This window comes from Pelecanus crispus, chromosome 5 (assembly GCF_030463565.1).
Source record: "Pelecanus crispus isolate bPelCri1 chromosome 5, bPelCri1.pri, whole genome shotgun sequence".
NCBI lineage: Eukaryota > Metazoa > Chordata > Aves > Pelecaniformes > Pelecanidae > Pelecanus > Pelecanus crispus.
Window position 1 is genome coordinate 65664936 of NC_134647.1, and position 144179 is coordinate 65809114.

The 144179-nt window shown below is 45.4% G+C and overlaps 1 protein-coding gene across 1 annotated transcript; it reads left to right on the forward strand.

Annotated features, from left to right (window-relative positions):
- The first annotated feature begins 21592 nt into the window (after positions 1-21592).
- Positions 21593-66573, forward strand: PLPP3 (phospholipid phosphatase 3). Its single transcript, XM_075710532.1, has 6 exons — positions 21593-21731; positions 46152-46309; positions 51095-51378; positions 52134-52191; positions 60159-60335; positions 65421-66573. Exons 1-6 carry the CDS (start codon positions 21593-21595, stop codon positions 65544-65546), a joined length of 942 nt encoding a protein of 313 aa, XP_075566647.1. The 3' UTR covers positions 65547-66573.
- Positions 66574-144179: the final 77606 nt, after the last annotated feature.

Genomic DNA, 144179 nt, shown 5'->3' on the forward strand with positions numbered 1-144179 from the left:
AGAGGCTTGAGTGGCTTCTTTCAAATATTACGAAATTGAAAAAAAATCTGAAAGATGTATGATTTTAAATATCTCCCACACTATAAGGATCATCAGGAACTTGATGTGATTATGTCCCTAGATTTGATACTTCCCTAGCTGTTATGGCTGTGAAATCCTATCTCTGATATTTTATATAGGCTTGCCCTTCCTTCAGAAGCTATTGGGGTGTGTTCTTGAGAAACTGGCACAGTTGGGATTAGGTATTTTTAATAAATCAGCTACTGGGGAAATGAAAAGATCAGGACTGCAATCCATGCATAGGAATCTCTTACAGGTTTTAAGAAAAGCATTTTGGGTTACATCACGGGAATGAGCTTTGGTAAGAGACCTGGGAAACCATGGTAACGTTAGGAAGATGGTTGAACTGTGAGTTTGCAGTTTGCATAGTGGAGTGTGTGTGTGCGGGGAGAGAGACGTCTTGGGGATTTGTCAGGAAGGCAGCTGAGGGGCAGGGAGATGTGCTTACTCGGCTGTGCATTCAGGGGATCACGGAGGAAAGGGAGCGTTTTTTTCCAGAGGGGGATAAGTTTGGATAGTTTGCAGTTGTTAGTGATTTTCTGTAGGTATCAGCCCTGTGTTACCTGTACATTTGCGCAGGGATTTTTGGATACTTCCCTGCTAAGCAGGACTCATGCTTTGTTCAGAGTCACTCGGGAGGGTTATCCTGAGCAGGGAGCACAGGGTGGCACCACCTGAGCAGTAGCTGCAGTAGGGATGGGGCATCTGTTCCCTGCCGTATTTATAATCCAGCTGTTCCTCTTCCTATAAGAAACCTCACCTATCTTTCTGAACCAAAGTTGGGTAAATTAGGAGTTTGGAAGCAAAGCAAGCAGGCTGCTTGGCTGGTCTCAGATACCTAGATGTAGTGTATGTAAAAAAACAAAACCAAAAACAAACCCAAAAAACCCCCAAATGAAAAAAAAACCCAAGAACAAAAAAACCCCTCAACACCCCCCGCTGCTGAAACCCTCCCAAACAAAAAACACCCCAAAACTCCAAACCCCACCATTTCTGACAGAACATAAATCATGCTTCTTCCCCGCCCCCTCCCCCTCCCCCAAAATTGCAAACATCCTTTTGAGAGAGCAGCCAGAGTAATTCTGGATATCCACAGTCAGCAGTGACAGAGGGATTGCTTTCCTGGAGGAAGGGGCTCACATAGTACCTGTGTGGCCATGGGCACATCAGGACCCTCCCAGCCATTTTGTGCATCTGTATTCAAGTGGTGTGGCAGCCAGCAGTGAGAGGGAAAAATCTGGACAAATGTAAAATCTCACCCACTCAGATTTTTAAGGTGAATCAAGAAAATGTGTCAGGGGGTGGGGATGGATCTAGTTATATGTAGGTTGTGGTGCCATTAAGATGGAGTGGATGTAAGTTCCAGACATTCATTGAATGATCTCTCATATCTTCCTAGACCTATGCACAGCAAAGAGGTGAAACTGAGAGAAAATCTCACCTTATAAATTTGTATGACATGGCAACAGGATAGCTCAATTTATTTGCAAGAGCAGTAGAGATTTTTCACTTCTGTTGCATTCCTGAATCCCAACCAGATCAGAGATAAATAACGGAGCCTCCTAGAGATGGAAAACTAGCCAAAGGGCCGTCAATGCCTTTGCATCTGGATCTACACTCAGAAATCGAGATTTTTGCTGGCTGGTAAGAAAAAGTGAGTAGTCCCCCCATTGTGTACATCAGTCCTTGGGGGGATCGTCTTTGAGGACAAAAAGTTCAGTGTCTGTAATGGTCCTGCCAAGGCTGCCACAAAACGGATGCTCAGGGGTAATTACACGACTGGCATTTTTGTGTGCCTGTGAGATGGAGGCTTGTCCGGGGCTGCAGCAGCGTCATTCATATAGGTCACCAAACTTAACAAGGCAGCAATGGGAAACATGCATGAACTGTTGCACTCATTTGGAGAGAGGACTTAATTATCTAGAGGCTTTGATGAGAAATAATTGCTAAAGGCTTTAATACAAGTTGCCATTGTCAAAGAAGTTGTCCCTTGGCTGCTCCGCAGGAGCTTCATGTGCCCAGGATTACCCTGGTGTTGATGGAGCAAGCTGCCTGGAGTTACCTTGCTTCCATACAAGGGTAAGATATCTCACATGGGCAGTAACTGTCCATCAACCAAAGTGGGGTAACACTTCACAGTGCAGCAACCTGATTGTGTGTCAAAACCCTTAAAACATGCCTGCAAACTCTGACTTGCAGCACTCATAAGTCGTATTCCTCTCTAACCTGCATGTCTTACTGCCGTGTAAAAAAATCTTAATGAATTAGGGCCTCACCAAAGGGACGTTACTCATATTTTACTGATCATAAGATAAACCACAAATCACACATAATAAAGGGTGTTTTCCCTGATTCCCAGGCTTCTGAGTTAACCTCTATACAATGCTTTCTTTAATAACTCAGCAGTGTATTGTGAAAATAAACCTAAATTTGACCATCTGTGTTAAAAACAAACAAGCCAAAACCTCTTTCATGAGAAATAACAATCTTTTGGCTATATTTTGTGTACCTAAGTAACAGCCTCATAACACACTAATCATGCCCACTAGATGTATGCAGCAGTACTACTAGATAGCTAGGGATATAATTTTTTGCTTAGGATGTACTGTGTGTTAGTGCATCAATTTAATTTTACAGTCTGCTTGATATGACTGCTTTTATAAGCAGGGATATCATTTTACTTGTGTCCTGTTGCAAGTTTGTGCATTAGTATAATTTTCCAGTTTCTTCCAGTGCATGCTGAAAGCAGTTGGCTTTTTCCCATGGACTTAGGTGTATGTTGTATCAGGAGTTTACTGATTAATTTGAGAAATGGTATATTGTAACAATCCTGCAAATGTTTTCTGACCAACTCATCTGATACAGGACATCACCCTACAGTAGCATTTTTGGCCCATTCTTGTGTGTTGTGTAAATGAAAGGGACTTTCACAGCTGGCCTTCCCATCAGTTCTTCCTGCTGCCTAGAGATTAGATGTCCTGATCTGGTTTTATCATTTCTGTGAATCAGCCATACTGGTTTAAACCACTCTGCTCTGCTAAGGCCGTGGAGTGCTTCCAGTCTGAGGATGCCCTCTCAGATGTGAGCCTTGGGGCTAGCCTGACCGTGGGAGCCATGCTCGCATCCTCTGCAGAAATCTTTGGAGACCTGCTCTCAGATGAGAACGTTAGTTTTTCACAACCCACTTAAGTAGAAATCAAACTGGTTTTGCCAAGTTTGCTGGGCTGGGAGGAAAAATCTGGAATACGCAGATGTAGGTGGAATCTCATGAGCTTCCCTGGAGAGACCTACACCAGCATGTATCGCTGTGCAACCCAGCAATTGCAGTGGCAAAGCTTAATCAGCAACAAAATGAATTCTCATTAAGTCCATTATTGTCGTAGCTGGACTGGGCTGGGGGGGGGTCCTAACAAGTAGGAAATGACAAATGACTTTGGGTCTTGTAAGTTGGCGTGTGGAAATGGAGCCCCGCTACGTTTCATGACCATCTGAGTCGCACATGTTCAGCGAAGGCGCTTGTGATTTGGCCGTTATCTCTGTATGGGGGAAGAGTAGAAGATAAATCTGAAGGTTTTTCCAGATGAAGAAAACTTATCAAGTAATACTGAAAACAGATGGCATAGAGCCAAGCTTGGATTTGGCCCTTATTTTGAGCTAAGTAGAAAGAAGCTGTGGCCAAGGATCAGCTGGAAAACCATTTAACCTTCTTTGAGATTGAACAGCAGCTTTTGCTGAGAAAGTCTCATTTGAAATACAAGCATGAGAAAAATCAAGAGAGCAATGATTTATACAGTGATTGACAGCATGTCATGTAGGACAACCTACAAACTCACCTTCTGAAGGTTATACCATGTATGATCATGTACTCTGATGAGGTGGAGCTGTAAAATATGAAAGGTTATATAGAGGTAAAAAATGCTGCTTCTGATCCTTTTCACCTCTCCTGATGTGCCTTTCCTTTACCCTGCCTGTGTCTCAAATTCTCTTTCAGACCCAAACTCTGTTAGGGCAAGTGGAAGTAGAAGGATTAGCTCAACAAATTCACTCATCCTAATATTGAGGGCTTTTTTACTTGTTGAATTCCTCACTGTTTGTTGCATCTTGGTTCTCTGACCTCCAGCTCATGCTTTCTGTTCCTTCACTTGACCATACTTCCTGTGAGTCTTTATTCTCAATATTTTTTTCTTTTTTTTAGAGAGAGCCCAGTCTGTCTCTTTTTTTTTTTTGTTTGGTTTTTTTGTTTGGTGGTTTTTGTTTTTTTTTTTAACATGGCTCTCTTCTTCTCTGATCCCATTGCCCCTTTGCCCCTCTCACCACCAGTTCCCTTCTTAGGTCTTTTCTTCCCTGTTGCTCCCTTGCTTTCCCTTTCCTCTTCCCCTTCTGCCTGTTTCTCTGAAGGACAGCCCCAGACTTTCCTTGTCCCTCTAACTTTGCTTCCTTTTCCTCCCAATGTACTTCCCTCCTTTGCTCTCTCAAATCCAGGAAAAAATTAATTATAACTGTTTGTTCTTACAAGTAGTCTTGACCTTTAGCTCCTGTTCCTGCTTTTTTGAGATCGTCAAGCCTTAGGTGGATTTCTTCCACTTTCAAGGAGACTTACTGCTGAGTGGCCTCCTACTCTGGTCCACATACTCAGTTCCTATGTGGAAGAGCTGGGACAGTCCTCTCTGCTGCTGAGCATCTTTTGGGGAGGATGAATGTGAGAAGTGTGGCTGTAAGTCCCTCTCAAAGGCATGTTGGGGACAGGATGGAAAGGAACAAGGAGAAAGTAATTTGAAGTTTGGAGAAACCTGGGCAGATGAGTGCTGCTTTTCCTCCTTTGTAAAGGGATCGGAGCTATGCAGATGAAAAATGGTAGATGGGATTATTGGCTAATGGCTATTTTAGCAATCTAAGGCACGCTGGGGCTATTGTACAGAGATTCCCCTCCAGTGGTTTAAGTGGGCTGATTTTGCTATACTGTGGCTAGAAGGAAGAAATAGAAATCGGATCCATCTCATGCTTAGCTGTGCAGTGAAATGACTCTGGATGGCCAGATCTTTATGCTGAACTGCATATCAATTTACCCATTTCTCTTGTCTTGCAGAGTAGCTGTGATGTCCAGGTTGGCTTTGACTTCCACCTCTCTTTAGTCGGTAGTAACCAGCCCTTTACATAGGGTCATGATGCAGGATGTGCTTGGATCTCCATGTGAAGTAGAGGGAATTTTTACTCTTAAGGCAGGCCTCGTGCTTCTTGAGCCCTAGTGAAGAAAGCATGTGGGGTTTTTGTGGTACTCATAGCTGGAAGTCCTGAGTCCTTGCTGCTTATTCTTCATTTGGAATCCAATACTAGCTTTCCTATTTTTATTTTTGATGAGGCTGGTGACTAACTTTGCTACAGGGTTGTTACGGGACTCCTGAGAAAAATCCTACAAGAGCTAGCCTCAAATCCCATTCTACTCCAGCTGCAAAGCAGAGGTCTTTGGTCTGCCTTCTTTATCATAAACACCAAGAGTGTCTATTAGGAGACCTTTCCAAAATAAAAACCCTACCAAAACAGAAGGCATTGCATACGCTATTTCTAGTGGCAAAAGTGAGACTCATCACTTAATGCATGATTGGAAGGCATTTCAGTATTCAAGATACGCAAACCTGTGGGACATGTACTTATGATTGCTTGATATTTCCCAGTTATTTTTAACTGATGCACGTCTCTATAAAATGCAGAGTAGCTCAAAGAATAGAGCTCCTAAATTCTTGGTTCAGGCAGCATTTTATCAACCTTTGAAATTCAGTAGGAACTAAGAAGAACATAAGGATCTGTCTCAAAGAAATCGGAGATGTAAACATCTGCTAGGCTGCCTTTTGCATCCTGTAGGGAGTTTGTACACTTTTTATAGCAGCTGTCTTTGCATAGCACCTAACGCAGAGGGGTTTTGAGCCATATTGACCACCCACTATTGCATAGCAGTTAGTTAATAAGGAGTCATTGTTCCCTGTAATGTAATGCTATTATTATTTCAAATATTTTGTTAAAGTTCTTTAATCTCTCTTTGTGATCATCCCCTTCTGCATTTTTAATTATCAATGTTTTAAATGAAGAAATGCTGAAGTAGGAAAGATTAGATAAGGAAACGTTCAACATCAAGAAGCCCTTTGCTCAGAGTGGCTTTGAACGGGACTGTTGTATTGATTTGCTAAACCAGAGCCTGTGTTTTATCAGCAACACATACATCAAATGGCATTGTGCGCAACAAATATACTTACAGTTTCTAATAGGAAAAGAGACCCCGTTCAGTGAGGCACTTCTGCTTGCTGGCTGACATGAGAAAATGAAAAGAGTGAGTCTTTTTTTGTAAATGGGGAATGATGGAGTAGGTCTATGAGAAAAAGATTCAGCTCATTTCAAATTCAAGGGAAGCCAGTTTGCTCCTGATTCACAGTGATTCATGAGCTGTCATGCATCAGAGACAGATCCAGCCTGGCTCTGACAAAACACATGACTTGAGCGGTCTTCTAAAACAGCAGTGCCACTGGGCAGGGTGGCACAGAAAGGACCAGGAGGGGAAGCTGGACTGCAGCTCCAGGAGGGGACAGCCCATTGCATTCCTGTGTAGCAGCAGCGGCAAAGCATTTGTCTTGGGGAAAAATCAAATGAACAAATAACTGAGGCTGTTGGCATGGGGGTAATTCAATGCTTGCTCCAGCATGGCCCTAGCCAGCACCTGAGGGAGAAAGGGCATCACTTAGGGGTCTGCAGGCTGTCTTGGGACCATGTTCAAAGGGGGAGCTAAGTCTGCAGAGTAGGGCCAGCTAGAACAACCTTAAGCTCTTCTTCTGTGCCCTCGGGCTGGGGATTTCATCCATGCCCTATAGAGACCATGTTTACATTCAGATATAACTGGTGAGACTGGCTCTGTCCTTGCCCTGTTATTTTCCTGCCCAGCATGGCTGTACAGACCCACTGCTCGGAGTACAAAGGACAGAAAGCTGTGATGTTTCTTTCTGACAGATTTTGCTTCATTTTATCATAAAACAACACCTAATCAATTTAAGCCAAGCTTTACTATGACAGGTCTAAGCCAAAATGCAGTCCCGCTACCCTTCTGCACAGGTTCACCTTATGTTAAACTTTGGCAGTTGTCCCAAGCGCAGACTCTCCTGTTCCTGATGCATTGAGTGATGCTGGGCAAGATCTACCAGCATGTCCAGCTGGGCAGGAGCTCTGTTCTCCCTTAGGTTGGGGCTTATAAGTAAGATGGGGAAAGACTTTTTAGTAGGGCCTGTAGCAATAGGACAAGGGGTAATGGTTTTAAACTAAAAGAAAGTAGGTTCAGACTAGATATAAGGAAGAAATTTTTAATGATGAGGGTGCTGAAACACTGGAACAGGTTGCCCAGAGAGGTGGTAGATGCCCCATCCCTGGAAACATTCAAGGTCAGGTTGGACGGGGCTCTGAGCAACCTGATCTAGTTGAAGATGTCTCTGCTCATTGCAGGAGGGTTGGATGAGATCATCTTAAGGTCCCTTCCAACCCAAACTTGATGATTCTATGATATGATTCTATGATAGCCATGCATTTTGGGTCCCACTTAACTTCTTTCTGTCCTGCAAAATAGCAGTGTTGAAACAGGGGAGGAAAGGCTACACATGGGACTGTTTGTAGTATGTTGAAGAAACCAGGTAGAGTGTAAATAACATCTTTGATCAAATTTTGAGCTGAGTGTTGTTCAGGAAGCCCAACACAAACATCCCTCCTCCAGGTGGAAGGATGTGGGAGCCCCCTGCTTTTTGTCCTGCTGGCTGTTTGTCCATGCAGCACACTCTCCAGCTACTCTTTCTTGCCTCAGGCCAGGGGTAATTGCAGTTATTTCACAGGCAGCACTACCCAATCAGTTTTCTTAAATACACAGCAGGGATGGGCCTGATCTGACTAAGATCAGTTGAGTAGGTATGTTCTTCCCACATTAAAGCCAATTAACTTTGGATGGGTATAAGCGAGAGCAAAATTTAGCCCAGTTTGTCTTCTCTGTGAATTGGTTCATGTTGGCTGAGATTGAGTCTCACATCTTTCCTCGAGGCAGAGGCTCCTGTACGTGTGAAGGCCAGGCTTACATGGAGTCATTAGAGAAGGGGAAGGGCTTTGATCTCAAAATTGCACCATTTGAAATTGCAGATGAAAAAAAGGAATTAATAAAACAGCAAGCAAGCCTGCAAGTGAATTTTAGCTTCTCCCACAGCAGGCTCAGTCTCAGTGCATCTGAAATGGGAGCACAACTCCAGCAGGAGCCGTGCATTACACCAAGGGTACTGAGATGCAATGCTCCTGATGGCCTTGTTGCAGCAAGAGCAAAGACATGCCACCTTTGGGAGGGGGAGATGCCCACGGAGGCAGAGGAAAACAGGATTAGCTGTGGATGGGAGTGCAGCATTGCACTAGGAGAGCAGTGGCGATGGGGAGCTGGGAGCCAGAGCAGGAGGCTTTGGAGGAGCAGGTCTGCACAGCCTCCACCGCTTTTGCCCCAAGCTGGATGTGTGCTATAGAGCCACTTCAGCATGGCAGAGTGCCCAGGCAAATTCGTCTCACTTTGCCCCATAACGCCACTCTGCAGCTTCCAAACCAGACCTGACTCGCACCTTGCCAGCTCCGAGCAGGAGCCTGGTGAGTAGACATGCCCTGAGGATATGTCTACATTGCAGTGCAGAGGTGAGACCTGGGCTTGGTGAGACAGACCTGAGCTAGCTTTTGGAAGCCGTGGGGCTGCAATGCACTGGGGGCTACATGGGGTGTGTGTCCCTGGGCTCTGGGAAGAGGGTGTGGAGGAGGGAGGTTTCTAGCCTCAGTAAGTCTTGTGACACTTTTGGGGAATGAGGCTGGGTGGCGGAAGGACCTTATGGGCTGACATGTGCTGTGCTCGCCAGTGGGATGGCCGTTATGTAGAGATCATGCAGGAAAATCATGACCAGCAGCACATGGGGAGTGGACAAAGTGATAATGCTGGAGTTTCGGTAAAATACACTGTCACCTTCCTTAGGATGCATGAATCTCAGAGTTTGAGTACGGATCCTCAGCCCCGTATCCTGGCACTGGGACAAGCCCCAACCCTTCAATCGGGTGGTTCATCTCCTGGAGACCAAAACCATCTCTGCAGGGTGTGAGAGGAGACAAGGGGTGTGGCATTTGCTGGGTGCCCAGCTGTGGGCCAGGGAGGCATGGGCATGTGTGATGGGCCAATTCAAGCACCTGTGGCTGCAGGTTGTGCTAATGCTCTAAGCTCCATATGCATGAGGACATATAGCAAAAGAAGAATAAAAATAGTAGAAATGGGTAAAACTAGCTTCTGGTGAGAAAAATACAAAGAGATTGGCTGAAAGAAGTGGAAATGCAATGAAATTGTAGGGTTATTTTCCTTTCTGCATTCCTTATGTTCACATTGCAAGTCATACTTCTGTATTTCTTAAGTGCCAGGCTAGTTTCTACCTGCTTTCCCTCTACCCCCCTCTGCACGTCTTATAATCCATGAGGAAAGATCTTCTGTTTCAATTCACCATGTTGGCTCATGACAAGCTACCCAAACTTCCCCTCAAAAGCAGGGGAACCATGCTGCCCCCTGAAGAGGTGACTGTATCCATGTAAACCATTTTGGTTCACTTCACAGTCAAATGAAAAGAAATAGGCACTTCCTACCCTATGGCAGCCTTCACTTACAAATCTGATACACTGGCACTTCAAGGAAACATTTTCCTTCCACTGATTGGAAACAGATTTTAGATGTCTCCAGCAGATGTTATGCTCTGAAAGAGTCCCACCTCCTGAGTCTGTGCTGCCATGTGGTTACTTATTCCTGAGATTATACAATATTACAGCGACAAAAAAAAAAGAGGTAGAGAAAGAAATGGTCGGAAGAAGATTTATCAACCCAAATCACAGGTGATTTTCAGTGAGATCTTGGGAAATAAAGTCTGGTGTGAGCCAGCAGTTTAAAGCTGGAAGGGTGGCTACAGCCCCTGGAAGAGGAGCAGAGGAGATCTCCATCCCCAGCAGCTCCCAGCACCTACAAGGCTCCTCTGCTCTCAGCACTGAGCACTAGATGGCACCCAAGGGGGGAATTTGGGCTCCTGAATGCAGTCCTGGGCTCTGAAATTATAATTGCAGCTGCATGCAAAAATGAGGATCCCATCCGGATGGGGAAAAAAACAAAGGGCCAAGGAAGTGGACTTTTTCCAGCTTCTGCTGCCATCCTGTTGGGGTACAGCTCACTCTGAGGTCTGCTCCACCGTCTCAGCTGAGTGCTGGGCCATGGGGGCAGGAAAATAATGCAAGGGGATGAAAGGCAAAGGCATCATGCACAAGTCAAGGTGCATTAAAGCCTCTGTGGCTGCATTCACCCATATCCTCTTTTTCCCCTGAGTGCTGCCAGCCTTGTGGGGGCTCGGATGTGCACCACGCTGCATACGTTGCTGTCTGTTCACATGCCATCCCTTGGTGTCCCCTAAGGTGTGCAGTCTGGGGACAGCTGCAGGTGACTGGAAATGCAGCTGCTCTGAGCTGGATAATGAGGGAATTACCTCTGCTTCATCCACCTTGTTTTCTAAATAAGCCAAGTTGCCCCTAGGCCATTAATGGGCTTTGGAAGAAAGGAGAAGCACCACAAGAGATGGCTCTTGCTTGGGTGATTTTTCCTCCTCTTTACCTTGAAGGTGTCTTTCTGCTGGCAGGGGATGAGGAGGGGGAGTGTTCAGCATCTCTCCCTGCCCCATGTCTGTGCCCTGCTGGGATGGAGTGTTCAACTTCAGCTCCAGGCAGGATTAGACCCCCAGCTTGGGTATCAAATTGTTTGCTTTTAGCATCTCTCAAATAGGCAGCGGCTGTGAACAAGCTCCTTGGGAGAAGCAGCCGTGCTTGGCTTCCTGGCTGGTTTGGTATGTGGGGCCAGGAGCCAGCATCCCAAGCTGGGGCTCGAAGGCGCTGATGTGTATGGCACGGAGGTGCACGCAAAGGTGTGAGGAGCCCGATGGGATGCCAAAATGAGTAAGTGGCTGTGGGTGGCTGCCTGGAGGTGCAGGAGCCATGGGAGGTACGATACTCCCTTCCTGCCTTGTTTGCATGCTGCAGGTGACCTTGAGTTTAACAACTTAATGAGCGCTGTGCAATTACCAGCATCATTTGCATGTGCACTGTCCCGGGTTAAGGAGGATGCCAAGTTACAGGTCCCAGTGTATGCTGGAGGTGACTTTATGCCTGTCTCTCCTGAGCCTTTTCGCACTCTCTCTAGAAGAGCAAAGGGGTCTCAGGGCTGCAGCATCCCACCCGGCACTGCCTGGGCTGCCCGCGGAGCCCCGCTGCCCTGCCTGTGCAGGCAGCAGCCAGGCAGGAGCTGCCCTGACCTTATCAGAGAGCAAGCATCTGCTGTCTGCAGCACCCCGCCTCGCCGCCCCCACAGCCCTGCGAGGGAGAAAGGATGGGGGCAGGCGCTTGATTTCCCGGCTTGCTTAATCACAGGCATTCACTCCTGGGCGTAAATTTGTCTTGCAATTCGCGTGACAGGCGGCAAAGTAGCTGTCGGAGTTCGATGGTTGCTTCACTGCCTGGAGGTCCGGCACCAAAAGGGGCTGGGTCTCATCACCACCAAGAAAACATTTTCCCTCTGAAACAGCTTTGTGCTCACGCTTTTCTTTTTTTCTTTTTCTTTTTTTTTCTTTTTCTTCTTTTTCCTTTTTTCTTTTTTCTTTTTTCTTTTTCCTTTTTTTTCCTTTTTTCTTTTTTTTTGCTTTTTCTTTTTTTTGCTTTTTCTTTTTTTTTGCTTTTTCTTTTTTTTGCTTTTCTTTTTTTTGCTTTTTCTTTTTTTTAACTTGTGTTTTTCTGGTGTGAATACAGCTCCAGGCAGAGATGCAGAAGAGCTTTATCGAGGTTTGGTTGGAGTTTGAAATAGTTTTCTTCCTATATATATATATAGTTTTCTTCCTTATATATATATAAACTATATATAGTTTTCTTCCTAATATATGTACCTACAAGAAATAGCTTCAACCCAAGCCCTGGGTAGCCCAGAGTTACTACAGACTGCTGTTTGTATGCCCGTTTCTTTTACCTGCAATTATGGGGAAATTACCATCATGTAAGCAGCGGGCTGTATGAATAGCTTTATTATTTGTTATTATTAGACCTAGATGTGTGTTTTTCTTGAGATCATATCTGCACAAGAAGGCACAGTAATAATAGCCTTTTGGACTGGCCAGGTTTAATTTCTATGGACTGTGAAACTCTTGAATCAAGGTGCTGTTTATTGCTTTCTTTTAAAATCAATAGTATTAAGCAGACAGTCGCAGCAGAGAGACCTCTGCGTTGTCCAGGCTGAGTTCTTGTAAGGGCAGGCAGTCATGTAGTGCTCGCTCTCCTTGGCTGGCATCAGCAAAAGGGTCTCTTGTTACAGCCTGGTGCCAAGCTAGTTTAGGAAGCAAGATTTTCCTTTTACAGAATTATTTTTCATTTAAGTCCTGCACTCATTTGCATTTCTCTTTTTCTGTCTTGGTCTGTTCTGTCTCTCACATTCAGGTAGGGTGTGTAATACAGAGAGCAACAGCTTCTCAACTTGTGACAGCAACGTGCTATCTGAGTATGGAAAACATGACCAAGAATGGGTCAAGAGATAGGAGAAGATCATGTTTTCTCTTTGAGGACCACTATCAGGAGCTTTTCATTGAAGTCCAGTAGGAAACAGTAAAATCAGGGCTGGGTTCCTTAATGCACATCGTGACCTACCAGTATTTTTTGGGCTGCTTATCGGGTGCTCGTGCCCATGCGGACACAAGCACACGTGGTTGCAGAGCCACCCAGGCTGGCAAGCCTCTGAAAAGAAGATGAAAACAAAACCAAATTGAAACAGTGCCTTTTCAGACTTGGGTGATTTGTGCTTTTGGCATTGGGTTTGTTACCCCAAAAGTCACCTTGCGGTTGGTATTTTGCTCTACTTTCTGAGCAACTGGTGATACGAGGCTTCACTAAAAGCAAGAGGGCTGTAAACATGGCTGCGTGGCTGGAGAAAGGCAGGCAGATGAGGACAGATAAAATGAGAACTCAAAATGCATCACTTTGGGGGGGGCTTTTTCTTTAATTTTTGAATCTCGGTATTTCAAAACAGTCTCAGAGTTTGGAAACAGAAGGATTTTGACATTTACTGTTTGGTGTTGGCAGTACTGGATAAAGGAGATAAAGGGGCCCATGACAGAGCACACGAGCTATTTGTGATCTATTGTGCAACAACTGTCAGTGAACCTGTGTGTTTGTGTGTTTAAAGTGTACTTCCTGACATTTACTGGCAATTTTAAAGGGATTTACTCTTTGCTATTTCATAATCCCTGGTTGAGAGCAAATTTGCAGATTTTGAAGATCAGAAGAAACCATTAATGCCATCGTCTGAGTCTCTGGGTAGCTCAAGCCACCTAACTTCATCCTCTCCTGTATTGAGCCCAATACTTTGTGTTCAGTCACAGCATGTCTCATATAAAGGCACGATATGAAGGTGGAAAGATCAACTACTAACCCAATGGTTTGTTCCAAGATCTGATCATTTTTGCTATTTAAAATCAAATGGGTAATTTACTTCTCATTTTTCTTTGTCTGCCTTTGGCTAGAAGAAGAATTTATACCCAAACTTTCATATAAAAGCAAATATTTCTTCAGCCCTTTCAAAATCAAAAGATAGGCTAGATATATATTGCAGTGAATCTGTGTACAGAGAAGACAGAACAGCATCCTTCCAGTGGTTTGATGCTGTGGTCTGCAGGTAGCTTGCATGCATTTGTAAAGTCATTTAACTGTATTAAGGTCAGTATCATAACCTGAACATCATTTCTTTTAGTGGATTTTCTTCTTTATAGACATTTCGTCAGCCTTTTGAAATCTAGTGTCCCAAGCAAAATTAAACTGGTACAGAAAAGTGAAGTGGGGAGGGAGGATTGTACACTTCATGGGGGGCGGGGGGAAGGGCATTTAACTGGAAAAGTGTGTGACAAATGGGAGTGGGCCTGGCTTGACCCCTTCTGGCTATTAAAAGGCTATATTGCAAGATAATTTGGGAAAATATTGTAGCTAGAGAGAGGGTGTGAACCAAATGGTTCATACTGAGTCAGTAATTTGAGTGCTGTAGTTCTGTAATGTGCTAGTAACCCAAACCGTGGATCCCACCACTTCTGCATTTTTGGGCCTGGCTTTTATCACAGTATCAAGCAGCCTATGTGAAAGTATTCAGAAGACAAATGGGGGAGAAAATCCTTTTCAGAGCTATAAAACCCCATCTTCTGTTGTAAGGAGCTTGATTGTTTTTGGCAAGGCTTTCAAAGAAAACAGTGTCGAGATCCTCTCGATGAATAGGAACATTAATATATTAGGTATGTATTATGTAAATCCATACTTCAGTGGAGTGCTAGATAAGATAAATGGGAGCAAAGAGCACGCTTTGAAGTCTGTTGGTGAGATTTCTGTGTGTGTGTGTGTGTGTGCTGTGCCCCTTGAAGTCTTGGTACAGCACTCACAGCCCATGGGGATGTTGAGGTCCTGCAGCCCCCTCCTGCTCCTGGGCTGCTCGAGGGGCTGCTGCAGCATCACCAACTAAATTTTGTCAACCTGTGGTACAACCTTGCTCAGGCCACAGCACTGCAGTGTTATCCCTGAAAAACCCCTTGTCTCCCCGTTTTGTTGCAAGGGGTTCCTTCGCAGTTTCAGTGCAGATGGAGGAAAGCTCCTCCATGGCAGAACCAGGCTGTGCAGCCCCTTTTTACGCCTCCCTGGACATTGTGTAGCATGGAGAGATCAAGGCACGGATGGCCAAGGTTGCAGCAAACCCAATTAGTGTGCTGAAGCAAATATTTGGGGAGGATCCAGCTTGGCCCCTGCAAACACATTTAAGTATTTGAGGATCGCTGACAATGAATTATTCAGATAGAGACTTGAGACCAGATAACCCCAGGGACTTGTGCATTGTATACAAATACACGGCCTGACCCTCGCATCTCATGTGAGGCATCAGCAAGAGGTATGTTGGAGCTCTTCCCTGGTGCATCTCCATTTTCATGTCATATAGTTGTGCAAGACAGGATTGATACGGGGACCCCCACACGTGGGGCCACGTGCTTCACTTTTTCTTGCACTGCTTCATCTCTTGACAAGCCCCACTGTTGCTCCACATATATTTTGCTTAAGTTGCCTTTCAAAAGCCTCTCCCTGCTTCCCCACTTACGTGCCCAGACCCCTCCAGTATCAATCCATCAGAGCAGCATCTTGGCTCATGTTCAGAAGATGCAAGCCCATGCACGTCACCTTCAAGGCTGCTCCTCAGCTCAGCATCGCCTTTCCTGCTGCCCCACGGTGCTGGTGGCCAGCCACACACCTGCCCCATCAGTGCCCATGTTCATCGTCAGGGGCTTCACACTTTGAAGGCGATGCCAAAAGCTATCGGGTGGCCCATAAAATGGCTCGGTCTAGACATGGAAAAAGATTTTTTTTTTCTTTCACTTTTCATTTAGATGCTGAGCACTTTCAACCAGGTTATTGAGATAGTTTGTGACCAGAAATCAGTCCAGGCTGAAAAAATGTAGGTGTACCTGTTTACATTATAAACCACAAATGTTTGTATCCTGCAACAAACATCTGGGAAGTGTCCAGACCAGACATTACAAAGGTGTTAACTACCCTGAGTTAACCAGTAATCAATTCGGGGCTAAAAACTCGAGTGTGGACCTTTCCTCTGAGACTGCTGTTTATAACGGGGCTTTCATTTAGATCCTGACCTAGAAGCATAATTAAACTGTGGCACATTCTTGACTTTCAAACAAACTTCTGGGAGCTCGCCAGCACAGAGCACAGACCCAGATTTTACCAGGGTTGAAACGGGGCGGCGATGTACCACCTCTTTCATTAACTGTTGTTGACAGTGAAAATCCTGCCCGGTAGAAATTGTGAATTATACAGACAGCCCTTTAAGGCTCTGCTAATAAACACATGAAAGGATTTGAGGGAACTGTATGAAAATACTGGTCTATTGAAATACTTTTTAATGCCACCAGTTGGGGAGAAGGTATATTATTCAGGGCTGGAATTTCTAATAATTAACATGCATCTTTCATAATTAAGATGCTGCTTTTGATTTTTGCAGTCCAAGTTTGCTCCAATTTCTCCATCAATACTGGGCTGTACCACCAGGCAGTAGGAAACCATAGCCACGACCTGCTGGAGCTGCTCTGATGGAGCTGAGGGGTTTCGGTTTTCCAAGCAAATGCTAAGGAAGGGCAGTAGATGGTGCTGTTATTCTCTTTTTTGAGGGCAGAGATGGCAGACTGAAGACAGAGGCACAACTACGGCTGTACACAAGGTGTTACCAGTCCCCAGTGCACCCAAATCATAAATCAGGCTCCTTCAAATCGTGGGATTTGGCCTTCAGAAAATCTGCAGATTAAGTCAAAAAGCGTCCTTTTCTACAGCTTGTGCATTTTGATCTTTCAGATGAGATTTGGAGGTCACATTTTCAAGCTTTTTGTCGTAATCATGTAATTTGAAATTTATCTTTTTTTTTTTTTCTTCGTAATGATGTGAAGTGGAATCCTCTGATCATTTCAGGAGCCAGCAAGATTTAGGGGAACTAAATTAAATTAAGGAGAAACACCAGGATTGTGAAACTTGGCAGTAGTACAGAAGCTGTTTTCAAAACTGACTGGACTTGAAGGTTGTTGGCAAATCAAATGCATCTGACCCCAAGTGATCTGGGGTGCCAGGAACAGGTCCCTGACCGCAGAGCTTCCTACCCTGTGGGTCACCAAGGAACATGCTTGAGGGATGACCCTCCTGGCCTGCATCAATCTGGATACCCAGTTTCCTGAACAGCAGCAAATGCTGTATCAGGATAACTGATCAGTATCATTTTTTTAAATGACCTGAGGCTTTCATGAGGCTTGATTCTTCCCAATGACATTGGAGAGGACAGAATTTGTCCCCCTTTGAATTTCACTTTTATTTGCCTCTCTCTGCAATGACAGGTCTAAGTCCAGCCTTAGTAAACATTTCTTAACAGGGCAACAATGATTGCACACGTTGGACTGGTGCCAGTGAAGGTGGCCGGTGTGTGAAAACAGGCTGGGGAGGTAGCAGCTCTCCTGCCCTTAACCTCCTCCTGCCTTGGGGTGGGCTTGGCAATGCCACCAGCTCCCTCCCCACAACTCGCAGCCCCTCTCATGGTGTTTTCTCCAGCAGCAGCTGATGGTGCTAAAAATAGTCTTGAACAGGGTAGTGGTGGTTCAGCTTTGGACTTTCCAGAAATTTACTGGTATTCTGGCCTTGTGACTCCAGTTTAGGCCACCTGATGATGAACAGCATGTAACTTTGCTCTGATTTCCCCATTCGGTGGGGAACAATCTCAGATAACATACGGATAACAAGCAGCAAATTCAGCACAGCTCGCTTTCTTATTTTAGGATTGCTATAGACATGGTCATTAATGGCTCTAAGAAATACAACAGGCAGGGCCTGATTCTTCCCTGCTGCATGTCCCATCTCCAGAAGAGCTGCTACCAAATCCTCCCCATGATGGAAAAGCAAAGTTGTTCCTATATAAAACCCTGCTGTAGGTCTGAGAGGGCAGCGGTGGTTTGATGCTGGGCTGTGTGCATCAAAATGAGTGTGCAACCGTGCACACTTTAGACATCAAACTGCTCTGCAACATCGTTCTTGTTAGCAGCACATCAGGAAGAGCAGGAGAGATCCTCTACACTTGCAAGCAGGGCAGCCCAGAGTGCCGGGGTCACATCCTGCACAGCCGAGGGGCAGCCCTGGGAGCGTGGGGTCCTTGCTTGCTGGGCTGTCGCTGTGCCCCAGCAGTCATGCTGGACTAATGAAACATGTCGTAGGCACTAATTAAAGTTGTGCCCAGCCAAGGGGAGTGGGATGGGGTAAGTGGGGCTGTAAGGGCAGGCTACAGACCCACTCCCCGCTCCAACAGATAGTTATTTTACATTAAATAATGTGTGGGATAAACTAATTCCATGAGCCTCAGAGCAGAAACTGGAGATGCTTTCCTTCCCTTCTCTCTCCCCAAACCTACCTTGTGTACCAGGTAGAAACACGAGCTCTTGAAAGACTCCTCTTTCCCCAAACCAGACCTTACTGTTCTCCTCAGACACGCTTTTCTATGGACAACAGAGAAAAAGTAAAAACAGGAACTATTTTACTTTTCTTTCTTTTTCTTTCTTTCTTTTTTTTTTTTTTTGACAGAAATGATACCCTTTGGCTTGGATCATGATGACTGGTCATGCTGAATGAGGAAGAGCTTCTCTCAATTTTGAATTATTGCCATGCAATGAGCAGGTTTCCATGTAGTCCTGTCCCACAGATACAAAGGTGCAAGGGGCAGCATCCAGTTCCTGCCCCTTTTCCTGTTACAGGAGTAGTCTTAAAGAGCTTATTCTCTTAAAATAGCAAGATGGAATGTATAAAATGCAATTCCTGTTTTAATATTGTTGGGTTCTGAAATATCCCAGTTAACATTTAAATCTAGGCAAGAACAAGTGTCACTGCAAATTTTTTATCTTCCCATAGATTATATCAGTGCTGCATTCCTTGTTCACCAGGGGTCTGGTCCAGCTTAGATGGGAAAGTAGTGAAAATGTTGTGAGATCAGTTGGTCTCCAAAAACGTGGAGTAAAATTCACTGATAACATAAATCCAGTTAGTTCAGTTAATTTATATCAAGAAAAAAAATTCAGTCCATTCAGTGGGAATTTAGAACCTGACTGAAAGGAAAAGCTGAGCCCTAAATGGATATCTGTTGCATGGTGTATTCAATAATTGCATTTACGAATAAACAATTAATTATTACCAATGAATCTCTTGCAAATTAGTGACAAAGGCACAGAAGCTGGTTTTTGGCGCTGCTGACTTACCCATTGTCAAGTGTGAACTGAGCAATTGTTGTGGCTGCTCCCTTAAGAAATTGTCTGAGATTCAGACTTATTCGTGCCCCCATGGCTTGCATCAATTAACAGTACAATCTTTTTGTTATGAAAATGCAAACATTAGTAGCCTGAGGGGTCTTGTAAATGCAAATATAAAACTATAATTTCAACTTCCCTTTAAGTACAAGAAAGGCTTTTTTTTGTTTGTTTGCTGTTACAATGACAGGTCTCTCTCTCTTTTTTTTCTTTCCTCAGTTTAAACTCAAAATATAATTTAACCCAGGGAATTTGAATGAGGACGATTTTCAATAAGCAGATTTGGGGATGCGGGGAGGCTGAAGTCAGCTGCCGAAAGCCGTGGGCTTCTCTCACAAGGGCCAGGCTCTGAAGGGTGCGGGGAAGGGTGGATGCTTGGCCCCACAGCGGAGGCAGTGAGCTGTGCTGGGCAGCGTGCCCGCAGCTGGTGTGGGGCTGGCCCCCTCGGCTGGGGGAGAATTCCCACGTGAGGATTCTTTCCGCTCACTTCAGGCATCCGAGGAGCCTAAATTAGGCGCCCGCATCTCTGCCACGGTCAGGGGAAAGAGAGAGAGACCTTGAGATGTGCCCTCCAGAGGCAGCTTGGCCCCCGGGTGAGTGATTGTCACCACGGGGCACCATTTTGGGCCAAAACCGATGGTCTTGTGCTCAGTGCCATGGGATGATACTGGGCAAAAGAGAACCATCTCCTTCAAAAGTAAGGTGGGAGATGGCACCTGAGTGCATGTCACTGAGACATAATGAAAGAGTTGGACGAAAGACCAAGGTCTGTTTTCCCCTTTCTTTTTATACCGCACATATAAAAGTAAAATATGAAAACAGCCACTTTGCTTTCTTCCTCCCAGGCTGGTCCAAATATGGCCAGGTATGTGTCTAAACAGATTCCTGGAAAACCTGCCCTTGCCAAGGCGCAATCTGTAGTTGCTCGGGTTGTAGTCTGCAGCTCTGCAAAAAGCAGCAGGAAAGTGTGTCCTTGCTGGGGGGTCCTCCCTGCCCTCCCTGCCTGCCTCCCCTGCCTCCCTGCCTCCGCAGGCAGCAAAACACCAGGGACCTGGCAGGATATGCACCACGGCACAGGATTTGTCCTGGTGGTGGTTTGCCAGCACACAGATGGAAGGCTGAGGTCAGATACAAGACCAAAAAAAAGAAGTGGTTAGATGCTGTCCTGAGCAGTTTCCTTTGGCACCACGCGCTCATTCCCACTGCCTGTGCCCCCAGCTGCCCTGCTCGGAGCGGCTAGCATCGCCATCCTGCCAGCCAGGGTTCCTGGGAAACCTTTCGTTTAATTCATCGGTGATTTTTCATTAGACCAAAGGGGCGATTAACCAATATAATAATCCCTCACCCAACTCTGAACACTCTCGTTACACTCATTTTACAAAGGTGGTGTTGCTGGCGCAGGAGGGCAAAGCTGCTACGGTTTGGTGGGGATACCTGGTGTGCGGGTGGCATGGCCGAGGCCCTCCTTCAGCCCTGAGTGGGCAGGGCAGGATCCGGCCCTGCCAGGGTGGCCGTGTTGGGGTCTGCCAAGCAACAGGGTCTGTGGGTACAACACACACAGCATCCCCTCGAAGAGGGGGAGAAAGTCTCAGCCCATGGAGCAGAGCTGGAGGGCAGGAAGAAAAAAACAGGAGAAAAATGTTTAAAGTTATTTGTCACCAGCGTTCTCCCCTTCCCACCGTTACCACCTCTCGGGAGTCCTCCAGCCTTGGTTGTTTTCCTCCCCCGCCCCTCGCGCTCCTCTCTGTAGTTTGTGAACGCTAGAGGCTCCCTCCTTCTGGTCTGCGAAAAACTTTAGTTCCTGACTCTTTTTTTTTTTTTTTTTTTTAACTTCCCTCAGGAAAAAATGTGGAGTTAATTATCTATGTAAAATGTCAGATGCAGGAAAGGGGCTGTGCTTACTTGGATATCCCATCCGAGGCGAAGTGACTGATTTCCCCCCCCCTTCTTTTTTTTTTTTTTTTTTAATTTTTTTTATTTTTTTCCTCCTAAGGGGTGGAAAGGACCTCGCGAAATAAAAGTGCAGAAACAAGCCGGTGGCTCCCAGAGCGGCCGGGGCGGGCGCGGCGGGAGCCCCCAGCGCAGCGCGGAGCGGAGCAGAGCGCGGAGCGCCGCCGAGCCCACCTGCCCCCGGGAGTCACCATCGCCCGGCTCCTCGCTCCGCACCTTTTCCCCCCGCGTACTGAGCTCTTGATACATACATATATTTTTTTTTTTTCTTTTTTCCCCCCCGATCCCTCCCGCCGGCTTTTCCTCCAGGACTTTTCCACCGCCTTGGGACACCCGCGAACTTCTCCCTCGCTCCCCCTTCCCTCCCGCCCCTCCTTTGCTGGTGGTTTTGTGCTTGTTTTGTTTTGCCTTTTTTTTTTTTTTTTTTTTTTGGAAGACCCGCCTGCGTTTCGCCTCCCGTGCCCCACCGGAGAGGCCGGGAGCGGCTCCGGCGGCGCGGGCAGCACCTCCCCGGCGCACCGCGTGCGAGCCCGGCGGCCCGGCTCGGCTCGGCGCGGCCCGGCCCGGCGCGGCGCGGCCCGGCTCGGCTCGGCACGGCACGGCTCGGGCGCTCGCCCCCGATAATGCAGAGCTACAAGTACGATAAGGCGATCCCGCCGGAGAGCAAGAATGGGGGCAGCCCGGCGCTGAACAACAACCCGGCCAAGAGCAGCAGCAAGAAAGCCTTGCTCATCTGCCTCGACTTCCTCTGCCTCGTCATGGGTGAGCAGCCGCGGGGGCTCCGCGCCCCTTCCCTCCGCTCCTCTCCCCTCCGGGCACCCCCCGCCCCCCCGGCCCCCCACTTTGGGAAAGTTTCGCGGAGGGAGGGCGGGCAGAGCTCGCACGGCCGCGCCGCTTCCCAAACAAAAGCGGAGCGGAGCGTGGAGCGGGGCCGCCGGCCGAGGCGAGGCGAGGCGAGCCGGGGAGCGGGCAGCGGCGGCGCCGCGGGCCGGGCGGCGGGGGGCGCGTCCCGCCGGGCTCACAGCGGGGCTGGCGGGGGGCGAGCGGGGCAGCCGCTGTCCGCGCGGAGAGGGGGGCACAGCCCCCCCCGCCCCGATTTACTGATTATTATTATCTTATTTACGTGTCGCTTCCCCCCACTGCCATGTCCTGAGCCAGCGCTGCGGGGGAAGGAGGGCGGGGGGAGCAGCCCGGCAGCCGGCGGTACGCAGGGGGCACTGTGGGCTCGGGGATGCGCCCCGGCCCGGTGCCCCCCGGGCTGTGCCCCGCACCCCGCCGCCTGCCCGGACCTCGATAGGCGCCAGGGCCAGCTCCAGGTGGAGGTAGTGCTCTACGGCTGCAACAAACCGCGCAGCTTGGGTTTACTTAATTTTTTTTTTTGGTTAATAATGAGAGAAAAAAAAAAAAAAACAACCAACAAAAATCCCCAGAGAAACTCTTGCCACTCTAGTTACTTTGTGTTGCTCGGATGTCGGGTTTACTAGTGGTCGTGTCTTTCTTCCCTCTCCCCTTCTTGCACCCAGCGCAGGCATCTCGCTAAACTCATTTCTTCAAAAGATTGCTTTGAAGTGCTCTCGGGCATCTCGTACTCGCTGGCAGAGATCTGAATTTGCTGGCCTGCTTGGCTTTTGGAAATGATATGGCATGTAAGGAAACTGTCAACAGTCTGTCTCAAAAAGATTTTGCATGCCAAAACATCAACCGTTCAATTGTGGCTGCAATGCTGAATATTTAATTGACAGACACAGGCAGGGGAAATCAACTGGCTTCCAACAAAGAGATTAATAACACAACAGCATGTGAGTTTAATACTCCAGACACCACAGTCCTTAAAACAATTGTTTCTGCTTAGAGCCCATTTTTTTAAAGACTGTCAGTGTGATTTAATTTTTATGTAGTTTATTGATCATCTGGTGTATATTACAAGGCACTAATACATTAAGAAGAGAGGCATGGTTTTCTCTTTATATTCCCACAAGAATAGAGGCCGGTGCAGAAAGCTTCATCTTCTTGTATCTGGAAAAAATAAAAATACTTGATATCCCATATATGAAACTAATATAAGCAGAAACAGGACTAGCTTGACTTACCTCACTTACTTAACAGAAGGTTGGATGCCTAGTAAAACAGCTCCGAGGAGTCAGGACTTTTAAACTTTTATTTACACAAGTTTTCTTAACTTCAGGCATTCCTGGCGTAAGTGCTCTTTGAATGGGTAAAGGGTTTTTCTTCTCCATCTCTAGACTAAGGGCCCTAACTGCAAAAGCAGTTAGTTGACATGTGTTATTCTACTTGTGATAGTTTGGGTAAACAGAACTTATCAAGCATCAGTGGAAGGTATTGTTAGTGGGGAATAATGTGATACAGCAAAAACGGTGATTGTTGCTTTGTTTCACATTACTACAGGTGGAAATAAGAAAGTAAACACCAGAGCTGTGTTTTTGGTTGTTTTCCCCCCACCCCATGTGAGGTGCATTTAAAAGTAAGATCATGAATTCAACAGCTGAAGGAAATTTTAGATCTGGCTGATCACCAGCAGGTGAAGAGCATGGGTTGGATGTGGTAAGGGAGGTGATTACACGATGGATAGCCCATGGTCTGTGTTTGGGGATGGGCTTTTCAAATACACCCAGACCGGTAGTATTGGACCTGCTGGTGGATGACTGGGCATGAGGTGCTGTGAAAGCCAGCTGCCCCACTTGCAGGAGGCTTGGCTTGCTCTTTTCTCTGCCATTTGCTAGGGAAGACTAAGAGCTTATAGTTTCCAAGCACTTGACTCCCAGTTTTCTTCCTTCCTGAGCTTGTCAAAAAAAACCACTTTGAAGGTGGGGAAAAAAAAAACCCAAAAGAGATGCTCTAGCTGAAGCCTGTAAAAGAAAGTTGGACGGATACAAGTTGATTGGTATTTACACATCCAGTAAAAGAATGGCATCTATGTAAGATAATGAGAGGTAGAATTGGGTGAAATGACTTGTTTTAAGGTGGAGGTACTCAGCAGAGGTCTTCTGCTGGTGCATGGCCAATGGCCTCCAGTGCAGTTAAACTGAGTTATGCCTCTTGAGCGGCTGCCCAAAGACATTCAGAATAGCAGGGAAACAGCAGGCTTTTTCTCATTTGAGGACCACTTTAGGAAATATTAAAACTGGTCATTTGATTTGCAGAGGTCTGTGATGCTGTATTTGCTTCTGCTGCAGGTACTGCTGTAATTCTGACCTGCATTGTTTTTTTGGGGGCGGGGGGATGAAACGAATAAACTATGGCTGAAATGTCTTTCAGAAATGACAGATGTCAGCTCTCTGAGGTGGTAGATGTGTAAAAACCCTTCTTTGTTTACATACAAATGTAAACAAATTACCCAGAAGACAATTATCATAAACATCTAAGAAAGTCAGAATAAGTAAAGCAGAGCTATCGGGAGCTTCCTTCAGCTTTAATTTGGCGTGAGTTGTTAGAAAGATCCACTTTGTCTTTCATCGTTAAGTACAATGGTTATCTTGATAGTAAATGCATAAGCAGAAGATTTGTATCTTCGTTCCTTGGGGATCACGGGGAGCGAAGTTGTTGAGCCCTTGGCAGAAGTGCGTTGCTGGTGGATTATGTGGATGGAGATCTGCGGAACCAGACCCCCCATTTCTTCTGCATTTCCAACTTGTGTTAAGTTGGCAGGGAGCTGAATATTTCCAAATACCCCACTCCTCTAATGAGTGTACTTTGCACTGACAAATCCCTGGTTTCTTGCATGAACAAGAGGTTTCATCACCGACACTGTGAACTTCCCAGAAATTTCATGTCGGTAAAAGAGGTAGAAAAGAACTGAGTGTGCATTTATTAAAGCAGGTCATCCGAGGGGGGAAAAATAACTTTCTCCATCTGCTTCCTCCCCTCGGGAGGGCTCTGTTTAGAGAATTAGAAGATGCTTCCTGAAATTGTTAGGGCTGCAGGCGAGTCCAGTGGTGTGGAAGAGTCCCCACTGCCCCGTCCCTGTCTCGCTGGTCGCTGTGGCACATCTGAAAATGTGATTGAGGAGCTCAGCTTGAGGGGGCCTGAAGTTGCCCCTGCTAAGCCAGTCAGTGGCTTCATGTTGGAGAGCTGTGGGGGACTCTCTGAGCAGCAAAATAAGAGGTGTGATGGGAGGACCTCACTCCACCTTTGTCTGATCATCTTTGGCCCAATTGCAGCCCCATCCGTTTGCCAGGAGTTTCTTGCACCTCCTGCCCGGAGCATAGGCCTGTTACTGGGGGGGGCCTGGTGTGACCCTGGCTGGGGCAGGTCCCATGGGGCAGCTTTCCTCAGTGCCATGGGGTTTTGATGCCCAGATGCAGCACTGCATGGAGCTGCTGCAACCAGCCACCATCTTTCTGCAGGAGACACGGGCCAGGTGGGGAAAAGCCTCCTGTCCTGACCCTTGAGGTGGGATATTTTGGACGCTGGGCCCACAGATGTAGCATCTAGTGTTGAATTTACTCCTCTTAGACCTGCTGGTTTTATCCCTTGGCAGGGACTCCCTGAGTTCAGCAAACTCTGAGCAGCCACCTGCACTCTGCTGACGGGCGCTAAGTTGAGCATTTAATCTCAGAAGAAGGGAATGCTGTGTCAGCAAGGCAGATAGGGTAGATGAGGGTCTTCAGTAGCTTGTATTTGTGCAGCTTGCACAGGTAGAACAGCTTCCAAAGAGTCCTGCTTATGCTATAAAATAGAGGGATTTCATCTGGCATACCTGCTTCCTAGGCGCGTGGAAATTGGGTTTATGGGAGCATATGTTTCAGGCTGGTGAGATAGAAGCTGGACATAATTTACTGCCCTTCTCATTTTCTGTCTCTAATTTAATTTTCTCTCTCCTGTCAATCCCAGTTAATCTGTACAACACAAGTTTTACTGCCTTTGGGAGGTTTTGAAGCAACAGATGGATAGGCCTCTTATGACCTTAATATCTCTTCAGCTTTCTCACAAATTTGACATCTCCTCTTCTGTAGCAAGCTTGATGCTAAAATGAACTTTGAAAGTAAATATTTACACTAGCAGGACCTTGACATGTTTATGTAAATGGGGATATAATCTTATAATTTGGGCTAACAGTTTAGATTACTCTTAACTTTCCTGTTCTGTGTAGAAAATTGTCTTGTCATCCAGCTTGCAGAAGCAAAAAGGGTTTGAACTCTGCCAGAGACCCTGTCGCTCTGTCACGAAATTGGCGCAAACAGGCCTGGGACTGTCATTTAAGTCTAAGGAGTGGGAGGAATTAAAGATGAGGTTAGAGTTATTTGGATGCTGTAAAGTTGAATTTGATGAGCTAAGCAACTTTGCTTTGTTTGGGTTGGGATTTTTTTTTTATTATTTTTAAGACTACCCTGCTGTGCAGGGCTCACTTGTCGTGTAGGTAACATCTTTCTATACAGTCCTGAAGAAACTGCTGACCCAACCATTTCTTATTTTCAGCAAGGGACAACGAGATCCAGCTGTACTAAACTAGCCAGGCAGTCCCAATGCCTTGGCGTTGTCTTCTCTGTGCCATGTCTTCTCTGTGTTGGGGCGGACTGAGTCCATACCACACGCGAGAAGCTGCGTGGGTGGAGAGTCGTCATCGTGTTTTGAGCATCCCTAGATGAGGTTTGGTCGTTAATGTTTATGTATCGCTTATTTTAATACCTGTAGGATCTCTTGGCGGCAGCAAGCTCCCTGTGAGGCAGCAGGATCTGTCTCGGGGATGGCTGGTCTGGAAGTGCTTTGGCAAAGGCAGGTTTGCAGGGGTGGCATCTTGGTACGGGGGTGTGCGGTTGTATCCCATCACTTGGGAGTAAAGGAGATTTTTTGAGCCTTGAAAAGCTGCTTATTAAACCAACAGTCAGCATCTAAGCATGACACCCATCCTTAGTTTTGACCTCCTCTTGAAAGACCAAAGGAAGACTGGAAGAAAGGACAAGAGAGAAATATTTTGGAGGTGTTTAAAATACACTTTTTTGTGTGTTTGCTTTATAAAAAAACCAAAAAAACCTATCAAGAGCAGGTTATTAGTGACAATTATACTTGAGGTGTTAATTGCAGAGCAAGGAAATGCTGTACCTATGGCAGACCGAGTCCTCAGGGGTATAAATCTGCTGGCTTTCCAGAGTCGGTGGAATTTGGCCAGCCTGAAGATGTGTCTGCAGGAAAGCAGAATTACGTGCAACTGCTTCATGGCCAGAAGTGCTTTGAATCCTGTGTACCTGCTGCTGAGACTGGCAGGAGATGGGATCACAAGTACAGTAGATGACATTTTTTTTTAATTGTCTGTTTGTAGTGAGCACAGAAAATAATATAAACATCACTCCCAGATCAAACAGATTATTTTTATACTCTTTAAATCTCAATTTAATATGCATGCCTTTCTTAGGCTGTTTTGGTCTGACTTTGTTTGTCTAGGTACAGGCTGATGGTATATTCTCCAGATGCATGTACCTCCGTATACCGCCCAAAGATGGTTTGCATACCACAGTTTGGGAACCCGCGCTGCACGGGCACAGTCTTGCAAAGCAGGGCTCCTCTTTAGTGCCTGCATCTGACATAGCAAGGGTGTTTGCATGCCTCCATTTCTGCCTGAAATGACTTAAAAGAGGGGAAAAAAGCCCCAGCTCTGCTCTCTGTAGCTTGCTCTGGCGGAGCAGACTCCGTCCTCTCCGTTTCGTTCATACAATGCTCCTGCTTCATCCATGGTAATCCAGAAGGGACCGTTGTGGTCGCCCAGTCTGCCTGTTCCTCAAACAAGGGCATGCCTGTTGAAGGCAGCGTGGGGAAAGGCAGCAGCCTTCAAACCCCCCTATTCCAGTGTCAACACAGCCGGCGCTGAGAACAGCAGCTTCCCCCGGCCTGTGCATCCCCAAGGGGTTGTGTCCTGGTGGGGGAGCAGCAGGGAAACCCCCTCCCCGGATGCAGCTTTCTCTCCTGCGCAGCGGGATGCCAGCTGGGGTTTTAGTATGAGTGCTGTCATGGTAGTTTTGGTTTTTTGCTTCCCCCCCCCCCCACACACTTTCTTTTTGTTCTGTCTTAGGGCCTTGGCTTCTGCAGTTGTGTTGGGTTTTTTGATAGGTCAGGTTTCATATTTAAAAAAAAAAAAAGCTTAAAAATGAGAATCAAGTGAATGATAAAGCCTCAAAAAAAGATGTAAATTAAAATAATCCAGCATTTATTCTGTAATGATGAAGTTTGAAGTCAGTTTTCTGAATACACTTAATGATTATTCTTTTTTTTTTCACTGGCTGGTATGGCAGAGCTGTGGGACCCCTGGTACAGCAGAAGCTAAAGCAGTCTTCTGTGCTTTCCCCCCTTGCTAACATGGTGCCACAGGCTGCACTGCTGCGTGTGTCAGGGTCCTGCCTATGCCCAGCCTTTGGTCTGGCTTTGCAGATACCTCAACTGGGGAGTCTCATTAAAAGCTGGGAAGAGGCTACACTAGCTATCACATCTCCTTATGGATCAGCATGGCATGGCCCCTTTCTCAGAAGGGCATTCGTATCCCTTTCAAAGCCACCCCATCTGTCCCTGTTTTGCTCTCTCCCATGACATCTACCTTGGAGAAGCACTACCTGCTCCACAATTTTAGCAGATGGAAAGCTCCTTGGGGCAGATTGGGTGTCTATATACGGGGTTGTGTTGGGGCAGCTGCTGGGAAGTTATGCTCGAGAATCCCTTCTTGCCTATTAGCTGCACGTGATGGCTTAGTTGTAATGGTGGGATTGTGATCTGCAGAAGCTGCTCCTCAAGTTAGACCTGAGGAGGCAGAACGTGACCAAAAAAGAGGAATTTGAAGTGTCTTCATACAGCTTTTGACGCAAACCATTGGAAAACCTGCCTTAAGCATAAGTTTGTTAACAAGACAATGCGTTTAAAAAAGGTTGAAAATTAGGTTTGTCCTGGTGGGTTTCTAAGTATGAGAAATCCCTATAAATTCCATCCTTTCAAGTTGGTCACGTAAGTGGGCTTGTTTTTCACATGCGTTGGATATTTTGAAGACAGAGTGTTGAAAACTGACTCTCCGCATCAAGTAAACGTTATAAGCAGAACATGTAATATAACTCCGGAGCTTCTGATGCTCTGAAGATGCCTGTGCTCTTTATGCCATGTGTTCTTGTTCCAGCGTTGCCTGTAGCTCGCACCTATATATGAGCTTGTCCTATCTGCGCATATGGTGCTCTCAGTCAGGAGCTACAGGGGTAGGCTGGGGCTGCCAGCCAGAGCCCAAATGAAGCTGCAGTTGGTCTGGCAATGCTGGTGACAATGAATCAGTGGAGAGTGTTCATAATCCTCTAGTACTTTCCCATAATTTTTCATCCCTTGCCCAAAAAGACATGAAAAGTATGTTGACCATAGCACAGTGAAGCTTGGGAGGTGCCTCTAGCCTCCCTGATAAAACATACCAGCAGGCTTAGCCTATGGTGCCTGAGACACACCGCAAATTGAGGCTGAATTCGCACTGCTGGGCTAACCCAGACCTTGCCCTAAACAGTGAAGGTAGCTGTGGCGTGAAGGTGTCCTTCGCTGCTTTGGGAGTTTGCAGACCAGCAGGCTGTACCTCTGGGAGCTGCTTCAGCTTTGCCGGTTGGAGGAGCCGAGAACGGTGTGGTTCTTCCTTCCATAGGGTTAAACAGAAAAAGTGAAAGTTACTGGTTAGTGGTTTTGGGCAGCCATCCCTCTTGAAACAAATTATGCTCCCTCTGAGAGCTCGCTTTGCCCAGCAGCGTCAGGGTTGTAGCCTGCTGCTGCGCAAAGGAAGTGACAAGCTGCACGGCATCCTGTAATTAGCTTTCACCTGGGTTTACTGTAAATTAGTGAAAATGACAGCCATTTTTGAAAGCTTTTGCAGCAGTGCCCCTGTTGTCTGATCATGCGTGTACTGGAGACAGGCACTGCATGCAGATATTAATTGCATTGCTCTTAATTCAGCATGTGCTTATGCAAACCTGAGACATCATCACGTGCCTCAATGTCCAGCCACGGAATTTGAAAGCCAGCGTGCCAAGCAGCGTCCGGGCTGCCTGTCTTCTTGACGCTTAGCAAGTTATTTATGACCTCCGTTTTGGGGTGGTGTGATAGGCCTTCCTTTAAGCCAGGCTGCAAGGCTCTGCTTGAGGCTGGCTGGAGCGAGCAGCCAGTCCAGCCCTGGTTATCGTGCCAGTCCAGCCCTGGTTATCGTGCCAGTCCAGCCCTGGTTATCGTGCCAGTCCAGCCCTGGTTATCGTTCCCACCAATGTTGACAGCGAGGTCTTTGCCCTGGTCTTTGTAGCAGCACAGCAGCTGTGGCAACCGGTCCCACACCCCAAGCATTTTGAGGGCTTCCAAGGCTTTTCGGCAAAGCCCACCACTCTTTAAAGTGTTAGTTTCCAAAGGGAGAGTTGAAAATAGCATGACAAACCACTGGTAAGCAGGTCGGGTTAGTGAACGCTGGGTGCATTTATGTTCTGAGTGATGTTCACAGGGTAATTTTGGATGGACGGTAAGCTGATGGCAGGCCGCAAAACTCCTTTGAAGTCGATAGCTGTGAATCAGTTTGATGTTAGCAGGTTTCTGAAGCAGCTCTTTGATCACCGATCAGATGGCCCTTGTTATTTGGGGAGCTGCTTCTCCTTTGGTTCCTGGGTTGCAGCCCAGCGAAGGACCCAGAGGAGTCCTGCGCCAGGATTTGAGCCTGCTGCCCTCGGTCCTGCCCAGGCACATCACAGGGTTGTGCCTCTGGGAATTTCTAATCTAAGACAGGGCGCATGAAGGACCATCACCTCCACGCGTGGGCAGGGAGCTGGAGCCCACTGAGGGTGAGGGCACACTTTAAAGGCTGTATTTCCATTACAGATGTGCCCAGGTGCCCAGTGGGGCTTTCGGAGCTACCAAGGTACCTCTAATTCCTAATAATTTCAGTGAAGGTGCAGACTTCAATGCTTCTGCCAGGCTGTCACCTGCCTCCCGAGGTATCTTTTGAAATCAGACCCTCAGAGACGTGCAACCATGGAGGAAGTCTGCGACTCCCAGAGCTCGGGCCAAAGCGTGTCCCTGGGACATGTGTGCACCTGTCCTGGAGCTTCCTGCCTCAATTCCTGCAAAAGCGTCCCCACATGGCCCCATTCCTACGCTCCCATATTCTGCAGAAAAGGGAAATGACCTCGCATCACCCATTGCAGCGGGAACTGGCTCATCGGTTCCCAAAATAAGAGCTGAAGCTTTTCTGGTTAAGGATATGCGGGGAAAGGTGCACTGAGACATCTGCCAGTTGATAATACATAACACAAATGGCTAAATCTCAAAGGGAGGTCCTTGGAGGGCCCTTTGGCCTACTCATACTTGCCAAGCTAAGAAAAAATTCCCTTTGCTGCCTGACCACAAAAGGCTATGTTTTCAGTAGAGGCCTTGTTTTCTTTGTTGTCTTGCTTTTTTCTTTCTTATCAAAGTTTGCAGCGTCAGTGACTATCTCATCAAATAATTCCATATTTTTTCCCATAGTCTGGGGTGCATATTTTTTCATCTAACACTCCTTATTTCTTGACCATCCCTGCAGTTTTAGTATGCAGCTGTCATTCTGCTGTAGCTCCCACAAAGCAGCTGAAAACCAAGGTAACAGCAACATTTTGAGTGAAGGGGATGAAATGTGGAATAGGTTCAGCGTATTTCTTTGTCATTGTTGGAGTCCTATTCAGTCTGGAGCTGAATAGGAGGCTGATTAGCATATGGAAGCATTTCTAAAGCATGGGCTGTGAGGGTTGGGTGCATGTGGGGTTTTTTGGTTTGGGTTTGGTTTTTTTTTTTTTCCTTAAAGGAGAAGTTTTGTGGCATTTATTTTTCTGACTGAGCTGGCATGAGTCTTTGTCAAATGCAAAACCCATGGAAAAGTCAAATAGCATTTTAGAGAAAGCCTGTTTTGATAGATCACTGCATGCATGGGCACAAAGAAGTTTTCTAGTGCCTAAAGCTCTAAGAGTTACTTCAGTGTCTAGGGATGTAGCGTGTTTAAAACAGCCAGACAAGTGGGATAGAGCTTGGGACGCATCTGGATTGTGGATGTAACATAAGGGACTTTGCTTTCACTCTCGCTGAAGCTGTCTGCAAAACTAGGTATTGCTTTATGAACGCAGGATTGGGTCCACAGTGTGAAAATCCACCTGCTTAAACACTCAGCATTTTGCTTTCACAGAGAAAGATATAACGCTGAGGTTGATTTTTTTTAAAAAGCTAACTGCAAGTGAAAAACAACTTTTCCCCAATGAAACTGCTTTAAGTCCTGGGCCTGAGGCTGGTTTTGCAGAAGAGGGTTGATTTTCCGTTTGGTGTTGGCGCAAGGTGCGGGGCTGATATTCCCATTACAGTCCCTTGCTGCAAGATCTGCCGTGTTTCGCTCTGAGTGGTGACCAAAATTATAGCCTTGGTGCTTTTTGTGGGTCTCAGGTGGGTCTGTGCTAGACCAGAGGTCCTGCCATGGGAGTACTGTATCTCCTACCCTATGTGGGATTGTGGGATTTTGGGGGCGCTTGCAAACCCCAAGGGAGACGGGGGACCCCATTGCAGGCCAGGGGCTGTATGGATGCAGCACACTTGTGCCCCTGAGCTTGCAGACAGTGGGCAGCACAGAAAAATGCATTTAATTTCTGGGTGCAGACTTGAGGTTGCATGAAAAGCTGATGGCAGCAGTTGGAGTCAAACCCTCTTGGTGATGCATGTATGGACCAGACCCCGTGCCTGGGTTTCTCCATTGCCTTGTCTAGTTTTCTTTCAATTATGCCAGTTTGAGAGAGAAAAAAAAGTGCCTCTCCTGCTCACTGGTGTGCCTTAATGTAGGCTATTGAAGGGTGATTAAAGCTATTGTTTAATTAAGAACAACTTAGCTCCTCTGTTCACATTTCACGATTAAAGGATCGTTTGAAGTAATTCTGCAATACTTCCCCCCTCCTTTAACGTTAAGAAAGTTCCTAGCACTGTACGTGCCCCAGCACCAAGGTTTTGAAAGCTGTTACAGGACCACAAACCTGCTGGCGAATCTGGCTGCTGCCAAAGGCATCTGAACATTAAAAAGCCCTGCAAGAGGGGTGGGAGGGAGTTCAATCTCAGGATACGCTGATTTGGAAAGGGAATCCAAACAAAGAGGCTTTTCAGCAGAGGCTGAGGCTTGGCTTCTCTCAAGGGCAGTTTGGGCTTGGGGAAGCATCCGGGAGGCGGCGAATGGAGCAGGAGTACAGGAGCTGGATGCTGCGCGGTGTAAGGTTTCCCAGCACAGCACGGTTTTGTGTTACAGGCTGGGGAGCTAGTTGTAAGCGCTCCTCTCTCTTTCTTTTTTCTTTTTTTTCCCTCCCTCCTTTTATTTCTGTTGGAGACAAAGGAGAGGTTTAGGATTTTTTTTACTCCTCCCCGCCCCCCCCCCCCTCCCCGAATAAAGGAAAAATAAAGGTTCCCATCCCCTGTCCCACCTCCCCTGCAGGTTCGGCGATGCCTCTCACTGTCGATGCTGGAAGGGGAACCTGTCCGTGTCTCTAACCTGGAGAAACCCTTTTCTGGATCCCACGCCAGCCTTGTAGGGGCATTTTATTTTGCTCAGAAAGCACAGCCTGTTCACAGGCTCACGGAGGGCACTATGGCAGGAGCCCAGAGTGCTGGGCGTACAGGCACCTCCTAAAGAAGGGTCTGGCTCAGATAAGTGAAATGAGGTGGATGCTGGAGCACCTTCTTCACAGCAGGAGGGATGTAAAGTGGGGTGTGCATCTCCTGTTCCTGCAGCAGCCCTGTCCCTTGCAGTGGCACCTCTGAGTGCCATCATGCTCTTGAGAAGTGCCAGGAAGAGCTGAGCAGGGAGGAGGTGCTACCAACCATCCCAACCAACCAGTTGGGTTTTTTTTTTTATAGGCACCAGATGGTTTTAATAGAGGAAAGCTGAACTTCTTATGACCCTTCCCCACAGACGTTGTTTGTTGTTTTGTAATTGTGGCCAGGACAAAACCATGTCCCAGAACCTGCAGTGAGTGTAAGAGCTTGGTGCCTGGTTCCTTCTTCTCCCACTCCACCATGAGGTCCCCCCCGCTACCCCTATGCTCCTCTGCCTGCCCTGCCTCCAAAGTATCTGGGGGAAGCTGCTGGGTATGAAAGACTTGAGGCTTTCTACTGATCCCTGGTTAAAGAGATTAGCAAGAGTACAAATTGGGAAAAACTGAAACATCTAAAAGCAAAGCACAAGGAAGCAATAAAATGTCAGGCCATGTTTTCCCTTTTAGTTGATTAAAAATTCTCCTGATAAGCCAGAAAGCTTTCATGGCTGGACAAGACCTGTATTGTGTCAAATGCAGTGAAAGGTTTATTAGAAGGATAAACTGGTGCGAGTGTTGGGTTGTGCTCTCAGCCTTTCTGATGTTGAGTTATCCCCCAGGGCTGAAGGCATTTTGCAATGGTATGGAAGCAAGAACTGTAATGGAGAAGCTGCTTCTCCTATGGAGAGAGGAAAATGTATGGAAATGGGGGTGTCCAGAGGGATGAGTGGGAGACATGGGTGTCTCGTGCTGAACAACTGTCAGAAAAATTAACATAGAAACTGGCTGTTGGGGAAAGCTGTATGACAAAAGTAAAGGAAGAAGAGCCAAAGCTATCAAATTGCTGCTAATGAGGGTCTCTGGGTGTTATACATATATCCATAATGCATCCAAACCTGTGATTCAGTGCATAGTTGTCCTGTGGCTGGTACCTTTGGGAGCAGTGTCACATCAAAGCTGACCATTTCTGTAAATTCCCTCTTGCTGCCCTCTTTACAGTCTTGTTTCTGCCCAGGCGCATCAAACTTTCAGTAAATCTGAAATCGTGCCCATGTCATGTGCCATTCATTTTGTGGTGGCTCTGGGGACAGGAGGCCACCGAGATGCTGCAGACTGGGGAGGAGGAGAAGTTGAGAGGAGAAGCCTTGGTTTTGGGAAAGTAGAAAGTCAAGCAGAAGAAGGAAATGAGGACTGGGTCTCCTGTTTTCCATGGGAAAGCCAACAATGGTGGCAAACCAGCCTGTTTGGAGACCTGCTCCGAGTCAGTGCCAAGATGCTCCACTGGGCCCATAGTTTCCCCTTAGCTTGAGAAATTGGTGCCTGCATTTCTATTTGGGGATCAAACACAAGACAAGAATGAAAAAGCAGAAAAACAAAAGGTTCGTTTCCGTGCTGTTGTGTTTGACTTCCCAAGGTTTTAATTGCCAAGGGCTGCATTGGGAGCCAGCTGGCTGCAAAGGGAAGGAGAAAGGCTCTTTTTTTTTTCTTTACTTTTTCTTTTTCTTTTTTTTTTTTTTTTTTGGTCTGAGGATCCAATAACTGCTATATTTTGCTGTAGGAGATGCAGTTTTGTATACATTCCCCCCCGCCCCCGCAAGGTGTATTACTGTTTTTAGGTACCTGGTTCCTGAGCTTCTCCAGCTACTATTAAAGCTCCTGCTGTTATTGTTTTACTACCTATAGGAGTAAAAAGGTACAAGAAGCAGGAGTGGCAAGTATGGAGTGCAAATTGTACCTCAATTTTGGAGTTTTTCTCCTTGAAGCAGAAAAGTGTGCTTTATACAAAGGGAAAATACAGTAGGTGGCTCAACTTGCAAGCCCTTGGCCTGTGCATTAAGGGATGCACATGTCCTCGCAGATGTTGGTGCACAAAGACAGCAGGATCAGGGGCACCAGTGTGTGGCCTGGGAACAGGCTGGACAATCCCAATTTTGCTGCCAAAACCTTACTTGTACAGTAACTTGGAAAGAGGAAAAAAAGGCCAGGTTAAAAAATAATAATAAAGCATGTGATAGTTGGCATGCCTGTTGTATAAGTCTTGATATTAGCTACCTGTGAATCATCCAGCAGCATGTTAATTGGTACCCCTTGGTAGATGAGGATTTGGCATCAGGTCTGCATGTAATTACAAGCCACACACAGAAGGACACAGGCAGCTAATGAACTCCTGCCAAACTCCAGCTCCGCTTCTGCGGCTTTTGAAGTTTGCTGGTCTTTCAGCGTTTTGTATAGTAAGCACTGAAAGGCATCAAATCACTCCTTTGACAGCGTTTAGAAAGGGTTGGTTTGTTGAATAACTGAGTCCTTCCAAATTCCCATCTGAGAACTAGAGCATCTATAGGCGCCTTTCTCAATGGAGCAGTAAATAGGCTGGAAATAGAGGACACCCCCTACGAGCTGCTGAGCTCCTGCCTTGCTGACAGGAGCCAGGAGGCTCCGGTTGCCATGATGGGCTGCAAGAAAAAAAGAAACTATTCCCATTTAAAAATCCTTCAAAACACCCCCACCAATGGTACAGGCTTTTTCCCAAGCATCAAAGGGCTTAAAACGGAGGCTGTGCAAAGTGGGTTGCAGCGCGTCGCATGCGTCTGCGGTTGCATCGGTGTTACGAGGGAGGTGGTAAAAGGGTTTTTGGAGGGTTTCTGTGCGGTTGGAAGGGCAGGTTTTTGTGATGCTGGACTTGGAGGGTCATGGTGCTTTTCCGTGGATGTTTTGTTGCTGGGATCGGATTTGAGCCCGAGCCCTTCTCCTCATCTTTTCATGTCTGAGGTGACAAAGGGAGTTGTTGTTGAGATAAAAACAATTTCCATGAAAACCTGTGGTTTTCAGGCAAACATACCAGGCGGGTTTCATGGCAATGCCATGGTGAAGAGGAATAATGCAACTTGGCACGAAGCCCTTCCAAGTAAAAAAAAAAAAAAAAAAGCGGGGGGGGTGGACGGAACAGAAGAGCCTTTGTCAAAATTAACTGCAATAAAGAAAAAGGCACTGCTATTCCCTTGGGCTTCTTTAACCTTTTTCCCCAATTTATTCACACGTTCCTTGACAGCAGGGCACAGCATTGTTACAGGGGGGGCTGGAAAGGGAAATTGGGAGTCATCCATTTTTGGTTTTAAAGAGCACAGTACATGTTGTGTCCCTTGAGTCAGTGTGAATGGAGACTTGGCTGTTGCTTGTACCGACCCGATTTATACCATCCCCTAAGGAAACAGGGCTGTGAAATGTCACCTGGCTGCAAAACGCAGCCGTTGCGGCAAGGTTTGGGCTGTGCCTGGGAAAGGGGCTGTTGTGACACTGGGTGTGACAAGGTGGACGTGCCCATGGTGGCTGGGCCCTGTGCCAGTGGTGGCCCTGTGCTTGCGGAAGAGGGTGGTGAGATTTTAGGGGTTGCTATGACACTGCTGCATCACCTGGATTTGCAGACTATGCAGTTTCTTAGGTGGATAAAAAGCACCCAGAAGTCTAAGATGGTGTGCAGGATGGAACCGCGGTGTCCCCAAAAAAATCTCCGTTTAGCTTTCAGGGACCCAAATAATTCATAGGGTCTTGTCCAAGGGCAGAAGGGTCAGGGTAGGTAATTCATCCCATCCTTGCAAGCAGCGTGGGGTGGGCACCTCTGTCACTTGGGTGGCAGCTTGCCACCGAAGTATTCCATTCCCAGCTGCTTTTCACCAAAGTAACTTAAACTTCTGCGGGCAGCGCAGTGGCAGCACAGCCAAGGCAGCAGCCGTCACACCTCTGCCTTCCCCTGCAAAGTCTGCCCTCCCCATAATATGAAGTTATTTTAATTAGGAGCATGATTTTTTTTTTTTTTAAATATTTTACCTGGGTACCAGTGCAATCTCAGTTACATCATGTATTGTTATAAATTAGGATGCCACTCTATGCAGTAACTGCAGTCAAAATGGAGATGAGGGCAAAAAGAGATAATCTTACCCCTTTTTAACCCACTGTTGAATAGGCAAAGCCTTACTGAGCTCTGTTCTAGGGACCACTGAGATCAAACTCCCCTTGCTTGAAGGGCCTTTGGATCATTTCCACCCAGGCTCACATTTTTTTGCCTTTCTTTCAGCACTCTGTACCATGCATTATATCCTGGAAACTCTACCAAATCTCGACTACTGAGGGGGAAAAGTTTCATTTCCAGTTAATCAAGGGAGTTGTGTAATACCATTTTCTCCTGGGGAACTTCCAGAAAAAAGAAAGGAGGAGAGGGAGGGGGAAAAAGAAGGGGGGTATATAAAGCAAGTATATTAAGAGGAAATAAATTATGAATTAAAAGTGATTAGTGAACTTTTAAGGAAGAGGTCAGAAGTACCTTTTGGACTACAAACTTTTTAAGCTTTCAGTGCTTGTATTCGGTTACAGAGTTATAACCCGGCCTTATTTGTGCAGGTGGCTGCTGCTTCAAATCCGAAGAAGGATTTTGCATTTACAATAGGTACATTGACAGAACTGGGTCAGAAAGCTACTCATGGCAGGCTTCAGTGCTGTGGACACAGGCTTTGCCTCATCCTGCACAGGGGCAGTTGCTCCCAAAAACGTGCTTAATTACAGCTGCAGTGCCTGGCTGGGATGCTCTGGGAAGGGGGAAAGGAAGTTTGGGAAGTTCAGCAGATAAATTTTCTTTTTTTTTTTTTTTTTTTTAAGGCACCTGATGCTGACCAGGTGAACTGGCTTTATTTTTGCTTCAATAGCTTTGTGCCTTTATTGATTTTAAAAAAAAAAATTGAGATAATTTTATTGACTGCATCACGTTGGCTGCAGTTTTATATTTCCACTCACTTTTGTTGGGGTTCAGCATGGCTGTGCAAAAAGAAGGGGTCAGGGCTTATACATAGTGGTGTTTGGGGCCAGTAAGCCGAGATGAGAAGTTTCTGCTTGGTATTTTCTATATTAAAACAACACCTACAGCCCACAAAACTTTCCTCTTGAATAGAGGTTGATGGAGTGGAGCAGATTTGTTATTATATGGAGAAATACTAGGGTTCATGAAGCCAGTGTGTGCCAGCAGGATGATGTGGATGAAGGGGAGCAGCAGCTCTGCTTACCCTTACATCAGTTTGGGAGAAAGCTCTTAGATTTCCCCTGAAGAAATGGGGTGTCATGCCCCTTTCCTGCAGCGTGAGCGTTGCCGGGGCTGGGCAGTGGTCCGAGCCCTTCCTCGAAGGCAGAGCCTGGAGGAGTCGTGGCGAGGCAGGGCTCGTTCCAAACCCCGCTGACCGGCAGAGTAAACCATGTTCGCTTCATTTGTAATTGAAAACATAATAGTTGCCGCAGTGTATTTTTCACACGAGCCATTTGCCCTGAGTATTACAGAGTTCACAGACACATTTTTAATTTTTTTTTCCCTCCCTCTATTGAAGCTGGGTTATCCTTGGTCAGATTTGTCATATCTGTGAGACCTTCCAAAGGTCTTGGATGTTTACAGGTGCCTCAGAAGATGCTGATGTGTTGGGGTTTTCACGGTGTATCACTTTTTATTCCTTGCTCTAGACAATGTGAAATGATGGCATTGTTTCCATCGTGTTTGACTGGAGCTGGCTCTGTGTTGCCATTGATAATGTCTTTTATACTTGCCCTCTCCAACTTTTGCTGGTTGGCTGGTCTGGCTTAGATCTGGTTTACCCAACAAATACAGAATTTTATATGCATCTGGGTATTGTGACTTGGATAAGATCTTTTGTTCTTATTAATGCATTTTTTAAGTATTTGAAAATATATATGCACTTTAATATAAAGCTCTTTTAATACAGTAGTTTATGCCAAACTCCCAGGAGGAACAACTTAACACACTTCTTAGAATTCCCTTCTCCTCTTTCTTCCTTGGTACATGGTATTTACCTCTGGAAATAGGTAACAGGTACTCTCTAAAAGAGCAGTATTTCTCCCAGTAAAACCAATGGCAGCACTCCTGTTCATCTGGAGCTCTTGGAGTGTGGGGCTGGCATGTCGTGCTCTAGCTGCATGAGGAAGCGTTTCTACCAAGGTTTTGAATCCAGAGGAATTTGCAGTGCATGAGAATAACTTGACATTTGTTTAAAGTATCTGTGACCAAGAGCTTTTCTGTAATGTTCTCCCAGCATGGTTAGGTCAATAAGCATGTGCCAGGTTTCACAGGGTTGCATTTACTGCAAAGGATGGGTATGTCTCTGGATGACGGGTTTGGGCAGCAGGTGGAGATGCCTGTCATTCCTGCCACCACCGCTGGCTCCTTCTAGAGGCACTTCTCAAATACCTCTGCAGCTTGAGGTCATCAGTGTTACAGGGTTGTCCATACAGAAAATAAATACTCTTGTCTGTCGTCTTGTTTGCTGTTGCACTAGCAGGCAGAGAAGGCATTTTGCCCGGCGTTCCTGAATAACCAGTTCTTATTAAAAAAAACAAACAGAAAAATCCCAAAAGAAAGAACCCAGAAAATATCATCATCTAGGTCGAAATGAACCTGTGTCTGCTCACTAGGAAGTCTCCTGGACTCTGTAGCAGCTGGTGGACCTAAAAATAGTGAGGTTTATGTTGAAGGTCCTATGATTGGGCTGAAATATAGCTAATAATAATAAAGTGGACTGAAATGTCACCCTCTTGATAGGCAGGACACCGGACAGATTGATATAGGTAGGTGCAAAGGTTAGTGGGAGTTAGGAGAATCTACAGCAAGTAGAAAATGAACTAATATCTTGGGTTTTTTGTAGAAATCAACCTGTTGTGTCCTAGGACTCTTCCAAACGGGTCAAATCAGAGAAATGCAATATATGCTTATCCTTGTTTATAGGTTCTTTAGGACTCTAAAGCAGGTACCTGTTCTACAGTAAAGTCTAGGGTTTGTTTGTGTGTTTAGAGAATTGTCTATCCTTATGCATCTGTTGAACAGGAATCTGTTTTGCAAACACAGATACTAGATGTGTTTCCAAAATACAGGCAGATGCACCGAGCAGTCTTCTGGACTGCTGGAACCAAGGTGAAGAACAATTAAGACTGAGCAGGTAATAAAATACAGAGTTGAAGGTACTGTGTATTTCTGATGTTATTTCTGACACTTTCAAGACCTTTGAAAATTCCAACATAATGGCCCAATCCAGCCTGCAGTGGGATCCTTCCTTTGGCTACCTCTAGGCTGTGGATTCAGGTCCCCTGAGATTATTTTTTGGTTGACCAAGCTCCTACCCCTACTTCCCCCATGCATTTTGTTGGTGCTGGTGCAGAATCAGGCCCTATTGTGATTGTCAGCATATGCCTGATATGATGGAAATGTGGAAATACTTCTGTTCTTTGTGTTATTAAATTTTATCTGTGTGTGTGTGTGTGGCATTATATATATGTATACTGTCAACTGGCTTCAAGAGTTGTTCTCTCTTGCAGCAGCTGCCAAGGGTAATCTGCAGTGCTGCAATTCTTCTCTAAAAGTTGAGAAGCCCACTTTTAAAGCCCCAATAAAAGCCTACTGTAGGCTAATCTAGTTTTTATGCATTTTAAAACATGTACAAATGTTGTAAACCAAATAAGGTTTATATGCATCCAAGATCAGCCACTACTTCAAATAGAAAGCCCATCACTTGTAGGTACCCAAATATTTACAGAGTGTGTCTTGAATGAGGAATTAGATGCCTGGCTTAGTCCTGCCAAATTATTTAATGATCTTTTTCACTTATTAAGATAGATGTCTAATCTACTGAAACCTTAAAAGCATGCCCAGGGCCTGGACACTGGCAGCCAAACACATCACAGAGTGCTTGTTAGAAATTACCATTGCTTTGTTGAGATAGCCAGCAACATCCCACTGACCTGCAGGGTTAAAAGAAGAAAGATTTAGTGGAGAAAACCCAACCTCTGTCAAAACCAAACATGGGGAAAAAAAAAAAAAAGACTGAAATGGTGTTTAATTTAGTGCAAAGGTGAAAGTTGGGCTGGGAAGATGAGAGCTGCATGGGTGGGTCACTGCAGAAACGCTTTTTCCCCTCCTGCTCCCTCCGCAGCTTTTCCAATGGGTGGCTAACAAAAGCTTATCCCGTTTTTAAAAATTTTTCCCCCCATTAAATCTGCACAAAGTGTTAACTTTCAAAGACTCTGAGATTCAAAGTGTTGTACCCAACACAGCCCTTATTTCTTCTGCCTTTGCTTTTATGCACATTTCAAGCTGGTCAGAGAGTACATGGGGGTTTTGGAAGGGTTTTTGTTTAGGCTTGGTGGTGGAGTTTTAGCTTTCATGCTGCCAGCCTTCCCAAGATTGCCTATTTGCCCCTTAATAAGGGTGCTAACCAAAGAAAGAAATATTTTTACCTTGGTGCTAGATTTCCAAACTTGATTGGCTTTATTAAATGGAAAGACAAATAAATTTAAATCCTGCACTGAGATATCTTAGCATAGGACACCAGTGGTTAGAGGTCACCAAGTCACTTGGACTTCCTCCCAGCAAAAGCAACATAATTTTTCAATGTCCAGCCCTGTGGTGTCCTGCGGTGCCTCACACAATTCGTTAGTGTCCACACCTGCTCTGTGCTGCTCAGAGTAGGGCAAAGCCACTTTCTACACCATGGACCCCGCGGCAAAACTCCTGTGGGCTTAGATGGGGCAGGATCAGCCCCTGAGAGATTTCTGTTATGCTCATGGTTTGGAGCCCTGTTTGATCTCCTACAGCATAGTTAGATAAAGGCATGTGGTTAGGATTTCCTTGTTCTGTTATTAAAGAAAAAAATCCCCTTTTTTATAAGGAAAAAGCCTTTCCTTCACCTTATGAAGAATGCTACAATTCAGAAGGTAATCTTGGCTCCATTTACCTTTTTTTCATTGGAATAAGCAAATCCCTTTGTTCTGTGCTTTAGTTTCTTCTGTCTGTGAGATGGGGATAACAGTACTTCTGTGGTTGCACAGTCCTATATGGATGCGCCAGCGTTGCCTCCATGCCTTAGGATATGGTCCACAGGTTGCTGTGTAATTTCTCAGCATGGAGATACCAGTGTTAAGGAGGATGTGAGACTCTTCTATAGTGTTACTAAAGATTTTGCAGTAGGTCTCCACACATGGGTGAGTTGTAGCTGCAGCCAGAATGGCCAAATAGGACCCCATTTTTGGAGAAACGTCACTATCCCCGAAATAAGTGTAAGTTTTTTGCCATATACGTCTATCACTTCAATGCAGGTCACCATTTGCTACCGTTTTCTGAAACGTACCTCTTGTATTCTGAGTACTTTTGTACCATGGGTAGGAATGGAAAGAGGTGGAGGTTGGAAGCTTATCACCTTTATGGGGTTCAGCTGTTGAATTTGTAGATGCAAATCGCTGCAGCCATTGATGCATAATCTGAATTTCCTATTAAAACAGTGAATTGGAGAGGTAGACTGGGGCAGAAGAGATGATGAGGCCGTATGTACCATCTTCATGGTACAACCTTACGCTGCTTTCCTTCCATTTCCAAGGGCGTGTGGTCTGTAGCTCCACTTCTGGTTACCTTTGCCTCTGGCGGATCTTAGTGTGAATAATGTCTCTGTGGTGTTTTGCTGAGGGATCCCAAAGGCATTTCTCTCTGCATTTAATTTTCTGTCTTCTTCCAGACTTGCCTCCGTAGTGTTTTTCTGCAAAACCCATTCCCTGGCTGCCTTTTGGCACTGCTACAGGCTTCTCTGTGCTGGAACCCCCTTGCCAAAAAAAATGTGGGTGGTGACCTAGTCACTTAGACAACCTATCTTCCAAGAAATAACCTTGTGGAAGAAGAGCCATCTTGAGCACAATTTACTGTTTGCTGTGGGCTGGGGTCTTCTCTTCCTTGGGTAATTACAGCTGAAAGAGCAGCCTCTCACCCAGCCCTTGAAATCAAAGGCATGTTATGTCTTCTAAGTAATATCCATTCAGCTATGGAGAGTATGTTTATGTTTCTCATGTTTAAAAAAAAAAAAAGGAGAAGGGGGGAAAAAAGGGAATCTGAGGTTACTGTTTTGCTGGAAAAATGTCAAGACTTGATTGGCAATATCCCGCTAAACCACAAGTTTGTAGGAGAAAAAACAAAACCATTGGATTTTCTAAACTATGCCTATGCACACTTTAAGAAAATGTGTACCATATAGGTCAGTTGTGCTCTTATTATAGCTGCGGCAAGCGTACATATAATTGAAACGCGGAAATACTACCCCATGCTGTTCAATGAATGAAGGGAAAACAAATCTTTATTATTCCTGGGTTCACATAATATATAGGAACACTATTGTCTTTTTTTTTTTTAAAGCCAGTTTTAGCTTTCAGATGTATTTTACTGTCTGTGGGAACATGTGTTTTACAGACCTGTCATGTGAAAGCTATTAACAAGAGGAACTGGAGAAATAACAATAAGCCACGTAACTGTGGCATGTCTACTCCCCAAGTTCAACTGTTACGCCGCTGCTTCAAGTGCATGTGAAATTGGATCGTGCCAAGCGACATTAGCTCTTCTCCTGCAATTTTTCGTTGGGAAACTAAGGATTTTTTAAGTGGCCTATTAATATCAGATTGCTGGCATCAGAGGCATGTTTTGGGGCCAAGCTGGCTAGGCATCAAAACGGTTAAATAGTGGAATGGAGATCAGCTGGATTCACACGAGATGTCCGATTTTATTTACCAAATCTGAGCTGGGCAGGCAGTTCTGGAACCTTTCCTTGCTGGTTCACACATGCAGTGGAAACCACGCTGCCCTGCCAGGCGCCTTGGGGCCCAGTGCTTGCAATTAACCCATTTCCAGAGTTTTTAGAGAGGATCTGAAAGGGGTCCTGAGTAGTGGCCCCAGCTGCTCTTGGGTACCTGACAGGTTTCAGGTCTGTATGTGGTTGTCCCTGCTCACACAGAGCAGATGATGGGGACTTTCCCTTTTCTTAAGACTAACAAAACCCCCTAATAATCCCAGATTAGGCAAACCTATTAACATGTAGGAAAAGGAGCCAAAATGGATTGTGCAAAGTAAAATACAGAAAGTGGTTCACGTGGAGATGGAGAACATTATTTTGATGATGCTTTTTCACTCCCTGGATGGCACTTTTGCTAATCACATCTAGCAGAACACGATTGCTGAAAATGTACCATGGACAAATTTTGCTGAAAACCCAACAATGTGCTTGCTTTTTTTTTTTTTTTTTTAATTTTGGAAGGAAAAACCCTCTGGTGTCTTAGACTTCTTGCTGTGTAAACAAACCTACAGATACTTAAGCAAGTTAGTGGTCAACAAATATTCCCTAGTGCTTTCCATAGGATCTGGGCATGAGACCTGTTGTCTTGGCCCAAGGACAGTTTGAACTGCTCTGCATTTGTTTTTCCCCTTACCTGGGTTTTGCTTGGCAAGTGGGAGGAGGGTTTCCTGTATCTTGTGGTTTGTGGTTTACTCTGAACATGGATTTCAGGGAATTTGGGGCTTGTTTTGGTGGGGATGTACTGCTCCTCTCCATGATGGGCTTGATAGCAAAGATGGATGGGGAGACTGAGGCAAAGGGAAGGAGGGTGTCCTGCCCAAGGTAACATCGTGGTTGGAAAATACCCCAGGGCTCTTCTTCCAGGTTTGAGACAACGCTGTATTTCTCTGAAAGGCTTAGAAGAATACAGAGTTACAGGTGTGCAGCAATTTCAAGGTGTCCCCTCCATAGTGTGTGTCCTAACCCATCACCCTGTGGTTTTGAGCACATCTGCTCCATGCCTGGTGCAGAGGTCCAGCTGAGCTGTGCAGACGCAGGTCTCCTGCACAGCGGGTTCACAAACAGCGTTTAAAAACAGATTTCACATGCCTTTAATGTGATTGAAGGTGAACAGGCTCTGATGGGAGTTCAGCAGCTCTTGTGGCTGGGTGCGTGCTCAGGTTCCCCTTGCATGGATGGGCCAAGGACAGGTGTCCCACAGCTGCTCAAAGCACGTAGTCTTATGGCATTAGTAGGTACAAATGTATACCCTGTAAATACAGAGAGGAGGGAGCTGAGGAAGGCTTCAGAGGCATAAAAATAATGGGGATGGAGTGTAGCTGGGCTGACCAGGTAGGAGAAGCTGTGCTGATACTCAATCCTCCAGTGTTTGTTTGCACAGCTCTGGGCTGCCCTGCTGCAGGGCACTCGGCAGAGCATCGGGCCCTCCCTGGAGAAAAAGTGCCAGATACATTTTCATGGCTTTTTGCAGAGCAATTGCTTAGGGGTCTGGTCCTGTAAGTTAATACTTGCAATGCACAAGGCTTAACTGAAACCAGGCAGTGCAGACATCTGATAACCATAACAGAAGAGATGCTTTTTCCCCACAAAAGCAACTTGGAAAAACAAATCCCAATGCTATTCGCTTTGGAAAGATAGCAATATGAAAAGAAAAGCATCAGGAATGGTGCTGCATGGTTTGCAAGGGGTTTTCTAGTTGGGTCTTTTTTTTTTTTTTTTTTTTTGTGAGCTGCTTGTGTTTGCCTGTATTGTTGATGGGTTTGGTTATTTTCTCCCCTTCTTTCTAGCGGGGTTGCCCTTCCTCATCATTGAAACAAGCACAATCCAGCCCTACCAGCGGGGCTTCTACTGTGATGACGACAGCATCAGGTACCCGCTGAAGACGATGGAGACAATCAATGATGCAGTGCTGTGTGCTGCGGGCATCCTCATTGCCATCCTTGCTGTAAGTACCACCTCCAAAACCTCCTCTCCTGTCCCTTGGGCATCCTTGATGGCTTTTTGTCACCTCTTTAGCTGATGGCACCAATGCCCCATTGGTGTTGGGGGTTTAACACCATCCTGCTGGTGTGTCCATACTATCTACTGAGGTGCACATGTCCTCTGCAATTATTTGACTTCCACATGAGGGTAGAGCAGTAAACATTTGCAAATGAAAGCTTGTAATGGGAGGAACAAGATTACTCTTGAAGCCCGTAAACAGGCCCAAAGCTGTTTGGGCAAGTCTGTGAGCTCCACAAGAGCTTTTTCACCCTCTGGTATGAGTTCAGAGTAGAAGTAAAAAGACTTGAGTGTCAGTAAGGACTTGGCATGGTTTGTCCCTATTCAAATAACTCTTGGTATTTGCCTATTTTATAAGGTTTTAAAAAAAAAAAAAAAAAAAAAAAAAAAAAAAAAGAAAGGATACATCGTTTCAGCTAACCAGTGCCTCCTCGAAAAGTTTCACAGGTTAGTATTAGATTTTTAAGAGATTGTATATTACAGCCATATTAAAAAGACAATTAAAACCTTCCACGGGGAGCATATTCCCAGATTCCTGACTGTAAAAAGTAGTTAATGCACCACCTTCCCAATGTCTCCTCGTTTCTCTTTTCCTGCCAGGTTTCCTGGAGCTGTGCTAGGAAACGATTGCACAGTGAGAGATTTATTTATCAGCCAAAAAGCTGAATTCAGCCCATGGACCTGAGCCTGCTTATGCCAGCACGTGTCTGGTGCTGGGGCAGAAGGCAAGAGCTGTCTCCTGGTTGTTGGTTAAACACTTCCAGCTGAAGATGAAATTCCCCTATGAAAAGCACCTACGTTTTCCTTCTCACCTGCTGCCAGCAGAGCTCAGGTGCTTTCCCAGAGGTGCTGCCTTCTTCTTGGTCCTTCAGCTGGGGAGGGATGAAGATGGAGACATCAGGAGCACTTGTTCCCCTCCTAGCTTTCATCTTTCCTTGTAGGAGCAATGTCACAGGCAATAAGTATTTTAGCATGGCATGGTGCCTGCTTTGGTAATACCCCATCCTCAGCCTTGCTGCTTCATGCCGTGAATATCTCCATCATTTCCTGATCTCTCCATTGTTTTCTGACTACATATACTCACTTAGCAAAGTAGGTCCCCAAAACTGGTTTGTCACGATGCGCCCTCCCTCCTCAAAACAAGCCCAAAAGGTGCCAGACCCCCAATTCTATAAACACGGCAGAATTTTACCCTGCAGGTGAATTACCCCCGAGTGTGGAAAAGCCATAAAAACAAAATGAAAAAGCCTCTCATTTTCACATTACTGCCTGAGCTATCGGCACGCTGGCTCCATGCGGAGTGTGCTTCTGATCAGTAATGAGGCGGTGGCAAGTACAGGAGTTGGAACAGAAACTGGAAACATAATCAGCTGCCTATGTGATCCATCAACTTTCTACCACGAAATAGCAGGTCAATTAAAAGAGAAAGAAAGTCCCCAAAGAGTTAGATGTTTCTGCCCTGGTTTCGCTGTGCCCACAACAAATGTAACTTAACCGAACTTTTGAATTTACCTTATTATTTGCTGTTGAGTGATACAAATGGCTAACGAGGAATTGAAGCAACAGATTTCTTTGCTATGGCAGCGTGCATGGAAAATTCAAGTCAGCCTGACCTCTTTTTTCAGATGTAACCCAGATACCAGAATTACTGTAGCATAATAGGAATTCCTTCCAAATCCACAAAGCACTGACTCCGCTCCTTTTGCTCACAACATTTGTCTTCACAAGGCAGGACAGCGGTTATGAGGACTTCCAGGGAGCTAGCGTTTTGGATGGCACAGCCAAAATTTCACGCCTTTGCTTTATGTGGCGTCATGGGCAGTCTAGCCCAGGGTAAAAGGTCCAGGTCATGTTTTAAATGGCTTGTGGACACCCGGAGTGCACATTAAGTAAAGAGCAGAGGCGAAGACCTTTGCTTCGATCAGGGTGTGAGGGGATATGCATTTGGTTTTAATACCTATATATTTACTGACTTTTGGCAAATTTCTGTGCAGATGACCCTGGAGAGGCTCGTGGCCCTGGGCTGTGCACTCTCACATCTCCCCTGACTGCTCTTCCTGCTGGAAGATAGTTACTTAGATCATCTGGGGCGCAGAAGCCTGTTGATGGTCCCCAGGATGGCCAGGGGAAGGTGACATTTTCCTCTTCCTGAGCCTCGTATGGGTACTGCTGCTGAGCCACCCCATGTGCCTGCACCTGACAGGTCTTGAAAGCCTGTGAAAAACACCTAAGAAAATTAATTTCCTAGATGATCTAAGTTACACAGCCAGACTAGCTGATTGTTTTACAGTTGAAGGTGATACACTTCATTGGGATTAGACACAGAGAATGACACACCAGAGACATAAGTGATTAGAAAAGCTCGAGAAGTAATTACAGGCTAATTGGATTGCTGGTGATACCTTATGATAATGATAAAATGGGCATGAGAACCAAATGTCTGCAAAAGGCATTCACAGATGGAAAAGTTTGATATTAGCTTCTCTCTAGTGACCATCTTTCCTAAATGTGTGTGACAGTCCCCTGGGAGCTGTGCCCATCACATAGGCATGGCATATGTCCCATGCGGCTGGCTCGCTAGAAGTGCAAGGCATTAAGAGCTTAATATCTTTAAGACTTTTTTTTTTTTCCAGGATGTCCTTTCAGTTCACGCACGTGTGCTGCATTAGTCTTTCACCATCCTGCTTTATCTGGGACGGCATTGCCAAAAAAAAAAGTTTACCCAATTTTTAGCTTCTCATTAAGGTTGAGCCATGGCTTTAACTAAGCAGGGAGGGTTCATGGCTGCCCAGCAGCGTGTTAGTGAGGGAATGAAGTCTCCAATTTACAATCTGCTACATGTGTGCAATTACCCAGACCACCAACAGTGAGAGAAAAATATTAATCCCCAGACTTTTGTTGGTCACATGCCTTTCCTAGGCCAGGAGCCTTGGGTTTACGTGAATCTGTTTGTGAGTTCGGAATAAGGGTACATCCACCAGTATCAGATGTCGTCCTTAATTCAGCTCATCTCCCCTCTACAAAAGCCATAATTTTTGAGCCTTGTGGCTCCCCTTCTTGCGAATTTAGGCTTTCAGGAGGCTGCAGGCGGTGGCTGTGCCCTCATGCAGGAGCATCCGTGTCCATCCAGGACACCCTGGAGTTGCCTCTTGCCAGAGGAGCAGGAGATGCTCCAACCTTCCTCTGTGGTTCTCATGCCAGTAGATTTCCTGGCTGCCAGTTTGTGCTGGAAGGTGGTCCAAAATGGAGATAAACCATGACCTTTGGAGTCCGAGAGGATTAAAACAATGCTGGAGCCAGTTAGCTGCAGCTCCCTACACAACTCTTGGTCATGACCAGATTTCCAAGGGTAAATCTCAGCGGTGACATGTAAACCCCAAATGATGGTGCAGCCACCCGAAGTATTTCTGTGCATGGTAGCAGAGCGCTCTAGCTTGGCCTTTATTTTTAATTATTATAGTTGCATCTCTCTTTGATAAAGCCTGCTCAGCTGCAATTTCAGCTGCCTTAGGTCAACCTTAGTTTTTTTCAGGCCACAGTATGAGTGAGTTCAAACAATGATACAGCTTCATCTCTTCTTAGTCTAATTGCCAATACTTTTCCAGTTTATTAGTTTCCAAAGGTTGTGCCAAGCTTTTAAAAAAGGTAGGCAGGGGAGCCTTGTCTCCTGCATGCCGCTGGCAGCCTGCCATGCCGGGAGGAATATTGCTGGCTGCTCCAGAAAGGGATTAACATGAAGGCATTTTTCCTGACAGTTAATTTTACATATCACAGTCCTTGTGACTAGAGAGGGGCAGGGACGAGGGGGCGGCCGAAAAAAAACCTGCCTCAATTTATTACTCAGGTATAAAAACACTTAAAGTAATGAATAAAATCCTAAAGCTGTAAATCTGGAGCACAAAAACTAGGTGCGTAACATGACGGCGAACAATTTAAGCCTTTGCCTCTTTGGGAGAGGTGAGACATTTGGACTTAATTTCACAGCCTGATTTTCATTAACCCGTCTTTTAAGAGTCGGGATTATAAGAATTCAGGTCCTCTGCTCCCTGACTGTGATTTATGGTGATACTGTCCAACACCAGCACCCCTGTCGCAAGAAATACATAATTTGCTGCCACACAATGGCAAGACCCCTTGAAATGCCCAGAAATAGCTGGTGTTTATGGAGGCTTTGAGCACCTGGAATTTGGTCTGGTGGCGGCAAATTTTGGGCCAGAATCTGAAAAGTTTTGGGCTTTCTGAATCTTCCCCTGTCATGTTCATGGTTTTCAGAGAGGAAGATAAGCAGGTTGTTCATTTGTTTTCCTCCAAAATCAGTTTGATAAGAGGGTAGTGGATCTGGTCCCTCCTTCCCAAACACATACTAAGTCTTTATCTCATTTATGTTAAATTTTTTTTTTTTCCCCACTATGCTGGTATAGATCTGGGGTACTATTTCACTTCTGTAAAGATATGTCAATGTGCTAACCCAAAATCTAGCATTTTTCCTTTCCTCTTGTTTATTGAGTTCTTCCATAAACAACATTTTGAGCAGTGCAGTCTCTTCTTGATAGGGAAGAGGAGGAGGATGGCGAGACACTGGGCTCTTCTTCCTTGCTGTGGAAGCAGATTTGTGGTTTGAGAAGCTCGGGGCACAAAGAGCTGTCTTGGCCCTGCACTTGCCACCTGTGGCCAGTTTTACACAGCATCTTTCCTGCTCTCTAATCTCTCTGTTGCGTTTTCCCCACAGATTATAACGGGAGAGCTCTACCGCATCCACTACCTGAAGGAGAAGTCGCGCTCCTTTATCCAGAACCCCTATGTGGCAGCACTCTACAAGCAGGTGGGCTGCTTCGTTTTTGGCTGCGCCATCAGCCAGTCCTTCACAGACATTGCCAAAGTGTCCGTCGGGCGCTTGCGGCCACATTTCCTGGAAGTTTGCGACTTGGATTTCTCCACCATCAACTGCGCTAAGGGAGTTTACATCCAAAACTACACCTGCAGGGGAAGCGACAGCAAGGTCCAGGAAGCCAGGTGAGAGCCCGTGGCATCAAAGTGATGGCTTGCTGCCACCCAAACGGTGTTTCACACTAAATATGTCTTAGGGTTTCTCTGCCAGCAATAGATAATTCAAACGCTGCTTTTTCTGCAAAGGCTGTAACTCTGTCTGCCAGCGATGGGCAGTTTCCCTTGGGAGTCGCAGGACTCGGCTGAGTAATATTTCTTTTCCTTTGCCTTTACTCCTACGCTATTGTTTCCCCGAACAGTTGCTCAATGTGGGAATTCACCGTAAGAGCTGAGCTCATGGTGAGCAGCTCGAGCTGCCCCATGTGGCAGAGCAGAGGGCTTCTCCTCCAAGGAGGCTCCACGCAGGCAGGGCTGCCAGAGCTCTCTGTCAAATCCATCAGATGCTCAGTTTTGGTGTTTCCAGGGGCGTGTTTCACATGCTGCAATTAAGTGACCAGAGAAGTTGCTCGCTTATTTCTTTATGGTTTCCTGGTTATTTGAGGCGAGACGATGAGTTATCGGGCTATCCTGGAAATAACTGCTGTCCCACGAGTAGACCAGGAAGGGACAAACAATGCGAGCATCCTGTCCATCCGTTCACTTTCTGCCTCATGAGCAAGCGGGACGGATAATGGGGGTTTTATAACTCGAAAGACTGGGGGTTGTGGGTCCCTCTGTTTTGGCACTCTCTTGGTAGCAGCAGGCAAGTCACTATATCACATGTAAAATTATAATACCAAAGACTATAGTAGCTGGTTCTTAGCACTGGCTTTGTTTTGCAGGAAATCCTTCTTCTCTGGGCATGCATCCTTCTCCCTCTACACCATGCTGTATTTGGTGGTAAGTAAACTCAGCCCTGCTTGAGATAGAGCTGATTTATCCCCTGTCCCCCTTTCCCAAGGCACTTGCCCATGTTCGGTGGCACTAACGGCACAATGAGCGTCGGATATAGAGGGTCAGTTGAAAAAAAGGGCCCGAACAAGTTGTTGGTGGAAAGATCCACTCTCTGCCCCTGTCGTGTTATTTGGGATGGAGACTCCTGGGGTGATAGCTGAGCTGTGCAGCTTTGGGATGTAGCCAGGGCTTGAATTAAATCTGAATCCTACTAAATCTGTAGATGACCTGTGCAATTTTGTTCACCCCATGTTGTGGTTTCCACTGGGGAGAGTTTGGGGCGAGCTAAAAAGTTGCATCAATGGAGAGAAAAGATATGCTGTTGCAGCTCTGTCAGGGGGTGAAGGCTGGTTCCCAAATGTGCCAGCGGAGCAGGTGGAGCAGCCTTTACCCGCCTGGATCCGGAGCGGAGGGCTGGGACTTGTTTTTCTTTGTCAGTGAGAAATGGCTCTACCCTTCCTGCACCGGGGCTGGGGCCGGGGCGGCTGCCAAGGTGCTTCCTGCTGGGGCTGCAGGAGGCACGCTGCCCTCACCCCCCAAGGGGCTGGACCCGCATGCAGTACTTTGGGAGGATCTGGATAGTGATTTGTGTTTGGTGTTGGTTGTGGGGTTTTTTTAATTACTTGTTTTTAAAAAAAAATCAGGAAAAATGTTTTGGATTCCTTTCAAGATTTGTGTCCATCCCCCCTGCCCCCAGTTGCTCAGACTAGCAAGCAAAGAAATAGCATGGCACTGATAAAAACATTAAACATGAGCTTTTATCTATGAGCAGTGCTTCCCCCCATCCCTTTACTTTACTTTCTGAAAAGATAAGTGACTACTGGCTCCCTCCTGCCTTTTCAGCCCTGGATCCCCTCTCCCTGTGAGCAATTTCTGTATTTTAATTACTCAGCTTCCATGCTGTTGGGGCAGCGTATTAAATTGTTTCCTCGTTTTCCCCCTTTTTTTTTTTCTTGGAAAACTTTTGAATTTCTTCAGTAAACATTTTGGCCGTTTCCTCCCAGCCACGTTACAATGCAGAGCCACCCCAGCGATGCTTTGCAGGAGGTTCAGCCCTCGGTTGCTGCCATTGCAAAGCTTTCTGAGATGAGTTTGGAAACCATCACTTGAGCCAGCATTTATTTATTTCCAAGGAGATCTGCAGGCAGTCAGATAAGTCAGCCCCGAGATGCTTTCAAGCCTGGCATCTGGAAACAGAGAGGACTGACACTTCCTATTAAGTTGTTGGTGGTTTCTCTCCAAATACTCAGCAAGATTTGGGTTGTCCTTCCAGGTGTTTTTTCAGGAGATGCTGCTCCCAGGCCTTTTTGGAAGCCAAGTCCGATGCTTTACCTCTTGCACAGGATCGTGCCCTGCAGCATCCTTCAGGGTAGGGGACAAACCTGGGGGGCTGTGCCCAGCTGGGCAAGCGCTCACCCCCTCCCCACGTTTCCACCCTGCTCACTTCAGCAGCGGCTGCTCAAAGTCACCAGGGCTTGACCCTGTTTCCGCAGGGTGCCATGCAGACCATGTTGCTTTGCCAGGTTTTTTCCATGTTTTCTGAAAAGTCAGCGGTTACAGAGCAAGCGAGAAATGAAATGGCCTGTGGCAGCACAGCAGAAACGCCGGTGTCTGAGGGGGCCAGTGGCAGGAGGTGCACTGGAGACCCCAAAACTGCTTTGCACCAATGCCTGCTGCCTGATTTTCTTTTTAACTTTGCAGCAGGCTTCAAAAGTGGTGTTTAGCTCCTGCATAACGCTTTAGAGCAGAAAGCTGTCTCTGATCTCTCTTTGCTGCCCTTCCCTGTCCCCATATGGGAGCACTTGGGCTACCAGCAGCCCCTGCCCTTCTCTCTGCCTGATCTGGGACAACAGGCTGCTCGACTTAACCCTCTCCATGGAGGGGTTTTGATGCCCAATCTCCAAAACTGGGATAAGGTTGGTAGCAGGCTCCACCTGACCAGCTGTTCAGTTGCCTTACGCCTTAAAAAGTCAGGGGAAAAATTACACCAAGTGTTCAGTCATGAAGTGGAGGGAGAAAAAGGCAACTTGAGACAAGACAGTGTGACACGGTGCATATCAGAGGTGAGGAAATTATGATCTTAAGGGTCTTTCCAACCTAAATGATTCTGCCATTCTAACTTGTCTCGCAGCACTCTGCTCTCCATCACTCTGGTTCCCTGGTCACTGCCAGAGCCTGAACAAGAAATCTCATAGGAAAAGGGAGAAAGAAAATCTGTCATGTTGAAGAGGCTGGTAATACCCCAGAATAATTAAAATAAAAAATAAAAAAAGAGGGTATAATAACGCAGAGGGATTTTATTTAATGCAAAATAAACCCCACTGTCTTGCCCAGCTCAGTGATTGAGTGGGTTTTTGGAAGCCTAGTTAGAAACGTGGCATCTACCATGCTAGTGCCTGCAGGAGGTAGGTTTGATGGATTTAGTCAGGGAGTCATCTCAATCGAAACAAAACTGTTGTTCTCCGGCTCCTGGGAAGCGAGGGCTGTGCCACAGCAGGTTGCTGCCAGTGCTTTGGGTACCAAGAATTTGCTGTGAAGCTTTACAGAGTGTGAGTATTTGTGTGACAGAGCGAGTGCTGTAGAGGTTTGGCTGATCAGCCACGTCCTGAGTGCATTCCCTATTGAACAATACTTCATATTTCAAGGATAAGTCACTTCCCGTCTTTCCTGTCATTCCCTGGCTTCACTCTTAGAGCCCATTCTGAATTATAATGTTTTCAAGTTTGCCTCGCCTGATGGAGATGGGTGCCAGAAATGTTTAGTCAGTCTATTAAAAGATACCCAGATTCCCATGTGTCCCATGGGGCTTTGCCTGCACTGTGGGGCTGGATTTGCACAGGTGTTTGGTGGCTGGTGGATTGGTGACCACCGCTTTCCTGTCAACCGGCACAGCAACAGCGCCCTGCAGTATCCATCAGGGAGAAGCAGTCTGGCCCTGCGCTCCCTGTAGGAAAACGTGGATAGATTTCAAGCCCTGGAGGACTCTGGGGGAAAAGTCCCAGGGAAAGGTGCTTGCAACATAGTAAAATCTCCTGGGATTTAGTTCTAAACGCTGAGACTTCAGGGTTAAGCTTTTTGCAGCCTTCTTGTCACCAAGAATACCCAATTAACATCAGGCCTTTGTATAAAAAATTTAAAAGGGGAAATTACACTTAGATAATCCTCTTTGTCTTAATTTTCCTTGCTTTGTTACTCCTTGGGTGAGCGAGCCTGTAACACATATTCACAGCAGGCTGAGGAAAGAGGGGGTATGTAACAGCTTATTCCACACAGCCCTCTGGACCTGACCCACACCTCTCGGTTTTGTTTCACTGGATATGGGGAGTCTTTGCAGAGACCGATGAGGCTTTCCACTCTCCTGAAGCACGTGAGACCATAATGCTGATTATTTTTATTTTACGGCACAAAGTTGCCTGAAACCACATAGAGGATGCAGAAAAACTAAATTAATACCAGAAAAGCTAAATTAATACCCCTCAGCAATGTTGGCTGATTCTGGTTAAAAGGGGAGTGAAACCAGGGCAGCTTGCATATTTAGTGTGTGTTGGTGGATGAGGTTGAAGACTTCAGATCAAAATGGGTTTTAGTGTGTTCTACTCATATGAAAAACTAGAGGTGTTGCTGGTTTTGTGTATCCGGGTGAGTGTGAAGCTTTGCACTGGGGTTTCTTGCTGAAGGGTGGAGAAGGTCCTGGTGCCCTTATGCTGCTGAGCAATGACGTGCCTGTGCGAAGGAAACTCCGTGGTGGTTGTGGACTTGGAGTCAAGTTTAGCAGTGACTTAAGTGAATAAACTGAAATTACATCAGAGGCTGTGAACTGCATTGCTGAACTGATGGGGATATTCCCAGCGACAGAGGAGGATGCTGTACACCAAGAAAAGGCAGGGAAGAGGCAAACAATGCATCCCTTTGGTGCTGGGAGGTCTTTGCCCTTCTCCTGTCTTTGTCCCCTGGCCATCTTGGTGCTAAAAGCCAGGTTCTGCAGTTCCCCTTCCTCCAGCTGGCTTTGCCCAGCCAGGGCAGTGTGTTAGGCTGGGGTGAGTTTGGGTTCGAGGGGTTTTGGCCCAATAACCACTCTGTTTGTGGATGGGGCTGGAAATGGAGGTAACTTCAGGTCAGACAGTCAGAAACAAGACCAGCCATTTCCCAGAAGGAAACCTTAGCCGTGACTAAGGGACATGGTTGATGGAGTTCAGCCTTGCAGTGAGGAGAGTGTGAACAGGACAGGATTTCTGGGTGGCAGAAAGCCAAGCCCCGGCAGGCTGGAGGTGATGCTTTTAGCCCGTGTCCCCTGCCAGCTCCTTCTTGATGGGTTTGCTCAGGGGTTGCATGGGCTGTCCCCCCCATGGCCGTGGGCTGTCCCCACCAGCAGTGTGGAAGTCCCCTGGCAGAAGAGTGATGTGATGTCCTTCAAACCATCTGCTTTGTGGTAACTTGGCCTCTGCCAGGAGACAGTGGATGGGAGCTCCAAATAACTACCGCTCTGTGTGATCCCATTTCATTTCATCCACACTTGGTCCTTTTGGTGCTCCTCCTGACTTGCGCTGCCCTGTGATGGCCTGTGGCAGAAATAACCCTGGTTGTGGTCTTACTCCTCCATCCAAATGTGGTGGTTCTTAGCAGGCAGCACTTCAGATTTGCTCCCAGGTTTCAAAAAAACCTTTAAAAGCAGGTTTTCAGATGAATTGCCAGGGACTTCCCATTTATTAGTAATAGCACTAGGAAATAGGATAGGAAATAGCAACAGGAAAATTCTGATCCTTTCAGCCCACAACCCCCCTTTTGCTTTTTGACCTTCTCTTATTAAGTAGGTTTTTCTTTCATACTGAGGGCAGAGGCAAAACTTGGAGCACCCCGAGGCTCACCTCTAAAGTACTAAGGGGATCCTCAGCACCCTGGTGTTTGAGCACAGTTTTCTGTGTACTGCATGCTCATCATATGCCTGTGGAATGTGAAAAGTGCTATTATTCTCTTTTTTCCTTTTTTTTCTTTATGAATGGGGAACTAAAGAGCAATTTTTCCAAGACTTTTATTGCGGCAGTAAAAGGAGCTCAGCTGAGATCCTCACACTGATATTGCGGTGTCTGAGATGCATCTATTCGGGTGGGTTTTACTCCTCCAGGATATGCAGATATGGGTGTGAGTTGGGTGCTGGGGACTTGGGTGGCACCCAGCACACCCCGTATGGTGCCACGCTGCCTTTGCACACCTTTTCCAGGACTGAAGTGTGTAGATTAGGCACACAGTTCAGAGCTGTGCTTTGGAAGGAGCGAGTCAGTATACAAACATTTATTTTTTAATCGCTTCGGCCTCAAAAGTATCTGCTTTATTGTATGTTCAAACTCAGGGTTAGCTTTTTATTCCTAATTTTTAATTGATACTTTACTTCCTCACCTATAGATGACCTATTTAGTCCAAGCTTGTGGGATGGAATGGTTTGAGGGGATGTCAAGGCTGTACAAAAGGGACAAATGTCAGATTATCCAGCAGCAAATTTCTTTCTTAAGGGGTTTGACATGACAGAGCCTCAAGACTAAAGTAAGATGTTAGGTTTCAAGTCTTGTAGAACTAAGAGTGATAGTTTATAAGATATAATAGTTGGAGCTAATTTTGCTCTGCAATAACGTACTGGAACCTGAGTTTTGCACTGTCACCTGGGCTGAGCTGAGACTCTTGAACATGAAAATAATCCTGAGCCTAAACCATCGCAACAGAAGTATATTTTTATCTCTTTTGTGTGCTTTAAAAATGCTACTCTGCGCAAATGCTGTTTTTTCAAGGGACATTGTCTCTGCACTGAGAAGTTGTATTTAAAGATATCAGGACCCCCAGCTCTCTCTATCACCACCTTCCCTGAATACTTCCCAGGCATATCCTGCCTGCACAGTTTATTCTCAGTGGCAGATCACTGGGTGCACAAATACCATGGCAATGAAAATTCAGCCAGCCTAAGCATTGCAAACTAAAAATGCAGTTCCCTGCTAATGAACCACATAGATACTTGCTTGCAGGATGAAGTGCCTGCTGTTAAATCACTGCAAATGACTGTGCAGGATGGGGTTGTGCTGTTTTACAGCTCCAGCTTTCCAGCTCAGTGGTGGCTGCATTTTAGCTGGAGGGAAAGCACCTCCTCATTGGTGGTGGGGTTTTCTGTTAATTTTTAGATCTTTCTGGGCAGAACATGCCTCCTAATTTTCATGCATTGATTGTTGACTCATCTTTCTCCCGAGCACAGAAATTATCATCACAAACTAGAGAACCAGCCCAGTGGTCCATTCGCTGGGCTACATCAGTGTGGGTTTGCTGTGGGGATCTAGAGAGCTGTAACTTGTCCCGTAGCATTGTGTGCACAAGTTTGCATGGTGTGGGGTGTGTGCCGTGGTCACGTGGCTCCATTCCCAGACTTGGGCTGGTTTGCAGATACATTCCCCAGAATCGTAATGTGTATTAGCCAGCGCTGAGCTGTTTTGGTACTGCTCTCTTCCATGTTAATTAGCTAACAATTTGGATAATTTGGAGCATCTGCTCCATTCAAATGACATGATGTTTCATTTCCACAGACACCCAGTATGTGTTCTTTCCAAAAAGGGGTAGATATAATGTTTATACAACAGCCAGACATACTAAACTGGCCAAAATAATGCTTCTCCCTTATCAGCTTTCCAATTAATTCTGCTTTTATAGATAAATGGTGTCATTAAGTTATTTGTGGTTTCAGGGAACCAAGCAAGCGCTTCATTCCCTTTTATATCAAGGCAGTGTAAACTGCTCTGGGTGTGTAAAAGGGATCGTAAATGGCTATTAAACCCCTTTCCAGCCCTCTGATGTTGCAGAGTCCCACGAAGCATGCTGGGTCTGATTTCCAGCGCTTCCTTTTGGTAAAGGCCGAAAGTACCTGCTGTGGCTGAGCCCATGCGCAGTGGGTCCGAGCTGCAGGAGACAAGCAGCATTTTCCAGGCACTTTTACACTCTTCAAGCCATCAAATGCCTCTCTCCTCCCCAAGCCCGAAGGTTGCTGTGGCGTCCCTCCCTTCCCGCAGCCTTCCTCCCCGCGCTGCGCCCAGCCCTGCTCATCTGTGGGCAGTGGGTTGCCGTTTTCCTGTCCGCTCTTCCTGCCCAGCTTCCCGGTTCCCACAGGAACCGGCCGTGCCCGCCGGCTGAAACGGAAACGGGCCTAAGATAGCCACAGCGGGGGACAGCGTCTGTTTGACGTCATGTCAGCTTCATCTTTTCAGGTTGAGCCAGGACCTTGCTTTTCCCTCGCTGGGTAAGAGCGACTTCCCATGCCATGCAACAGGGTGGCTGCTCGCTTACGCCCATGCAAACACCAGGGTTTGGGCTGGGAAACATGATGGCACCGTTAGAGGATTGCATTTTGTGTCCACATTACCAGCGGTTGTGGCTGTGTCTGGAAATCCTTGAGGCTGGCTATGGGGGTGTGGCAAGCTGAGTTGATTCCTGTTTTTCCTCTGAGAGATGCTGTGGGTCCTGTGTGCCCCAAATTTGGGGCCTTGCTTCTGTTACGCACTAAATAGTGGTGGGGAGCAATTTCCAGGATGTTTTGTGTGACCTTGATGGACTTGGAGGCTGAAGCAGGGCTGGGGGATGAGCCGGGATGTGGGCTCCTGACCCTGGCTCACCAAGGGAGGGTTGTACTCATCTGCCTCTGCCTGCATTCCCTCTATGGGTTAAAATCCCTCCAGCTCCGCTCCCCTCTGCATGACGGAGGCCACACATTTGTAAAGAGCATCCTTCTTCTTTGACAACTCCCCCCCTCCTTGAGCCATGGGAGTGCAAGTGCCCCACAGCCAGCCCCACAGAGCGGCTGCTACCACACACGCACATTTTGGGCACAGCTTCCTTTGTTGCCCTCAAATTAACACACCCATTTTGTTTTCCTCTCTTCCCCACAGTTTTATCTGCAGGCCAGATTCACATGGAGGGGAGCCCGCCTGCTCCGTCCCCTCCTCCAGTTCACCCTCATCATGATGGCGTTTTACACCGGCCTGTCCCGTGTGTCAGACCACAAGCATCACCCCACCGATGTGCTGGCGGGCTTTGCACAGGGAGCCCTGGTGGCTTACTGCGTGGTGAGTACGGCAAATCGTGCAAGGAACGGCAGGGGGATGCTGGTGGGGGTCCTGGGGGAATAGCGGGCACTTCCCCAGCCCAGGCTGCTGCAAGCTCATGTAACTCCCCATTACAGCTGGGGATGTGGCATGAGGCAGTGTGCTCTTGGGGCTCGGTCCAGTGTCATCCCCATGTGACAGTGCCCATAAACCTCATTTGCAAGTGGAGCACGGCTCAAGAGTGGAGCACCTTGCCAACCCAATGATGGGTGCTCTGACGGGCACCTGGTAAAGGAGGGTGCACTCACTAGCACTTTGCCCTCTGTGTGAGCAAACACCACTTCTGTGCTGGAGGGGTGAAGCAATTCCTCTTGTCCCCCACCAAACAAACTGCATATTCAGGAAAAAATGCAACATTTAGGGTTTTTCCCTATCAGCCTTGAGCTCCTGGGGGCTCCTGGGCAAAGGGCCCCGTCGCCCAGGCAGCTTGGGGCACTGAAAAGGCATTCAGACAAGGGCGAGTATTTCCCTCTTGGCCAGCAGCATTCGCTTCTCCAGCTGCTCTTGGTAACGAGCACCGGCTCGTTTGCAAGGCTTTCTGCCAAGACCCAAGCAGGGAGTCTGGGGTGGTTGGGATTATGGCTCTTCCATGCACAGTCCAGCCAAAAGCCATCCTCTGGGAGTGGGAGCTGATGTCTGCCCAGCAAGGGGAGGTAGGGTATCTTGTTTGGTAGTGGGTTTTTAATGTAGTAAAAGGGCTCGTGAGAAAACAGCAAACAAAAGCCATGCCCGCTTGTCTTTGGCTGCCGGGCTTGTTCTCATGCAATTTGCTTTCGAAAGAATGACCTGATTGCGCAGCCCTCTAACTCGAAGTGACATATGTAGAGGTTTAAAGTAGGCAGGGTGGGGGGCACCAGGTTGGGTGGCTGCCTCACATAGACACAAAGGGGCTGGGGGTTATGGTTGTTCCTGTCTCTGTATGAACTCCTGAAAGCAAGATTTTAACAGCTTACCACTTTCTTGTGGTTTTGTTTTGTTTTGTTTTTTTTAACTGATCTAAAAGTAAAGCAGCCCTGGAGGCAAGGAATTAAGTTTGCTCATGTTATATTTTGCAAGGAGAGAAAATAGGTTATTTATGTACTTTCCACTCATTGATTATATTCCAAAGCCAAGACAAAAATGTCATTGTTGGGAAGTTTTGATGAAGTACTATTAACTCTCTGAGCAGTAGCTGTTGGGTTTTGCTGTTGCCTAATGCCAATGTCCCATGTGGGGCTGGCAAATTCAGAGGGGGAAACGGGAGAAGTGTGCGTGTGCACAGACGCGTGCTGCTGCTGTAACGCCTGCTCACAGCAACAGTGTTACGGGTCCCGTGTCTTTCATTACAGTATTGTCAGGGTGTTTCTCCAAATCCTGGTAATCTTTTCCTATCCCAGCAGTCAGCTGTAACACTGCGATGGCAGTGCTGGCACCCCTGAGGAGAAAAGGCCCTGGGCTACATGGGGAGCAATGAAGCAGTTTGTCTCAGTCCAAGTGCCCGAATTTGTGTTGCGTGGGTTTGTTGAAATACCAAGTGCATGTTGCCAGGTGGTTTTACAAGGGGGTATTTACCTCTCTTTGTGCCTTTCTGCTTGAGAGGTGGGATAACAGCAATATATAGGGGGGAGTAGGGACCAGGTGATCTGTTCCTGGATCCCAGCAGCAGTTTCAGAAAGGCAATAGCTCTCCGGATGCTCGGGATGGGTGTCCGGATGCTTCCTGGCTGGGATGAGCAGCAGGGCTGGCCATCCCCTCCCGGCCCTCCGGCAGCTGGAAGCTGTGCTGGGAAGGGGAGGCTGCAGCAGCGCTGGGCTCGTTTTCCTGTGTCGAGGTAAACCGACATAGGAAGCAGCTGCCTGGAGTTTCACAGGCAGGCTCGGGTTTGCCTGCGAGCCCGGGGCAACCTGCGCTGCTCTTCTCAGCTGGCTCGTGGAGGGGGCAGTTGTCTCCACACCCTTTGCAGGCATGGGTTGGTGGCTGGGGACATCTCAGGCAGCAGCTTAGGACTTGGGCAGCATTTAAACCCAACCCTTGTCCTGTTTCATCAGCTTGCGAAGAACCAGCAATATGTTCTTGTTCTCCCAAACCTGCCTTTGCTGGCATTAGCCATTGCCCAGGAGGGGTCAGCAGACTTTCCTCCCTTTTGGGAGGTGGCAGCAAGGGACAAGGGGAAGAGTCTCCCTGAGACCTCCTGGAGTTTGCGTTAAATGTAGAGTTTAGCAGCTTTTTGCTAAAATTACTGGTATATCCTGGGGGTCCTTGCCCGTCTCTGGGATCCAGCTCTCATGCATGGGATGCTTTGAAGCAGAGGGAAGAACCTGGAGGCTCATTGCCTCCAACCCACCCTGGGTGCTCCCAGACACTCCTTCCCCCAGCAAAGCCTTCAAGTGTCTGCTCTGATGATAGTCAAGGGCTATTAAAATACCATAGTTATCAGGCTGTAATTTTCAGTAGAAACCAATTGTGGGTTTCATCTCTTGAGGTCTGCCAGAGCTTAAATCCAGGTTATGCTGCAGCAGACACGTTTGTCCTTTAGTGCCTGAAATAACAAGCAGAAGACATTAATGTCAAGCACTTCCAGCTGATGAAACATTCGGACTCAGATCCAGGATGAAATATGATGACGATTTCTTAAATGGAAGTAGTTTTTATGTGTGTTGTAGGCAGCCTGCTATGTGTTGTGTAGTTTATGTCTCATCTGACAGAGCGCAAAAAGGGGAGGTGTCAGAAGGACATGCTCCTCCTGCTGTTGTTCTGGTTAGCTCAGATGAGTTGTTTTAATCTCTCTGTATGTGATTAAGGATTTCTTCAATATAATGAAAAGGAATAGGAATTGTTTAGTGGCAAGATAAGATATTGGCTTACTTTGTATAATACGCGCTCAGTCTTCTGCCATCAAGTTTTCTTTATGGGTGGAGAGCACCTTCTACAGGAAATGGAGCTAATCCAAGTGAAAAACTTTGCACGTTTATTAGTCCTTTTTTGTGTTAAACAGTTCAAGCATTAGGAGGATTTAACACACTGTTTTAACCCCCAAAGATCATGTTTCATGATTCCTATAAGTGTTTATATAATCTCCAGCCATGTTAAAGTGAAATACAGTTTAAAGAGAAATGAAACCTCTTACCCGCTCTCTGAATTAAACCCTGAAAAGCAGTGAGTAGCACAGTAAAAGTTAAAATACCCAGGATGACACTCCACCATACCTCATTCCTGTCCAAAATAAGGACCAGGCTTGGTGTAATCCCCATATGCTTCTTGCACTCAGCAATCTCCTCCCATAAACTGATTTGTCATGGCTGTCTTGGTGCAGAAATTGGACATCTTTTTGACTGAATCCAGCTCTCTGAGGTGGGCAAGTGAGCAAGATGGCATCAGAAATGCACCAGCCAGCCGAATGGGGGTTTTACAGTTATTAATAACCCAAAAGAAAACCATTGCCAGAGCAGTTCAACCTGCTTTTACACTGTGATGCTGCAGCAAGAGGCCAGACTCTAGCTTGTGATCATTGGCAGGTTCAGCTGGATCCTGTTATTTAACCAAAGGCACAAATGCTGCCACTTGGATGCCCTGTCAGCAACTTCATGAGCTCTGTTACACATAGGCAGCCAGACACCAACACATACACTGAAAAAAGAGCTGGTTGATATGTCAGCTCCTTCCCTGCTTTTCCACGAAGCAATAAAAGCCAAGCAACAACAGCTCAGCTTCCTGCATCCCCAGTTATAATTGTAGGAGTAAATTGCCACTTACAGCAGGTTCACTGTCTGTTCAGCTCAGTTCCTTATCTGTCCGTGCTGACAGGGACTTGCAAAAGTTGTTTCCAAGGATGACTTAGACCTGCTGTGTAGGGCTCTGGGTAGCTAGAAAATGTGGAGATGCAGAGGGGAAAACCTTTGCTCCCTCCCTGTGTTACTCAGCCTGGACATCCTAATCTAATATTATTCCTTTGAGCACCTTGGACTTACTTTTTTCCCCTGATTTATCTTGTTGCTTAAATGTTGCATCCAAGCACTGTGGGAGAAAACTCGGATGTGCTGCTAATTCCTACAACTGCGTGCTGCTCCTCCTGGGGCTTCGGCTCAGCAAACCCACAGCTCAGTCTGAATTACCAGTGCTTAAGGATGTCTGAGATGAGCCAGCAAATTTGGGCTGGCACAGGCAGTCGGCAGCAGGACCGAAGTTTGGGGCTTTGGTGCCAGCTAACAAAATGATGAGTCCTCGCCACTTTTTGCACAGTCCAGAGGATCCACGCTGTCTGACTCTTTTCCCTTCTGGCGCGGGGCTGAGTTTTGGCAAGGGAGAAAGTGGCCTGATCCTGGAGGACCGATAAGCTTTGTGCAGCGGCTGCCAAGGGAGGATGTGGAAGTTTCCTCCCAGCACTTTGTTTCTTATTGTGTTGCTACCTTCCGAAATTGCTAAGTGCTGGCTTTTTCACATCCGGGAGAGGGGTTACATCACAAGATATTTAGGAAGAAGTAGTCAGGAATAGTTCCTCCTCTCCTTAGGCTTTGGTTTCAGGACCAGACCCTGGCTCTGTACCGGTACCTTGGTGGGGCATGAGGACAGCATCACTCACTGTTGACTCATTGCTGATAACTTTTAATATGGCTTTGATTTGAAAACTTTTAATTGCCTACCTGATGTCTGGCTGAATGAATTGTTTCATGCCAACTCCATCCCTAAAACCACTCACCATGAGTCAGGCCAGCCCTTTGGAGACCGTCGTTATTTTATTGGAGTGTGGGCCACGTATCTGTTTCCTGGCTTTTCAACCCGTTCAGCAGAGGTTTGAATATTGCCTTTGGTGGTCACGCAGTGAGAAATGAAATTGTTCTGTAATGTTTTTACACTGTGTTTTGTGAGGTCTGAGCCTTTTTCTGTATTGTACAGAAAGGTGGTAGCAGGCGCTTGGGATTTCACAGCTATTGGTGTTATGGGCAGGCATTCAATAGCACAAAAAGTGCTATTTTTGCAACTTAGATATGTATATATTCTGTAAACCGAATTTTTGAACAAAGCATCACCCAGTGTGGCTAAGTTTGCCTTTTCCACTTATTCCTACAGGTGTTTTACGTCTCGGATCTCTTCAAGCCCAAGACAAAGACTTGCCTGCCTCCACCACCCATCCGGAAGGAGATCCTTTCACCTGTGGACATCATTGAGCGGAATAACCATCACAACATGGTGTAGACCTTTGAGAAATCGGATGGGTGTTGTATTTTATTTTAATTTTTTTTTTTTTTTTTTTTGCAAAAAATGACTGCTGACAGCAACTACCTGCTGCTCTCAAATCTCATCAGACAGTAGAATGTAGGGAGAGACTTTTCTTGCCCGACCAGTAAAGTCTTACTCTGTGGTCTTTACAACTTGCGACATTTGGAGGAAAGGGGTGGTGGTCAACTAAGTCAAAAGCGACCATGAGAAAGAAAAAAACAAAATACAAAAGCCGAACAAACAAAGAGAGGTGCCGGAGTTCTGGATGTGCAATTGGTTTGAGTGTTCATGTTGTAGTGAACGCCAAATTGTTCATAGCCTAATGAACACTAAGGGATTTTTGGAAAGCTGGCCATCTTAGGTTTTTTTTACTATGAAGATTTCCAGTGCCTGCGAGGGGAAAAAAAAAAAACAAAACAAAACAACTCATTACTAAATTGTATAGCACTATATACGAGAAACAGCACTGAGTCAAGATCTGGGATTGGTTTGTAAGAGTTGCTTTTTTCTCTTTTTGATACTAGTTTATTTTTGCCTCCTCTATTCCATACTGTGACGTAGGTTAGAAGAAGCTTGCCCAGTCAAAGATCTCTGAAGGGTCTCTGTTCACACTACACACCTTTAACAAGCAGTCCCGAGATGCGCAGTGAGGCTGAATAACTCCATCCTCCGCGCAGAGAAGCCACATTTCTTCCTCCCCGCTCGCTCCCTGGCGAGGGTTTGTCCTGCCTGAGTCCCCAGGCATATGCAGCACCCACAAATGGCCCTTCATGAAAAGAGCATCCTCTGCTTCCCAGCCATCCCCCCCAGAAAATCACAGCAGATTTTCTGTGTGCCTGCAGGAGCTGGCGGTTTGCAAGTGGGTAGCGGCGGCTCTGCCGAAGATGCGTTCGCACTACGACCTCGGGGCTGAGTCCCGGGGAAACTTTTATTCTGCAGTTTTGGGACGGGCTGCTGGGCGGCGCGTCCCAGCCTGGGTGTCAGTTGGTTTGTGCATTCCCCCCCCGCCTCCTTCTCCCTTGGGCACCCCGGTGCACACTACGGCAGGTACCAGGTCCTGTGCTCCGCTCGGTGACACCGGTGGTAAATAAGTCGTGCCCATACGGAGTGTGATTCCCGCCCCGCCCCCCCTTTCCCGGAAACCACAGGTTCTTGGTTTGCAGCCCTTTCACTGAACGCGTTTGCAAAGGGATTCCCGCAAAACATGCAGAACGGCCATTTGCACGTCCTTCTTACAGAATCCGTCCTATCATTTCAACTATAGCAAGCTATGATTTTTTTATATATAAATATTATATAAATAATGTATAAAACCTTAAAAATTAACTATGTAAAATATTTCTGAAACAATTTTAGATATATCCACTATAACTATAAACTGTGTCCTGACCTGTGTTATTTACATTTTGCTGCTTAAAAAAGCATTGAATTAATTTTTTTATAGTCGACTAAAATATTGTAGTTCTGTGGTAGTAATATTTTAATGAAAATAACTGCAATTAGAGACATTTGTATAAAAAAAATCATATTAAATGGTCTGTATTTTTGTAATGTTCCATTTTGTAAAGAGAAGAATATTCAAAGACTTTTGTAGAATACAAAATTGAAGTTTGTATCTGCGAAATTATTGCTGTATAAATGTGCTTTTTAAATAAAAGCTCATAACACAACTAAACATCCCGGTGTGAGTTGCGTTCTGCCTTTGGGTTGACCTTCCCCTGCCAGAGAAATAGGGCCCTTGCCCAGTGGGACGATTGGGGGTGACCCTTTGGGATTTGCTGATATGCAAGGGCTTCTTGGGAAGAAGGACGCAATGCCACTTTCGATGGGTGTGTGAGAAGGTCCCACCAGCTCCTGGCTGAGGAGGGTGTGATGGAGACACTCATGGGTTTGCATTGAACTGCTCTTGGCTATGCCCAGTCTTAGAGCAAATCCTTTTTTATTGAAAGCATCCTTTTTTCTTTAGCAATATTATAAGCTTTAAAGAAATATTACTGAAATAAAATAGTCTGAAAAGCCACAGCCTGACTGCCAGGTGTCCTGGACAGCCCCTGCCTAGGACGGCTCACAGCTACGCTCTGCACCAACACCTTTTCAATGAAAAACAGACACTTTGCAGCTGAACAAAAAACTTGCAGCTCGCTGGGTTGCAAAGATGTGGGTGGAAGGGGAAAAGAAGAAAAAAATAGCCCACAAAAACATGTGCTCACATACACACATGTGCACAGCATACAGTTACAAGGCAGCCTTGATTTTTTTTTTTTTTTTTCCTCCTCCTACAGGAGAAAAGGAACTTCTCGGCGGTGACACATGGTCAGAGCTGCGTTTCGGCCACTCCTTGGGTGAACCGCATCAGCAAGATAATGCGGCACAGAAATAATTTGCAAGAATTCATGACAGGAAGCAAATACCACATCAAACTGCAAATAAATAGCAGGTGGAAATTAAGCAAGCAGAACTCAGCTAGCACTTGCTATTATTATCCTAATTAGTAGTAATATTTTATTACACGTGGAAAAACTTTGTAAACCCCACACCTGTCCTAAATGCAAAGGGAGTTGTCATGGTGCCGCATGTGATTTGAAAGCATTTGGGGGTTGAATGTGTTGTAGAGGCGAGACTAGCTTCAGGGCAATGGCTGTGAAGACAGACCCAGTTTATCTCCAAAATACGCTGCTTGGGTCGAAGTAACCTGGCTGGGAGGAGGAAACCCTGCTGCATCTGCCTGTGCCTGGCAGGAGCTCTGCCCTGTGGACCCCTTCATGTGCAGGGCTGGCTTGGGCGCAGGAAGCCCTGGGCTGAGAAAGTGTTCGCTTGCATCTTAACCCCCAGACACTTGGAAGAAAACAGGAATACAGATGTCTGGGTGAAAGAGGAGGGCTTGGAGAAGTGTCAGAGGGGAAACGGCACAGGAGGCGATAAGGGCCAGGGCAGAGCCGGTGGCTGTGGGGCTGGACCTTGCTCAGGATGTGTGGGTCAGGTGGGGGAGAGGGAGAAAAGGCCATGGATAAAGATGTGGAAGGCAACAGGCTTGAACATTATAGCACAGGGCTGAGCATAAGCAGCGCCAAGTCCTATTTCTGGCTGAGCGATGGTTTTAGTGCTGTTGTTTCCTCCTCCGCTTCCCGTCCGCCTCCCCTGTGCTGTGTGGTCCCATCCGTGCCCTTGGGATGGGAGAATAAGGGCAGCTTTGCACTGCAGCCTGTGCCCATGGGGATGCAGCTTTGCTGGGGCTCACTCCTGCCAACTGCTTGGAAAATAATTAAAGGGGAGTGATAATTGCTGAAGGCATGGATGGGAGAAGGCGATGCATAGAGTAAATGTTTAGGTGCTACATGAGGAATGAGCACTGGTATTAAACGAGCATTTCAATGAAACCCTGTAAAGAAGTGAAAGCATTTGGTGGGCCAGCTGAAGGAGCAGAGGTGTAGGTACTGCAAGCTGTGAGTGTGGTGATGGGGCATATCTCTTACCATCGCTTCCTGTGGGGCAGGAAGGAAGTGAAAGAGAAATGGGTGAAATGGAAACAAAACAAACCCAAACCCATATGAGCCCTAGGATTCCCAAGGCAACCGCTTCTGCGGGTGGTCCCTGAGCAGTGTCTGCCTGTGCAGCTGGAGCTGGCACTTCACACCGCTGCGATGTTTGGTCCTTCATGCAAACGCACAGCAGCAGGGATGCTGGACAGCCAGGAGACTTCGGGGCTGGCAGTCTGCATGCTGCTCCGCACGCTGCAGCTCTCTGTAGCTACCCTGGCGAGGGAGACAGATGAACAAACTCAGATGCATTCATGCAAACAAGATGCATTGGAGCTGGAGGCTGAATGCTGGTTGTGGCCTTTAGTGCTGCAAAATCTGGGCTCTGCTCATGCCAATGCTAATCAGAGGCTGTGGAGCACCCTGCTCAGCCGTCTGCCTTTGATGCTTGGGCCTGGCTGGCAGATCCTTTCTGCACAAAGGGCCATTCTGGTCAAACCTGTCTTTTTTTGCACAGAGACTGGTTCAGCATGTTTTCACAGGCAGCGATTCGTGTGTGCACCTGACTGCCATGGGAGCAGGTCTTTTGTTCCAGGGTAAGAAAGGTTTACGCAAGCCCCAGGTTCGGCCGTGTTTCCGTGTACCTAAACAGCTTCACTCAGCAAGAATGCTTGGCAGCCTTCAGAGGCTGAAGCTGTTGTACTTCTGCTCAATGATTTTTGGATATGAAGTTCTCAATCAAGGGAGGGGGAGGGAGGAGACTCATCTCACAAGCAGAGACCTGTTTTTCTCACGCTCCAAGCCTGCCTTGTTTTGGGTGTCCGAAGTTTTCATCCAGCTGTTTGTAAAGATAAAACTAGCATTCAGCTGTGGAGCCAGAGGACATCTTGGGCTGAGGTCCTTCAGCACCAGAGGGCTGATGTCAAGTCCATGTCCATGGCTGGGGTGCAGCTTGCCCTGGAGCCAGCACCCCACATCGGCTGCATTTGTCCCCACATCTCCCCTGTCTCTTGACACACCCTCTGCCTTCATCCACCATTCTCCTCCCAAACGGCAAGCAATTCCTACCTTGTGTTTATCTTTACCGCTGAAGACCAGATCAGAGGTTCAGATTTTATGAATGAAGTGAATCACTTGCCTCCTGGCTTCTGTAAACATGGTCCATATACCTGCCCACAGACATGAGCTGCTGTCTGTCTCCTCCAGACTTTCCTACCCCTGTTCCCTGGGTGCTAGGTGATGGTCCTGGCACAACCCTGATGGCCAACTGCTTGCCTTACCAACATCAAGGTTGAACAGAAGCTGTCGCCTTCACTGAAGGAAGCAGGAGGTAGAAAACAACCTCCTGTTGACTCAGCGGGGGGAACAAACCACACAAACAAACCCCAAAACCCAACAACTTTCAATTATCACCTTTGCACACCACCCCCACTGGCACCAGCCAGTGCAGGAGTGCCTGCGTTAGCTTGTCTTGAGTTATAATTTCCTCAGGGCACAGACTACACCTATGTATGTGTTTGGGTAGTAGTGATCAGACTGGTTGTGATGCATCCCCGCCCTGTCCTATCTGTAGCTAGAAGGGTGCGAAGTCACCAGGAAAGTCTCCCGGTTTCCTTAGAAAGTCTCGTTCTGCGAGTTCCTGCCCTGCTTGAGAGCCGCCAACTGCCACCGCGGCGGTAGCTCGCAGGCAACGCTGCTTTTAATATATAGTGGTGCAGCCTCGCGTAGCATTTAATTTTTGTCTTTAACCCAGAAAATAACCGTCTTGGTTTTTTTTAATCCCTCATCAGGTGACTCTCAGTGCTGTGTTTCAGGACACGTGAAGCGTGAGGCTGCCAGCTAATTCACTGCTGGTGGCAAAGGCATCAGCATCTGCAGGGTTTAAAGGCATGAACTCTACAGGGTTTGATCTCACTTTATGCTAAGGGTTCATAACCAGCAGGAACAATGGGTTATTATTTAAGAAAAACACCTTTTAGTGTTTCCACGTGTCAGCAGAAAGTTGAGAAAAAGAACCACCAAAACACCAAAATATATGTACACACACATCTACGGATGGGAGAAATGGGAATTGAGGGGCATTCAGCCTGCTCCTGATGTCTTTGAAGTGATTAAAATTACACCAAAACTTGAAACAACGTGACTTCTCTTTCCCACCTGAAAAATGAATGAAATGAAACAAAGCCATCACTTAGTTTGTACAGCAACTGGTGTGAAAAGCCTGGCTTTCCAGCTGCACTTTGACATCTCCATTTCCAGGTGTGTGGTGTGAGTATATGCTAGCTGAGGTCAGCCTGAGATATAAATTAAATAAAGGAGCATTTAATTTGTGCTGGGCTGATCTTTCCCCTGAAGAAACATCATGAACGGAACAGGAAGAACTGTGCTGTTTTAATAAGGAACTCAGAAATAAGATAAAATCTAAAAAATAAGATAAAATAAAATAAATAAAATCTAAAAAAGAAAAGAAACCCTCTTTTTATCTGAAGGAGGGAGGGAGACAGACCTCCCTTGAGCACCATCATTTCAAAGGGACCTGACTTCTGCACAAGTGCATAATTTGCTTATTTTCAAAGAAATTTTAGTGATGTTGAAGGCAAATGAATAACATTGCTCCAGCCTCCCAGGGCTTGTCTGAACAGGAAAAGTTGTTAATGTTTAACATGAGGTAAAATTTTAATCCATTTTATTAAACTGTGTAGATATTCTTAGCTCAGTTTTAAGCAGGATTAGTCCTGTTTACCTCAAGTCAAGTAAGCACAAGTATAACTTCAACTGATACAAGCCTTGCTTAAATTAAAAGAAGAATAGCTACCAAGGCTTGGGGGGGGTGGGGGGGGAAGCCCATTGAACCTTTTTTTAAAAACAAAAATTGGGGTCTGCTTTGATTTTTTCCTTTACAAAGTATTTCTTTCCATGGGAAAATAATAAAAACTAGAAAAAAATTATGAAAGTTTTGCTTGCAAACGATGAGACAATTGCAGGTGAAAAAACACTGCTTCATTCAAGCGAGGTAATTCTTTTCAGCAGATCCAGCCTAAGCATCCCCTTGAATGGATGCAGTGCAAGCCTGGGCCAGTTAGACGTGGCACCTTCAACTCTCCCATTTCTAAGAGTCACCAACACTGACCGTAAACAAATAAATCAATGCTGAGGCCAGCAGGACGCTCCATCCCTCACTAAGAAATCATCCAGCAGCTCTTGCATTTAACCTTGTAGGCCATGACTAAGGTACTCCATGTTCTTTAGAAAGACATCCAGGCTTGATGTAAAGGTGCCAAATTATATCAGATTTACCACATCCCTTGGCCAGCTGTCCCACTGGCTCATTGGCCTCACTGTTAAAATTGTGTTGTTAATACTTCCCTTGTTTTTAATTTCTAACTGATTCTGTGTTCCCATGCTCCATATCCCTTTGCTTTTATTATCAAAAAAAGCTTGCTCTTATTAAATCATGCCATTTTCCCATAGATGAATCCCCTGGTTAACTTTTCATGGGATTTGCTCATAAAATTTAAAGCTTGCTTACTTTTTGCTCAGGTTTTTTCTTCCGCTACAAGAATGTAAGGCTGCAAGTTAACACAGAATCAGCAGGGAAGGGACTAGCTGGGGACCAATTTTTCTTTGTACAAGCAATTAGATAGGAGCACCTTCTGCTTGTAGGTCAGATTTAATCTGACACTCTGCAAGAGGAGAGGTTCTTTATCAGGTCTTAACCCCTCTGCCTTCCAGGCCCCGGGAGAACAGGGGCTTGATAGCGTTTGCCCTTCTTCATGCCTTCTTCAGTCAAGCACCTTATCTAGACCTCAGGGTACTTCTGAAAAACAGATAACCCTCACTCATGGGGTTGTCCAAAGCTGCAGAAGAGGCCTCTTTTCAAGAGGAACGTTAATGACTTCCATGCCAACGTGTCAGATGTGTTTCTTCAAGCAACGCTGATAGGTAGGCAGCATTTCTGAGCTTGGAGAGTAAGTCACTTCTTACTCACTTTGTATTTGGTATAAATCAGGTATGACTGCTGTTAGGCATGTGAACTGGGCCACCATGAGCTAATGTACATATGGCAAAAGTCTTAGAGGTTTGGAGATCACTCCTTGGGGTGATGTGAAACTGGAGGGTTAAGAAGTCTTGGAAAGATGATTTTGTCATGGACTGTACCTTAAAATTCACACAGCACAACTATCAGTAATCATTTCAGCTTTCCAAAGGAGCTACAAAGGAACTAGAAGTTACCCCTATGCTAAGTTTTTGCACTGCAGCTGACGTACCAGTAGAGCCAGAGCAAAGCCGAATGCAGATTTGACCTTGCTGAAAGCAAACAGCAGCACACTGGGTTGATAACGGATAACTGCACAGACACCAGTGAATGTGCACTGAACAACAGGCTGCAGCAGACTTTCCACCCACCATATGCTAATAGGCTGGAGGGGGAAGGGGAAGGATGCTAGGCAGAGGGTTACAGCTTCAGTCTTATTTATTAAGGACAAATAACTGTGTGCCTGCTCCTTGTCTGAACTGGCACTGAAAATAGGAAGGCAATTGCCTTTCTAAGCTCTTCCAGGAAGATTTGAATAAAGAAGGCAAGCTTACTGGAGGCATTAAGCCATGCGTGTCTTATCTTGCAATGAAGGGAGCAGTTCCCTGCGGAAGTGGGCCAGGCTAGGCACCGAGCAGGTGGATTAACTGTTCAGAGGACAGAGCATGGAAAGTAGCTTTCTTGCAGAGCAGGTCTCCATACAAATAAGTACGAGGCAACACGGATTAGTGCTTAAGCTAATGAACCATCCATCAGACCTCTCTGGGAGAAGATATTAGCATATAGAGGTACAGCCTTTGACAAGCTGGTATTCTGCAAGGAGCCAGAGGGTTTGGTAAAGAACAGGCTGCCTGTAGCCAATCTCCAAAAATACACTTTGTGTTTTATTGGAAATGTAACACAAACATTTCCAGCACAGGACCTGTAATGAGCTTCCACTTTGCCTCAGGACATTTTCCCCCAGCTTGGTTATATTTATGAGCACCTATTTTTGCTTAAGTACAGAAGGGAAAAAGTTGCATAGATTGAGCTCCCCTTGCCCCTACACCCACCACTGCAATGGGGAATGGGAGACCTTTTGGAGTAGTTCACATCCAGACATCGACTGCTGCGCTTTATCTTTCATTACGGGGGAAAATATATACATTTTTGCAGATAAAAGCCAGGCAATCAAGAGGTTTATTAAACAGAAAATGAGCTTAAGAACACAGGAGAAACAAAACCAGTTGTTTGGTGCCAAGGTGGACAGGGGCATGGGGATGGGTTTGGCTCTAAAGCAATTACCCTTCTCTGCCCATGGAAAACCTGTCATGGTTGGGTTTAGGTACCCCAGGAAACTGGGGCGGGTGTCAGGAGTCAGAAGGGAAGTGTATTGTCAAGGGACATCCATATGGTATTTCCCACTATCTACACTATCATCAAGGTAGGTAACCTTATGCAGAGGAAGCCGATCTGCTGGTATTTCTGGTTACCAAAAATGTTTGGGGTTTCTCTTAGCCGTTCCTTGCTTTATTAAGGCAGCTTTGAGTTTGGGGTTTCCCTTGAGAAATTCCAATATTTTACTGTGTATTTTTCTTCTGAATTGAGAGAGAAAATCAAAATATTAACTTTTTTTTTTCACAGAATGGGAAATTCCAAACAATCCCCATTAGGGAATGTTAAACATTTTTGTGCAAATCTGTTTGCCCATTTACAGTGCAGCCCCACATAAGTTGCAGGCACTAAGCACAAAAGAAGCATCCTTGACTCAAACATCGCTTACGATCTCAAAGCATTCAAGGAGTATGTTTTTCTTTTCTTTAAGTACTTCAAGACACGGTACAAGCAGCAAAAGAAGATTCATTATTTTTAAGTAAGTGTGGTGGCAAGGCTTGCTCTTGGCCAGGCCACCGGCTGGGGCAGAAGTGTGGTGAGCTAAGCTTGTGCTCACCGAGGCAGCATCTGTGCAAGTGCATTTGCTTACCAACCTATGAGATATTGCCTGGAGCCTCACTCCTGAGCTCAGTAAAACTTGGTCCTCCTGGCATAGCTGCTGGGTTCCTTAGGAGTTTACCTGTCTCCTTCCCCCCGCCCCGGGCTGTGCAGGCACACTGAGGTAATCGCTGCTAAGGGCTTGGCACTTTCTAGAAATGATGCAGCCATCCCTGTGCTAAAACCTCCTCCGGGGAAGGTGATATTTGTTGTAATGACCCATTTCCTCTCCCTAGAGCAATGCAGGGAGATAAAGTGGGAGTTAATACACCAGTGATAATGAAGTGATGGGGATTAAAATGACTACAGCAATACAAGTTGCCCAGCTCTGGTTTCCCATGCAGTTTGATGTGCAGCACCTGCCAGGCACCTAACGGTCTCTGTGACTCTCAGTGTTGCTCTGCAAGGTTATTGGGGTGCTCTGCTCCTGCAGATTTTAACAGGAGCTGGTGATAACTGGAGGCAAGGGGTCTAAACAACCTTTTGTGTAAGGGCCCCAAGTCCTGAGCATGAGCCCTACATGCTGCACCCATGCTCTGCTACTGACACACCATGCCTGACATAAATAGCATAAGCCATATAATGCTTCATCTGCATAAACCCATCATAATTAGATAAAAGTCAAGTGAAACATCCTTCGCCTTCTGTAAATAACTCAGGCCAGAGTCAAAATAAGTGCCAGCAGAGAAAGCGAGTTCTTACAGCAATGGCATTTCCAGGAATGTTGTTTTCTTTACTGAAAAATCTCTGTTGTCCAAATGTGCTCAGCATTTGAGCAAACAGGGGCTAAGCTGAAGTGAGAACTAACTGCCGGGGCTTGGCAGCACGTGTTTCACATTAAGAAGCTGTTTGAGGGGCCTATGTGGCTTAGTGGATAAATCATCAGGTTTGCCCCCTTGCAGCTCACAAGTCCAGAATAGCCTGTGGTCCTAAAGGAGAAAAAACTCAGCCTAAGCTCAATAGTTTCCATCACAGAGTTTGTGCTCTGGTGTGAAATGGCCTGTGCACAGGCCAGGTCTGTGGGCTGGACCTGTGGGAAACCCCAACCCCACCTTATGTGGGGCACTGGGAGCTGTTGTAGGGTGCGACAGTCCCAGCCCTGCCACACACAGCCCGTCCACAGGTCTCCTCCTCTATCCACAACCTTGGGAGCAAGCACTGTCTGCTGCTGAAACATGGGAAAAGCAATGAAAACAGTGACGGGACACAAGCCCGAGGATCTAGCACACAAATAGCAAAGGAAGGAGAGATATATACTACGATAGTCTTTAAATATCCATGGAGGAAACCAGCCAGGAGCCAGTTTGGCTACAGGCGGATGGGCTGGAAGCTAATGACAGATGATCCCGATATTACTGAGAAGCTAAGTGGATTTCTAACCACCATTTTCACAAGAAGAAGCTGAATGTCACATTCTAGAGATGGGGTTCATTTTCTTGGGAGGAAAAGGACTGCTAAAAGCCCTTAATAGCTCCTGTTCAGGCAATTGTCATTATAAGGAGCTGGGAGGAAGCCGGGCCTGATGTATGAGATGCCAGAGACTTGAACCTGGTAAACAAGGGTAGGGGAATATTTGTTTTGACAGCACGCTCAGTACACAGGAAACATCAAGCAATAAGAGGGACGACTCTGCACAGGAGTTCCCAGTCCTATATTTAAGAGCAAATCAAACTAAGGGAGGACCCTGCAAATTATAGACATCTGCAAATAACACCAGACCTTTTGTCTCAGCTGTGGGAAGATCCTGAGGACACCGATAACAGAGGCTGTGTTACACAACGCTGGGAAATGGGGGGCCTGGTGGTGTGTCCGCTCTGCCCAGGTTCTTGGCTCTAACTCTGGCTACAAGCTGCAGGGGAAGGTGGAGAGAGCTCGGGAGAGGATAATTATGGAATAACCTGTTGATGGAGGAAGTGGCTTCCCAACCTCTCTTTACTTAGGGCTTGAGTTCTGCTCAAAAGCAGGCAGATTTATAGCCCTCCCCATGGTTGTGTTGTTTTCTCCTTCTAGCCAGATTAGTTTAATAAATGAGAGGTATGAAGAAACTGCTGAAAAGCAAAGCCCCTACAGCGATGCTGTGTCACATCATTAAATAAGAGGACGTTTTACTTAAGAGGAGTTGTTTGATCCATAATTACAGCTAAACACCCATTCGGAAAATGGCTTTCAGTCTATAGGGTCTTTTCCTGTAATTTTAACAGGATGCAGCATTCGAATCTTCACCCTCTATTTTTGAAGGCGGCGTAAAGTGATTATGTAATATTAAATAACAGTTGTTTTCAGGCTGGAAGGGGCTCTTCATTGCTCTGTGATTCTGCTATACACAAAGGCTTTTTCTGAAATTAAATACTTTCTGTAAGTGTATTCGGTTTTCATTCCTGAGACCTGCACACAACTTGTTGTAGCAAAACAAGCTGAAAACTAACCTGACTTGTATGACAGAATGAGTATTGACTGGGAATTTCCAAATCCCAGCATCACTGGGGCAGCTTGAACTCAGAAGATTATCAAAGATGAAGATATTGCAGTGTCCTGAAACACGGGTTTACCACGCTTGCAATATTTACTGTCCCCCAGGAGTGGATTTGGTATACTGAGAATGCTATGGCAGGTTTAAACATGTTGCCTCATCACCATTTCAATCTAAACCAATTATGAATTTATAAACCAGCTCCAAGGTCACCAGGCAGCTTCTTTGGTGATAATAATAATTACATTCCTTGCATTTACACTGCATTTTTCATTTGTGGATCACAGGAGACTTCATCAAAGCAGGCAGCAATCATCACTTCCCATTATTACCAGCAGAAAAAATGAGGTATGGGGAAAGTAAACGCCTTGTTTGTCCCAAACTAGGGGTCAGGTGAGGGGAGTGGCAGGAATTACGAGCCCCATGGGACCTTACTCCAAGGACAAGCCATAGCTACTGACATACTCTCCCAAATGGATTTGCATGAGATTGCCCAAAACCTAATGGCAAGGATATGTCTGGGAAGTTTTGGATGAACCACTTCTGCTTTGTTCTTTATTTTTTCTTTGTTTTCTTCAAAAAGAAACATTTCACAGGAACCAGTTCTTTCTAACAAAGCTCTCCTGAAGAAAAGTTTCTTGACATCATAAGGTACTTTGTGGTCAGAAAATGTGTGTATTTAGCCACAAAGGCCCTTGACAGAGATGTGGGAACCCCAAACCTGTGTCAGACCTTCATGGCCAAATCTCCCCACCCCTGATGAGCTTCTGGTCATGGTCTCATTGGCATGGTGCAGCTGGTCCAGGTTACTCACAAACACATGGTTCATCCAACCAAAATACATAGCAGCTAGCCATCTTGCCTGCCAGCAGACTCCTGCTTTAACTATTTCTCCAAAAATTATTTAAAATGCTTATAGCGCCCAATGTCTAGATTGCAACCAGTTGTGGGACAAGATGCAAGCTGTCTTCCTATCTGAAAGCTTTGAAAGGTGTTGGTCTCACATCCATTTCCATGGAAGCAGGGCTAGGTTTTGACATCTCAGCAAAATTTTCTGCCCGTCCTCATGTGGGAAATTTCCTGCCCATATTCAAGCCTTGCACAGGCTCTTTCTGCTGTCACTCCCTCTGACAAGAGAGTTGCAAAAGAGAGTAAAAACAAAAAAGATGACCCTGTAAAAATGTCCTATGCCACATCCCCTTAAGAAAGACACTAATACTGCATTATCCAATTGTACATTTTCATTTCACATCACTTTTAATCAGAGTCCAGTTTCATTCCAGAATTGAAGTCTGGGAAAAATAGCAATTTTTTTAAAAAAGAAATGTTGCCGTCTTGAAAAAAAAAAACCAAACCAAAAAACCCCCTCCTCTTGATTCTTTCAGAGCAGTTCTTCAAGGCTTGAGCTGGAGTGTTTTATAATGAATAAAGTAATTTGCATTTTGCATTCAGCAATGCTTTGGGCTTTTGCCTGTAGTTGTGCAAAGTTTCAGCAAAAATAACCCACTGAGAGTTATTTCAGTTTTTGATTCACATTTTAGTGTCAGAAAGGAACTGATAACTCAAAGATGGAATTTTGCAAGTCTACACTTCATTTAATAGTTGTCTGAATCAATTCCATGAAAGCTTTTATTGCTGTTATTGTCCTGGACTCCTTCACTAGAACAGGCACATTCCCTAAAAAATAAGGAGTTTGCAAATTAGGGACAAAAGAAAACTGGAATCCCAGGTTCTTTTAAATATGAAGGTGCACTTAGCAACTTTAATTTTTTTATGTTGGTTTCTATTAATTCAATTTTGCATTTGAGGAAAGGCAGGTTCAGAACAAAAGCCAAATTATCAGCTCTGTTGAGCTCTGTGCTTTGTACTGGTTTGATTTTCTTTTTTCCCCCCAAAACAGCTGGCCTACTGCAAGGCAAACAGTTGCAGACTCACAAACTCAAACCAAAATCCTGAACTAGAGGCTAAAACCCCTCGTGTCCTGCAGGAGCAACAGAGCGTTTTATTGCGAGGCATAACAGCAATTATTTGGGGGGCCAGGGCTGTGCTTGCTGGCAGCTCCCAGGACAGATTTCTGTCTCCACTGAGTTTTGTGCAAGACTCGCCAAGTTTCGTGTCCCCAGCAAACCTGAAATGTGTGTTGTTTTCTATTTTACACAGCTCCCAAGGGCAGAGAGAGGAATTAAATCCCATCCTGAGTGAGGCTGCTCACCCTCAGTGAAGGAGGATCCAGCATGGAGGTGCTAATGTGCCTAATAAAACCATCACGGCGGGAAAGTGTCAGGAGTCTTTTTTCCAATGGAGCCCATTTAAATATCAGTCCTCTATGACAGCACATGTTTAGGCTATAAAAAACTAGCAAAGAAAAGGATCTTTGCATTTACTTCACTTTCCAAATTAATCTCCTCCATGGCCAGCCTCGGGGGTGGCTCAGGAGCTGAGGCGGGAGCATCGTTAGCTGCCCAGGGAGCCAGGGCAGGAGCCTGAGGAGAGCACACTGTCATGCAAAGCAACTACCAAGTACTTTAGGATCTGATATGGAGACAGAAAATGGGAGAGGAGCCAGATTTCCTTGGGAGATAGGGCCGGCAGGTCTGGGAGGTGAAGGCTCTCTGACCTGGCAGGTGATTGCCATCCCCAGAGGGTGCTGCAAAGCGAAGCCCCTGATAGCCGCCTGCTGTCAAGCAGCACCAGAAACCCTCCTCCACTTCCAAGGAGATAAAACCAGTCTGTGGACGTTGTACGTTTAAGCTGATTTAGATACAGCTGGCATGCTGGGAGCTGAAGGTAATTTATTTCTCTTGGCTGATGACCTGCTCCCTTCGAGGGCTGTGTTTTCCAAGCTCTCTCTGCTTGGCCGCAACATTTGTACCTCTGAAAATTATTGTTATTTTAATATTAGGCTAAGAGCTAATGTATTAGGCTAATATATTAAGCTGGTAGCCTGTAGACTCTTTAGCAAGTCTGTTTTGGTGACACATGAAGGAGATTTTATAGATAGGCTGTTCAAACCCAGTTCAACCCTAGCCTGGCATTTAACTGCGGCTTGCAGAATATAATGGCTGAATGCATTTAGCCCATGCCCACAATAACTCTCTTTGACTGCAAAAGAAGTTCCAATAAACATGTCATTCAAATGCGAATGTATTCCAGTAAAAATTAGTGAGCTGATGCTATGAATAACCTGCAGAGCTATAGTGTAGTTTCAATTGCCCTCCCATCAGACAGGACCGAGATGATTAACACCAGATCAGCCATGATATTTATATTGCTCGGATCATGGTGTGTCATAAGCAAATGCAAAATTGCACACTGTATTGTAACAGCAGGGATGGGAAGAGCCACGTAATGAGCTGGTTTTATAGTGAGAAACAAATGGGATTGTAACACAACCCTGGAAACAAGGGTGTGCTTCCAAGCAGGACGAGGGAACAGGACAGTGGTGTGTGAGAGCAACGCTGAGAATGACTGTTGGGTTAAATCAAGTAATTTATATAAACAGAGGTGCTGGGTGGGTTTTTTTTCTTTTTTTCTTGCAGCAGCTTCGTACGATATAACATGGATTTGAACAAATGCTGTGAACAACATATCCCCAGACCTGGACAGCTTGGGAGAGCATTTTATAACATTAATTATTTTTGTTTGTTTGTGCTAAAATTAACCACTGCTAGTTTCACTATTATCCTCTCTCCGTCTCCCCCATTTTATTAATAACAGGGTTCCCTCCTGTGAATCTGCCCTTCTAACCAGCGGGTCCCTCCCCCACCTGTGGCCCCTTTCCACGGAGTGCTATTTTGTAAGATCTCTTGTCACCAGGGCTCTGCGAAGACTTAGGCATGTAATGGGAAACATGTGTCTTTCCCTGGCGCTTGCAATCTTACCCCGAGGAGCTCCAGCAAGGGCTGGAATGGGAGTGCTCTGTGCGGAGTCAGGGAGCTGATGGGGAAAAGCTCGGAGCCAGAGACAGCAACTTGGGTGTTTTTTGTTTGCTCTCAGAAGTGCAGGATCTCACACAATAACGATAGCAGCAAATGGCAGTTTCTGCTGTGGAGGCGGGGGGGATATTGGGCAATAGTGCTCGTGACAAGCAGCCTAGACAAAAGGGAGCAATGGGGAAATAAATGGCTTTTTAGAAGATGGCAAAAGCAAAATGATGGGAAAACAACTCCCAGATTGGAGCCTTGGCCTGCCACAGTATTGCACATTTTCCTCAGCAAGAGAAAAAAGAGGAAGAAGCTGGAGGAGGTGCAGGGAAGTTGGGGAATCGTTGGGTTTTAAAAATTATTTTTCATGGATCATCATAATCAAAAAGAAAAGTGGTCATCGTAATACTGCATGCATGATGTACGATATATAATATACATAAAAGATATGGGATAACAGGCCTCATTACTCATTGTTATTCCTTCTGGATGTTTTAATCTGTAGTCTTCTGGACAAAGGACATCCTGTAAAGAAATCGGTGTGCTGCACTAGAATGCCAGGCCCAGAGCATGTATGAGGTTTACTCCAGTGATAAAACCTGCTCATCACCTTGGCCACCTCCTTATATTTTCTGGGGTACTGGGTAGTCAGAGCTTCTCAAGCTGCTGACCAGCCAGAAATACAGGCCAGAGCAATGAGGACCCAGGTCCAATTGCCATATCTACAATCTGAGTGTTATTTGGCCTCCTCTGGGACTAAACACTGGAGTAACAAAGCACGCAGGATCTGGCCGATGTCTGACAGCCAATGCTTCTGGGCTTCCAACACCCAGCTTCATTCTGAGGAAGAAAAAAAAAAGAAAATTCAGGCTAAGGCTGAGGCACGTTGTTGTTTCCTTGTGAGTTGACTTGCAAAGGTCACTGCTCCTCTCCCCCCACCCCAGTGTCTCTCTCTCTCTGCAACTCTTCTGTTTATGCAAGACTTCAGGAATTAAAACCTCATTTCAAGGGTTATGAGTAGACCACAGCAGCCATACATTGCACTGATTATCAGCAGCAGGTGAGCTTTTCCCCGTCAGCTCTTTAGCCGGAGCAGTGTGCAAGATCTATATGGCTTACACTGATTTTTCATGCCTTTTTTTCTTTTTTCTAGCTAAGGTACTTCACTGCATTAGTGGAACAGACTTATAATTTATAAACTATAAATTATATAAATTACATAGGATTATATTGTTACAGGGGATTGCCATCACCTCAGCAGTAATAGAAAGAAAAGAAAAAAAAGATAAATAGATAAATAACTGCAAGATAGCTGGGAGTGCAGTGAGAAGAGAAATGGCCCTGGCAGGGAAGCAGATAGATGTCTTCCTCAGGTGAAAAGATTCATTTACAGAGACAGCACTCTGGGGAATCTTTGTATGAAAGAGCCAAGCTATAGGAAAGTAATTGTCTTTTTGGAAAAGGTGGGGGTTTAGGGGTTCCTAGGGGGTTAAGGTTTCTAGATCTGGAGTTAATTTGTTGGTGCAATGATGGGAACACAATTTGCAGAAGCAAACAGCAATTTTCAGTGGTCTAACTTCTGGGTAGATAGATGGAGAAACCTTGGAAGATGCCAGATTTCCCAGAAGCAGCTGGTACCTCCCCTGGGAAAGTCAGGCTTCTTGCAGTAGGACCCTTGAAAACTGAGGGAGCCCCAGATCACTCAGTGCTTTTGCAAACAGGCACATCATTGATTAAAGGCCTGGCAGGAATGCTATCTTTCCTGGCCTCTTGCATAACAGAAGTTAGATAATTAAATTTTATAATCTTTGCATCAAGCATGTAATTCCCTGATTGTGTTAGAGTATGTCTTTGAGGAAAAGCCCCAACCTAAATGCCCATAGAAGTGCCTCACCTCCCTGAGCAGTCTTTACAGTCGCCCATTAGAAAGGGTCATGACTAGAAATGGTTTAACATTTCCACCTCCCATTCAGCCTGATCTTATCTGGGTTGAGCTTCCAGCCCTGGCATCGTTTCTGCTGGCTCAGTGAAAGACTGATTTGCCATCAGCAACCCTTTCCCTGCTGTGGGGACTGGCCAGCTGTGACAAAGCCACCTCTTGCCCTCCTCCTCGGGGAGCTCAATGGATGAAATTTCTGAGATGCTCATTGAGCAGTCAGGTTTTCAAGCATCATTTTTCAGGCATGCTTTCCTAAACCGTTGATAGTTCACTGGCATCCTCTCCAAAGTCCATCCTCCACACCACGCCTGAGCCAGGCACGTTCCCAGCAGTGCTACACACAGTAGCAGCGGCACTTGCTCGCCTGTAGCACCAGCTTCTGCCTCTCTTTTATTCCTCTATATCATTATGTTGATGTAACAAATATGCAGAGGACCTCCAGGCACTGGCCGTTTCCTTTGTTTGAAACACTCTACCATGTTCTCCCAACTGGATATTATGGTATGATTATATACATGCCAGAGAAATAACTCCCGATGTCAGTGCTGCTTTTATACTGCAACTCTGCCTCCCCGTCCTCCCCTTTGCATTTCCCATCCCACATTCACACGCTCCCATTACATGGCTAGCCTATATTTTACTCCCTCTGTTCTTGCTGCAGCTTCTCTTGGTAAGGGAAGTCTTGATTATACGTTATGGCCAAATGACTTAAATCATAGAAAAAAATGAACACAGAGAAGCATTGTCTTGAGGTCAAAATGAAGTCAGAGCCCTCTGGTCAGGAGGCAGGTCCTTGCCGAGAGCCAGCAGGCACGTCCTCTCGCTCTGTGAGCATCTACATGACTGTAAGGACCTAACCTCCATCCAGGGAAACTCCAACCCCTCCAAGCCAGCCCATGGTGAACTGGGTGTAGGACAAAATCTTACATACAGGCTGCAAACTTCAGGCACTGGGAAGATTCCTGCCTGTTTCCAGCAGCGGGAAAATGTATGAGTGGGGAAGTCATATTTACATAAGTCAAGGAAAACACTGTTTCCTTCTTCAGCAGGAAACAGAAGTCATTCTCAGAGCTTCAGCAATAGAACAAGAAATTAAATAAAATGCTGGCAGCCTAAACTTGTTTTATTCCTGTGCTTTTACAATCTCTGAGTCAAAATAAACACGTTTTCAATCTCAGGAGAATTATTAGAGTAATAATGGAGTGGGGGGGGAGTTATTTACAGGCTCCAGTGGAATCATTCAATGAATCATGCGAACTGAAACAACAGATTCAGGGCAAGAAAATTCACATTTATGCAACTGTCTGGTTTGATTCTTCTGTTACCAGGTGCTCTGATGCAGCAATACAATATTGGGCAAACCTTTGGGTGCTCCCAGCAGGAGTTTTGCATGAGATAAGGACAACGATCAGTATTACAACACCCAATTTCTTTCAGTTAAGAGTTTTAATGGATTTTAATGGTGTTGTCCCTCCTTAAGCCTGGGGTTGACTCTCATGGGTGGGTGCCAAAGCAGAACTCCTGGGTGAGGGCTCCCATCCCAGGCATAGTATGGTGTTAATTTACATTGCCCTGTGATATCCAAAGATTAAATGCAAATGAGAAATTTGAATCTTCATACCTTGATGTGCTTACCGTCTCAGCTATTGAAAAATAACCCAATTTGGCATTGTTTTTATTAAGGACAAGAGGCCAACAGCCCACACCTAATTATGGTCCTTCACCTTCTCTTCTGACTGGGGCAGTTGTGTTTGCCCACAACATCTCAAGGACATCCCTATGGGCAGCACCTTACGTTAGCTCCCTGCCCACCTCTTCCAATTTATGCCTTTCCTGTGAAATTCAACAGCATTGCAAAGGCAGCTCTTTTCTTGTTGAATTTCTGTCTGCCACTGTGCATGTCTACATGCCTAAACCATGCAGTGTAAATGAGTAGAAAGGTTAGGAGTTTATCTAATATATATGTATGTACATATGTGTATATATATATTAGATCCTATCCCCAGCTTAAGGAGGAGCACCACCTTTAAAATCCATATATATACACATATGTATCTAATATATATATATTAGATAAGTACTTAACCCTTCCACTGATTTACACTGCATGGTTTAGGCATTTAGACATACACATATTTATTGTAGGTATCACATAATTCTTGGGAGCTGTGTCTACAGCCAACAAGAGCTGCAGGTACAAGGGTAACCAAACGTAGTTACAAGAAATAACTACAAGAGGTAGTTACAAGGGTAAGTACTACAGGCAGCTACAAGGTTCTTGGCACTGGGAGTGTGAAGGGCACAGGAAGAGGAGCCAGAATGTGGATGCCAGCATGGGAATGATGCAATCATAGCAAGTCCTGAAGCTCTTTGCAAAGCTAACTGGGAGACAAAGGGAGACAAAAGCAGATAGCAGATAGGTGAGAAAATCTTGAATTGCTTACTCCTTTTAAACCCAAATAAGGCCGGAGGAACACTTTGCCCTGCACAAAGCAATTCTTAGGCTGCTGTTTAAAGGGTAGAGGTTAAACTCGGGAGCAAGCCTGTAATTTTTATAAACAAGGCTCATATTTCCCTTCTGGAAATATATATATGGAAACCCACGTATGCATGAAGTCTAAGACATGCACGAGAAGACCACTGAAGCCTCGTTATCTTTGCTTTTGTTCTGCTTTCCTGGTGCTTTTTTAATCCCCGTACCAGTACTGCCTTGGGATTGACTCCCTTTTCCAGGACAAGCTTTTCACAGGGCTGAAGGGCTCTTTGTTCTCACCCCGCCGCCCCTCAGCGTTGTTTGTTGTGCCGTCCCTGGGGTGTGCTTCTGCTCTTCCAGGGGGCCAGCGGCAGAGAGGAAGAGGCAGAGGATGTGAACTCCCATGTTTGAACACAAAGAGAGAGAGAGGAGGACCTGTTTACTCTTCTGGTAAATGCTCCCCAGCAGACAGAGAGATTTCCATGTGTTCATGAGTAAAACATTAAAAAAAGGGGCAGGGGAGAGGGGGGTGTAAGCTGATGGGGTGCTGTGGCACTGGGTTTCTCCCCGCCCAGCAGCACAGTGGCAGTGTTTGCAGACCTTGCTGCCACTACCATCATCTTGGTGCTTAGGTGAATTCTTCAGTTTTGCATGGGAGTCGCTTATGGGACTTCCAGGTATAAAACCTGTTGGCTCCACTGAAGCTGCTTCGCATACCATGGCAAGGAACGTAAATACATTAGTACAGATGGCGCTTGGGAGAGAGCCACGGCCATTCCCAGGCACGTAGGGTGGGAAGGGACCACCTACGTCACGGGGCTCCGTCACCAGCTCCTCACAAACACCTTCCACAAGCTGGTCAAGCACTGGCTACTCAGTTATTTCCTGGTTAGTCTTGCAGCTGCCACCCCTTACTTACTAAAAGCTTGGCATAAATATTGGAGTAATTCAGTTTTTCTCAACATTTTTTTCAACTGAAGGTTCACAGAGCCTTTTTGAGGAGGACCCAGAGTCCACCTTATGCATGTGCCATCACGTTTCCTTTTTTTTTATAGGACTAGTAAAAAATGTAGCTAAGATGTATATTCGCTTGTTGCACTGTTTTCCCAAAATGCTGTTTGGTTTTTGGTTTTGCTTGCACTCTTGAGAACACATATGCAGAGAGGATTTTGTGTTTGGTTGTCCAGCATGGGGAGGAAAGTTGGCAATCATTTCACAGCCCTTCTCTCCATGTCTTACAGCCCTGGTGGTCCACAGCTGAAGCCCAAGGACCACTGGGTTGGTGGTCAGTGAGACCAGCCAAGGGCTCTTGCCTGCTGTGCTCACCCCAGCAGGTTATCATGAATGATTGAATCATTAAAGTGAGTCATATGTTGTAATACGAGATCAGCTTAAACACCTTCTGCATCTTCACAATTCTGTTGCCTGCACCATCCCCCTTGCCCAAATTATACAGCCAAGGTGTGAGCCAGATCCTGGAGATGGTCTGTGCTATAAACAATGTTTTCAGGGGGAGAAAGAGAGAATTAATTTCAATGAGGATAATTTCTATGCAGCCCAACATGCGGCTGTGAAAAATAGGCAAACCCTAGGCACTGGGAAAGGGCAGGAAGGAGTTTCTTATTTTGTTTCTTTTTGCAAGCAGAACCACCATGAAACCACATTCAGTGATGACCTGAAAATAGCTGTTTCAGAGGCATGTTGTGAGGCTAACATAGTTGCAGGACTGAGCTCAAAGGGCTCTCCAGTGTGGCAGCTTTGCCCCAGTGACGGTCCCAGGGTAACAGCGATGGGACCTGTGGGTCCTCATGACTCAATGAAACTGGAGCGAGCTAGCTTGCATTTGTCATGGATTAAGGTGAGGACATGGACAATTACTGCAGAGCAGCCACCGTGCAAGCAGTTAGCACCATCCCTGCCTGGTGGGAACCTGCTCGAGAGACCATACCCACAGAGAGGGTGGACAGTGGTTATCTCAAGGTCACACGTGCAGGAAGCAACCAGGACGATGTGAATATTGTGTGAGTGGGAGCTGCTGGTGGGGCTATCAGTGCTTCCCAGGTCAGGCAGGACATGCAGGGAGTCACCCAGCCCCAGAATGAAGCAGGAAGAAGTGAAGATGGTGCCAAAAATCCTGGTGAGAAGGTTCAAAGTCTGGCCATATAACTGATGGTCTACAGATGGTTTTTTGCCAACATTTTGCAGGGGTGTCCCTGCCTTGTAGAACCTGCCCTGCTGAAGCTGGAATTACAAAAGCTTTTGGTGTCTTTTTGCTTGACATTTATGTATTTCTTCATCTGAGAGCATCCTGGTCCATAGAGGAGCTCACAAGCAAATAATGACAGCAACTGTAATAAAATCACCACCAGCATCTGGATCTTCTTGAGGGTGAAACCAAAAGAAGATGCGACTGCACAGCCATAAAATCAACAGCAGCTTTCCAACAAAAGCCAGAGGACAATGACTTTGCTGGAGCACCAGCCATCAGTAGCATCTTTAAGGGTTAAAGTAGCAAGCTGACAAAAGCCTTAATGTTTTTACAGCGCACAGACATGTAACTTACAATACAGGACAATTTGTTCTATTGATGTCTAAAAATGCTTAATGGAGAAACAGGCTGTTAAAATACAGGATACTTTATAGGTCAGCTCTTCTCCATACTTCATCCTTAGGTATTTGCCAAGTTAGGAGAGCATCGGACTTCAAGTCACATTTAAGCTTCTTTAGAGCAGTTTTTCCACTAAAAGCTTAACTGAAAGACATACATATTAATGAAAAGGAGTCATTCATTCTTGTCACACATTTTGTCCTCAGAACAGTTGCAAATCCTGCATATATTTTTTTTTCTAGTCGAGGGGAAATAAAACAGCTTTTATATAGTTACACAGTTGTCCACAGTCTTTCCCAAGAATGGAAAAATACCCTAAAAATGGAAAGCAGGTGAGTTTTCTTCACATCAAGTTGCTGCTTCTGCACAAGAACAAATAGACTACATCCTTGTTTTCTGTTTAAAAAAAGCCATAATGAATGTGTCTTCAAAAAGAGTCCTGTGAGCTGGAGATCTGTTGGAAGTGGGTTTTGGTGACTGTACTAGCTGTATGTGTCTACAGTTTCTTTTAATCAGATGGACAAAACTTTCCTACTTTCCTACCATACCACAGCAACCTTGGCTTCCCACCTTTCCTTTTCACTGCTAACTTGGGAAGTTCTTCAGATTTCTTTGATGTTGCTGTTGGTTTGGGAGAGTCAAAACTGAAGAAAATAAACAGAGGACATCTCCAGAGATGTTGATGGGGATGGGGGAGAAGTGGAGTTTGTTGTTTGCTTAAAAGAGACACCTGAGAAGTACAGAATGTAAAAGGAGAGGAGAAATGCCCAACAAAATAACTGCTGCTGCAGGACTCTGGGTCTGAAGCTCCCTGGGATTTCACTGAGGATTTGCTTCATTACTTCTGAATGTCTTCATTAGCTCAGAAGCCTCCTCAGTGGGAATATAGCTGGCAAAAATGGACCACTCTGGCATGTATTTTTTTTTACATCCAGGTGGATCTCAGCCAAGCACACAGTCACACCATTATTTCAGACATGGGTTATCAGCAATGCACACAAAAATGCAGGGTTAGAGGTGCAACTTACAGAAGAAATGTTGCTGATAAACCTGGAAATACTCTCAGACCTCCCATGGCAGAGGAACAGCCAGGAATAGTTAAGCGAGTGCCAAAGCAAAACCCTTGACCTGAACAACTGCAAACTTCAGAGACATTTAAAACAAAATCTCAGCCTGAACTCAGAGGCATGAGAACAGGGTAGAAAATTAGACTGATATTAACGAGGCACCAAATGGGTCTGAGGTTAGTTCAGGGTCAAATTTTGGGACATTCTTGGCTTTTCTGCATTTTTGTTTTGTTTTGTTTTGGAAGTGCTCTAACTCAGTGAGAATTAGTCAGTGGACACCTTCAGCTTGTTCTCCACTCGGCAGCATAGCATCCCTCCCAGATAAACCAGTCTGCACCACCCTTATTTACTGTGTCAGCTAATGGAGGGATGAAAGCAGATGGGATGGTTCCATTTTGCTGGTTTTCCTCCCACCTTTCTTCCTCGCAGCCTGTCACCTATTCCCTTTTCTCCTGCTCTCCTCCCCCCCTATTAAAGCAAAACATCTGCCACAGTTTTAAGATGCTTTGGGCTTTTGCAGGCTGTTACCAGCAAAGATAGCACTTGGTGGGGGGGGAAGCAGAGTGAGAGCCACAGCAGGTGAAGGGTTTTAATTCCCCCGTTACTGTAATCAGCTGCCATGAGCATGGAGCCATCCACAGGAGGCAGCAGTAATGATTTCCAAACCAAAAAGAGAGCTCTGGCAGGCTGGACTGGGGCTTGGCCCCCATCCGTCAGAGCTCTGCAGAGCTCAGCTGGTGACTAGTCGTTGCATCACTCCTTTCTGATTAAATTCCCATTAAGTTTAAAATAATAATACGTCCTTAGTGGAATAAGAAACTCTGGAAGAAGAAAGAAAAAAGTCTTTGTGGGGGTTTTTTGGCCAGCGGTGAACTAAGGGCCAGCCCTGAAGAAGCATATGGGAAAAATGGCTCTAAGACTATGCTTTTCTTCTGTTAAAGTGCAGGACTTATCCTTGCACTTGCTATGACCACAAAATCCAGATTCACTGGTACACTAAGACCCTTTATATGATTATGACAATGAATAATGCTGAACAACGTACATAAATTATTATGTGAGAACTATAAGGTACAGAAGCGCCTAAGTCTTTCAGCAGACAATTTCTCAAAGGGGGTTGATCAGAACAACCTGTACATTTGTGTCCAAGATCTTTCGTCTGATATTTTGTTCTCCCAGCTATCTGACCCTTTTTTCATTATCTCTCTGCTCAACACCCTGTGCAGGAGCCAATGAGACCAAGCAAAAGGGGCAACCAGGTATTTTGGCATCCCCAGTCAGACCAGTCTTATTTCTAAAAAAATTGAAATAGGTTGATGCCACTGGACCCCAGACCAGGGAAGTATGTACCCATCTTTACCATCAAGATTTGTCCGTACACCCAAGGGCCAGTAGTTACTACGGCAGCAATATTAATAATTATACTAATAACACATCTTCTCAGCTTACATTTCTTCTCCTTTAGTTCTTACAGTCCACTGATCACTGGGGAGGAAATACCAGTTTGTGTCTACTCCAATGATCCTATCTTACTTCTTTTAGCACTGAAATGGAAGAGACAATCCTAGAAACTTTCATTAGTGGATCAATCTGAAACTTTTGGTTAAATGTGAGGTACAATATTTTACTTCATTTGGGGGCTATATAATCTTTTGAGATAACCTTTTCCTTTGATTCAGGTTAATTTTTGAAACCGAAGCACTATGAAAAGCAGATCTGAAACATGTGAATATTCAGAAAACAACAAAATGAAGCATTGCAGCATTTCCATGGCCAATCTTTGCATTTAAGAAACACCGATAGAAAAGTAGGGATATTTTCAAGGCCCAGCATTCCTTCTTTTCACAGAAACTTTTCACCAGATTTGAATCCATTCACAGTCTCTCTTCCCAAAGACCCATTTTGAGGGATGAACTTATAGTAGAAATTCCCCCCACCTCCGTAGTTATCACTGCCCCAGACAGGGACCAGATGTGGCTAAGCCACTTGGGTCTGCCCTACTTCCCCTCCATGAGCCAACACCCCATACAGACACACCCCCCCCCCCCCCGAATTTTACATGGTGGGTAGCCATGTGCAGTATATCATGGTCCCAGGGGAAGAGCTGCTGAAATCATATGAATAGTAGAAAGATGCCCGGCTAATAACATGATGCTTGGGTCCCAGGTGTGTAAATAGATAGTGTAAGTGTGAGGATTTTGGCAAATGCTCACTTTTCCTTGTGGTTGCTCATATGGCTTCCCTACTCAAAGCTAATTCACGTTAAAGTCAGGTTACCTGAGAAAAGATTAAAAAAAAAGCTAAAGAAGAGGCTGTAAATCATCTGGAGATCAGGCTGAATTCCTCAGAACCACAAGGTTGGGGCCAAAGATGGGAATGCAGCGTGTAATGGCCTTGCTTATCACCCTGGTGATGTATCCCAGAGTTATTAATGGCCTCTGGTGTGCAGTGACAGTAACACCAGCTTGAGGAACAACCTAATAAAAAGAGGCTCCCTGCCCCAGGCAGCACAGCCAGGTCACTTGTAGGCATCACAGCCTCAGTCCTGCCTCCCAAAGACATGACGCTGGTTGTCTGCTGTTTCCACCATATGTTTCCTCCATCTACATGCCTAGAAGGACACTAATGGCTCCCGTGATGATTTGGCTCAGATTATTAAGGTATTAGAGAGTAAAAGAAAGCTCCTCAAAGTCCTGGGAAACTCTACCTGGCACACACTGAGGGGCTGATAACACCACCCTCTGCAACACGCTGGCAGGGGGTAGGAGGAGCTGAACTATTAATCTTTTGTAATCTAGCTGGAGTTAAGTGACAGTGATGAAGTACTTTGTAATGGACTTCCTGAATCCTCATACAAATGGAGGAAGTGACCACCCTTGACCAGATTTCTGCTCATGTTGCCTGTTTCCCTGCCTGCATTACACATTTTTCCCTTTTGCAATCAGCTCCGACCCTGCTTTAGCAAGGCTAATGAATTAATCCTCAGCCAGCCTGTGAGAGCGGCGATCTGGAGGGGCCAGGGGGCTCCCTGGGGAGTGGTTGCACGGTATTGTCGAGCTGAAATCCTCAGTGCAGAAAGGTCTCCGATGTACCAGGAAGGCAGATCTGGGGTGGCCAGCCCCAAGTCCCCGTTGCCTGGGGAAATCTGGCCAGTGGTGCCCCAAAGCAGTGGGCTTTCCTGGGCACACCAAGAAATGCTGTCCTTCAGCTGTCTCTATGACATGGAGAGTGTCTGGCATTTCCGGTGGCTTTGGTCCTTCCTCAGCAGCAGAGGTGTTCAACAGAGCCAGCAGCTGCGCAGGAAGCACTGGAGACTTTCAAGTCTTGCATCCTTCGGGCCATGCTGGGGAGAGGATGGTTTTATTTTCGGAAGGCGTCAGTTGAGCACTATTGTCCCGGCATAACCATGTTACAAAACCATGTTGGGGACCCATCCCTGCCTCATGATGGGCTTGCGTAACCTTCCAGCAGCATTTGTGTTGAAAAGGGACCGTGACCTTCCCTTTGTGGAGCAGTGTTGCGTTGCCAGCCAGGAGCTCTGGCAGACAAGCTTATGAACTCCCTGTCTCCCACCCAACAAGCTGGCCATGAACATACCCCGAAGGCTCATGTTGAAGAGCCAGTGTGAAACAAAAAAGAGACCACAGATTACAGCCCGTGGGAGCTTCAAACCACGCCAAAGGCAAGAGCCAATGGACACTATAGCCATAGAAGGGCATATTCAGACTCAGTTCCCAACATCCCAACCTTGGTTTCAAGCGCTGGCTTGGAAACGCAGTCAGTCTGGCAGTCTGTGTGGCCTCTGCCTCTGGCATTGGGGCTTGCAGGAGGAGGGTACTACAGGAAAAATGGAGCTCAGAGAAATCCTTTTCCTAGTCTGGCCCTGTGAGTCTCACAAGCACAGGGACAAAGACCTAGGCTGCAATGAGGTGGATGCAGTGAGGGAGCAGAGGCGACCTCACGAGGATGTCGAGCAGCGTAGTGAGATGTCTGAGCGGCCAGCCCAGCCCTCCTTAATATCACCAACAAGGACAACAGCTGGCCCATCACATCTCAGCTCAGGTGTGGGCTTTGATTTTTTCATCTTTTCTAGCATCAAACTCCTAGGCACTCTGAGCAGGAAGGAATCTGGGAGAGATACACCCCTTGACACCAGCTCTGGATTTGGCCACCTGGCTCTGACATGTTTTAAAACAAAAATCATGTTATCAGTGGTCTTTTGTCCCCCTCCTGCATCCTGGAGCCCATCACTCAGCAAAGAGTCACCTCTGATCTTCACAAATGTGGATTCACTTACGCTGCAGAGGAGGGTTAAAATCAGGCACTGGGGTTTGTGCTACCCAATAGTCCTTTGCTCTCTTTTTTCTTTTTCATCTTCTCTTGGTCTTCTCTCAGCTGATTAAACCCCCACTTGCTTGCTGCCTGAATCAGGAAGGTCTAAAGATTTAATAAAGGGTTCAGGCTACAGTCCAGTGTTTTTTTGTCACTTACTTGTCTAAATAATGCAGGAAAAGCTCCTGCATTGCAAGCCAGGCTCTCCATGAAATGTATAGAACTGGAGAGGTGCGAATGGAAACCTTGGTGGCATTAGGTGTTGTTTTTCTAAACATTCCCCATCAGTAAGCATGCAGTCTCTCATTGCTGCACGGTCCCACTGAGGTCTTTAAATCGTGTTTCTAGGATTTCTCTAAAACAGGGGCCTCAAGCTTTTAAACACAAAGGGAGCTGGGGAATAGTTTCTTTAGCAAGAGATTTGAGCAAATCAGTGCTTTTCATCTCACTCTTCTCCCCCCCCCCCCCCCCTTTTTTTTTTTTTTCTGGACATCTGCTGGGGTTTGTATTTTTTGAGTCATGGGGGTGAAGGGGGTTGAGGGGGAAAGAGACGTTTGCAGACGGGGTGAGCACAACATACACTGGAAAAAATCCCGGATGCTATAAATGGGAGCCCCCTAACAGTGCAGCTCATCTGAAGCAAAATGAAAATATCAGGCATCCAAGAAACATATGTGCAGATGGCTTAGAGCCCAGTCTCCTTACTAGGGCTCTGCATTAAATAAAATGCACCGGGTCATGTTGCTATAGATATAAGAGATTACTAGGTGCAATGTGCACTTCTCTGTGAAACTGCAGGTTTTTAAACAATTGGAAATGCAGACCTTGTTTATGGATCAAGCAAATGGCTTCAGTCAAGCAGAACAGCCTTTTTTTTTTTTTTTCCTAGGGCTAGGGTCAGGAGTTTGTGAGATTTCACTGCAGACACCACTCAGAAGGAGAGCAGTCTCAACATCGACGTGAGAACCAGCGTCCAAGAGGGCTGTTGACTATGACCTGTATTTTTGAAGGATGATATGAATCAATCCAGAGCCTTGGCAAGACCTCACGGTTGGGGCTTGTGCTTTCAGCCAATGTCAATTATGTCATTACTGAGCCTGCAGAAGCTATTACTAATGTTACTTTTACAGTTCACTGCCGACCAGAGAAAAGAGTTTTTCACACTGTTGTCGTTTTGTTGGAGTAAGACTATACGAATCACAGATGGCTTCCTTGCCAGATGTAGCCTCGCAGGACGGCAGTTTGGGGTTTACAAGAGGTTTAATGAAAACTTGGCCTTTTCCCAACTTTCGGCAAATACTCTTGGGCTGTCAACTCACGCAAGCAAGTCAAGATCCTAAAAATGTCAAATGACTTGTTCTCACCGAATGAGGAGGTGAAAAGTTTTACCTGAGAAACAAAACCCAAATGAGCAAACCAATACTCTATCACATTAGGCCTGAGCTCATGATCACCGTGGTTATTGAAAGGCTCTCACTGCATGCTGGTTCTGTTCCCAAGTCTTTGCTATTGCTCTTGAGGTGTCCAACATATTTCTGCTGACATGGAACACTGATGGTGAGTAGGGGGAAGTGACATCCAAGTGTGTCAAAAATCACATCATCCCTACTTTTATGTCTACTGCTCTTTTTTTTCAGTTTTTACTTTGTTGTTTTGTCCTGGGCTGAGGGTTTGTTTGCTAGCCTTTCCACTTGGTTGTTTCTTCCCTGATGATATGAGCAGTTCATTAAAATTGTGCTAAAAGAAATTCTCAGGTGTGTGCCTTCAGATGTAGGACATCTCCTGTACTCAACATACCCAAATGGTGCAGCAATAACCAGCATCTCCAGCTGCAAGCTGCAAACTCTTCACACTATTTGAGTTTTCAGGTATATTATTTCCTTTTCTCTATTCATGAATATTTGTGTTCAGTGAGACTTGGCATAGCACAGTGTTATTTTAAGCATAACTCTTCTTAGTTTATCAGTCTCCCCATTTTCCTTTCCCACCACCCCTGGACTGATATTCATTCTGGTCTAAACTGTGAAATGGAGTCAGCTGCAGTGATTTGACAGTGAAGTTTCTTCAGATATGGTTTGGATAAGAAATTAGGTCCTAGGTCCCAGTAGCCTCAAAACACTGCCTCATGGGTGCAGTGTGTGCCCAGTGGGATGGAGCACAATGGTGCCTGTACATATAAAAAATGTTTGAGCTGTTAAAAAAATCAGCTCCAGCAAACAAACCCTGAAACGTTATTCACATCATGTCTCAAGGCAATGAGCCTGTCTCATCTGTGGGCCTTTAGTAGTCTCCCATAACCAACTGCCTTTGCCTCAGTTTGTCTGCCTGTCTTTAAATAGCTTCATCCTGAGCCTAACTTGAGTGGTACTTTTTTTATCACCGTTGGTGCACAAACCAGATGATTGAATTCTCCGGAGGAAGGATGAAGTAGCACTTTACATCCATGTGGCAAAGGGATTAATAAAATGGCTGGAGAAGCGTAATCATGGAGATGTCATCCTTTTTCCACTGACTGAGGTTTGGATGTAAACCTGATATCCAACCCTCCTTAGCTCTCCTGTGGATCCGTCTTCAAAATCACTCTTAAACAGGCTTATTCTGACTTTTTTTATGTGAGGTGCTCAGAGACTTTACAGAAATGAAGTTCATTTACTAAGATGTAGATTGAATCAACACCCCTGAGACAAAGCACACCAAGCATCATGGGTCTCCCTCTTTTTACTTTAGTGATTGCATGATGGAGGTGCAGATCACTTTAGGGAATCTATAATGGACTGTAAATCTTCCTCCCTCTCCCCCAAAAAAGAAAAACTGTAAGTGTCAGCCCTTCTTAAATGAGGTTTTTAATAATCTTCACTTTTATAGAAGGGCTTTCAATAGGATCAGAAAAAATCAAGTGGTTTGTGATGACCAGTCTTTAAAAAGTGCCACATGTCTTTTCATAAAACACTGGCTTGCTGGCCAGGGAGGGCTATTGCTCATGAAAGACTGCAAAGCTGCATAATATTCCCTACTTTATGCAACAGAAGAGACTTATCTTATATAGCCGTAGCCCTAATAATAATGATCCCTAATCTTTTCTTGGATAGCTGTTTTTTTCTCCAGTGAAATCTTGAGCACCATTATTCTCATGATGTGTAACACCTCAGTCCCTGCTCTGCAAATGCTTCTCTGTAGATGGCCCACAGATCTGGTGTTTACTGAGTTTTGGATAGGGCTGAGATCACAGGCAAGTGCTGGGACTCTGAGGAACTGAGCATGAAGCTCAGAGGTGTGGGAGAGGAAGATTTAATTCCTTTTTATCCCATAAACATTTGATGTGGGACCTCAGCTAAGGCAGCTAGGGCAGATTTCATCTCACTATGCCCCAACTACATCTGTACTCAGTGAAGAGAGGAAGAAGTCTCCAGAGTGCATTGTGGACATCTATGATCTGCACCATGGAGGTGCCAGTGTCTCTTCATCGACTAAAATGGGAGCTAGCTAATATGGGTAGCTATGGATAGGTGAGGTCACTCCTATCCCTGTGACAAATTCTGCTTTTTTCCTTCCTTCCACAAAATAGAAATGAATATATCTCCACCTGACAGAGCTGCTGTAAGGACCCAGACCTTACAGAGAGGAAAGTGCTTAAATGAGCCAGCAAGGCAGTCACGGTAAATACCTATATTCAAGAGTGCATGGTTGGTAATGTATAACATTCCCTAGTAAAATCACAGCATTATTAATTTTGCTGCCTTATATACCTCTGGAATGGTAAAAGCAAGAGGAGAAATCTGGCCCAGTGATCCATCATCTGAGGCTTTGAAATAGAGCCAACGTCAGTGAAATTTGAGTGAGCCCTTAGAAACACGAGGGCTAAAGCAACAAGTGCATTTCACTGAGCTATGATATCATCCTCTATTCGTTTCTAGAAGGGAAGCTGTTTATCGGATGTGTAGGAGAGAAGAAAGAAGCAGAAAAGCACACACATATATTTAAATATTCAAAGCTGCCCCAGGAAAGAACTTAAAATCTGAGGTAATTTCCTCGATGAGCTTAAAACATTATTTGTCATCCACATTGAACCAGAAGAAAAAGAGAAATAAAAGAAGGATCTGAAAAGTCTGTTGCACCCTTGCCGTTTGTGGTTTGAAGGGGAAGGTGCTTAGTTATGACGGCCAGCAGCCAGCCAAGCCAGCCTGCGAGGGTACCCCTTTGATGTGCTCCTGGCTGGCTCTGAGCACCAAAGTGGCAAAATTCATGGAAGGGAACAGAGGAGGCTTGGCAAAGCTGTGGTACCACCTGGGACTGTTTTACGTTTCCTTACCACCACAGGCATTTGTCAGAGTCTCCAGCCAAGTGGCCTCAAAGGAATGAACTTTTGTCTTCGCTGCCCCATCTAGGCTATGTGTATTTGGAGGGAAGCATTAAATTCACTCTGAAGAAGGTAGAAAGTGCAGATCCAACCAACACCTCCAGGAGACTGCCTAAGCAGCTTTAGTAGTATATTAAGTGGTATCTTAATTGGGTTTTTGGCTTGATTCAATAGATTCCCCTGCATATCAGTGCAAAGTCAGTGTAATAAGCTGTCATTATATAGCATAAATAAGTGGAAAGTGCAAAAGTGCCCCTTGCCATTGTGATCATCATCCCAATGTTGGTCAGGAAGGGCACAGGCTGGGGAGCCCAGGAGGCAGAGCTGGGACAATTCAGGGTGAAGCAGCACCTTGTGCTCAAATTGAGTGGTGATGGCTGAGTAACTGGAAGACAGTATAGTAATTCACTAGGAACTGCATAAATAATTTGAGGACCCAGATCTGCCTGATGACAGCATCCCTTCATATCTCAAGCACCCTTATTACTGGTGGGGAAAGTGAGGACTTCACAGTGTTCACTGACTTGTGTGAGATCCTCCCGGCCATACATGCACGAGAAAAAAAGACAAGAAAGGAGACCTGCATGTACATCAGACAGAAATCCCCCTGACCCAAAATGTAGCTATTCTTTTATAAAGCCATACAAGGTACAAGAGTTCCCACAGGGGCTTTGCCAGGGCCAGAGGAACTGTGTGACATGCTGTGATGGCATCCTTCATCTCCTGGAAGACACTTGGGCATGAGGACAGTATGGGCCACAGGACAGAGGGGAACTTCAGCTCTCACCAGCAGCCTTGTCCCCAGCTCAGCTGCTGGCAGTCCTTAGTCGCAGAAGATCCGCAGCCACCAGGACTCAAATCAGGGACCAGTCTGCAGGCAGACAGGGACCTGCCCTGTCCATGACTTGCGTTTTCTTCTGCTGGTGCTGAACTCCCTGGAGAAGCACTGGGCAGCACCTGTGAAGATAGAACAGCAGCATGTGAGCAACTGAAAAGTCTTGGGCATCTGTGGCATGCTCAGCTCTGGTCCTGTTTCATTTATTAGCATGGATGCAGCTGAGATGTCCTGGAGAAGATGAAGCCATGGAGAAGGCATCTTCCTCTGAGCATCCCTCCATCGTCTCCAGAGTGGCTCCCTGGGAGCTTATTGGTTCCATTTGAGTTGGCTCCTGAAGAACAAGATGAGACTTGCTCCACAATGAGCTTGTGGTCTGCCTAGAAGCACTGAACTGGCCTTTGGTCTGCAGCTGCTGTTTAGCCTCTGGATTGTGCAGCTCCAAACATATCATCGGTTCCCTGTTATCAAGGGCTCTGATTCAGAGCTCAGGAAAACATTGCCATTCCAGGCTGTGGGAGCTGTACATTTTTTCCCCCAGCAAATTTGACCTGAGCCACATCAGTCTTGTAAAAAATTAGAATATCTAAGAAAAGACAAGACTGCCAATATTTTTGCATATTTTCCTATCAAAAAAGCTGCACTTCCAGGATCTTGTGTCCCAGATAAGGGCAGCTTCGGTGTTTGTTTTTACTCTGTAAAAAAACCCTATAATGATGATAATAAACAGTATGTGAGGTATTTCTCTTTGCTGAAACTTGGACCAAGGTCCAAAAGACGCTGCACACAAGCCGATGAAGCAGTGTTAGCGCTTGCGAGCAGCAGCAAATGCCATCCTTCCCCTTCCTCTGCCACTGAAGAGCCCAACACATGCTGCTGCTCAGCAGCACAGCTGAGTCAATATGCTGGCACTGTTGCTTCCCTAGAAGTTGGGGCAGTCCCTTGTCAGCACTGCTCTGAATGAGTACATGGCAGCCTGATGTTAGGTGACACAGCATTTTAGTGGGTTTTTTTTGACAGCCTACCTGTACCCTAAGCAAGACCTGCCCTGCCAGAGAAGCACTCAGGCCCTTCCTGCACTGCTGGTGCTGCACATATGGGGGGTCCCCGTGCTAAAATACAGCAGAGGTGGTTTTGAGCAACTCTGCAGCCCCTCCACACCATGGGAATAGCATACAGCCATCATCCTTGCTGGCAAGTAAACTCAGTGTAGGCAATTTGTTTGTCTGACCACTGTGTGCAGAAGGTGAGAAAACAGTAGGGAAGCACTGGCCAGCAAGGCAGCAAGTGGTCTATAGCATGTCAGCACCAGGAGATCTACAGATGTTGCTGTAAACCAATAAATGTTGCCAGTTTAATACTGGCAGCGAGATGAACTAGCCGCGCAAAACCATAGGGGTGTGAATATTCCCCAGGTACTCCCCAAGCTCATTGCAGCTTTCTTTATACCCAGAATAAAATGAAATTATTTTTTTAAAAGGCTATTAATCTATTTTACAGCCACAAGGAATTGGCATGACCCTCCAGTGCAGCCACCTGCCTCACATGGACCATCCAGCTTCACTCAGCAGCGTCAGCATCATGCCCGAAATGGCTCGTAGAGCAAGCATCTCATTTTCATCAAATGTGGAAAAGACTGGCTTCTTCCTTGCCCTAAAAAATCAGGCCTAATGCTTCTTTTTTATATTCTAATTTTAAAATAACAAAGTGGAATTGCTCAGCAGGGCAAACTTCAGCACTAACCACAAACACAGGCCTGGCTGCAGGAACCAGCGAGCTGGGAGGCATTACCAGCTTGTCAGTGTTAAAAGCAAGAAATGGCGAGGAAAAGCCATTCCCCACTCCCTCCTCTGGTCAGCCTTCCCAGGCTGCTCCTTCCACCAGCAGCGTGAAAAAAAGCGATGCCCACACAGCCATTTAAATATAAAGAGATAAGGGGGGAGGAATTTTCCACAGCTCATCACTAGTTCTGACTGCATTGCCATAATCAAAACCTGCTGAGCCACCTATCGATGTTCAAAGCCAAATGAAGATTGATTGAGGCAGACGTGATGGGGTCATGAAGTAGACTCATCACGACAGATGAGCTCCATGGCAAGATGCTTTGAGCATCCATGGGGGAAGCAATACTCCAAAGATGACAAAGCCTGCTCAGTAGCTTCCACTTAACATTTCCATTTGCCCCCCTTTGCCTCCCTTTATTACAGACACCATGTTGTTATTAATATTTTTTTTTTCTTGGCTACCTCTTTGCTTCTGCAAAAGGGCAAAAGGCTAAATCAGCTGTCTGTTACTCCCACTGCCTTTCACTCAAAGTAAGTGACTTCACTGCAAAATGTCTCAGCCTCCTGGCCTGGAGCTGACTGGGTTTGCCACAGTCCAGAGGAAGCAATTTTAGCTGCCATCTTAAATTAAGACTTGCAGCTCTGGTAGATGGAAGGTGTGAGCTGCGTGACTTTCTCCATCACCCACACTGCAGAACCTGGGGGAACAAACAAGACCTCCGAGAGGCTGATGTCTGCCTCCAGATTTCCCCTGTGCCTCCTCCTTCTCTCTTTTCACCCTTATCTCCCTTTCTCACCACATATTACTCCCTAATGCCACGCAGACATGTGCTTTCCTTGACCCCAGCAGACCTTTAGACAATGCTTTTGTAGGCAGGTATTTTTCCCCATTTATTGTTTCTGAGACCTGGAAGCAAACTCAGTTTTTTAAACTAATTTTCAGTTTTGCTCCTCTTGTTCCTTCTGTGAGGAGGACAGGCTCCCTGGTTACCCTCTGCCAGGCCAGTCTGCAGCCAGCCTACAGCCACCAAGGTCCTTCAGGGCACCCCGAGGCCATGGCTCTCATCCTCTCACTGAGCCCCATGGTGTTTTACTGTGGCTGAGACCACCCCCATGCAACACTGTCCATGCTTTGGTTTGAATTTTCTGTCAATAACCTTGCCAGGCTGGTTCTGGGATTTGTCAGGAGAAGTAGGTTTTCCTCATACACAGCTTAATACTGTGTTTGGACCATTCACAATTCTTCTCAGCCTGACATTTTATGTACTTTGAGAAACCCACATGGCCCCAAGTGGAATTAGATAGACCTTTAATGGTGGTATGGGCAGAAATGCGATGGGTTCAGGGTGAAAAATGTCAAAAGTCAATTTAAACAATAAAAACAGCTGCTTTGAACCGAAACAGGACTTGCTATAGCAAAACACAAGGTTCATCCAGGTTCGATGTGGTGGAGGATGGAGCACCGCACTCTTCCTCAGCTTATCAGCAGGGAAGATTTTATGCATTCGTCAGACAAACCTTTGGACCCAGTCATTGCTCCCAAGAGGAGGGACTCTCCGGACTATGTCAGATTTCAGAAAAACATAACGACAACAACCTTGCTTCCAGATACTAATATTTCAGAAATGATAGTGCATTTTTCAAGGCAGAAGACAGCAGCCTGGAGTTCAGTTACACTGTCCGGGTGATTAATGTGTTGTTTAGGGAGCAGACAGAAGCAAGGAGCCTGAGAGAGGTCTCCTCCTTTCTGTGCCTGCCTTCTAGTGCTGAAAAAAAAAAAGAAAAAAATTGAGCTTGTGTGGACCCTGTGTGTTTTCTGACTATCTAAGGAGCATTTGAGGCACATTGCATGCACGATGGGAATGACCCAAACAGTGACTTGTGCATGCTCAAGACAAGAGTTCATGTTTAACTGCTTCACGGACACAGCTTATCAGAATAACCAGTTCCAAAAACAAGCAAAACAACAATGCAAACAAAAATCCCAAAGAAACCAAAGAAAATCAGATATGTCTGGTTTATCCTTATAGATGTGTGAGAAACAGGATACAAACTGGTTCAGATTTTGTACTATAGATGCCAAATCTCCTTCCCTGTCTCCTCCCCTTTGTGCTGACAGTAGAAGGAAATTTATCCCAAATATGAGGGACCTTTGGTGGTAGAGACTCAGCAGAGCTGTTTTGCTTTGGGGTCACAGGGGAGAGCCTTGTGCAGTCTGTCCGTGGTGCCCTGAGTGATGGTGGCAGTTGCAGAAGGGAGCTTGGTGGTTCACATCCGCATCCAGCACCAGGGATGGGAAGACCATGTAAGGAGTGCCTACAGCCCATTTTGCCCCTGGGTACCAGATGTAATAAATACTATATGCACTGACCCTCGGTACTGTCAACCTCTGATTCCTAAGCAGGAGGTAGGGACCTCTGCGTGTCCTTTGGGAGATTTTCTGCCTGAATATCAGTGTTCAGGTCTTAGAGGTGCAGCTCTAGCATGTGTGTTTTACAGAGTATATTCTTCATCACATGGTTCCCACTTGCTCCTTTTACCCGCCCCTCCCCTCAGGGAATATACTCCAGTGCACGCATTCAGCATACGCTGAAATGTATAAATAAACCAACATTTTGCTGGGTCAGCCCTCTGTTGGCAAACTCCTTGTACTTTGTCACTGGAGGCCACAACACCATTTAGAGTGACCATTTTGTCTTGGCAGGACTTGTTCACTTATTCACTCATTCCTCATTTCTGCTGTTTGGTGCCAAAGCACAACAACCAATTCAATTGCCCTTGGCTTCCCCTCTGCAAATGAGCGCTGAGCTGGGAGGGCAGGCCATGCCATAGAAAAGGAAAAGGGAAAAAAATACTGCTTGCCAGCATCCAAGAACAGAGAGGAGACATATGCTGTCGGGTCCTATTCAACCATGGCCCATAGGAAGAACTGCAGGGGATGTTTATAGCTCCCACCATTGGCTTCCACATGGGTTTTAAGATACCTTTACACAGTAATTCAGATAATTATCTGCTGGTTCTGATGAAGAGAGGCATTTCAAGGGACAGCTGTGGCTGTTCATAACATTTCCCAGGCTAGTGACATTCCTCTTTGTGTCCAGAAACTGAATAGGCTGATCCCTTCTCCTGCATGCAGAAGTAGAATTGTTTTTCCCATCCTAACCATACAGCAGGTATATGGGCTTGATCTTTTTCAGTGTGGCATTGTTTTTAAATTGCAAAGTGTCTGCAAATGGAAAAGAAAGAAGTCATGGGTGTATCTATGCAGATGGATGCCTCCCAGAGGAGGGCAACGGGCTCCCCATCGCTGGAAGGGTGTTCCTATGGGCACAGGCTCAGCATCCATGAACATGAGGTCTCTATGTTTAAAGAGGCTAAAATTTGGGAACCAGACTGGCTATTTCAGATGTACAGCCTCAAAGAAGTCTTATTCTCCAAGGACAGTGCTCTTAAAAAATCATTCTGATCCCAAGCCGGACACTGTGCATAGCGATGTCCAAAACATTTGTATTTTGTAAACAGGAAGTCACATTGTCTGGAAAGGATATTTCCCCCCCTTCACAGCTGCATGGAGCCTTTTTACATAACCCCTTTTTACAGTATTTCAGGACTGAAAATTTCATTTCCCTCTTATAAGCACATAGGAGAATGCAGCTGCCACCCAGACATCCTTTAAATGGGACCACATGTAAGCCACTTAGTCTCCAAAAATGAAAGCAAAACACAGTGCTGTCATCACTGCACGGCACCGTCAATCAGAGCTGTTCATAATATGCTGCACCATGTATATCTCATACCATGTTAGTTATAAGCTTAGGCTAATGCATAATAATAAAGCAGAATATTACAAATGTTAGAAACTCTGGATTAGTAAATGAGGGATAAGTAGAAACAAAAAAGTTCATATCGAGTCTCTTTTCTGGCCATGAGGGTTGGTGAACACAAATTTCTCTAATGTATAACTGAGGTGTTTTTCCAGCTTCACCCTGACCCTGTCTGTGTTGTGTGCAACCTCCTGAAAAGGAATTTATGGGCATTTTTGTTCATGTTACTCCACTGAACAATCACAGTCAAATTATTTTACTTACAAGTTCATCAAAATTAGTTTGCCACAACAATCCCCAATGGTGGTGTGGATGGGAGACACCAAGGTGGGTCATTCCCAGCTTGCTTTCCTCTCCCGCCTTGCTCCGTTCATCCCGTCATATGATCCAGAAAGGCCACAATGGGATGTGCTGCGATAGTAGGTGATGCCTGTCAAGCTGAGGGCCAGGCGGACCAGGAGTGTCCACAGACAAGCCTGGGGCTCCAGGCTGCTTCTGGGATTGCCAGAAAAAATGGTCAGAAAAACACATCCTGTGCAGTTGGTCCAAGCCAAATCCCCTGATCTTACAACTGCTGTAAGTTATAAAGGTGAAGTAGTCTACATAGCAGATTGAAAAAAGAGTGTGGCATCAAGACCCTTCCCTTGTTTAGAGACGTGAAAGACTGAGAAGAAAAAAGCATGCGTCCTCCCACAGGTAGAAAGAACACAAAGTGGTAAAGTGTAGATGTATAAAGAGGCTTACAAAAGTAATAGCTATCGATAATTGTACCTTTCCCTTGCTCACTTAAAACCTGTAAACCTCATAAGACTTCTTAAAGGCCAAAGATTAAAAGCCATTATCTTTCCAGCATAGCATCATTGCTAGGATCCAGGGCTTGGCATTGGAAAAGAAAGATCTGAGGAGGACAGATGATGGGATGGTGCTGTACTGGGAGAGATGCAGAGCACAGGAGGAAGAGGAGGAGGACATGGGTCCAGTTGAATTCTTGGTGCAGTGGAAAAAAGTATTCAAGGAAGGAGAAAAACCCTGGGAAAAACCCAGTTCAGTTTGTATCATGGTATATCTATTGGAAGTATCATTTAAAAACCACAAGGAAATTAAAAAAATGTATCTGGTTATTTGTGTAAAGCCCTTTCAGTACCTTAACATCATGTGTAGAGTGCTTAAAAGAGAGGAGGGGGTTCATTAAGAAATGAGATTAGGGTAAGGGGGGCCAAAGCTCTCTGATGGGGACCAGTGGGTGGGTTGGTTTCATTGTGGGAAGGTGTTTCCGCTCCTTTCAACATGCCCTGGATGTAAAAGTAGTTAGATTCTTAAACAAACCAGCTGGCACAGGCTTAAAATTTTGTTGTTATTCATATGCATCTAAGTATAAAACAAGGACTGTATAAGCTGAGTAAATAAACAGACTCAATAGTCTCTGGTGAGGAGGTCTGTGTTGTTTTATTCACACTTTCTACCATATACTCTGGGGTCATTTGCCAGACTGGGCATAAATGGCATCTGGTTCTTTAACCCAGGCTTGATCTCCTCCCTCTTATAAAGATGTTTCTCCCCTGGCTTCTGGGGTGCAAAACCAGAAGAAGTGAGAGGAAAATTTAGCCATAAAATGTCGTAAATGTATCAGAAACTTTTGGTCCTGATTCTGACTGTGTTTATTCCCATTTTCTGCCACCACAACAGGGCAGATAGTCTGACATTCTTGGTTTCATTTACATTCAGTATGAAAGTACTGAGGTATTCGTTACAAATTTGCTAAATCTCAGTAGAAGCAATTTAACTAAATCAGCTGTTTTTAAACATGCGATACATCTATTATTAAACACCAAGCACATTTCAGTGGGAGGTTTTAACAAAAGTGATTTTAGAGAAGGAAAAATGCCATTTGCAGGAAGAGGAAAACCACCCATTTCAAAAGTCAATTTGTTTGACAGTCACACAGAATTCACACCAATTTACCACAATTTGACTTCGCTCAAGTTCCTCTGTGTCAGTGCTGCTGAGAAAGGCAAGTCAGCCCTAATGAGCTGCCTTTGTGGAGATCGTTGGACTCTATTCTTTCAACAAACCCATTTTATTATTTCATGATGGTATTTCAAATGAAAGAATAATTTGCATCTTGCTGCAGCCATGCAACCCCTCTATTGCCGCCAGTGGAAGACCAGAATTATGAAAATAAATGTTTTTGCTCATTAAACTCAATCCTACAAATATTTATAAATTTTGGAAAAAAAGCTAAGAGAAGACTGTAAACTGATATACCAGGGCATCAGGTCACAGCAGAGTGGTTTGAATTTGGGACTGAGGTGTGGGTGCCTGAAGACCATGGTCAGGGCTTTAACCATGTTCCCTTGCTGCCACAAGCACACTTGCTGCCACCTAAAGCCAGAGAGATTCTTCAAAATACGTAATTGGGAGAAGTAAAGGGGAGATCAGTGAAGGCTACCACTCGCTAGTGCTGGGTTGTCGTGGTAAATGTGCAGCAGTGCTTGGGCAGGAGGGAGAAAATGTGGGCACACCAGTCACCCACATCAAAGCAGAGGCGGCAAAGTTTGGGCTTGGGTTGGTTTTCCGTAGCGTATGGGAGGCACATCACTGGAAAATGTGGCACACTTTTGGGTCCATGCAAAACCTTTCCCGTGTTATTAATTTTGGAAACCCCTTATTATATTTTCATTAAATGATACCTCTCTTAAAATGCCCTTTATGCATTTTTCATGCTGAGGGCTATGCACGGCATACATAGCAGCTCTTGGTGGCATTTCAGATGCAACCTTTTTTGGCCTCCTACACCTTCTGGCAGAGGAAAGAAAAGAGCAAAACCAGAGACAGAGAAGCTTTAACTGCTTTGCATGTTGAAGGTCAGGTGAAGGATGATATTTGTGGCCCAATCCAGCTGTTATTGAAATAAATGGCAGGTTTGCCATTTATGTCTGTGCGAGTAGGCTTAGGCTCAGACTATGATGCAAGCATGGAATTAGAGTAGTGCCTAACTAGGCACCTAATTAGGAGGTGGTTAGCGGAAAAGTGAATCCCCAGCAGTACGGAAGATTATTTAGTGGTGGAGCAATGTGGATTCGTGCCTTCTGTTATTAGACTGCTCTCATCCCATGTTCAGTCCTAGACTGTGCTCCTGGCCTCCCAAAAATGCTTTTCTCCCATGTAAGAAGACAGCATAGAAACACATTCCTGATGAATGCATCGTGGCTGGCTTAATACAGCAGCATGAGTGTAGATTTTTCAAGCATAGTGACAGAAGAAAAAAGACTTGTGCTTTCCACAGATGTATCTTTGAAGACATAACATGGGTCATATCTAGGAATTTAGGGACTGTCATGTGGGAACAGTTTACTGGGCTTTTAGGGTTTCTTTGCTACAGTGTTTCACAGCAAGATAGATCCTCATCTGCTACCTATCACACATACCTAATTACACAATAATATACCACAGGGAGGTATTTTTTTTCTTCATCTTGGCTCTTTGCCTTGCATTTTTCTCCTACCTGATATAATTGCAGGTATAATCTCTATTCTTATGCATGCTTCCCTGCAGAGGTCAGTTTTTCACATCACCCTAAAAGCATCTCACCTTGATGAATCCCAAAACATAACTTCACTCTTAGCATTTGCATTTACCTTGGCCTTCTGCTCTGCCATGCAGAGAAGCCCAGGGAGATTTGAGGCATCTGAGGACCCAGAGCTTGTGGGTCGGCAGGGATTTACCTCCCACGTACATGTTTCCAGGACTCAGAGTCTCCTTTCTCTTAGCTGTGAAATGCCCCAGCAGCAGTTATTTGGTATAAGGCACAGGGACCATCTAGGAGAAACCCCAGCCCAGAAGGCTGTGCCAGCTGTGACAGGAGTAGGTTTCACTGGGTTGCACATCAATTAGCTGCTGAGATGAATGTCCTTTCAGATATGGACATGAAATTAATTAATTCAATGAAGATTTGTTGTTGTTGTTGTTATTTCTTGGCAATAAATATTCTTTTAGCTCTGGGATGTACTGTTATTGCACAAAGGGAGAAAAAAAAAAAATCACAAGGCTGAATTTTTTCAGGTGGTAAAGACTGAAGCTTTCAAAGCAGATTAGTATTATTGCTGTGTGGTAAGGAACATGAGACTCATCCCAGTCCAGCTAGGAGTTCACTCAGCTTTGCAAATCAGGCAAACCTGGGTTATGGCTGTAGAACAAAACCGTGGTAACCACTTGTTAAGCTTTGGCTGGTTCTCATATGTAGCCAGGAAAGCAGGGCAGCTTGGCTGGGATCTGCCCTGGTTTGGGTTAATAACACACGACAGATGCTGAGATGTATACGCTGTGACACAATGCTGCAGAGACAGAGGACATAGCTCTGAGAAGCTCAGCTGTAACCCACCAGCTCCGACGACAGCTTTTGTTTTTGAAGAGTTTCTTTCTTTTGAATGCACTGTTGTGTAATATGTATGTATACTCCTCTGTGCATTTACACACACACCCCTCCCCCGCAGTGTAGCAGTGATTCAGGAGTGTAGTATTATACTATTTACTTTTTTCCTTACTTTTCACTTACCAGATGCTGCTTTAGTGTTGCTTTTGCCTAGTGAGAGGATCACAAGGCTGAAATGCCCATCGCATCCTGGCACTTCACGTGACCCCCTTCCATAAACAGATCCAACTTTACTTTATAAGCAGGTTCAGAAATGATTGCTCTTGCTGCAAGGCTCTTCTTGACCTTAGTGCCCTCATGGTTGCAGGAGAGCTAAAGAAAATTGATTCAGAGCCCCAAATAATTTAACGTCTTCTTTGGCAGTGTACATGAGGTGTTTGATCAGGGTTTGGAAACTCTTAGGGTTTGGGCTGTTTTTTACTGTATTATCCAAGGACTATTGTCTTTTTGTGTACACATGGGGTCTGTTTCTCCCAGTGGTGGAGAAGTCCTCCTTCATTCTGATGCTCACCAAGGGAGAATGGGGCCCTGTTGCAACAGCCCTAAATCCTCAGGGGTAGTCCAGGCTTGAAATACGGCACATTTTCCTATCGTCAGGACTAATCATTCAGAGACTGTAGCACTGCAATTATTTTTAAAGATCTCATTGTCCAAACACTTACTCCCTTGTGTTTCTAATGTCATAGCTGGCTCTCTGCAACATAGTTGGCTCTCTACAACCCCTGCAAGACAGCTTTAAAGGACAGGGCTGTGTAGAGGTACCCATTCTTGTACCTAGACTGCCCCTGTGCTTGAGGTAGCTCCAAAAGCAGCAGAGAAAACCCTTAGGTCTGGCTAGCACCATTCAGCTGAGTTGTTTAAATTAAAATTAAAACTGTCTATGTGGGCACTGCAATTCGTTTTAGGGTTTATCCTAAAAAGTTTCACACTACACCAGTATCAAGCTTACCTCAACAATGCACTTAAGTAACAGCAAACAAACAGATTTGGGTAAAATAAAAACTAGGCTGGAGTTGTCTCCCAAATAACATGTCCAAAACTTTTCAGAGTGTGTAAAAGTTGGGAAAGAAAGTGGAAATAATGAGCTACTATAAATAAAACCATTTCTTCCAGTGTTTCCACCAGAGGAAGCCAAAGCCTGGAGGTGCTGGATAAGTTTTGAGAAAATCTACCCTTGTCATTGGTATGTCAACATTCTGCACTTGGGGTGGTTTGGAAAGCCAGAAGGTGTTTGTTTGGGTTTTCTCTTTGTTGGTTTATTAAAAAACAACAGTAACAACAAAACAAAACAAATTTCCCTTGTACCTAGAATAATTTCAAAAAAACAATGTTTAGGTGATGACAAAGCAAGAGGTGTTGTAAGCCCTTTTGTGAACAAGACTAGAGCCCCAAATTATCTGGACAAAATGAGGCTACATCTAAAATAAAAAAGATGCGATTTAGTGTGGAAAAAGGCAAATCCTGTCACTTCCCTAGGACAGGTGGGGACAGCAGGCAAGGAACTAGGAGCCTGCTGCAGAAAAGGGCTGAAGTGGGCCACAGACTGGACTGACTCTCCCAGAAATGCCCCACAGACAGTCCAATATGCCAAATGACTTCTGTAAAAAGCAGGAAGTTTTCTGTAGTGTGTAAATCAGAGAGTCATATGCCATATACATTTCTATCCATCACCTGCAGATGCGTATCCCTTCTGCTCTGATCAGGGCTGGCAAAGCCTCAGCTGCAATGAACACTCCAGCTTTTGCAGTCCAGACTTCAAATAAGATCTGGAGAGAGTTCAGCAAAGAATGATGAGAGGTCTAGAAAATGTGACTCCTGCAGGAAGATGGCAAGAACTGAGCTTGTGCTGTCCTGAGCAGGGAGGATGGAGGGGGAACACATGATATTATAACTCAAATATTTAAATAGAGAGGAAATGAATAAACTGGTTTTGTGTCCACTAAGGAACGAGGAAAGAAATTAAAGGCTTAATCTGTAGCAAAAGAGATTTAGGTTAAAGATAGGGATGTTCTGGCGTGGATTTTTGGACAGGCTGTGGATTTCCCACTGCTGCTTGGTGCGAAGGCAGCCGTACGGGGCACTTCTGCCTCATGGAGATGGTCTGGAGAACTTTTGGCACCCAGTCACACCCCGTGACCTTGCAAACTCCCTTCTAGCTCCATTTTCTGTGATTTCGAAATAATGGCAAAATTACACACTGACAACATAAGAGCTGGGATTATTTGTTTTAGGATTAATATAATTAGGCTAAGTATGAATCAGATGGTTTAGCTATTTGCAATTAAAGCACACAGGGGAGATGCAATGCTGTCTCTGTGTCAGTGAAAAACCTAAGCGAGCACAGAAGGCAAGCACTGACAGACACCTTTCTTTGACCCTGATTCAGACATGGCAGGTAGGACTACATGAAGGATTAAGCATCATGCCTTTTAAGCCTGTTGAATGGTGCCAGGCTGAGTTTTGCTTGTATAACCGTAGCATTTCCGTAGTCACACATTCAGTGTCTTAATTAACATCAATAAATGTTAACACTTGCTGGATTTACTGGGAAGATTTGAATGCCAGCTTAATTCAATGCTGACGTATCAACACATGAACTTTGAGATCTGATCCCTCCTAGAGCTGCCTGTTTTAAGATCACAAGGGACTGCTCTTCACTGTCTACATCTCCTGCAGCGCTGCATTGAGCCCATGTGCAGGACTGTAACGATGCTTTGGGACTGGCACCCAATCTTGGTTGGAAATCATCAAGTGACAAAGAGTCAGCCGCATCCCTTGGGAGACCCCCAGTCAATAACAACAGTCACGGCTCAAAACACATCTAGTTTCTGGCTGCAAGTGTTTTAACTCCAGCTGCTGGATATACCTGGGTTTCCCTTTATCTGATAGATGACTGTATCAGCTAGCAGGTCAGGAAGAAGCTGCTTACGCCCCATGGGCACACACAGCATGCAGCTATCAAGCCAGGAAATTTCAGATGGGCAGATATCTGTCACAGAGATTATTCCAGCCTTGGCCACAACTGCTTTTGGCCTTTGCTTCCAGCCTGGTTATTACAGACAAACCATGGAGGTTTTTCTGGTTTTCCCCAATTTTCCTTCTAGTAGCAAGCTGTTTGCTCATACACCTTGACACTGGCAGAGAGTTTAGCACAGGGAAACTGTGGTGGTCCCAGCATGAGCAAGGAAATCACCTTTGGTTCTGACTGCTGCTGAGGATTATATTTTATTTTTGTGACTGTTTGAATGCAATGTGAACTCATAGTGCACTGCCAAGTGTCGGGAGAGGTGCTGGTGCTTGTTAAATGTGTGGTGTGGTGGCGCTGGTGGGATCTGAGTGAGAAATTGGTTAAGCCCCAGAAATGTGCCTGTTGTTGCTTTGCCCCCTGTTTTGACACCAGCATCACCCTTCATGTCTATGGTAGTGGATGTGTGAGATCATGCAACAATATAGACTCAGGAGAGGTGAAGACCAACACCATGCCATAGATGTATTTTAAAGGCAGCTTGCTCTACCTATCCCCCCAACCCAGGTGCACACAGGTGCTGGAACAGTGGCAGATGACACTACGCTGGGTGATCAGTCTTTCTTCCTCTGAATCTTAGCACTAAAAGTTCAGACGGCTCAATGTTATCCCTTCCATCCCACTTCTGGCACAATTCCCTCTCAGGAGGGGATGCCATGCTGCAGACCCTCCCATAACAAGTGCCAGAGCAGGCTTTTGGAGGACTGTATTTGAATGTGCCAGCCCCCAGCTCAACAACATCACTGGTTTACTGGGAAACTATCCCAGCACAGCTCAAATTTTGATCAGTGTCTGCTTTAAACAGAGGTGTAGACACATGCATTTCTCTAACAAGTGCTTCATTTCTTTAAAGAAGAAGAGCCTACAGAAGTTTTGAAATCAGCCTGGATTCTGGAAGTCCCTAAAGTGAAAAGAAGGAAAAAAAAAAAAAAAAAAAGAAATGGCCAGGCTTTGCTCCTGACACCAAAATCCTCTGAAAATCCCGGCTGGAGACAAGGACATGCGATCCTAACATCGAGGTTGCTGTTTGCAGAGCAATTTAGCAGGACACCCCCTTGACCCCTGTTTGCAGTGGTATCATCTGTGGTCTGTTATTGGGGATTTCATACCAGCTGGGCAACAGGAGCTCATCTGAAATCCACCCCAGCTTGAGAGCTGATGAGCTTTTTAGCTACTGCTTGTATTTGTCTTATAAAAGTAATAATACCATGTTCTGTTGCCATTAAGGTCCGACATTAAATGAATTAATTTCCTAATAGACCTGAAGCAAGAGCTAGGAAGGACTTTTATTTTTAATGAACTGAAGGTTGTTGTGATCTCATTCATCCACCCATGAAATCCACTGACTGACAAGGTCCCATTTCTGGGCAGCAGGGTTAAATGTGCTTCAGACAAAAGCCAGATTTTCCTTTCTTCTGCATGCCACGGACAGGATCAAAGGAGTTGAGAAATGGACATTAAAGCCCTTGTAATCAGGGACACAGACTCTGACCCAGCATGGGCCAGCCCCCTTGCAGGCTTATGGAAATGCTGCTGTGCATTATTGCATGGGAAGTCTGGGAGCTTTGGGGAGCAAACTGGGCAAGTAAATAAGGCTGGGGGGCAAGTGCTGCATGGACCAGGCTCATCTGTCATCACCAGGAGCTTCTGCTTGGAGACCATGAGGGAGCGAATACCCCTTGCATCTTTGGCGCTTCCTCTCTCAGTTGAAGTTATTTAATGAGCCTGTAATATCTCTGGGACTCACCAGATGGTGCTAGTATAGATAACCCTAGAAACAGTGTATGGCTGAACGGATGGGCAAGCAGATCTTGGGGAAAAAAGGAAAGCAAGAATACCAGTTTGATTATATTTCTTTTTAGAAACAGTGGTAATGCACCAGGAAAGATTTTCTCATTAATCACATTTCTCTGCAACTGGAACAACGCTGTAGCTGTGGCGGGGCAGCTGGGAATCCGCATAATGTGTGTGATAGAGACCCAAATGGTGGCAAGGCCATTCCCCTTGGCTTGCTATGCAAACCACCGCACCTGGTTTGGAGATGAGGATGAAGGTGACCTTCAGAGAAGCTGGTGAGTCACATCCCCTCTTGCATTTTCCTTTGGTCTTGTGTTTTAAAATACCTTATTCAAGCAACCCTCTCAAATGGTCTTGAAAGGAAAGGGGGGGAAAGGCTGATGTCTCCCAAAAGACGGCAAACTGGGAATAGTTTGTTTTCCAAGTACATGTATGTTCATTTTCTTTTCAAAATTTGCATTTATTTTTAACTGGATTAACATCCAGCTAATGTGGATGTCAACCAGTTGGAATGCAATTTTGGGAATTATCGTAGAATCACAGAATCATAGAATGCTTTGGGTTGGAAGGGACCTTTAGAGGAATTTAGCACTGCTGATATAAACCAAATGTGATGGAGTTAGAAAGCATGTGATATTTATCTACATGGGCCTGGTGTCATCAGTATGCTCTGTCTTTCTCCTAGGTTAACTCTTAGGCAATCCAAATGGAAAGAAATACTTCTACTATAGCTCCCATATGACTAATATGATACAGTGTATTACTTGGCTTGGGGTTTAAAAGAAATAATAGGGACCTTATTACTCAGACCTTCCTTCTAATAGGAATGGCCAATGACACTGCACATATAAAGTGTTTTTTTACTTGGTATGCTATTTTGTTTCATTTGTCAATGTTTGAATTACAAAGGTTATTGTAGTGCATAATGTTTTGTAAGCACACACATGCTAGCATAAGCATGCCAGCTATCCTTATTCTGCATCTATTTGAAGCATGTTCGATGTCGTTATTATAGCATGTGCTGAGACTTTACAGTGATAAGTCAGGAAAGGACTTAAACATCCTTAAGTCTGTACCAAGAAAGGAAAGCGTTTAAATGCCTGCTTCATATCTTGCTTTCAGGGCATTTTTGTGAACTCAGGCCACAAAGAAGAACCATCATCCCTTTAAATGGACAAGGTCCAATGGCCTTCTCAGTGCTGAAATCCTGCCTCCAGGAAACACAGACAGGGAAGCATCAAAGCAGAGAGGACAAGTTGTTCCTTAATCAAAATATTGTGAAGCTGTGGTTCTGCCAATGGTTTGCTGATTCGGGTTTTGTAGATACGTAGGATGATTGGGAAGCTTCAAAGAAAGATGTCAACCAAATGTTTTTCAAAATCACATGCAAGGCAGAAGGAAATGTGCTTCGTAAAGGTCCTACTGGCAGATGAATATATTTCTGCAATCATTAAAGTTGTAAAGTCATCCCCCTCCACCCCCCACGCACATGAAAGATGATGTGATTTGCATGCCAGCCAAAACCAGATTTGGGAATCAGACATTTCCTTTCGAAGGAGCAGCATGCTGATCTTGTAGCGGGTACACTAGGGAAAAGCGCAGCATGGACCCTCTCATAGAATCATAGAATCATTTAGGTTGGAAAAGGCCTTTAAGATCATCAAGTCCAATCATTAACCTAACACTACCAAGTCCACCACTAAACCAATTAAGGGTAGAGTAATAATTAATTTCATGTTTCCTGGCTTGGTGGCTGGATTATTTTTTAATGAAAGTAAAACTAAGAATCATTAAGGTTGGAAGGGACCTCTAAGATCATCAGTCCAACCATCAACCCAACACCACCATGCCTACTAATCCATGTCCCGAAGTGCCATGTCCACACATTTTTTGAACACCTCCAGGGATGGTGACTCCACCACCTCTCTGGGCAGCCTGTTCCAATACTTGACCAAATGCTGGGCAGCTCTTTGTCCTCTACCGTTGTGCTGCTGTGCCCCAACACCAGCTGGCATCTCTTTGCAGGGACCCCACCACAGCGACAGGGCTGCCCTGAGAGCCAGGTTGCCGCTCATGGCCACTGCTGCTGCTTTGCTGCCTCTTCCCACACAAGTGGTAGAAAATAAATAGAAGAGAGGTTTGGTTGCAACTCTCTCCAAAGATCTGCATTTACTCTGTAGAAATACATTTCCTGACCTGTCCCTCCTGCACAGAGGGCTCATTACAGCACAGAATTGCTGGTATCAGTCACATTGCTATAGCCTTTCTTCTAGATGCTCCAGAGTACCTGAGCAGAGGAGGGTCCTCACCTGCTAAAGGTGGGAGGATTACGGTGTGCTAGCATTGCTTCCCACTGCTCCTGGAGCACAACCTCTCCCACAGGACATGATCCTGAGTCCCACTGCAGCAAAGGACAGCTGCCTACTTTATTGCTCCATCATCCATCTATATTCTACAAGGGGGAAAATTCATTTGGGAATGGCGAGGCTGACAGAGGCTTTTAACATCTCTGTTCCCACAGAGCTGTGTTCACCCAAATGTATTCTCTCATCCACAGAAATGCCTAGCTTTACCTGTGGGGAGCCCCTTTCACCAGAGGACATCAACGTGAGTGATGAGCTTGGGCGTCTCCAGCAAAATACATTAAAGGGATGATAAAATAATAATGGTGGTCTTTGGACTCATACCTCTCACAAGCAGGGTTTGTAGCAACTATGGCATGTTGCTTTGTCTGACAAAGTGAGAGCTTTGTTGAATATGGATTTGAGTATGACTCCCAGTTACTGAATTCAGACCAAAATTAAGTTCTACTTGATGTTTCTCAGGAATGCAGAAGGGTGATCTAGGGATGGTGGCATTGGGAAAATGTCTTGAATTCATCATCCTCCTTCTGATAACTCCTTCCCTCCCTGAATTTGCAGGAAGCTTGAGTCATTATGGTATTACAACACCTTTAGTGTAAGGTTAAATTCAAGGTCACAGTATCATTATTTATGTCTAACAGTCTCCATGGAATTGCAGACCCTTGGAGAGATATTGCTTTTGCAACACAGATTGTCTGAGCTGTGGTGGTGGCACTCTCAATGCATAAAGTCTGACATAGACTGTTTACTCTTGTCTTGCAGTTAACTGAGCCATTCCCTATTAAGTCCCATGAATGGCTAGAGGGTATTAAAAAGTCTCTTATCACTGACTAATTCCATAATTTTTGGAAACAGAAACCCCATGTGTTTTTTCAATAAGCACTTCTCCTTCTGACAGTGCTACATCTTTCACAAACACAGCAAGAATAACCTCTGGACTTTGCCTGCAGCAGTGAAGTATGAAATTTTGAATTCCATGGGTCACTGTTTCTGCTGCAGCCAGATGTGGATAAAAGGCAAAGGGTGTTTTATTGTTGTTTTTTCAAGAAACAGAGAAAGGTTTGTACTAAGGTACACCCTCTATCCTAAAAACAAGTGGCTAACATGTGGCTTGAATATCGCCAATTGCCATTTCAAAAGATGAAACTTTAAAAAAATATATTTTGAACTTAAATATTCTGTCTGCAGCTAATAAAGTACATTATGACTTTAAATGGGACTCGGGAAAACATACAGGAGAGCTACAACCTTGATGCTGAGCTGTGCATTAGCAATGTGGCTGTTGGTGGTTTCGTTGGCATTGCAGGTACCAATGAGTTGTGGTGGATGTAAAAGGGAAATATTCAATGGCTGAGAAAAGCAGGGTAGTGAGACCTTCTTTTTGTTCTGAACAGATTGGGTTATTCATTGGAAATAAATTAACAGATGAATTCAATCCCGGTTTACAATGATGGATGAGTCTATGAAAGCATTCATTATTGGTATGCATTTTATGCAAACTCTTTTGGTGACTGAGGCATGTTAAAAAACTGCTTAGCTTAATTTCTCTGAACTCCCAGTGTGCCACCGATGATTTAAATCCTCTGTTTCTTGCTTGGGGAACTGGATATTAAGTAACCAGGAATGAATATCTCAATTCTGGAATTTTATGAGGAAAGTCATCTTCATGGTAAACTTCAGTGGACCCCATCACTCGGAAACACTGCCAGAGAATAGCTGAAGCTATGAAACACATAAATAACAAATTGAGAACTTCACCACTATTTATTTGTGGGGGAGGGTTTTTTTGCATTACTTAATCCAGCCCTCCCTGTTACACACACACTGGACAATATTTGGGTTCCCAGCCACTGTCTGTGCAGCCCAGCACTGTGACATGATTTTGGATTCCAGCAGTTTCCCCACTGTCTCCTTAAATATTCTGTTACAAAACCAAAGCTAAATTGGTGGTCACAATGAAACACACAACAGAAATTATTTGATCATCTTGTAGCCTTGATTGCTGCTGGTTTTAGCCTGGTGCTTGACAGCACACTTGCCAGATGCACTAGTAGCCAGGTTGTGACAACCCACCGAGTTTCCTGCTTCAGCAAGGATCACTACACTTTAAGGACGATGGACTCTAAATGTCAATAGCTGTGAGTCATGTATAGTCAGGTTTTTTGCTGTGCCAAGGGAAAATTCTGTAGAAAGTTTGATTTTTCTTTGTCTTGCTGTTGCTGCCTAAGTTCCCCTTGTCAATAAGATCAGAGGGATGGAACACCTCTACTATGAAGAAAGGCTGAGAGAGTTGGGGTTTTTCAGCTCAGAGAAGAGGAGGTTCTGGGGAGACTTTACTGCAGTCTTTCAGTACTTAAATGGGGCTTACAAGAAAGATGGGGACAAACTTTTTTAGGAGGCCCTGTTGCAACAGGATAAGGGCTAATGGTTTTAAACTAAAAGAGCGTAGATTCAGACTAGATATGAGGAAGACATTTTTTAAAATGAGGGTGCTGAAACACTGGAACGGGTTGCCCAGAGAGGTGGTGATGCACCATCCCTGGAAATATTCAAGGTCAGGTTGGATGGGGCTTTGAGTAACCTGATCTAGTTGAAGATGTCCCTGCTCATTGCAGGGGGGTTGGACTAGATGACCTTTAAAGTTCCCTTCCAACTCAAACTATTCTATGATTCTATGATTCTATGATAACCAACACTGTGAAAATAGGCATCAGAAAAACACATGCTTGTTCTCAGACACCAACAGACAGACTTCTGGAGGTGCAGGGCAGTCCCCCATGACTTTATCTAAAATTCCTTAAGGTGTCTTTGTGACCTCTTACAGATTAGTACTACACTAATTTTATAATGCAGCCAACTGCTGCATGGGAAAAGATGTCTTGGAAAAGGGAAGGAAGAACATGCAACTATGTATTTGTACATGTTGAGAGCACCTATCTCTTCTCCAGATTACTGGATTCCTTCACTTGTGCCTTCACAAGACTTTGCACCTCTGCATATTGCACACAGAGCTTCAGTGCTTCAGTAGCCAGTCTGACTCACTGGTTTAGCAGGAAATATCTGGCTGGGAAAGGATGGATCATTTTTTGCCCTCACCTTGGATGAAAATAGCTGATGAAGGGGCAGCTGAGCATAAAAGCAGAATATAGCCAAGTGTGAGCTATTGGAGACGGAGGCACAGGAGATGGGAGGAGGAAAAAGGATTTGAAGAGAAGAGCAATGGGGGAAGGAGACCTTCCCCTTTCAGTGGCAGTGGGAGAGGGGACCACCACAGTCATCTGTGGGGACACAGCTGGGCTAGTGCATGTCTCTGCTCCCCAAGTGCAAGAGGCAGGTAAAGGAGTGTCATCTTTCCCCTCCCTCCTCCTGAACCATGGGACCAGAATCGCCCTTTCAGACTTACCACCATGTATGCTGCATAGGCTGGTCCTGCTCCAAGCAAAGCCTTTGGAGCAGGAACTGTACCACGAAGGATCATGGAAAGTCGGACCCACCCCCGGTAGTTTTATGATCTCAGTAATTGAAGCACTTTGAGGAGCAGATATTTTCATCCCTTTCTAATTTGCAGTTGAGACCTAGGGCAATTTTTGTTCCTACAACTTTGCAGTTACTTCAATGTTTTAAGCCACAGAACAACTGCTCATGTTCTCATTCCAGTCATTTGAAGTCTCCCTGTGAAAAAGCTGGCCTCTGATGTGCAAGATACCTGCTTCCTACTATTTGGCTTCCAACACCAAGAAGATGACTTACAGCCATGAACTATCCCTTAATTTAACACATCAAAACCGAGCGAAAATAAACAAAGCAGAGTGAAGAACATATGTAGATCATGAACTCACATTCTGCACCTTGCACTTTTGCCCAGAGCACATGTTTTTGCAGCTTATCTCCCTAGGTATCTGTGATGGTGCCTTCTCGTGTGTTTGTTTTCTTTGTGTGGGGATACTTGGCAAGAAACTGCTTCTCTGGGAGAAAAAGCAGTTTTTGCTTCTCTGTGGCCATGGACCAAACAAAGACCATAACTGGACACTTAACCAAAAGCTGCAAAACCAGATCTAATAAGTGAAATGGCTTGCACTGATTTCAGTGTGTCTTGAGGAAGGTTATGTCGAGACTGTTTTGTCCTTTTGAACTACGTTTCCCACCTTCATTTAAATCAGAGTTTGCTTTCATTTGTCTCTCTATAATCTTAGAAAGCCCTTCTGCACACCCAAAATGCAATTTAATGTCACAGCAGCAACATAGCTTGAGTCTTGCCTCTGTGTCTGAGATGGGGAAAAGACCCATCCATGGGTGAAGCTTTTGGCAGCTGGGATTTATCCTGCAGTGTGAAAGGCAGTGGTCTTCATCTCTCTCTGCTGAGTGACAGTAAAAGGCTAATAAGATGCTTTCTACCAAAAATGATCTATTAATTCTTATTTTTATTTCCATGGAGTGCTTTTTTTCTGCTGCTTTTAAGTGAAGGGTTACCAAGGTTTGTCATTCATGGGGTACCGTACAAGATACGGTAATATCAGTACTTCCCTCTTGGAAAAAATATGGTGTTATTTGCCAAGGTATATCTCAGAAATACTTTAGACCAGAGATTCCCACTATGGACTCCAAGTCCTGCTGCATCCAGTGGCTCCCTGATTTTGCAGTTGGAAAACAGACTTGGTGAAGCTCAGCTTCAAGTTAACTGAAAGAGCCTATAACATCTCTGAAAACACTTTTAACTCATTTCTAAATTTATACTCTTCTTCATACTGGAATAAATGGCATTTTAAAGAGATAGTAAGGAAATTGGTCCCAATTTCTGCTGGACAGAGAACAGGCATAGTCATTCCCATCGACGCTGGGCTTGCATTACAGCTGGCAGATGTCTGAGTGGCCACGTTCCTCACCAAGCACAAGCATCTGAGTCTTTAGCTGTTTTTGCAGAGCCCCAAAACCCACTCAGAAACTCACTCATTGTCAGCAGAGATCTTCCCACATGGATCTTGTGGATATAAAATGATGCATGTAGAGCCAAGAACATGTTACAGCCAGTACATTCCCACTGCTGATAATGAGTGAAAATACAGCCTTTTCCATGTTACTCATGATGAATACAGAACAAAAGGGTCAAATCCAAAAGCTAATGGCTGGTCAGAGATTCAGTTTGGCGAGTCAGGAAAGAGAAAGGCCCCAAGTGTCCTCGAAATTTCCATATGACATTTAGGTATCAATAACGGCATTGTTCGGGAGCAAGAGCTCATTTTCTAAGAAAGGCAGCTTGCTCCTTGTGGACTGTGGTCCCTGCAGCTGAGGATGCCAGGCTGCTCGCTGGCAAGAAGCTTGTTAGTTCATTTAAAAAATGCTCAAGTTAAATGAGGTATAAATCAACACCATTCCACTCACATTAAGACACATCAATTTAATCCTGCTGAGGACACTGACCTGAAAATATTTAATGATGTCAACATTTCTAGGGAAAATTTTTGTTACGTGGAATTTCCAAAAGCTTTTGGTGTTTTTGTAGTTTATTTTTCTTTTAAAAAAGCCATTCACCATCTTTTTTTTTTAAAGGATTATCTGTTAATCTTACCCTGTTACAAAATGTATTCATAATCCTCATGGCAGTTACTTAGCAAGTCTTAAACCTGTCATTAAAATACCTCCTCTTGTTACTACAATCAGCAGTCTAAATCCACTGCAAGTCTCTTTTTTTTTTTTTCTTTTTCCTTCTTTTCTCACTTTGTTCTCAAATGGCTTAAACCAAGGTATGACAGGTAGCAAACAATCCCCCATCTAATTACTTGGAAGAAACAAATAAAGGGAAGGAACATGTTTGTGTGGCAAATTCCTGAGAGTTTGGAAACTAGAGGCCGTAGGAATGTGCCCTGGGAAATTTTAAACCCACTCCAAAGCTGTGGGTTTGAACAGTGGCAGATTTAGTCCCTGGAAGGCATTGATGGGAAGAGGTACTGCCAAAACAGGGGCCAGCTGTGAGCAGCTTCAGATGAGCAGCCCTGGCCCTGGGGTGAGGACGCGGGAATGTGGTCCTGCACGAGAGGATGCTTATGGGCTGGATCCAGCAAAATATGCATTGAGCTTTACCTGAAAGTGCTCAGCAGCCCGGTGTGGCTCAGTAGTGCCTGAATCCCTCCCGGCACTGAATCCCCTAGGAAAGCTGAGGCTTGGGAGCTACAGGCACGGTTGGACACCGGTGAGTAGGAGGGCAAGCGGTGGGAAGCAGAAAGGAGCACACTGCCGGAGAAGTGGGTGTGAGTATCAGGGAAAAAAAGGCTGGTAGCAGGATGTCTGATTCATGGGAAAAAAAGAGCCTGAATTAGAGATGAGCAGAGGAAATGCGGCAGCTCTGCAGTACGCGTTACTGGAAGGGGAAGGAATAAGGTGTCATTTGGTCAGTGTTTTAGCAGGACATGGCACTAAGCACAGGCTAAATGCATCAGACAGCTCCCACATATTTGAAGCCCAGACCTTGTTCCATACCCAGACCTATCCCAAAAGTGCATCTCTGGAGGGGGGTATCCATAACCACTCCCAGCATGTGCTTTCTGTGAAGGTTTTTAGGTGAAAACAAGAGCTCACTTTCATACTCCCCAGGGACCCCATGCTGTCCTGGGAGCTGCTGGGTAAACATGGTGCTGGTTTGAAATCAGATATTGCCTGTACAAAACTCTTCAGAAGATAATTAGGCTGAACTGGGATTTTTTTAAAGGCATGAAGTCCATGAACTTTTCAATCTAAAACAATGCCACAATGACCACATTGGGAATAAGGCATTATGGCCCTTCTTGGAGATCATGTGTTGAAGTTGTCTTGTTAGTAGGGAGACGTTAATGCAATAAAGGAAAGCATTGTGGCCTGGAACAGCTGGGCTTTTCTAACTGCCTGCCTAAATGTGGGTGATTAATGACCAAAATGCATCCTTGCTGAATGGCATTGAGAGTCCGGAGGTATTTCATGGTATTTTCCTTTTCCCATTTTTGTAAGAGATTTGTTGCAAACAAAGATCCATTGATGTAGGTCCATTACAGATATGCAAAGTGAATACCATATTATTGCCTATCTGATGGGTGACAATATTTGCTGTTGCATGTTTTATGCTGCAGGATCCAAAGATGCTCAAAAAACCACTTGGTGCTTTTGGAGACTGGACACACTCAAACATTTTAATGAGATTTGTTGTCATTGTTGTTGGAAAATGCTGCTTCATCCAAACCAAAACGTCTTGGAGTGAAATAGTCCCATTAATAACATTTCCATGGGAAAGTTTTCAGAGTTTCTGGGGTCAATTTATAAGCAGAGAACCCTGATCTTCTCAATCTGAAAACAGATGTTTCAATGGCAACAACAACAACAAAAAAAATCCATTTCGGGGAAGTGTTTGAAAAGTTTCATTCTCGTTCCACACCAGAATGAAAACACATTTCCAGACCTCAGAAACCTTTGTGGAAGTGCACTTCTGATCTCTGGCTGCCTCAGCCAGAAACTTCACGGCCCATTGGAGAAGGCGTTGGCACGTAGGTCCTTTGCTGGTCCAGCCACACCGTGGCCACACACCCCATGCTTGGACTTTTGGCGGGTGTATCACCCATCTTCTGCTGCTCTCTGCTCTCCTCCCCCGCCTGCCCAGAAGCCTCTGGCAATGCAGAAGAACTGCTTGATGTTTTGCCTTGTTTATCTTCACCTGTTGAAATGTGCAAAGTAGTTCACAAAAATAAGAAAAGCTCCTTTGGACCTAGGAGCAGCCATCTGGGGGAGATGCAACAATGTGGTAGCATGCGAAATTAAATACTATCACTAAATAAAACCACGGAGTAGGTGTATAATATAGTTATCAGGAGTGCATGGGAAAGCTGAAATCAAAGTCTAGAAGCTTCTGCAAGGGATATTCTAATTTCCCAGCAGCCCCTCTCAGTGTTTCTTTTCAACACCATCCCACATCCGCCAGCATGCAGATTTGTGTCTCTTCCATCATTGCTGCATCAGCAATGAGCTGGGGACTCTTGGCTGATTGGAGGTACCTGGACAGGATGGGTGGATGGATCCATAACAGGGGGTCCAAGTGTCTTCGATGGGGACAGTCAGTTTTTAGTTTCTTGTTGACACTCTGTGCATGATTGCACGTTTGCAGTCCATTTGGTTGGAAAGGAAGAACAACGTTTTGACACCAGTCCTGTTCGCTGACCCTTCTCTGCCCACTAGCAACACATATGCATGACAATTTCCTTCACCTAAAGGTATTGCTGTGATGGGGGAAGGCATACCTTGGATTTATCTGAGCACCTCACTTACGGGCAAATTTTTTTTCTCCTCAGCCAACATGTTGGCTTTTATCATTCAACAGGCCATGGAATTGTTTTCCCTAACATCCCCTTAAGAAGGATGTATTTTTCAAAATACTGCTATTCCCTTCTCTAAAGCAGGTTTTGATGTGGCTACTTCAAATCAAAACCATGAGCTTTCCTCTCCTCACGCCCACCAACTTAAAATCTGCCCCTAATGCCAGTGGTTCAGAACTATCCAAATAAAGCAGTTGCTTTAAGGACTGTTTGCTTTTCCTCTCGGGCTCCTTCTCCTGACGCTATATTGTTTGTGGAAAAAGAGCTCTCTGGGTGGGTCATTTAGCTGTCGTGGTTAAGAAGCTGTATTTGAAGTCTGGTTCTGTGTAGAAGAAAAACATGTCAAAACAGCCTTGAAAATACAGTTCACTTTTTTTGCCTCCATGTCAGGATGTTACCTTTTTCCCTCCATGAAACAGCTCCTTCCCATGAAAAACAGCTTCATAAGGACATTTGCTGGGTGGCTCCAAAATGCAGCGAACATAACCCTCTTTTCATACTAGGAAAACAAATTACTTCTTGAATAAAGTTGTGCCTATACAGCTCCGCATTTTAACTTTGCTTGAATACTTACTCCTGAATAACTTTATATCAGGGAAACATACTTTATTATTCCTGAGTAATTTTGCCTGCTGGACTGCAATCCCTCAAATTAATGCTACGTGGTATTTTGTTGATGATGATTTTTTTTCATTTGAAATTATGCCAAGGAGCAGGTTTCCCTCTTCCATCTTCCCCTTCTACCTTTTGACTTTAAAGCAGATTCTCTGTGTTCCTTAAATAAACACTTCTTCGAGATGCTTTTTACAGAGTGGCATGTACGCCGTGAGCCAAAAATGGCATTAATGCATTTTCTTCTGCGGCTTTGGAATGACGCGCGTCTAATGTGAATGTGTGTTGCCTCAGAGAACACTCTGTTTTCTATTCTTGCATTTGATTTTCTGCAGCTGGGAAGCCACGTTTCACAGGTGGTTGGTAAGCTTATTAGATTATTCGTAACTGGTTTTATTTCTTTTCTTTCCTTTTCTTTAAAAAAAAACAATTAAAAACATGTGTCAAAGGAGGCCTGCAATGATTAGAAGCACTGCTGACATCTATTTCCCAGTTACCTTTTGCTGTTTTCACTTGGGTTATACAGAGCCCAGTGCTGGTACTTGTATGAGCGTGCCGCTTACTTGTAGACATGGCTCCAAGCCCCCACTGGCCAAAGGAGCAAGAAGTGCATGCTATTCCTGTTGGAAATAATTTATATAAAAAAAAAATATTTGCTGATAGTTTATTAGGGATTGCTGTGTGAGAAACTTCTGTTGTTTTCCTGGGAATGAGCAGCAATCACAGTAATAATTATGATAATGATGATAAATGTTTTGAGGCATTTTTCTAATGATGATCCCAAAGCAGTGACATGCTGGGCAAACAGCAATTCATCTGAAGATGAGAGAGGCAGTCTCAAAAGAGGCACATACACCAGGAAGGGGAAAAGTACTGAGGGAGTCACTGATGGGGAGAAGTTGAGACAGCAGAAGAGGCTGGCTCCAGACCCCATTAACAGGAATCCCTGGCTGAAATTCAGTCTGGACTACCAGGCTTTGCAAGCCCCCATCAGGATGGTCCCAGCCATGTGTAAGCCAGATACCAACTCTGCATCTCCTCCAGAGGAGGACTCTGGTAGCTCTCATGTGGCCTGTTCAGCTTCTGGTTCCCAGAGAAGCCAAGGATGACTTTTCAGAGGTGTTGAGCTTTGACTGGCTCGGATTCAGGCTGTGCATTACCCCTTGTGAATAGTCAGACCCCAAAAAGCTGAGCCGATTTTCAGAGACGAACTTCTAGCAAAGGAAATTAATTCAATGTTGTACATTGCATACAGGCCTTTTAAAGTGTTTTTGTTTAAAAAAAGCGGAATTCATATTTGGTTGAAACTGCTGGATTTTTGAAGGATTCATGCATGCAATGGAAGGAGAATGGGCAAAAATATCAATATCAGAAATAGCAGTGTTGACAGGTGGCACCCACAATGAGAAGGTCTCGTGGATATACTGCCTTGCTGATAGCAAAGACATCAATAGTCTGCAGTTTTCAAAACTCTTAAACTCCTGTCTTCAGGGCAGACTCCAGGAGCAAATTTATAAACCCTTGTATAAGGGATGCCCAATCCAGGCCTATGGACAGATCAGAACAGCATTGCAAATGGAGCTGGGAGAGGTGCCCAGCATACATGCGGGCTGTGGTGACGTGACCTCTTTTGCCTTCATCAGGCACAGAAGTAGCTACTCACATGCATAATCCTGTGGGCCAAAGTAGAGCCATTCACCAGCTATTGACCCTGCTCCAGAGCATCACCCATCCCCAGAGTGGTGCACACCAACACATTTTGGGCAGAAAGTCTTAGTCTTCCTCTTTCTCATTGTGTTTAAGTGACAACTACATCTCCCTGTTGGCTCCCACAGTGCAGCCGCCTGTTTCTACAGTCAGCCAGTAACCCCCTCCTTTTCTCCAACTCTTCTGCTGCTAAATAATTCAGATGCTGAAAAGCTTTGTTTTAAAATGCTCCTGGCTTTTTAGCACCCTTCATGCATCACATTTTTCTGCATTGTCTCCTTCTCTGCCTTTGAGTCATTTCTTATACACAGGAAACAAGAGCAGGATGGCAAAGTTGCATGAAATATCTATTCTAGCCTGGGAGAAAATGCAGACTGCTGACTCAGGCTACACTCACAAACAGTCCAAACACTGCAAAATATATAGCCCCCACTGCTTCTCTAGCTGTGCATTTTCCCACTCTAACCATCCGCCACGACTTGTTTGCACAATCAGCCTCTTTGGAAATCTCCCACCTTGGGGAACTGCAGTTTGAAAATATCAGAGGGAAAAGACTTCAAAAATGTTTTGGAAGGCAGAGGGTGTCTGAGGTTAAGTGCATACTTACACCTAACCTTACCCTAATGCAAGTCAGAGTTGTGAAATGTGCTGCATGCATGGAAAATGTCCCCGATAGCAGCCTTTTGTCATGCTTGGTGGGTACATACGCACCAGCAGCGGCTGCTATGAGCTGTGCTTCTCGGTGACCTTTCCTTCACAGACGGAAATGAACTTCTCTGCTTCATCCTGACATCTGTGAGCAATCTGAGGCTGCTCCATACCACACAGTTTGGTTTCCTAGCATTTTGGTGAGGAAAGATCACGTGGGATGAGCCAAATGATATTTTCCAGTTTGCCACAGGTCTCACCTCTGGTTCTAATCGCCTCGTGGAAACCAACAGCATGTCTACGGTGTATGATCAGAGGAGAAGCCAGATTTACTCAGCTATCTTTTTTTTTCCCCAAAGGCTCTTCAAACTTGTCTAAATTCCTACTTTTCAAGTAAGAAGTTAGTGGGAGGGCCTCATTAAGTAGTCATGGAAACACTTCAGGGAAAAAAGCAACCTAACAGCCAACTTACATGGAAGTGAAAGAACAAATCTGGCCTCAGTCAAGGGAATCTGGAGTCATTCTGGAATTTTATTGTGCAAATACCAGTCTTCTCACCCCAGAAGTCACCCACTTTCCTGGCTGAAGGTCCGTTCCTACTATTTCAGGCACTTTCCAGCTTTTCCACTTGTGAGTTTTGTCTTCTGAGACATTTCCAGGAGGTTGAGGAGAGGTGGACTGTGCTGTCAGGGCTGTCTCTGATGCCCTGTGTAGCCCATGGAGGTCACCAGCAATGTCACTCCCGAGAACATGCTTTGCCAGCTTAATCAAGGCCGGATTCCCTGGGAGGGCTGGGATCCAGGAGACAGCACTTTCCAGCCTGCCCAGCCACATCCGTTTGCCATACGCTGCCTGATGCTGCACAGCCCTCATCTCTGCCCCAGCTGGGACTACCCCCCAGTAATGATGTTTCTACGGATACCGGGAATGAAACTCCAATTAACCTCACTGAGAACGGACCTTGTTCAGCTTGGAGTGATTCTGAAAATCCCATTTCTCTCATCTTCTTGGTCCATGGGTTCCCCCAGGATGATATCGCTTCCTTTGCCTTCATTGGAGGTGGAAATGTCTTACTGCTTCCTTGTGGTCCTGTAGGATTGCTCATCAACACCGGGAGGCACAAATAAATAACAGCATATGGCACCAGCTGAAGTTTATTGGGGTTAAGATTGGGGTTTTAATTGGCTAATGTAAGGAGAAATATGTTGGGTTTTTGTGGGTGGCTTGTTTCCTGCTGGTGAAGCGAGAAAAACACCATTCTGCCAACAGCCTTGCCAGGGCTTATCTCCTTTCCTCCACTTCTGGTTTATTACTGTTAGATCCTGCTTGATTAGCTGAGCTGCCAGCGTTGGTTGTGCTTCCCTGCTCATCTGCACAGATTGCTTTCACAAATGGTGCGATCTCGTCTTTCTCTGGTTACTCTGCAAATATCGTTTTATAGGAGCATGTTTTCCAGTCCTCCCAGCTGCACTGAAGTGACTTTTCCTGTAGCAAGAAGTTAGTCCATGGTTTTGCTGCAGCCTTGATGGCTAAGTTGGAGCTACAGGGAGCTGTCAGGCAGACTACATACTTCTCTCATGTTTCACTCCTAGTTCACTCTTGTTTTTGCAACTTGAGCTCTTTATTTTTCTCTCACAGGACCTACAGTCACCAATGCTATCTGTGCACGTCCCAGTTCACTCCTAGGGCTCAGCAAAGCTTGCCTCACTTCAGGGAGCTGGGAAAAGATGCTACTCTCCTATTAAGTCTAAAGAGAGCCGTTTGTGGTAGAAACTGCAGGAAAAAAGCTTTCTCTCCCCCCTCCTCTTCCTCCCATCCTCCCCACGGGCGCTGCTGCTCACCTACATTTTCCCAAGCGCTTTCTCTGCTTTATTTTCATGGAGTCAAGGAAGCAACTCGCTCTTTGGGATTTACATGCCTTTGAGGTAAAGGCAGAGCAGCTTTAAGAGATGAATCCTTCTCTCTGCTGTCTGCTTTGTGGCTAGCGTTACAAACCAGGGGAGGGGGATTTTGCAGCTCGAACTTTGCAGCCTTTTCACGTCGTTGTCTGAGCTGACACCTTTCCTTTGAAATGGAGAACGTGGCAAGCAGTTGTTGCCCAATGTCTTGAGTCTTAATCCAACTTTTGCAAGGGATTCAAGATTTTTGTGGGCAGTTTCTTTTTTATTCCTCCCCTGACCCACTTTGCTGCTGTTCTTGGATAAATAATCTCTGCAGGCTAGGAAGTGCAGCCAAAGTAAGTAGCTTAATGTCTTTTCTCAGTAAAAAAATCATAAAAATTATCAGTCTCAGATTCACTTTGACACTAAGTTAAAACTATGCTCAGACACAATGGAAAAATATCACAAACAAAAACTGCATAAAAAGCCTGGCTCCAAAGTGGTTGGTATCTTCCTGAGTTACTTACGCTTATGCAACAAAGTTGTGCTTTCAATTGGAGTATAAAGGCAAAGCTGGTGTTAAATCTGGAAGCAGTTTTCAGCCAAACTTCTCCTGGTCATCTCATCAATCTCATATGATCGATTCATCCCATGTTGTCCTTGTAGAGCTGAAAGAAAAATGGAGTACTAGAAGATTGTTGTTCTGATACCATATCACATTATTTCTGAGGAAGTCCGGCAAGGGGAGAGAAAGGGACGTTATTCCCTGCTAATCTGGGCTGCTTGCAGGGTGCAGGCTGGAATATCTCAGTGTTCGCCTTTGAAGTCCCTGCAGTGACTGTGGCTTTTGCACATCCGGAGACACCCATCATTCAGCTCCTAAGACCTCAAGATTTCCCTTTTGCATTTAGGTGCAAGAATGGGAAATGCAGCCCAGTACCGCCCAGGGAGAACTGGGCCACCTTGCAGGAGGAGCGATGGGATTCCTCTTCTGATACACGGTATCTCCTCCTGTGGCTAAACAACTGAGCATGTTCCTACCTAAGGACTTTGCAAAGAGAAAATTAACAAGACATGGCCATGTCTGAACTGGCATGAAATATGGAGGCACCCAGTGCTTTTCTTCTCTTTCCAGTCCTGTCTTTTTCCTACTTGGTCTTTAGGTGGTGCCATTACAAGGAAAGATTGGGGGGTTTTCCTGTGAATGTTAGAACTGGTCACCAGATACCCTAATCTCCCCTGGCAGTTACCTGATCATGTCTGCACACACTGCTGGCACTCCAAAGCAGCCCATCTGTAGATCTTAAGAAGCCTGAAGTTATGTCTGTCTTTGCTGACTCCAGATAATCAGGTAAAGCTTTGTCCATGCCCCAAGGACAGATAATAAAATAAACAGAGGAATTCAGATAAACTGGAGGCATATAACCTCAAACTCATGTTTGGTTAATGTAAATAAAGATGACATTTTCACTTGTCATTAAATTTCATCTGCTTCACTGTGTTGTCCCACCTCGCCTGTATGGCATTAATAACCATTACAGTATTTTTTTTTAGTACCTTAAACCAATCTGGTAAGGCAATTTCATTTCTTCTCAGCAACACTCGTGGTTAAAAAACCCTCTTCCATAATGGAAAAGACTGTGAAACATTTACTCATCTGCCCCAATAAAAGCCTGTCTGGGGATAAAGGGGGAAAGGGGAAAGTAATGTTTTCCAGTACTCACCAAAGCTAGAATTTCATATGAAATTTTAATTCATCATATATTTTTAATCTTAGAGACCTGATCTGTGCAGGATGGTGTTTGTATATCATGTATCATGCACACACAAAATGCTGCTCAGAAGAACACACACATATAACTTGCCAGGGATTATTTTGCCCTTGGCAATTTGTTGCATCCACATGTTGACATATTGACATATTAATATACTTATATATTGAATTAATAAGATGGACTCCTGCCAAGAGTGGAGTGCATAGCATGGTGGACCAGCACGCCCTGCTACTGTTCAAGCTCCCCTGCACTGTCCCTCCACATGGGATGGCCACATGAAGTACTGCACACACATACTGCTGTTGCAGTCCTCCCCCATAAAGCACCAGCGCTGGGTTGGATGGCTGCAGTGAGATGTCACATGCCCGCTTTGGGTTTTGCATCCCCTCCATGGAGTCCAGCGTATTCTGGCTCCTTGAGAATTAGGGGTTTGCAGTTCCCCGTATGAAGATGATGCAGGTGCACAGCTCTGTGGCCTCCAGCCCAGGGCCAGCTCTTCTCCTTCCCATGGCTGCATGCTCACTGCTCCATCAACACAGATTTATTTCCATGCTTGATTTGTAGAAATAGAAGAGCCAGATAAGAAATATGTTTTTAATAGTAATGTCACCAATGAATGCCGAGGATCTTGATATCAGCCATTAAGTAAAAGCAGGGGTGGAATGAGCATCATTTGTCTGTTGCCAGCTTCTCTCAACTGGCTTTCATTTAGAGGAGGAGAAAAACCCAATCATTGCTATCCAGGTAACAGTGAAATATATTTGTTGTCAGCAACAGGTCAAAATGCAGAGATATGTTATTCACAGCAAGCTGACTTCACATTTTCTGAGCTAAATTCTGGATCCCTTTCCTCAATTATTCACATATGTTTTCTGGTTTAATAATAACCCACATGCTGTCCCCTAAAGAAAGGTTGCAGTTTACAGGCTTCATGATGTTCATCTAGAATACATACATCTGCTCGGCCATTTCTTGTTCCAGAAGCTGAGCCCATGAATCTCAGAGACGAAATTAAGGAAGGTGCCAGTATAAAGTTCATCCTGTTAAAATATAAAAATAAACAATTTACCCACCAAAGGGAGGAACGTTTTAAAGACGCAGCTTCAGTGGGGCAACTTAAATAAGAAACAAGTGAGCCTGATGGTCACACTGTAATAGCTAACTGATGTTTTCCCCTAGCACAAAAACGCTCCATCGTTCAACATGTTTGGAGGCGTCTGCCACTGTGTTCCAGCATAACATACTGCATTCCATGGTGAAATAGCATATATGTAACATTACATGATAAATGGCCACGCTTGCTGCTTAGCAAGTGCGCGGTAACTTTGATGTATGGTTTTGTCTGGTGTGTGGCATGTGACAGCAGAATTGCCCGGGTAAACGAGTATGTGCTCTGGTCTGAACAAACACATCGTTTCTGTTACAAGTGCTGGAGCTGCATGGCAGATGTCTGTCTGTCCTTCTCGCTCTCTTTCTTTCTTCCATCCTCTCTGCTTCAGGCCTTCTGCAAAGCAAATTACTTTTCTGTCCACATAGATGTGGACTGCTTTTCTATCAGCTCGGTTGACACATTTTCTTACCCCTTGAATCCTGTGTGGGTGCAAGGCTTTGTTCACCTTCAGAACAGCAAAGGCAAAATTAAAATAGCAAGCTGGAGCTGGCCTTGTGTAATGCCTCTTTGTACACTGCTTCAGAGTTACCATATAAACAATGATCAGAGCCATGGGCAGGTTCTACAGCTGATCTGTAACAGAAGAATTATGGTCTGTTACACTGTATAAAAAGCATAAGGGTGCTGAGGGTGGAGTCCATCTAGGAGAAAGGGAGTTCAGTGGCAGTAGTCATGGCTGGAGCTAGATAAGGAGTAATTTGTGCAGTCAGGGATGTGCCAGGCAAGAAATGAGGGGTGGGAATAGCCATGGTCAGAAAGTCCGATTCCTGAAATCTCCTGCGCACGTCATCATTCGTGTCTCATTTTCAGCTCTGTGGCAGCAGGGAGGTGCCAGCTCAGGAGACATCGCCATGATGGGTGACGCTGTGCTCATCATCGTTACAAATCCCCTTGTCAAGTGTTGGATCCAGAGAACTGGGCTGCTCACCAGTGGGAGTTTCAGTTTCCGATAGAGAACACAAACATTTTGAGAACACAGATGGTGTTGACGTAACCAAACCCCATGTTCCCCTGGAAAAATGTTCAGTGGGAGATTTTTGACCAGCACCAAATACACTTTCAACCAAGATAGCTTAGTGATCCCCCAAAGATGAAAGACTGAGGAGTTTCGGATTCCCCTCCTCCCATGCATCACCCCTGGGTGATGCCTCAGCAGTCAGGCATTAAACAGTGTCCTGCGACTCGTGAGCCCCCGCGTTCTTAAAGAGATCACTTTCAAGTGTAATGCAGTAAAACCTCATATGATTTCCATATGTCCTGCTGCCTGAATATTTTGCAACTGATTCATGACAAAAAAAACTTATAAACACATTATCTTGACAGGAGCAATTCTTGAAATAGCAGGAGATACAATAGCAGAGACTTTGAAAGGAGGTCATTATTATCCAGTAGCATTTTTCACTGTATGTCTATGAAATCTGTGTCAATGAGTCACGTCCTTTCAAAAGAAAGAATGAAAAGTGCCCTGTAGGACAGGTGAGCTCCTCCCCAAGCCTCCCCATGACTATTTAGCTCCAGAGCTGCTTGCAGCCCTGCCAGCAAGGCTATTAGCTGAACAAGCCACAGATCCAGATGCCTTGGCTGGGAAAGAAAATGATCCAAGCTTCAACATATGGGTTTTGCTACAGCTGTAGCCACAAGTGCTGACTCCTTTGCTGGAGGACACAGAGGGGCCAGATGGAAAGAAAAGCAACGCTGCCACTGCTGCCCACAAAACCGGACGATTCAAGGCAGCCAGCGATGAAACGGCACGCATACTTCTGACAGCACGTAACGGGCCGTGAGAGCATGGCTCCTGCAGTGACATGGCTCTTGTGAGCTCCAAGTGTTGCGCACAGGATGCAAAAGCCTCAAGGTCTTCCAGTCTGGGCCTCCCAAGCATTATCTATGAGGCTGGAAGTTGTTTCATTTAAGCTGGGGACATCTCCCTCCGCTGTGCTAAAGGACTGAGTTGGTGCTCAAGATTTTTTTTTATTTTTTTTTTTCAAAATAATGACCTGGTTTTTGGTGCCCATTCTGATACTCCTTAGAGGGACCTGTTTTCTGGAGAAGGCTGAGCACATGCTTCTCTACAAACCCCTGCCTGGAGCCCTGGAGCCACTTTCACAGCATCATGGACTGTAACTGGGACTGTATGACTGGAGCCATTCCTAGACCAGTCTATCAGCAGAACAAAACATTGTGTGCATCTGCCACACTTCAGAGATGTGGGCAAACCTGTGTGGCACAGGGAGCCAGGGCAGCAGTCCAAGCAGAGGACAACCTGGAGCAGCAGTGCCAGGCTTGAGAGCTCTGCCCTGCTCATGAAGGCTCTGGATCCTCTTGCTTCAGTACAGAGCTGAAATCCCAGTGACAACCTCAGCTGTAAATAAAACTGACGGTTTACGGCCTCATCTCAAACATAGCATGGATTTCTGCCACATGATCCAGTCCTGGTTGGACCTGTCTGCCTACTAAGGCTTTGCAGGTTCATTTAACCCTTCCCAACTTCGTACCCCACTTTCTTCCTGTGAAAAGCAGCAAATGTTCCTCTCTGCACCTGACTTCAAAAGTAAAAGGTGCTCAACCTCTCCAAAGCAAGATATTTCAAATGCAGTTTCTGCAGTGCTCAATCTGGAATTATCCCCAAATGGCATCCTAGTGTTAAGAATAATTGCAAAGCTGATCAACAGATGAATGACAGAGTTAGCCTGGAAACCCCACACACCCACCCTAGTAGGTGGCATCAGATCTGGATGATCTAGATACTGATGTAGACGGAAGACTTCAAAAGCTGAAGCAGAAGGGGAACAACAGACCCTTGGCCCTAGTCACTGGTCCAGAGCATTTCTCCTGGGACACTAATGGACACAGCCCTCATACATGGCACACAGTTGACCTGCCTTGAGTCCAGGTGGGATTTAGTATTGCCCTGAGACAGGTCACAGGAGCTCAGCTGTCCCCTGCAGATCTCTTGGATACCCATAAAGAAAATTTGGTTTCAGTTACTGAATCTGTGAGAAGAGCCCTCCTTTATATCTCTCCTTACTGTGTATTTGCTTCCTGTCTTATGGAAGTGCATCCCTACGTTTAACTGGGAATCAGAAAGATAACTAATGCTAGTGGGGGAATAGTGTTGCATTAACTGCTCAAAACACCTGGGAGAAGCTGGTTAGATTGCATGTTTTCAGTGTGAAGGCTGGTTCAGCTCTTTGTGAATTTGTAGTAAATCAGCACTTCATAATAAGAACAAATGTTTCATTCTCACTTAAAAATTACTACAGTTAGAAGCTTGTAATGTGTAGTTTTCATGCAGAGGTTACATGACGGGAACTTAAATCTGTTCCATTTTCATCTATAATTTAAAGCGTGTCATTTTGATCAATGAATTAGTAAAGGAACCCAGGATAATTTTGAAACTACCAGCTTAGTAAAGTTGTCTGACCTTGCAAATAACCTTTCCAGTTTAGAAGCCTTTAATAGCTTAACTATTAGCTAATCTCCTGGGAAACTTTTTCCCTGGGCAAAACTAGTATGGAAATATAACACCAGTAATAAGGTTTCCATCTTTCTTCTATCTTGATCTTTTTAATTAATTGCCACTCAGTAAAAACATAAGACTGGGAGGCAGGGGATAAAAATCCTTGCAAGGGGAGGGCAGGAGTTAACTGTAGGCTGTTTCTATCCTTTACCTGCCTTTTTTTTGCATAGGTTCATTAGGTGCTGAAATATATTAGCAATTGTTAAGGCATAACTGCTGCTTGATTGCTTGACACTTTTGGCTGAAAGCTGTGAAATAGATCACTTTGTAATGGAAAAAAGCTGCTCCTGCTCATAATGAGCAAACATTTGAAAACTTTGAATGCTTTTCAGGGCGCCTCAACAAGCCCTAAGAGCTTTTGTGTTACAGTTGTGTTGTAGTTGGTTCTTGGGGTTTGTGGCTTATTTCTTTCTGGGGAAAGGCAGTGGTTTTTCCAAGGGCAACCAAAGACTGCAAATATGTGATTTGTTAGAGGAAAAACAAAGAGTCATGTATAAGTGAAGAGGATAGGGCAGAAATTCATGGCCCAGGTGAAACATGGACTAACATCTAGTCTAAAATAGGCCCCAGGTTCCTAAGCATCCTACATAGTTTATTTTTCCAAAGTTTCTAGTGCCATTTTATCTAATGGCCCTCTAATACAAGCATTATGTTGAATAGATGAGACGTCTCCCCTATAGCTTTACCTGGCTGATAAAGGGGTTCTCATTTTACTTTATGTGCATTTTGCACTATGTTTTTCCATGCTGTCTGGGGAAAAAAAAAAAAAAAAGAAAATCTGTTTTCTAGGCTAGCAGTGTGTGACCTCTTCATTGCTCTAGTTCTCTGGCAGCCCACCTCCAGGTTCAGCTGACGGCAGTCCTCCTTCCAGTAAGGACAGGGGCATCACTGTGCCAAGCACCCAGGGAGGCCTTGGGTGTCTGTTGTGCTTCAGGTGCTGCCATCCCCACTGTGTTTCACCCTTTTAACCCTATTAACTGTTGCTGTTCCAGTAATAAGAAACCAGAGACATGCAACTGAAATGAAAGGTCCTTTCAAAGCACAAATATGAATGTTTCCATTTAAAAAAAAAGAAAATAAAAGCCTTTTTTTTTTTGTGTGTGTGTGTGTATGAGAGTGAAGAGCTTACTGAGACCTACACTTATTTGCAAGCCTTCTGCATCTTTTGCTGAGACAAAGATCATCTACCATTCAGGTGAAGGCACAGTTCACGTAGCAATAACAAGGCTCCTGGATGAAGACATACAGAGTTTTGGTGCAAGGAAACGGAGCCGTGGGGGCTTCCCTCATGCTTATCTTTAGCTGCTGAGGTTTATTTTGCAGGTCTGCACTTCAAGCTTTTTGGCTACATGAGTGATGGTAAGTCCCTATCTCACTGTGGTGACACAAACAGCATCGGCTCTAGCACCACCTGTCTAGGCTATTGATCTCCAAACATCTCCTTCACCACTGAGACTGTGCAGATACCAACCACATGTGATGGACTGAGTGCAGGGTCCTGTTCTGCGGTCTCTGTTTTTAGTGAAAATGAGCTTCATCTTTGCTCAGCGACTGGTGTTGCCTGGTGACCTTTGAACCAGCACTTAAGTCCCTGGAGCACAGAAATTAGACTTCAGTCTGGAAGGACCTCTGTTCCAACAGATGACCTGTTATTTTATCTTCAACAGTGGCAACCGTGGAGGAGTGTTGGTACATGGCTTTTAGAGCTAATCACTCACGCTCTTTGAGGAGAGCAGGAATTTTGCTCCCTCCCCCTCCAGCAACCTGGGACTTTATTGCATGTCTGGATCATTTCAGGCTGATCCTTCCTTAACTTGTTCTATATATTTCCCCAGGCTCAAACTTCTGATACAATCCCTGGACCTCTCTAGCACACATAATGGAGGCACTTCACTTGAGCCCATTGAACCCAACCCCTTCCCTACTGCAGGTCGCCGTTATCTCCCTCCATGAGCAACCTGCTGTGTGTTTCGTCCTTCTGGGATCTTCCGACTGAACCCTGAGTCTCCCATACGAAAATCCTGTCTTCTTGCTTTTTTCACTACCATCATTCATCATTCATCATTCTTCATTCACAGGCGGCAACCCAAGGAAGAGGTGAGAAGCAGCAGCTCCCCCACTTCCTTTCTCTCCTATCAAGCCTATAGGGAAAGCCTGAGGCTACAACCAAATTACAGACAGGAACCTCCATTTTTTCATGCCCTGAGGCTCCTAAATATTTGTTGTTTATTCAGTCCGGTTCTGCCCTACCTAACAAGGCATCCCTGCAGGGACTGAAGTGCAGGGTGGCAACACACAAGCTTGTGTCACGAGAAAATGACAAATGTCATAGAGCTAGCTGAGAGAGAGACTGAGATTCAAACCAAGATCCCTTGTGACTGAATTGTGGAAAGCCATTGCTAATGTGCCCAAACTGCCCCTGAAACTTAAATGAAAGCAGGGGTGAACAGGGTGAGCCCCATGGCTGCTCCAACCTCTCTCCTCTCCCATTAGGTCTAAATCAGCTGCAGGGTCTCTCCAGGGCTGCTGGTCATCCCCTCCATCCCAGGAGGTCTGGTCTGGTGGATCACACCCTAAACTGGTTTCTCCAAGCAGGTGTTTGATGCCAGCCTTGTTCCAGCCCTTGTGACACTGCCGTGGGGGCAGAGCTCATAGGCTGCCAGTGGGCAGGATGAGACCTTGTGAGAGGAGAAGCAGGTGCTGGTGTGACCTCCTGTGCTGGCTGCAATATCAAATGCAGTTACTCTTAGAAATATATTCAGAGATGCTCAGCATCACAGGAGACAGAAGAAATGAACCTGTTGTGTCTGTCCGGAGAGTCTCACAGCAGTGTATCTCTAGCACGGTGGCTGCACCTCCTTCTCTAATGTACCACCTTCAGGGTGATCCTGCACCTCTGGTCTCCATGGAGTCATCCCTGGACCATTCACATCCCACAGTGCGCACCCAGTCCAAACACTGGATGCACACACAGAGCTTTCTTGGAGGTCCCTGAGCTAATGGAACTGTACCTGTCTTCATAGCAAACTGCCCTGCAACACACAGAAAAGCCATTTAATGAAAATGCTGGACTGTAAAGCTCCTGTCTGGTTCGGGACATTGCAACAGCAGAAGAGAATTCATGGCCTCTTGCAGAGGACTGCACTCAAAGTAAATAATCTTATTTCAGGAAACAAAATTCATTTTGCAGCCTGAGACCAACTGCAACAGGATACGAAGAAGGAGGGGGAGGGAAGTAAAAATGCCTTGCCCCTGGGGCTATTTATTATTTATACACCACTGTGCCTAGATAAACTCCTCCTTGAAAGAGTAGGACGAAAATAATTCTGCAATGTGGAAACAAACTACCTATTTAAAGTGACTTTATGCCTGAATGGCCTCATTATAAAAACAGTCTGCATGCAATAACTTTTTACCTTTTTCTACATTATCCAATGAACTGCTTTTTGTCACTCTCACCAGTTTCAGTGCTTTCATGCAACCACCTTGGTGGAAAGCCTCCACGGTTTCCTTAGAAACGTCTTCCTTCCTGGATGTTGACCCATGGTGGTTGAGGCAGCTAAAACCCTGGAGAGGTCCTGTTCAAACAGGAAAGAGCAGACAGTTTAATGGCCAGCTTTGCAGCTCTGTTCCTCCACAGTTTACAGTAGTTGGCAGCTATAAAAAAAAAATATCATAACGAATGTTTATTTTATTGTCAGCTTTGTGTTGGTGTTTTTGACAAAAGCTGAATCTGTAGCTTACAGGCTATTGTCGAGCAGTGTTTGGGTAGAGATGGTTTACTAGCAAAGTGCTGGTGCTTGTGCAAATAGACTTTGTCCTTTGGAAAAAATACATGCTTTTGAGCTTATAGGTGGATTCATAAGTCAGTAGCACAAGGGAGGCAGTCTAAGAAGCCATAAATAACATCACCTTTCAAGTGTTTTGCAGCACTCATACATGAATGCTTTGCAATGTCTGAGCAGGAATAAGAGGCTGGAGTCCAGCAGTCTGTGAGGTAACTGGGAAAAACACTTTTCAGGCAGGGACATTATTAAACTAGGCTTATCTCCAGCTCTGCTCATGGCCAAACACTCATTCCCAGGGACAGGTATCCACCTCATGTGTTGATTACTTCCATTGGCATTACTGGAGATGTTGCTGGCAAGGTTGGAGGAGGCTTCGGAGTGACCGTCACATGAAGGGGCCTGGTGAGACCTTTCTAACATGCACCTCCCACAGAACCATCCCCACCCATCTAAGACATCAGCAAAAGCACACCCATGGGCAGGTCATGCAGGTGTTTCAGATTTGCTGCTTCCTTGCATTTTTATTCACTTCCAGAGGAGCTCGTGAAGTCTTTCAGCTATGCTAAGACCTGGGCACTCCATACTGCCTAAATACTGATGGCATCTTCCAAATGCCATGTGTTCTCCAGGTTTCATGGCCTTTACACAAAGAATGAAATAACCAATGATAGTTGAATTATCAACTCTTAAGCTGCTTAACACTCCAGTGTGCACTCTCCAATCTGCTATTCTTGCTGCACATAGCAGCCACAGCCTTGGGAAATCCATGGTATGAAGAAGAGCAAAATATCTCTGGGACATGTGCAGCCTGGTCCAAGCTGCCCATGAGTCCTGTGGTGAGCATGGCACACCTGTCCCCATCCAAAGGAGGAGAAATGTTAACTTCTGCGCAGTGCTGCGCTAATGCTGGTGTACCAGGTCAGAGGACAGCCAGCTTGGAGTGACCTGGGACCACCTGCAAAAGCCATGCAGAGCTGGCCCAAGGCAGATGGCAGGGGGTGCTACCCATGTGTCTGCCTCTTCTGTGTGCCCTCATGGATGCACATTTGTGTGCAGAAAGTCTGAGTTAGTTACCTCTCTATTGCACTCGCTTAACTGCTAAATCTATAGGGGAATTTTGGTTGCAAGGGCTGGGCATAAGCAGAGAGAATCAACATAAAGAGGCAAAAAAGGGAGAATTGTAATTAACAACAACAAAAATAAATTACGCAAGAGTATTTCTCTTAAAGCTTTTAATAGCAAACATTACAGAGAGCAGGTTTTTCAAGCCAAACAGGAAGGTAAACAAACAAACAACTACAGCCAGCTAATTCACAGGCTTTCAGAAGTCAGGTTATCAGCCAGGGACCCACACACAGGAACTGATGAAACACAAATCTCCAGGGAAACAGATGAGGTTTTCAAAGAACACAAATACATAAAACTCTTAAGATGTACATACATTTATATATAAGCCCAGGGAAGAGCTGGACACCTGATTCCCAGGCCGAGGGTTATGAGCTGGAAGAAGAGTCTGAAGATTCAACCCACACTGTTAAAATCTGGAAATGGTTAGGGAAGTAATTTGGGTATGTGCAAATCTTGGATAAGAGAGATAATACTAGTGAGAGTGACTGCTGCTGGCCTGGATGTGACAGCAGAAGAGGAGGGTGAAGAAAAGCTGAAGAATATCTAGAAATGTGGAGGCCAAGTGTTAGGCAGCTCCATCCTCTCCAAAGGACAGTGATAATTACGGAAGAGTGCTCCACAGCACTACACACAATCTTTAGGGCAGAAACACTGCTATTATGTCATATCAGAAACTATGAGGCTCTTGAGGGATCCCAAGCTCTGCTTCAGGATGACCTGCCATGGGCTGAACTGCTCTTATTCCTTTCCAAACATCTCTCAACCTCCAGACAGTTTATATTTTCAATGACACAGTAATGGATAGGGTTTAATACCTACAGGCAAGAGTTAAATGGCCTCTTGGTGATGCGTAAATTAGCAAGTGGACAGTTGCCCCAGAGAGGAATGGAAAACAAATATTTATTAGTTGTTTCAAAGAACCACAGCCATAAAACTTTGTCACTTGGCTGCAGAAGTGTTTGTGTTTTTACTGAAACCAATGCTAAAGGTGATGGCTTTATTCCTAACTGAGGTAACATCTGTAAATTTGTGATTTACTGCCCTCAGGTAACATAAAAAAACACCAGAATGTGTTTTAATGTACATTGCTCTTGCAGTATGCTAGGAAGATGCCAAGAAGGAATTTAAATACCATTTTACATGAGCAAAATTACTGTTGGTTTCACTGAAATATCTGATTTTGTGACTGCTGTGCTTTTTATCAGAGCAATCACCCAAATTCTGGGTGAAGGGCTCCAGATAAATGATGATGTAGTGGGACAAAATGGTGTAACAAGGAAGGTCACAGGGAGAGCATGAGCCTTGGAGCATGTAATAGGGCTTGATACTGGATCCAATACTGTTCAACAACCCCGTTAGCACCATGGAGGATGGGACAGAGAGTACCCTCAGCAACTTTGCAGATGACACAGAATAGGTGATGGGTGTGCTGCTTTTCAGGGGGACCTTGAAAAATGGAGAAATGGGCCAAGGGGAATCTCATGATGTTCAACATAAGGAAGTGTTGAGTGGGGAGGAGTAACCCCATGCACCAGGACAGGCTGGGGGCAGACTGTCTGGGAAGCAGCTTGGCAGAATAGGATCCAGGGGTTCTGGTGGACACCAAGCTGAACATGAGGAGCCAGAGATGCACTCTCACAACAAAGGTGGCCACCAGCACCCTGGGCTGCATTAGGAAGAGTGTTGCCTTCACATTGAAGGAGATGATCTTTGACCTCTACTTGGCACTGGTGGAACATGTCTGGACTGCTGCGTCCAGTGCTGGGCTTCCCAGGACAGGAGAGAATGGACACACTGGAGACAGTCCAATGGAGGGCCCCAAAGATGGCTAAGGCACTGGAGCATGTCACATGAGGAGAGATTGAGACTGCTTAACCTGGAGAAGAGAAGGCTCAGAGGGACCTTATCAATGTGTATAAATACCTGACAGGGCAGACTGAAAAAGATTGAGCCAGACTCTTCTCAGTGGCACCCAGTGCCAGGGCAAGAGACAGTGAACTCAAATAGAAATACCGGAAATTCCATTTATATGGGAAAAAAAAGCTTTTTCTTAGAGTGAGGGTGTTGAACAATGGCCCAGGTTGCTCAGAGAGGTTGTGCGGTGTCCCTCCTTTATCTGTCTTCTAAACTATCTAAGCCACCATCTAAACTCAAAAAACATATTTAGACACTTAATTACCTAGCAGGATATGCAGAAATACTGAGGGGGCATGAGAAAACTTTAGCTTCAGTAGATACCACACGTAAAGTAAAGCTCAGGAGTGAGGTTGTCAGAATCTAAGGATACAGATAAATTCTTGTAGTCTTGTATAGATATCTTAAACATATATATGTGGATATATAAAACACAGATTTATTTCCTAAATTACAGTAACCTCTAATAAGGTCCATGCTGAACAATGAGCAGTTTGGCATTGGGCAAATAATCCAATGCTAATTTTTTCCTTGCATTTTTAAATGGCACTAAAATGTGCTGTCATTTGGTCAAGGTTAACTTATAGAAAAAAATTCAATTTCTAAACCTACGTATAGGTTGCTGGATTGGAGCTTAGACAGAAAGGCACCAGGCACTTATGAAGTATAAGGAAATGATGAAGGCACCTGGGTGTGTATGCCATAGCTGAAACTTCTGAGTTTACTTCAGTGCGTCTTCAATAAGTGCTTGAATGGATGATTGGCCTGAGCATATGCAATGGGGGTTAGAGTATGCACAAATTTGAGCTTAATAGACAGTGCTGCAAAAGTTATGGAAAGACACCGAAATCCATTAGTCTTGCTGTGTGCCATTTTTTTATTCCCCCTCAGACACAACAGTAACTGCTCCTGATCTGAGGGCTGTGGTTTAGTATGAATTTATAGAAGATCATAGCATGTACACTTCAGCCCAGTCTTCGAAATAACTTGCGTTTCAGTGACCCCAGCATCCTGAGTCAATTTGGTTAAGGAAATATCCACTGAGAGGTCATAAAAGAGGCCAGGCCCTCTATAACTCTGTGGAGACTCATCAGTGCCTGCAGACAGCCATCCTTCAGGCGCTGGTTTCCTACAATTTCTCTCTTATCTCCATGGATAGTACAGTCACCCTGCAAAATGGGCACCCTTTAAAATAGATGGTCTCCAAATGTTTGGCTTGAGGATTAAAACAAAACTCAGGGAGCATATTCTGATGATTTCAAAACACAAAAGAAAGTTTGATGATGATTACTCTCTGCAAGAATTTCTCAGGTCTGCAGGGGAGCTGTGTTTTAGCTTTCTGTGGAGAAAAGATGTGGCTACTAGTGTGTTTACAGTGGGGAAAATACATTCTTTTCAGTATGCACGCGTGAATAGTGGCTATA

Bases quoted from the DNA above. Each gene is read 5' to 3' on its own strand.
- PLPP3 (XM_075710532.1), top strand. From the start codon at position 21,593: ATGCAGAGCTACAAGTACGATAAGGCGATCCCGCCGGAGAGCAAGAAT. The intron at 21,732-46,151 runs GTGAGCAGCCGC...CCTTCTTTCTAG, and splicing joins CTTCCTCTGCCTCGTCATGG to CGGGGTTGCCCTTCCTCATC. The intron at 51,379-52,133 runs GTGAGAGCCCGT...TTTGTTTTGCAG, and splicing joins AGCAAGGTCCAGGAAGCCAG to GAAATCCTTCTTCTCTGGGC.